This window comes from Pelobates fuscus, chromosome 11 (assembly GCF_036172605.1).
Source record: "Pelobates fuscus isolate aPelFus1 chromosome 11, aPelFus1.pri, whole genome shotgun sequence".
NCBI lineage: Eukaryota > Metazoa > Chordata > Amphibia > Anura > Pelobatidae > Pelobates > Pelobates fuscus.
The window spans coordinates 81,312,087-81,438,545 of NC_086327.1; the positions used below are offsets into that span (position 1 = coordinate 81,312,087).

The window sequence follows — 126,459 nt, forward strand, 5'->3', positions numbered from 1 at the left end:
TCAGTCTTACACATTTACTGTAATGTTCCCCACCAAGCATACGTTCTCCAAAATATTTACTTCCATGTTCCTTCACTTTTGTCAGTTTTATGGGGATCTTTATCACTAAACACATCTTGTGGTCAGTGAACACCATATAACACAAAAATATAGTCAATATTGGACCTTTTGCTCCCATTACTACCACTCCAAACAAATTAGTCTGCATCTAGAAAATAGATGCAGACATATATGTTCGACGTGGCAGTAATGTTTATATCCATCAGTGGCAAGTATTCAATAATGTTCTTAAAATGTTATAACTCATACCAACGTCTCATTTCCTCATGCATCATTGTATATATCTTGAAAGTTGCTAGCACAATTGAATACACCAGCCAAAATGTATGCTCTCGTTGCCAGCAAGATAAATCTTCAGGTTATCCAATGAGGTGCTCTTGCAGGCCCTCCGGGGAGGGCTGGCAACTTAGAACCTTGGGGGAAGGTTCAAATGAAAGGCCTTTAGTATGCACAGAAAACCTACAGATTGCAGTATGGCTGGTCATACGCACATGAGGCATGCAATATATAGTACGACAGATGGTAAATAAATGTAGCTGTGAGGTTTGACATCATATTTCTCCATCCACAAGATTAACACAGCATGACAGAAAGTCCACAGATATCTGAGCATGCCTAAGAGAAGCAGACTATGTTTCCCACCACCCCATTGCCACCAATGACAACTAGTGTGTATTATGAATTTAATCAAGCACTGTCTATCTTATGATGGAAGTGTAAATAACAGAAGGATATCATAAATACTCCTTATAATATGGCAGAGTGGTCAACCCTAGCTTCTGCAGTCAGGTGGACAATAGCTCAGTGGACCGTTCCAGGCCTGGAGAACATAGAGATTTTGGATGCACAAGGCCCTGCACAATTACTGCCTACTACCTCTCTCCTATAGTATACTGCCAAGAGTATTCCAACATATAACCTGCTGATTTAATCTACATAGCAATGGTGTGATGTTGTAGCCCGCAATTCCTGGATGCGAGTGATTGGTAATTGCACACCTACCTCCTTCCAAGCACTCTCATGCATGCACCTAGAGGTAGCATATCTATTTACAAAGTTTGATTTGCACACTATGCATGTGACTTATGCCCTCATCAACCTAGAGAGTTAAAAGCCATTTAGGGAGGTTCTTCTTTGCAATGTTTTGACAATTCATATAATTAACAGAAAAATACAGCCCTTATTCCAGTAGAAAAAAAAAAACTATCCACTTAGTTCTATTAATATGTTTCAGTTAAACCAAACCCTCTGCTTCATTCCCCTAAACAGATTGTAGGGATTTATGCCATATAATTGTTTTAACTATACAAACACGGTTAACCCCTACCCCTTCACACTCGTCTCCTCTCTTGTTCCTCTTCTTCAGTCTGTTTTTTTTTTTTTCCATTTGTGTCACTAAGATTGCTTGAAGCGTAATCTGAACTGTGTTAAGATATATCATAACATTTCTTATATCTATTCAGTGTAAAGTAGATCTTCACATTCTCCACATGTTCTGGAAGACTAAAGTGAGTTCTCTAGAACTTCTGTACTTAAAACTCCCCCTTCATCTTTGCCTTGACATAGACCTATGATCTCAGATGATTCCTATATAGCATCTCACTAGTTTTTAAAATCCAAGATATTGCAAAATATTTCCTTTATTTTCAGTGCTTGTATCTTCAATCACCACTACATCTTCGTATCTCCATTTTCTCACTGTGTTCTATTTATGACATAGGCTGTTGTTTTTTTTTTTATTTGAAGGCTGTGGCATGTCTTTTCCTACATCCTGTTTTTTGTTCTTGAACTTTCAGTAAGGGCAAAGCTGGTATATTTGACTTACTCGTTTATTTAAATCGCTTACAGGAGCACAGAGAACATCACGCATAACTCTACACAATGTGCATATTAATAGGAACCAGTGTGATCCAGGCTCTCAACTTATATTCATACTTCCACTTCCCATAAATCACAACTTAAATTGAGCAGCAGTCATTTTTCTAGAATTCAGAGAATCAGTCCTCACTCAAAGATATGAGCTAATTACACTTACACTACTTCTTGTTGACACACTCACTCTGGATTGGACAAGAAGACTAAGAAGAGTGGCCGTGGGATGACGTTATGGGAGGAGGGGACTAGATGTGTCGCGATCAGGGCCGGTGCTAGGATTTTTAGTTACACAGGCGAAGATGCATTTTGGCGCCCCCAACCCTCATTAAAAAAAAAAAAATGCATCTTCACCTGTGTGTCTTTTCTCCCAAGCCACAGGCACACAGGCATCATTTTTCAGTCACACAGTCAAAGTCATACAGGTACACTGTCATACAAAGACAGCAATAATCATACAGAGACATACATACACATACAGTCAGAGACATACAAGCAGAGACATACATGCATACAGAGAAATGCAGGCATATAAAGACATACATGCATACAGAGGCATACCGTCATACAGACACATACATACAGACAGGCATACAGAAACATACATACAAAGACATTCAGGCACATACATACAGACATACAGGCATAAAGAAACATACATACAGAGACATACAGGCATGCAGACACATACATACATACATACAGGCATACAAAGACATACACACATACAGATACATGCATGCATACAGAGACATAACGTCATACAGACACATACATATAGACAGGCATACAGACACATACATACATACAGAGGCATACCGTCATACAGACACATACATACATACAGAGGCATACCGTCATACAGACATACAGAAACATGCATACAAATACATACAGGCATACAGAGACACACAGACACACACATACGTACATACAGAGACATAAAGGCATACAGTTACATACATGCATACAGATACATATATACAGACATTCAGAGACAAACATACATCCAGTTACATACATACAGAGACATACAGAAACATACGTACAAGACATACAGGCATACGGACACATACATACATACAGAGGCATACCGTCATACAGATACATACATACAGACAGGCATACAGAAAAATACATACTCACACACACACAAACTCACAGACACATACTCGAACACACACACACTGACAGACACACACACTGACAGACACACACACTGACAGACACACACAAACTCACAGACAAACATACACCCTGACATACACACTCACACACACCGACAGACACACTCACTCACACACAAACTCATAGACACACTTACACACACACTGACAGACACACACACACTCACTCACACACATACACACTGACATACACACTCACACACACCGACAGACACACTCACTCACACACAAACTCATAGACACACTTACACACACACTGACAGACACACACACACTCACTCACACACATACACACTGACATACACACTCACATGCACACACACAGTAATTAATAATAAATTACATTTAAATGTCCCACCCAGCCTCCCTACCTGGAGTGCTGGTGTGGGTCTCTCATTGGTGGTCCAGTGAACCTGCTGGGAGGCGTGCGGCTGAAGTTGATTAGGAGGCGGCGAGGGAGCTCTCTGATCTCTCTGACCGGCTCCCTCGCAGGCTGTTTTCTGATGCCGCGGGAGCCGGAATATGACGTCATATTCCGTCTCCCGCGGCATCAGCAAAAGGCGCGCGAGGGAGCCGGTCAGAGAGATCAGAGAGCTCCCTCGCCGCCTCCTAATCAACTTCAGCCGCACACCTCCCAGCAGCTTCGGGGATCCAGGAGGTGACCAGGCAGGAGGGAGCACTTCCCTCCTGCCGGTCACTGGAATTTTGCGCCCCCAAAGTCGGTGCGCCCTAAGGCGGCCGCCTGTCCGCCTTATGGACGCGCCGGCCCTGGTCGCGATGTGACAGTGAGTTGCGATGCCTGCAAAAGGGTATGTCAAATCTTTTTCCCATTTTTTCACTTTGGAGGGCTCTAAATCTAAATATGGAGAAAAACACTATGGCGTCAGGAATACTAACTAATATTAAATTCATAGTTACATAGTTACATAGCTGAAAAGAGACTTGCGTCCATCAAGTTAAGCCTTCCTCACATATGTTGTTGCTGTTGATCCAAAAGAAGGCAAAAAACCTAGTCTGAAGCGCTTCCAATTTTGCCACAAACTAGGAAAAAATTCCTTCTTGACCCCAAAATAGCAGTCAGATGTCTCCTTGGATCAAGCAGCTATTACCCCACTAATTAGAAATTATATCCCTTTATGTTATGTTTTTGCAAGTATTTATCCAATTGCAGTTTAAACATCTGTAGTGACTCTGACAAAACCACCTCTTCAGGCAGAGAATTACATATCCTTATTGCTCTTACTGTATAAAAACCTTTTCTTTGCCTTAGATGAAATCTCCTTTCTTCCTATAGTGTTCCTTTTAGAAAACAATAAAACAAATGTTAAAGTAAGGGGAAGATGTAGATGCTGTGAGCCCTGCCCCTGTAAATAAACTAATTTGTGAAAAGTAGATGCAGTAGTCTTTATTAAGCTCCTGAACTAATAATGTAGGTCCTAAATTATCAATGCCTAATTATGGAGATTTGAATTCCTCTCAAAGGAAAAGCTACTATACTACACATGCTAATGCTTTCCTACAAGTTTTTTCAACTAAAAGAGTCTTTATAGCCCTACTGGGAGAAGACACATCTAAAGATGATAGTGGACAATTTGATAGTGAAGGTAACATTGGCAACATACATTCTACTTATATAGTTGTCTAGGTTGAAAAAAGACTAAAGTCTATCAAGTTCAACCATGAAGTCCATTTTTTTATGCTGATGATAAACAGGTAGGCACATAGCGGTTTGTACTGACCCTGTTTATATTTGTATATCCCCTCTGAATCACCTTTTTTCTGAAGAAAACAAAACCAGTTTTTCTAGCCTTTCTAGCTAATGTTTTCCATCTCCCTTACTAATTTTATAGCTCAACTCTACACTTTTTTTTCTAGTTCTAAAATATCCTTCTTTAAAACTGGGGACCAAAATCGCACTGCATATTCACGGTGGAGTCTTAACATTGATCTGTAAAAAGGCAAAATTATATTTGCATTACGTGAATCAAAACCCCATTTTTATACACGAAAACACCTTACTAGACCGGCATTGAATACTTTTGCCTAATTTGTGATCTATAATTGTTCTCAAGCCATTTATAAACATATTAAAGAAAAGTGGACTCAGGATAGAACCCTGAGGCACTCCACTTGACACTTTTGTCCAATTTGAAAATTGTCCATTTACTACTCGCTGTATTCTATCTTTAAGCCAGTGTTCTATCCAAGAACATGATTTTTCATCTAAGCCTAATGATTTCAGTTTTACTAGTAACCTTTTCTGTGAAACTGTATCAAATGCCTTTAATTGGATTAATTAGAGGGAGGGTAGATTAATTAGAGGGAGGGTGGATTAATTAGAGGGGGTGGATTAATTAGAGGGGGGTGGATTAATTAGAGGGGGTGGATTAATTAGAGGGGGTGTATTAATTAGAAGGGGGTGGATTAATTAGAGGGGGTGGATTAATTAGAGGGGGTAGATTAATTAGAGGGGGTAGATTAATTAGAGGGGGTGGATTAATTAGAGGGGGTGGATTAATTAGAGGGGGTGGATTAATTAGAGTGAGGTGGATTAATTAGAGGGGGTGGATTAATTAGAGGGGGGTGGATTAATTAGAGGGGGTGGATTAATTAAAGAGGGGGTGGATTAATTAAAGAGGGGGTGGATTAATTAGAGGGGGGATTAATTAGTGGGGGTGGATTAATTAGAGGGAGGGTGGATTAATTAGAGGGGGTGGATTAATTAGAGGAGGTGGATTAATTAGAGGGGGTGGATTAATTAGAGGGGGTGGATTAATTAGAGGGGGCGGATTAATTAGAGGAGGGTGGATTAATTAGAGGGGGTGGATTAATTAGAGGGGGTGGATTAATTAGAGGGGGTGGTTAATTAGAGGGGGGTGGATTAATTAGAAGGGGGATTAATTAGAGGGGTGGATTAATTAAAGAGGAGTTGTGGATTAATTAAAGGGAGTGCAGCACGGGGGAAGTTTATTTAGAGGGGGTATGTTTAATTAAAGGGGGGTGCAGGTTTTTTTTTTTAATTAACGGAGTTGCAGTATTTAATTTATTAATAGAGGATGTGCACTGCAGATTTTTGTTTTTTATCAAGGGGGTGTGCAGGGTTTTTATTAAGGGGGTGTGCATGTTTTTTGTTAGGGGGTTGTGCAAGTTTTTGTTTTTTTTTATTAAGGGGGTGTGCAGGGTTTTTATTAAGGGTTTGCAGGATTTTTTTAAATTACATTTTTATTATGGGAGGGTGGGGGGGTGCCACACTCAGGGTCCGCCCCGGGTGCCAAATGCTCTAGGTACGCCCCTGCTAACTGGTACTAGATAGAGAGATACCTAAGTAAATTCCCTCCCTATAAATCGTTGACAAGGCTACTAAGTCTGAAAATGCCTCACGGATAATCTATCCTTCAATAGCATTCTTGCAATCAGACCATGGAGTCAGACAATATAAGTAAGTGAATCAGGTACTGAGTCTGAACGCTCCCTAGTCGGTAAACGGCTGCAACATTAAAGCTCCAATTAAAAAACTGACAAATCCCCCATAATCAGTGACCTGTGCTAAACAAAAAACGTGCAGAGTGAAAAAAGTTACATATCGCCTTTCTCATCCTACCTCAGGCAATATTATGCTGGTTTGCTCAATATGGTATTCTGACTTTCTGAGCTTTTATAGCTCCCCTCTGGGATTTACATATCTGGGTGTTTTTTAAGTGATTAGTTAGGTTTATTGTATATTCATAATAAAGTATTTTTTATTTTTCATTTTTCTGTTTTTTCATGTAGACCATTTATTCAGATATCCTTATTGTGATCTTGGATCTACTAGTGAGAATCCTCGATCATTTTTTTCTTCTTTTTTAAGTTTAACCAGGGTTACCCCCTTTTTTGGATATCTGGTAGACGCTCACACAGCTACCCTAGTAGGGAGTTTGTGTGCTTTTGTTTTTCTCCAACCCCCACACAAAGCCTAACCGACATGGGGAGGAAGAATAAAAAGCAAAGACCCGACAAACCAAACCTGGGGATGATGATCGGCGATATGTGGCGCCAGGCAGAGGGCGCGACAGGGCCTAAAATGGCCGCCCTTTCAGACTGTGAAACCGATTTCTCGGAGGATTACTCTGGCGGAATGGAGGAACAGACCCCGCGGGGGGCAACAAAACTGCAGCACAGCCCAGACAAACCTGACAGTGCACCGGTGACTAAAGCCTATTAGTTCTATCATGTGAGTAAGATACAAGGATTCTCAACCTTAACAGTGAGGCAGAGATGCCTAACTGCTTCCTGTAATGAATCCTAGAACAGACTTAATTTAGCCCTCTATAATAAGTGGACTATTAGCATATATTTACAATCAGCAGAGACTATAGGCAAATTCCTGTCACATATCAATAGTTCAAATTAATAATCTCAAAGCCTCCTTATTCGTTCCAGAGGGAAACTAACAGAATTAGTAAAGAATAATATGGTTTAATTAGTTAATAGTCAAATGCCTGAATTAGAGATGTAAATAGGAAGAGGGGGGGGGGGGGTTTGAAAAACGAGGGCTAGCAGCATAAATTAGGAACAATAAAAAAACAAGAATTGCAGATAAAAACTGAGCTCATATAATCAGAATAAAATGCAAATTAAGGGAATTTTTTACTGCAGAGACCTTCCCTTAGATGGCAATATAGTAAAAAAAAAATATATAATAATAATAATAATAATAATAAAAAATGCTATATATAAAACAATAAACAGAAAATAAATCCAAACTATCCCTTTGGTGTGGAACCTAGTCCTCTGAAGAAGATATATAGATGGATGTTTTAGAGTCTTTTAAAAATGCTTTAAATTTTAATACGTACTATTTAGGATTCACATTAAACCAATCCACAGAACACATCACATTTGTAGATTTGGAAATCTAGGTTAAAGAGGGGAAATTGCATACTCTTTTAGAAAGACAGTTGAGTGTAATAGTTGTATACAACCATCATAAAAAAGCTTGGCTGAACAAAATACCCTTCCGCTAATTTAGAAGGATTATGATGAATTGTGGAGAACCAAAGGGTCTGTAGGCCATAAATGGAGGATATGAAAAACTGTTTCTAACAAAGGACTACCCTGATAAATTATTAGAAACGTAATCGATATTAGTATTGGTAGATTTATCTTTATGTTGTAGAGCAGTAGCAAGAAGGACTTTAGGTCGGGCTGCTTGTGAATGTCTACTTCTAGGTTTCCCACCTAATATTTTGTCCAAAATTTGGTATTTAAGAATGTCCCATAATAAAACGCGTAATAAAAAACAGGTACATTAAAATAAATTCCCTTTTCTTTCATTTTTCTCTTTAGGGAATCCACTCACACCAATGAGACTCTTTTGTCAGTTGGGGCCAGTGTTTATTTCTGCTTCTTGACCCTGTATTGTACATTTCAAACAAAGGTACCCTTTCAAGTTCATACACTGGCCACAACCAGGACCACCGTCAGAGGGCTACAACGTGTATGGCTGTAAGAGGCTTCCACCTCCAGGAGGTCTTCTTTCTCTCTCATGAGCCTGCCTGTCTGATCATTGCTGCAGATTACCTCAGCAATGCTTCGACGCTTGCGAAAGAGGACCTTACCTATACAAGCCAACATGGTAGCTGGAAACCTGCACAGTGCCACCAGACCAATAGGGTATGTAGTGTCCCTCCTCCATGTGCAAAAAAATATCTATGTATATTTTTTTTAAAACTGTTCACCACCCCAAAAAATCCCAGTAACAAACAAACACACATACACTGGATCCACTACACACACTGCATTCAGTACACACACTCTGCATCCACGTTTGTCTACCTGTGCACTATGCACACATACACTGCATTCACTATACACACACACTCAATCCACTATACACACACACTATGTGTATGCTTAGCACACTCATGCACTCCATCTTTTTGAGTGGAATCTGTGGGGGAGTTGGGGGCAGGCCCAAAGAGCCGTGTAAGGGGCCCAACAATTTCTGATAGTAGCCCTGCACATAGCTCTCCATAGCACTAGTCCCACTGCTCATTTACTGAGGTGTGTGAGGGGATTCAGTGTGTTTGAAGAGGTGTAGTGTGCGAATGGGTGCATTGTGTGTTAAGGGTGTATAGTGTGTGAGGGGGTGCAGTGTGTGAGGGGGTGCAGTGTGTGTGCATAGAGTCTATATTGGGGGGGTTCTGATAGGGAGCAAGGTGTATATATTTTTTATTATTTAAAGATAGGAAGAAAAAAGTTAATGTCTCCCTTAGCCCTTCTTCTTACCTGTTTGCAAAACCCTGTTGGTCCAGTGGAGGCGTGGGAACTTCAGCTTGCAGCTCCTCTGGCTGCAGAGAAACGAAGCTGGCTTTGTGTGGGCTGGCAGGGGAGATGAAAAGGATCTTCCCTGTTGGCCTTGGCACATTCAACACAGTGGGGCCCCTATGCTTGTGGGGCAGCCAGGCAACTGGCCAGCGTGCCGATGCATAAAGACAGCCCTGCCCAGGCCTGTCTTCTGCAGTGATTTCAAAACAGTCCTCAAGGTACGCATACCAGTCCAGGATTTAGGGATTACACAGTTGTGGGTTTTTTTCTACTAAAAACACCTTAGATACAACTGGATAATCCCTAAATCCTGGGCTGGGAAGCGTGCCCTGAGGACTGGTTTGTGCATCCTGCGGCCATCTCTTACCCAGGTAAATAACACACACCTGTATATCAATTTTAGCAGTCAAATAGGAGCAAGTAGGCTTTAGGTAAGAACATCACGCCCCTCGACTAGAGGAAGAAAGGAGAGGCGCTAGACATTTTAAAGGATGGGCTGGATATCAGGACATCATCTGAAGAAGCCCGGGGAGGCGGGCGAAACGCATCACGTAGGATGTCATCGCGAGGCAGACCCAGACTGTCACGTGACCAGAGAAGTGCCGAAACCCGAAAGTGACTGCACGCTGCTGCCGTTTTTGTATATTGACTTTGCTTGCCAAGTTGTGAGTTTATTGCCTGCAAACCCACTACCTAAGTAAGAGTGTTTTTTTTTTTATTATAGATTTTTATTAAATGAAGCATAAAAAAAAAAAACATTCATGTACAGAATGAAAAGGTTGCACTGTGACAAATAATACATGTGTTACAGTTTTGGTGCATTATACTTCCATTGGTCAACTATTGCACCAGAAATATTCCAAAAGGGGGAACATATATAGGCATCCAGTGATATGTGTACCATCATCTTCCTTCAATGCCAGAGATAGACCAACTATTTCAGGGAGGTCTGGACAAACAACTGTGATTCAGTTTGAAATTGTAGACCGTTATTGGTGATTTTGGGTATGACTCAATGCATGCAATCTAAACCTCTAAGTAAGAGTCTTTAACCTTTTATGTTGAATAAACTGTTTTAACCCCTTAAGGACACATGACGTGTGACATGTCATGATTCCCTTTTATTTCAGAAGTTTGGTCCTTAAGGGGTTAAAATAATTTTACATTTGGGGTCTTTGCCTCTCTAGCCCTCTTATACTGCACAGAAGCACCAGATACATATCTGATTGAATGGAGACAAGTTTCCTGGTATAAAGCTGTGGGAAATATCCCTCTCAAGTGGAGCTATTCAAACCCAGAGCCAGGGATGATAGGGCTCTGATACATGTGAGTATACTATTGTATCTCTATCCCACTCTATCCCACTGTTATCAGATAGTCTGCACTATATATTTCTTATTATTTATTCCAGATTTTATTTTGGAAGATACTGTATTTATTGCAGTTTGTAGCGCGTTACGTTGTTTGGTATTAAATAACACACACCTTGCTATCCACCTGATTTAAAAGAAATTGTGATTCTCCAGACAAGGTAACCTTCTTCCATTGCTCTATGGTCTAGTTCTAATGCTACATCCCCACTGAAGGTGCTTTCGACGGTTGATGGGGGTCATCATAGGCACTCTGATCAGACTATGATGGACTGTGTGTTCTCACACCTTTCTATGGCTAGAATTATGTTTTTCAGCAATTTGAGCTATTCTGAGTGACCATAAAAGAAGGGATAAAAAAAAAAAAAAAAAACAGGTTGCGCCAAATGTTGGTGTAGAGATGTTAAGCAACATTAATGATAAAAAGTAATAAAATAGTATTTACAAAACAGTTCCAAATTCAATTGATAGCTGAATTCTTGATAGGGGAGGTGAAGTACAGCAGGTATTGTAGTGAGTTCACCAGTTTATGCAAATTCCGTGATATGAAATGACAAGGATGGCAAAATAGTGTAATATTGTATATGACAGAGGTGAAGAATACGGTAATAGAAAATGCACTCACAAACAAGGAGCTATACAATAGCTCTCATGTATCAGCAATGGGGTACATTTCCTGGGAACTGTGTATACATGATTTCAGTAGTGAAGGAATTGAGAACGTAAGCAATTCTGGCATTTTTGCTCTGAGTGTTCAACCACAATTTACATCTTCTCATCTAGTGCACCAAGACATATTATATTTTTGAAAGGCAAAGGGGACCTTATTTGATCAGAAATATGCATATATAAATGATCGCTTGGGGGGGGGGGGGGGAATTCTCAGATTCGTCAATAGAATTTCTGTTTATTTTTGGTAGCTGCAGGTCACAAAATACATGGAGTAAAATACAATTTCATTGTGTAACGATTTTAGAATTTGGTATGTTTGTCGATTTTAGAATTTGGTATGTTTAATAGCTAACATAGAAATATAAAAGTCTACGAAAAAAAAGTATATCTTAATATAAAGTACATATCACTAGGGTATTTAAAATCAAATTGTTTTTTTTCCACTTTTTTTTTGTGTTTGTATTGTTTTTCATTTACACATATAAAGAGTTTTCCCGTGTATTTATTAACTCCTTAAGGACACAGCTTCAGAAATAGAATGGAGTCATGACGGAATGTTTCCGTCATGTGTCCTTAAGGGGTTGAACTTGATATGCAGGGCATTGTAGCAGTGTGACCATTCTAATTACCCCACAAAGGCATACTACAAGGGTATCTCATATGGTGTTTATTGTGCCTTATCATAGCCTGTGTTGTGGTAATTCTTTCTCATTTTTTTTTTGTATTTGTTTACATACACATTGCATTTTTGCAGTGCAACACAGCTCATCACTGAGCATAGAGCCTCTAATTTTTGCATTTCCTTACAGAGGGAAGTCCAGGTATTGAGAGACACCTGATGTTGCACAATGACCAGCACGAAAACCGAATTATTCTGTCATGGGTCCTTAAAGGTAGGACAACATTTACAGAATAATTTCATAATTCCAACAAATAAGTACAGTAGCTAAAATATAATATAATATAATGAAATTAATAATACAACAAAATAAATTGTTCATGTGTGAAAATACCTGAAAAGTCAATGTGAACAACTTAGAAACACATTGCAACGTCTCTATGGAACTATCTGCACACCTGTCATCTATTAGCAATACTTGGTTCTCTGGAAAATTCAATTTGTGATGAAATCAAAAATATCTTAAAGGTATCAATGTAATAGTTGTTAACCTCTCAGTATTGACCTATTAAACTTAGCATGGTAAGATTTGCAGTTTTCATCATGGTTTAGGTCCAGTTTAAATGTGTCAGTAATTTCTGCCTTCGACAGCATCAATTACTTTATCTTTAGTGATGTGTAGTGTCATAAAGTAATCAGTAGATGGCAGCAAATGACCATCACATTACAGGACAGATACATTCTTCAAACTGTACAGAATATGTTCTTAATAGAACAACATGGTTAACCTAGATTCTGTCTTTAACGTGAACCTATCATGATATACAGGGAGTGCAGAATTATTAGGCAAATTAGTATTTTGACCACATCATCCTCTTTATGCATGTTGTCTTACTCCAAGCTGTATAGGCTCGAAAGCCTACTACCAATTAAGCATATTAGGTGATGTGCATCTCTGTAATGAGAAGGGGTGTGGTCTAATGACATCAACACCCTATATCAGGTGTGCATAATTATTAGGCAACTTCCTTTGGGTCAAAAGAAGGACTTGACAGGCTCAGAAAAGTCAAAAATAGTGAGATATCTTGCAGAGGGATGCAGCACTCTAACAATTGCAACGCTTCTGAAGCATGATCATCGAACAATCAAGCGTTTCATTCAAAATAGCAAAATAACTGCCCATGAACTGAGAAAAGTCAAGCGTGCAGCTGCCAAGATGCCACTTGCCACCAGTTTGGCCATATTTCAGAGCTGCAACATCACTGGAGTGCCCAAAAGCACAAGGTGTGCAATACTCAGAGACATGGCCAAGGTAAGAAAGGCTGAAAGACGACCACCACTGAACAAGACACACAAGCTGAAACGTCAAGACTGGGCCAAGAAATATCTCAAGACTGATTTTTATAAGGTTTTATGGACTGATGAAATGAGAGTGAGTCTTGATGGGCCAGATGGATGGGCCCGTGGCTGGATTGGTAAAGGGCAGAGAGCTCCAGTCCGACTCAGACGCCAGCAAGGTGGAGGTGGAGTATTGGTTTGGGCTGGTATCATCAAAGATGAGCTTGTGGGGCCTTTTCGGGTTGAGGATGGAGTCAAGCTCAACTCCCAGTCCTACTGCCACTTTCTGGAAGACACCTTCTTCAAGCAGTGGTACAGGAAGAAGTCTGCATCCTTCAAGAAAAACATGATTTTCATGCAGGACAATGCTCCATCACACGCGTCCAAGTACTCCACAGCGTGGCTGGCAAGAAAGGGTATAAAAGAAGAAAATCTAATGACATGGCCTCCTTGTTCACCTGATCTGAACCCCATTGAGAACCTGTGGTCCATCATCAAATGTGAGATTTACAAGGAGGGAAAACAGTACACCTCTCTGAACAGTGTCTGGGAGGCTGTGGTTGCTTCTGCACGCAATGTTGATGGTGAACAGATCAAAACACTGACAGAATCCATGGATGGTAGGCTTTTGAGTGTCCTTGCAAAGAAAGGTGGCTATATTGGTCACTGATTTGTTTTTGTTTTGTTTTTTGAATGTCAGAAATGTATATTTGTGAATGTTGAGATGTTATATTGGTTTCACTGGTAAAAATAAATAATTGAAATGTGTATATATTTGTTTTTTGTTAAGTTGCCTAATAATTTAAGATTATGCTAGCTTTAGTGTACTAATAATCTTAATTTTAATAAGGACAGGAGGCGAGTATTTTGCATTAACTCTCTTTACTAAACTCCACAGCAGTAAAGAAAAAACGTAAAGTAACAAGTAAATCACTGAGCAGCACAGTATATACGGGTCATACTGTCTGCATAACTTCCTCTTTCTTGAAGCGACATCCAAGTCCAGATAGATGCTCGAACGTCCAGAAACTCAACGAAACAGTAACTGTGGTCTCTGGCGAGCGGAACTTGAGTAGACTCCTGGTAACGAGGTAGGAGATAAGACCAAAACGAAGTCGTCATCCCATCTTACGGAGTCGTGAGGTTAATCAACCAGCGATCAGTGGAGGTCCTGAAGAGGGTTACACTGAAAGGAGAGTATAAAATCGGTTAGGTACTGAACCGTAACTGTTCACGCCTGTGTGTTTTAACAGAATGGAGTAAATTAACTCAATAAAGACTGATTGTAAACTGATTATAGAGTAAAAAAGGGGTGTGAGATGTAAGTATGTTGTACGACTAGAGTGTCTGTCTAGATGGCCGTACGGGCATGGAGGTGGAAAGATACCGAATGTGTCTAGTTGGTAGAGTAATCACTAAATAAATCCCAATATCCGTCACCTTCAGATCCACTCCCCCGAAGAGTCAGGGTAGGGAACAGAAGGGAGGGAAAATACTCGCCTCCTGTCCTTATTAAAATTAAGATTATTAGTACACTAAAGCTAGCATAATCTTAAATTTTATAACATGACAGGAGGCTTCCTATTTTGCAATTTTAACGCTGAAGAAGAGACATCCCAGCAGAAGGGGGAGTGCGAAAATAAAATGTACGGAAAGTGGATTCCCGAGACCAGTCCGCTGTTCGGAGAATATCCGAAAGGGACGCCCCTGCCATGAAGGCTGATGATGCCGCCGCACCGCGGACGGAGTGGGCGCCGAAAACGGGGTCTATACCTGCAAGGGAAAGGATCCAGCGGATCCATCGGGCCAGCCTGGTGACCGAGACTGGTGCATGAGGGTGTACGTAGGAGACTAGGAGTTGACCCGACGTAGAGGGGCGGGTCGTCGGTGGACGAAGGGGTAAAAAACCGAAGTCAATCCCGACTTAGTCCGACGAGAAATGCGGAAAGTGACCCCTTCAGGGGCCACCTCAAAGGCGTCAACATCGAAGGCCCGAACATCGGAAACCCGTCGAAAGGACACTAGGCAAAGGAGAAAAGCGAACTTAGCGGATAGTTGGCGTAGGGAGAGGCGGTCATTCGGAAGCCAATCCCATAGAAAACGAAGGACTAGACCCACATCCCATAGGTGAGGGTATTTGGGGGCCGGGGGGCGGCAGAGCCGCATACCGCGGAGTAGACGGCAGACCAGAGGGTCTTTGCTGACCGGGAGATCCCCGACGGGGGTGTGAGCCGCCGAAATCGCGGAACGAACGACGTTGACCGAGCGGTAGGAGCGGCCAGCTAAGAACAAGGAGGAGAGAAAATTAAGAATCATGGGAATAGGTGCTGTAAATGGATCGGAGTCCCGTTCCATGCACCAAGTAGACCAGGAGGCCCAAGCTGAAAGGTAACAGCGTCTAGTTCCCGGGGCCCATGAGTCCCATAAGAGGTCCCTAGCCGCCTGCGATAGTCCGCTGACTCGCCAGGAACCCCGGAAAGAGACCAAGCCACCAGGGGTAGCCGGTCTTCCAGGTGGAGAGGGTGGAGATACCCTTTGGGATCCGTGAGAAGGTCCGGGAAGGATGGTAGGAGGAGAGGGTCCCTGTAGGAGGAGGCCAGGAGGTCCGGGAACCATGGTTGGCTCTGCCACAAGGGTGTTATGACAACTAGTTTGATCCATTGCGTCCGCATCTGGTGTAGCGTTCTCGCAATCATGGAGAATGGGGGAAAGGCGTAGGCTCCTGTCGTCGGCCATTGTTGGAGAAAGGCGTCCGCCGCCTTGCTCTCCGGGTCCGGGAGCCAGCTGAAGAATTCCGGAGTCTGGTGATTGTTGCGAGAAGCGAACAGATCCAGGTGAAATGGACCCCTCCGGGCTGCCAGGGCCCTGAAAATTCTCGTGTTTAGCTTCCAGTCGCTGACGTCTCTCCAGTGGCGAGAGAACCAGTCGGCTGTGAGATTGATCTCTCCCGGTAAGTATTCCGCTTGTAGAGTGATGTTGCGAGGAAGGCAGTAGTCGAAGATGTCCCTCGTGATATCCGACAGCAGGCGTGAGCGAGCGCCTCCCAGGCGGTTGATGTACTGGACTGCGGACACGTTGTCCATGCGTAGGAAGATGCAACAGTTGGTGCTTTCCCGGGCTAAGCTGCGGATCGCGAATGATCCTGCCAAGAGCTCGAGGCAGTTGATGTGCATGGAGAGCTCTTGCGCCGTCCATGTTCCTCCCGTGGAGACGGTTCCGTTGGTGGCACCCCATCCCCACAGACTGGCGTCTGGTTCCAATACGAAGTCTGGGGTGTCTCCGAATATGGCCTTGCCGTTCCAGGCTTGCATGCTGTCCAGCCACCATGAGAGTTCCTCGCGAACCTCCGTCGTCACCGGGACGGGTTGGTCGTAAGTAGGCCTGTGGCGTAGGTACTTGGTCTTGAGACGTTGCATGGCCCTGTAGTGGAGGGGACCCGGAAATATGGCCTGGATGGAGGCGGATAGGAGTCCCACAATCCTGGCCAGGTTGCGTAGTGGAATGGAGTCGAGTCGGAGAACCCTGCGAATCTCCTTGCGAATGGCTGTGATCTTTGAAGCTGGTAGTCTCAGAGTGCAAGTCGTCGAGTCGATCTCGAAGCCGAGGAATTGTATAGTTTGGGCAGGGATCAGCACCGACTTCTGTTGGTTTACCACGAAACCCAACGATTCCAAGAGGGACACTGACAGGCAAGTGTGTTGGCGTAGCCTGTGTTCGTCGGAGCAGAAGAGGAGAAGGTCGTCTAAGTAGATGATGCATCTCACGCCCCTGGATCTTAGGTGGGCCACCACTGTCTTTAGGAGTTTGGTGAAGCACCATGGGGCTGAGCTGAGCCCGAAAGGGAGGCAAGTGAACTGCCAAGGGCGTCCGTGCCAGAGGAAACGTAGGAGTGCTCGACAGTCCGGGTGCACCGGGACTGACAGGTAGGCGTCTTTTAGATCGAGCCTGGTGAACCAGTCGTGACTTCGGAGGAGGTCTCGTAGGAGGTGGATGCCTTCCATCTTGAAGTGGCGGTAGACCACATAAGCGTTGAGGGCGCGTAGATTGATGACAGGGCGGTATTCTCCTGACTTCTTCCGAACCAGGAAGATGTTGCTGAAGAAACCACCCCTGTCGTGGGCCGGCTGGATAGCCCCTTTGTCTCGGAGCTCGCGTAGCTCCGCGTTGACAAGGTTGTGGTCGGAGGTTGACATGTGGATGGGGCGAGGGGGCTGAACCTGAAAGGGGGTCCCCGCTAGGTCTATGATATAACCCTGTACAGTTTGTAGAATCCATGTGTCTGAGCAAAGAGCGGCCCAATTCTGGAAAGAAAGGGAAATACGGCCCGCAGTGCGGGTACATGGTAACAGTGGAGGAATATGGGTTCTTACCTGCGGCAAAGCGGGAACGTCCGCGTCCGCGGGGTCCGCGTCCGCGGGGTCCGCGACCTCTATCTGAGCCTCTTGAGAAGGGTTGTTGCCGGTAGTCCCTTGTCGGGTAAAATGGTGTTGGCTGGGTGCGGGTGCCTGAAGGCCAAAATCGTCTGGCGGCACGGCCCCGTTGCCGGCCAGCCCTTCCAAAAACCCCTCTGGTAGGGTTGCTTCGGAAAACTTTGCGCATTGATGACTGCGCCTTATTGAGGGAGGTGAACACGTTTACGTGTTTATTGAGTTCCTTGAGGAACGGTTCACCGAAAAGTTTCCCTTGTGCCTGGGGCCCAATCTCCTTTGTGCCACGGTCTGCCAGTTTGCCGTTAATACGGTACAACGCTGCTTTTCGCCTCTCCGAAGAGAGCGTAACATTGGTGTTTCCGATGAAACAAAAACACCGTTGTGCCCATTCACGAACATCATGTGCCCATTCCCTGATGTCCTCGGAGGAGAAGGAGTCGGCTTTTGTGGAGGCGTCATCCGCCAGATACATAATGCGTGCCAGGGGGCCTACGGAATCCAGCAGGTTATCTTGGGCGCCCCATAGGCCTTTCTCTACCCCACGGCGGGGGTCTCTACCACTGCGCATCATGAAGGTCGACATGACCTTATCGAATTCCGGGGTCTGAGCGACTTTATCCGGCAGGGAAGGGCGTGGGCATTCAGACCTGAGTCGGCTGCGGACCTCTTTCTCAAGGGGTTTGCGGAGCCACAGGTGCATGAACCTGGCAAGGTGTTCTGGAGGCGACCAATCACCCGATCTGGGGTGCCGTATGTTACGGGGGTCGAACATTGCTTGACCCGAGGGGTCCAATATAGTGTCTGAGTCGCGAGGTTCTGCGTCCGCAGTGTCCTCGATACCTCCAGACTGGGCAGCACCCAGGAGGGTCTCTCGCATGAAAGCGGAGACAGACTTCTCATCCGAGCCCCATGCGTCGTAGTCCGAGTCAGAAGCATCAGCTTGCCACTCATCCAGGACCGACATGGACTGGGCAGGGTCCTGCTCTTCATCCGAAGAGTATTCCTGACGCGGGGCCAGGGTGTGTAACTTTGAGGGCTTGCGTTTGGCAGGTGCCTTACCCTTAGTCGGTTTAGGTGTGAAATCTTCGCCTTTGTCATGGCGCTTTTTAGGGCGGGAGTCATCCCTTGACTGGTGGTCGGACAATTCAGATTCCGATTCGTGGCGGGGACGTCTGCGTTTTGGTACGTCAGGAGCCGCGGCTCGGGTCTTGGAGAGTGCCTTCTCCAGAGAGGCAGCGACAGCTGCGTTAATCATGGCCTGGAGGTCCACAGGGAGGTTCTGGGATTCTTCCATGTTAAGGGTAGGCAAGTAATAAACGGGCACCCAGGTCTTAATAACAATAGTAGTAGGCGTAGGGTCAGATTTAGTATGATGGTGGGAACAAGCCCAGAATAACCCCAGCAGGGTATGATAGTGACCTTATAAACTGGGGCTCACCCAGTTAGAGAGAACTGCAACAGCAGTCTCCCAGTAAGCAGCGTATTAGTAATGGGGGCTCACCCCGGTTGCACAGGGTTGGAACCCCTTAAGTGCAGGTCACAGTAATAATAAACAGGCAGCAGCACTGACCTGACTGACCCAGCCACAGTATATCTTGATAGAAGGTGATGAGACAGAGGCTGTAGCAAGTGGATGACAGATAATGGTGCTTGTGCAGGTAATCCTTCAGTCCCAAGGGTGTCAAACACAAAAGGGGGGTGAAGAACAGCAGTGCAGGGGCAACAGCAGGTTAGCACAGGCACACTGAGTCTCTGATGAGATGCACGAGGCAAAACTAAGATGGCCGCGAAAATCTCACGAGATTCGCGATCCAAAATTGCGGCCGCGAGGTAGTCCGCAAAGCCGGGGACTAAATTTATTAGGCCGGCCGCGGGCGGAAGCGGGCTGGCGCGGAACCGGTCGCGAATGGAACCGGCCGCAAGGAGGGAGCCCAGGAGGGTACTCCAGGTAGGGGGGGGCAGTGGGGAGACCTGGGGGGACCGGGGTAAAGCCAGGGAAGGGTCCCAGAAGGTGTAAAGGGGCAGAGAAGAGGGCAGAAAGGCCACAGAGAGCCCCTAGTCCCACAGCCCACTACATAAAGTAAAAAGGCTAATGTAAATAGCACAGTAGAGAAATTCAGATGAAATAAAACAGATAAATAGGACAAAAAATGAGAATAAGTACAAAAGCTCCAGAGGAGCAAATATTCTGACCTGTCTGCGATGGAGCAGTAAAGAAAGAGGGAGTTATGCAGACAGTATGACCCTTATATACTGTGCTGCTCAGTGATTTACTTGTTACTTTACGTTTTTTTCTTTACTGCTGTGGAGTTTAGTAAAGAGAGTTAATGCAAAATAGGAAGCCTCCTGTCATGTTATAAAATTATGCACAGTAATAGTCACCTGCACACACAGATATCCCCCTAAAATAGCTAAAACTAAAAACAAACTAAAAACTACTTCCAAAAATATTCAGCTTTGATATTAATAGTTTTTTGTTTTTTGGGTTTTTTGGGTTCATTGAGAACATGGTTGTTGTTCAATAATAAAATTAATCCTCAAAAATACAACTTGCCTAATAATTCTGCACTCCCTGTAGGTGTGCAGTTCTCTAACCATCTGGCTTGCCAAATTTTATACAATTAAACCTACAATTTAATATTGTTGGAAAAGCTCTTTAATAGTTTGACAAATATTTTCATTTTCTAATGTTTAGATTTTTTTTATATATATGAATATGTTTCACATACAATATGTTTATGTAATCATATTAAATCAAGGCCCAGGTGTTTTTTCCTTACTTCCTGTATTATTATAAGCTCATATTTTAACAAGGACATATCAACATAAGAAATATGATACTAGAAAAGCGCCTGACCAGAGGACAAAACTCCAGAAGATGACTGGAAAGGTACCACCAGAAGAGCATGCTAGCTGCAGTTAATGACACACGGTTCACAATCTCAACCTACACAATCACAGAGACCAACAGGCTCATATATGACACAGCATTAGTGATTTTCCATCTCCTTGACAACAAGATCAGGCTCAATGAGAAGCAATGCCCACCAGAGAGACTACGACTGGAAGCAAAGATAAAGACAATATGGAAGGAAGTTAGTAAGCTGGCGGAGGCGCTGGAAACAGCTAAGCAAAGACTGAGCAGATACACAGTTAGTGTGTGTACAAGGTAATCTTACCATGACCCAGACAACTCTAAAAGACAATAACACAAGTGAACATCAAATGTGAAATATACCAATGATATTCTGCAAAAGCCCTAATCAAGAAGAGTGGGTACAGATACAGGTTCAAGAGTGGAGCTACCTTCAGCCACCTTCTCTACGTGGACGACATCAAGCTGTATGCCAAGAATGAGCGGGACATTGACCCACTGATAACTAGGATATCGAGCAAGGACATCGGACATTACGACTAGAGAAGTGCGGGCGGATGATAGCAAAAAAAGGGAAAATGATCTGGACAGAAGGAGTTCAAGTTCCAGAAGGCCAAATAGAAGTTGTATAGAACAGCTACAACTACCTGAAGAACAAGATCCAAGCCATCAACACATATACCCTACCGGTCATCAGGTACCCTGGCCACGAGATGAACTGTTTACCATGGAAACTACTCACTATGAATGGAGGATTCCACCCGAAATCCAGCACACAGAGACTATACACCAGCCAAAAGGAAGTTGGGGCCTGATGAGTGTCAAGGCCACAGTCCTGGATGAAACACAGAGCATCCCTAAGTACATCACAAAGATGGCTCCCAAAGATAAACTGTAAGGAAATGCCTGAGACAAAGAGGATGCAGAAAATGAGGAGGTCCCTTGAAAAGACAAACCTCTCCATGGGGTATACCACCCACTCACATGACAAATCCTACCAGTGGTTGGACTGAAAAACAGCACTGAGGCACTAATACAAGCGGCGCAGGCACTCATCACCAATAGAAGCTGGAATCTACCACACAGGCAAGACCTAAGGGGCAGACTGTGCAAAGAGGCCTCTGAGACAGTCCAGCACCTAGTAGCCAGATGCAAGATGCTAGCAGGAACAGCATACACAGAGTGACACAACCACGTTGCTGGGATTGTGTACTGAAACTCTGCACAGAATATGGATTGGACCTGCTTGGGTCCAATGGGAGATACCAGATGGGAGATACCACAAAGAGCAGCTGAGAATGACTGGGCTAAGATCCTGTAGTCCTGAAGGACTTCAAGATCCAGACAAGCAAGTGCTGGCCAACCGACCCGACATCGTGGTGGTAGACAAGGAATGGAAGACTGCAGTAGTGGTGAATGTGGCAATACTCAGTGACTATAACATCAGGAACAAGGAACATGAGAAGGTGGAGAAATACCAAGGAGTGAAGAAAGTGAAGACAGTAGTAGCACTCGGGGCTGTGACTTCCAAGTTGGGGGAGTGGCTTCAACAGATTCCAGGTGGGACATCTGAGATCGCTGTTCAGAAGAGTGCAGTTCTAGGAACAGCTAAGATACTGTGCAGAACCCTCAAACTCTGGCAGAGGACCCGAGAATGAGGAATAAACATACCACCGAGGACGGGTGAGAAAATCTAAATATATATGTGGTGAGCTCTAGGTGATTGTGGCTGCACAAAGATAATGATTACAGTAAAAACAATGTTGTTAAATTTTCTATGGCTGCACAAAGATAATGATTACATTTTTTGTAAAAAAAATTGTGGCTGCACAAAGATAATGATTACAGTAAAATGTTTTGTAAAATTATTAGTCCACTAATGTGGCTGCATTGTCAAAGATACAGTGCAGGATTTTGAATGAACAGCATCATTGAGTTTCTCCACCAATCTGTTGACAACTCACCAAAGAATTGCAAATTTTAATCCAAAATAGCTACTGGGATCATTGATGTATATGTCCTACACAGATAAACAGTGATTGTCACACACACTATTTAACCAACACACACTTCACTGAAACATATGCATTCACAGACATACACACTTACTCACAGTTACACTCATTTACATTCACCGTCAGACACACACATTCACTGACAGACACGCATACACACTTACTGACAAGACACACTCACACTGACAGAACTGCATACACACTCACTGATAGACATACACTCACTCAATGTCAGACACACACACACACACTGAGACACACATATAATAACTGACATATACACACTGACAGACGTTTATACACTCAGTGTCAGACACACACCCACTCAGTGTCAGACACACATTCACTGACAGACACACCGGCCATAGATGATAGACACACACATTCACTAACAGACCTACACATTCAATGACAGACACAGACAGACAGTCACTCAGCACCACACACACACACTGAAACACACATTGACAGAAATGCATATACACACTGACAGACACACATACACACTTACACATGCATACACACACTGACACACGCATACACACACTCTCATTGACAAACACACATACACACTCATTAGAGTGGTCATATTCTGGTTCCAGCATCACTGCGGGGCGCCACCAGGCTACAACTAGAGCAGCTGCCCACCTTGGGGTGGCCAGCCTGCCAGCTCCTGGGCCCCCCAGGACAGGAGGCTAACAAGGCATCCGCCAGGGTGTTTGGAGAGGCGGTGTTTTTTTGCCGCCCCCCTGAAAGTGCCGCCCAAAGCAAAGGCTTTGTCAGCCTTGCGCTAAATACAGCACTGACTGAGATAAGATATCAGCTTGTGTTAACACAATCATATTTTTCCTTAAAGGCACACTAAGCATCATAACCACTACAGCTCTATGTAACGGTTATGTTACTTGAAGTCTCTGGGCAGTTTCTTCTATTTTATTTAGTCCAGTCAGGATGAGTTTGATAGAATCTCAAACCCCTGTACTATGAGCAACTCTGCTTTTCAACAATCCAGTTGCATTTCTAAATGCTTAGACTTAAAACCCTATCTGAAGAAACATAGAAACATAGAATGTGACGGCAGATAAGAACCATTCGGCCCATCTAGTCTGCCCAGTATTCTAAATAAAAAGGAAGACTCTAGGAAACGTAAACACTACACTAAAGGTTGCTGCTTTACTTTTGGAGTTTCCTTGTCAATTTTCCCAAAATTTCAGGATGTGTAACTATACCGCTAGAGGAATTCAATGCTGAATTATCATATTTTAAAATCTTTCACAACCAGAGGATTCTAGTGCTGAAATCCCTTTGATGCTGAGAGGGTTATACAAATAGTCATGTAAGCCTGCTAAGGACTGCATTGTACAGAATAGCACACATAATAGATTTAGAATAAGGGATGCCACCAATATTGATATCAATAATGATATCACCCAGTACCTTCACAGATACATTACTGTCAGCATTGAGACTTAAAAAAAAATATTAGAATACAATCATGCAGACTGCTAAACTGTGGAGTCAAGTGTACAGAAGATCCTGCTGTCAAAAAATGCACATATGTAGGATACATGACCTTGCTTATATGTATGGAGCTATATAACTAATAAATATGTTAAAAAATAAATTTAAAATAAATTAAAAAAATTAAGGGAAGATTAAAAATGAACAAATGACTGATAAATATTCTTGTTTGTGTTATTATTTCTCTCCTCCCACCCCTGTTATCCACATTCTATCTCATTCTCCTTGGTACTACATATATATCCTTCTTCTCCCATCCTCACATGAGATACTAAAACTATCTTTGATGGTCTGAATCTACAGTGCTGCTATTTTGGAGAGAGGCCAAGTCTCCCTCCCTTCTCTGCAGAGAACTGCTGAACACTGCGGCAGAGAGGAGCTGCAGAGGATAGACGGACATTCTCAGGGAGGAAGGTAACGAGACTGCAGGAAATAAGAGCAAGTCTGCATGGGGATCACTGTATGAGACAAGCACTCTGATTATAGAGACTGCAAAGGGGCAGCATTTCTAATTGGGGCAGGTAGAGAGATAAAGCCATTTTATCTGTTTAGAAATGGGACAGATGATGCAGACACACTGCCCCCTATTCTTTGACAGGGCAAGCCCAGGTAAGACATAGCTGGGATGGGAGCATGTTCTCCTATAATATCTGAGATGATACAATCATACTTTGGTTATAGAACAGATAGAGATATCTAAACAATATAATAGAACTTTAAAAAAAAAAAATAGCCCAGAGATATGTTAACCAAGAAGATAGATGTATTGCATGCCAGGTGAATGGTGTCCTTGAACAGGACAGTGTTACTTGTGTGAAGGGATGTTAGTCTGAGATTAAGACATTTTTCCTTTATTTAAATCATTTCAGAGACATGGGTTTCCTGCTCATTGCAATAGTACTGAATTTTAAGTTTTCTTCTTTATACATATTACTTGTGCAGTGATTAAACACTATTAAACACTGTTATGGGTTGGTATTATGTAGGAATAATTGTGACTCAAGAGAGATGTTTCATATATTCAGATATTAAAATTAGTGTGATCCTTTCATCTAAAAAAATTACGTAACTTTTTTTTTCTTACCCTTGTTTTACTGACAAGACTTATGGCTTATTCACTAAAGGGTGAATTGTAGTAAGTTGTACTTTGAATTTACCTTATTGACTTACAAAATGTTTGTAATTCACTTAATTTAATTACTGAATGAATACAGTTGTTTAATCTATGATTTAGTCAATCATCATCATGAATTCATAACAGTGATTTTGAAAATAGTGTTTTCTAGTGTATCATCACGTGACCTTCGACGTAACAAAAGATTATATTCTGATTTTAAATCTCTTGTTTAGTTTTCCGAAAAAAACTATTCATGAAATACAAAACAATACACACGCTATTGGTGTAGTGATAACTGTTTTCATATTATGCTCTCAGCATAATTATGATATGTCAGGAATAACTCTCTTAGCAAAGTGATCATTGATACTTATCAAAATAAATAAATCAGCTTCTATTGTTTTGAGTGCATGCTCATTAATTTAAGGAGTCATATATTAACTTTTTCAACTATAATATCTAATATAATAACCAGGGAAATTAATAGGCTTGGTTCTTCGGTCCAAGGTTAAATGTTATGGCCCGCCCAAATATAATAACTGTGACTAAATCAACCTCAGCATGTTTTATAATTCACACAGTGACACCAAATTTGTGGATGAATTCAGAGTATTATATAAACATAGATTCATTAACGCCACTCCTGCTGTGTTAACCCTAAGCCTTGATGTGTTAACTAACCCTGCGCCCACAACAGTTCTACACTGTGCTGTATAATTTACTTAAAATATGGAACATTAATGTGGCACTGTGACAAACTATGTAACATATAATCCATACCTCCCAACTTCTGCCCTCAGGAAATCAGGTTGAGTGGGCGGTGTCCTTAGGTGGCATCACCAGTGCTTTGCTAGTGATGCCAACAACACAATGGGTGGAGCTATATGGAAAGGGGCGGTCTTGTCCAAAACGCGGGTGGATTCAACCCAAAGAGTAAAAAGGGGGTTGGGCGGATCATGCAGAGAACGCTGCTGTAGTGCTCCCTGCATGGTCCTAGTGCCCGCTGCACAGCATGAGCCCATCTAATGATGCTCTCGGACTGTTCTGCCCGATGTCAGTTCCCTGGTATCCACAGATGCATGACACCAGGGAACTAAAGCAGGACCATGGGACAGCACCCCAAAATCAGGCTGTTGGGAGGCATGCATTATTTCTCTATGGACTGGAATAACTTAAATGGGGCCACAATTAGCACAATTAGACTCAGTGTCCAACTTTTTACTCCAGCCCCTGTGAGCCCCCTTTCCACCTAGCAACACCCCTGATATTAACCAGCATCAGTATGCAAAAACTACTATAACTACAATGAGTTACCTTTTGTGACAAACCGCCTGCCACCTCGACTGGGTGCCTCCGTCGAATGATGCTCCTACTGCTCGCTAAGGACCATCAGCACCACACTCGAAACCATAACCACCGCAAACCCCACAAACCGACGCAGCTTGGTTGGGGTTTCGCCATCCTCCACCCACCCTGGACCTAAGACCGGGCTCCAGCTTCCAGTGGGTGAACCTCTCCTTAGTCCAGATAGCAGAACAGGAACAGCTCATACAAGAGCTAGAGATTATACTCTGGGGAGTACAGTGATTATAGCAATCCCCAGAGTGTAGTTCTCCAATCCCCCAAACATGAGCCAAGACTACATGAAGGGTAGAACAGGTCTTTTTAATGCAAGTCAGCACTCACAATTTATACAATTCCTCAGGCCCACCCCCTGGACCTGATGGAACACAAGCACACAAAGGACACAAACCAATCAGAACAATACAACAATGTCCGACACTCCCACATACAGCACACAATCCCTCCCCTCTGCCTGTGATACAAATAACTAAGACAATGGACTAACTCAATTAATTCTAAGCAGAAAAAAACATACATTTTTTTCAAACCCCAAAAAGTACCCCAAAATACAACATATCCCCATATCACTTGATAGCCCCAATCTGGGTGAACAACATATCCAAAAATCACCCAGATCGGTTCAGGGGTTCATGAATTTCCTGGAAGTCTTATTTTTGCCCCACCATGCACATGGTCCCATGCCCAAAACAGTTCCATACACTCGATGACAAAACACTGCTGGACAATTTAAGATGGCCGCCACCACATGTTTGAATCTGTTCCAGTTAAAAGTCCAAGGGGCAGAAACAGTGCCTTTAATGGGCAATATGTCACAGGGGCCATAGTCAACAGGGCAAGAGGCTGGCAAGCAGGCCTCTCCAAATCCCAGTGACGATGGTTCTTTCGACATACCTTTTTAAGTCTGAAAAAACCCTATACTATTATTAATAGCACAGCTTTGGTATAATAGTGCGCATAAACGTGGCAGAAGTGGTGAGAAGGCTCATTCTGAGGGAGCATGAAATCACTATGAAATGCTCGATGTGAATTTGTTGCATGTTATTCACTATTTTGCACTTGTGTAAAAAGTGTTGAGAAATTCTATAGAAACAATACTTTTTCACTTTTGTTTCTAAAGATTAGAAGCTCCTAGGCTGCTTGTCTGTAATTTACTCTTCAGATCTCAACCAGTTCCTGTTTTGTAGCCAGACTATTTCTCTATGAGAATCATTATTTCCATGGTATTAGAATCAGTATAGTATAGATCTGGAGCAAGGAAAAACATGAACACATTTATACAATTATTGCATCCTCTTTCTCTTGTCATAATACAGCAGCAGCATATTTTACCACTGTATTTTAAAAAGGGTTAGGGGAAGGAGCACTGTTAATTAAACTTGGCATAGTAAGCACCGTCGCAAAGTAAGCAAAATATAACATTGTCCAGTTTAGATGGAGGGAAGAAAGCAGGTGTTGTGGGAAATGTTCCTGTGCTCTCCATGCAGAACCCTACAGTGTGCCGGTAGCCAGGATATAATGTTATCCAGGCATCTGCATCACTAGAGGGTGCACATGGAACACACTTGTCACCAGGGAGCAGATCCACTCCAGCCTTCCCAGAGAAAGGTAGGGAGGCCGGGTGGACATCTTAACAAGTAAATGTTCGTGTATATGAATGTGATTTTGTGTGTATATTTCCGTCATGTGTGTGTCTGTGATTGTATGTGTGTCTGTGATTATGTGTGTGTATGTCTGTGATTGTGTGTGTGTTTGTGGGTATGTCAATGATTGTGTGTGTGATTGTGTTGTTGTCTGTGATTGTGTGTGTTTGTGTGGCTATAGGTGGATGTCTGTGTAGCGGGGGGCATTGGGCTGTCCTCAAAATTCTGTATCTTCATAAGTTTTCTGTTAACTTTTGCCTTATGTATTTATGTGTATGCAGCATTCGCTGATTGTTCGGTAAAATCACTCCGTTCATTATATTGAGTTAAACTACCGAACAACCAGACCACCCAGGAATAAGTGTGCCTCCAATTACCGTTCGCAACAATGTTGCAAACGGGTAATTGGTGATTCGTGTAATGTGTGTTTTGTCCTTTGGGTGGCCGCCATTCGGGAAACTAACACGTGGCGGCGGCCATTTTAAACTCCCGAACAGCGGTGTTTTGCCGTGGAGTGTCTGGAACCCAAATCGGACACTCAGCTAGGCAAACACCACTAAGACCTCCACACTGCCCATACATTTGTGTAGAAACTACTACGAACGGCTACCCGTTCGGTAGACAGAAACACACAAACAAGGGGATTCATTCGAATCCTCTCCAGTCTCCATAGCCCAAGTCATTTGTGCAGTTTATTCCCTTTTTCTGTTACCGACCGCAGGGCCAAAATGCATGGAACCAATTTCGGCTGTTACCTCCAGTGCGGTCGGTCTTTTTACTACTTCCACAAATCTCCCGAACCCCTGGTCTGATCTGGGTGATTTTTGGATATTTCCCTCACCCAGATCAGGGCTACCTGAGGATATAATATTTAACCCCTTAAGGACACATGACATGTGTGACATGTCATGATTCCCTTTTATTCCAGAAGTTTGGTCCTTAAGGGGTTAAAGGGGTACCCCTATGTTTAGGGGTACATCCAGAAACCCAGGGAATTTGTGTCCTGCATAATAGGATTATGAGTCAGGCTAAGGGGAGGGAATGTGTGGGCGGCAACTCATGTATGATTGGCTACTGTAATAATTATTGTAAATCCCTCCCTTGCATGGGAGAATGCTTTAAAAAAAGGTTGAGTGATTAAAAGTTCAGTTCTGCTTCTGATGCTGTGTGTCGTCCAGTCATTGGGATCCGTATTGGGATATTCGTGGATTACCTCGCTTGCTATGGTATTTTATAACTTGTTCCTGAGCCTTACTGGGATCTTTAGTGGAGTTAACCTGTGAAAGACCAGCTCTCTGCTACAGTCTGTCTGTTATTATGTGTATGTTTATTTGATTATGTATGCAGGTATGTGATTGTGTGTGTGTGGCTTTGATTATTTGTGTTCTTATGTGTATGTCTGCAGTGTGCCCCTTTTTTCATTTTGCAAAAAGTTAAGATTTTAGAAACTGACACTTTTATGAATTGAAATGGTTACAACCTCTTAGCTTTCAAGCATACATCAGATCAAGTTACTCCCTGGTTTGGTTAGCTCAGTAGAGCTAGACTTCAAAATACTTCTCAATGAGCTGCATTGGAAAGTCTGTGATTGGACAACCACAGAACATCTGGGCGGAGTTAAGTGAGGGTTTTTTTTTTGTTTGTTTTTTTTTGTGCTTGGTAGTACATGGTTACAAAATACAGTTCGGAGCATAGTTGTAAAATGGGAGCAAGCAGGTACATGTTTTAGCGTTAGCGTTCATGTTTCAAGTTTGTAAGCACATTTTCTCTTAACAAATAGGTATAGTGACATGCCCAGGGTGAGTAGTGTTGTGGTTGGTCTGGTAGGGTGTATTTATTTTCCCTTGGGGATACTCCAGGTGTGTGGGTGGTATGACTGTAATCCAGGTTAGTGCAGGTATGTGGGTTTGAAGTGAGGGTTTTTAAATGCTGCAAACAAGAGAACTGCAAATTTTGCTAGTTGTTTTTTAGATTTAACCCAATAAACCCGTGAAAAAGACATACCCTCGTCACTTCCGGTGACGCGGCCGCACCGGAAGTGACGTTGGGCGCACGCGCGGATGGCGAAGTGCTCCCTGCCCAGTAGTGCGCACGCGCGCAGTGTACCTCCGACGGGAGTACTATGACGTGCGTGCGCACTGCGGCATTAATTTCCCCTGCTCGCTGTTAAAATTCCCTACCTGGAGGTTGTGCGCCTGCGCGATGCGGCACACCTCCTCCTCCATTGGATGGACGTCACTTCCGGTGCGGCCGCGTCACCGGAAGTGACGAGGGTATGTCTTTTTCACAGGGTATGCTTTTTTGATAGAACAGGTCCGGCACCAATATGACGTCATTTCCGGGTTAGTGCTGATTGTGTCTCTCTACTGTAGGAAGTGCTTTAGCGTCCATATTGTTAGTGGGCAACTTTGCCCATAATTGGGATAATGTAGAATAAAAGGTGTTATGTGGGCTTATAAACACTTGGATTAGGTACTGATAATTTGCAAAATAAATTATTTACATTTTTTTTTTAACTAGACCAATCTTACACAAGATAAGAAAATATAGATACACAGTATAATATTGACAATATATATTTTTTTAAACTTGGCAAGATGGAAATGTGTATATAATAACCAGAATTATTTATTAAAAATATATAAAAGAAATTTAAATAATATATATAAAATTTCCTTGGTTCTATAAAAAATAAAATATATTTATATTAAAAAAATTTAAAAAAATGTATCAAAATGGCCAATCGAATTTTACTTAAGCGGTAGTACTGCTCAGAATGTACCACATATATTCACTGTATTTATATATAGGCTTACTCACATCCACACATGGGTTTACCTTAGGACCTTTCTACCATCAGCCTAGCCAGAATACAGAGAAAGACATCTTTACTTTAAAGCTGGGGCATTCCAGTGACCAGTGGCTTTTACACACTGCCCGTTACTCTAATGCCTACACCTGAGCATATAACTTTACTTAGATACCTTTTCTTACACGGCAATTAGACTTCAATGCCAAGCTTGTCTATTAAGCTCTAATATCCAGCCAAGCTTTGTATTGCTGCCACCTTAACTGCCAGCAAGTCGTGCCCAATATTTTACCGTGACATGTCCTTCTTGACATTCGACTGACAGTTTGTGCTTTACCCATCGCCCCCTGTTACTCGCCTTCTTATTATTTTCACATAAAGAGGCTAGACTATTCTTAACGTGACTTGTAGCCAAATAAGCTCTCTGTATTCACGTGGATATATGTCCGTACCCAGGTGATTACATATTTTGTCTTATATTGCCTTGTCATAATTATATTATATTCTTACATATTATAAACCAAAAAAAGAAGTGCAGTTATCTAGACATTTACGGATATGACCCTGCCATTGTTTGGATGTGTATACTACTAAGAAATGTTCAAGTTCCGCTGTATGTTACGCTATGCACTACAAAAATCCCTGCGACCGGGTACCCGCCTTCATGTTTTGTTGGCGTTCAAGAGGCCCATCGGGTGGCCCATGCTGTTAGGGCTACCCGATGGGTATGGTTTTCCAGGAGACCCGGTCATACTGTTTAAGTGCCCAGCGTGACAGGGCCCCCTGTGATGACATCAGACAGAGCTGGGAGGAAGTGACTGCCCGTTACTCCTCCCAGCTATCAGAGAGCCGCGCAGGAGGAAGGTAAGAAATAGGAAACATTTTGTATATGTGTGTGTGTGTGTATGTGTGTGTCTCTGTATGTGTCTGTGTTTCAGTATATATGTGTCTGTATGTGCGTATGTATGTATGTGTCTGTATGTATGTGTCTGTATGTGTGTATGTGTGTGTGTATGTCTGTCGGGGGTGTGTGTTTGTGTGTGTCTCTGTATGTATGCGTCTGTCTGTGTGTATGTGTCTGTGTGTGTGTATGTATGTATGTGTCTTTGTTTATGTCTGTCGGGGGTGTGTGTGTGTATGTGTGTCCTCAAGGTCTCCCGGACCCCAGGGCAGGACTGAGACCGGTCTGCCAGCCTCCTCCTCCTCCACTGCCTTCCAAAGCTTGCGGACCTTATTTTATGCCCACTCCTTCACACGTTGGAGGTGGGTGTGCCAGGCCACCCTATCCTTGGGTAACATGAGTGTAGTGAGTTTCATTCTCGGCCTGTTCCCGTTCCATACGTATTGACCTATAGTGTAGATAGGAGAGAGTTGTAAAAGGATCTTGGGATCACGATGGGAATGGCTTGGAACAGCTGGAGGAGGTGTGGGAGGAAGTTCATTTTTATAACCTGGACCCTTCCCAGCCATATGTGTGGGTAGGCCCAAGCCCTCATCTCCCATTGGAATGTCTCCAGCATGGGAGTAAAGTTTTCCTTAAATAGTCCCCCACTCCGCTTGGTCAGCCATGTGCCCAGGTACCGAATTCTATGGTCGGTCCATTGGAATGGAAAATTTAGGCGTAGGGGATCTGTGCGGTTACTTGGCATTGAAACATTCAGGATATAGGATTTAGAGAAGTTGATCTTTAAGTTGGAAATGTCTCCAAATCCCTAAAAGCTTTTAGGACATTGGGTAGTGTAATTTCTGGTGTAGACACAAAGAAGAGGATGTCATCTGCAAATGCAGGCACCTAGTGGTGGATGTCCCCAGTCATGATCCCAGTAATGTTCCTGTCCCGTCTAACATGCGTCAGGAATGGTTCAAGGGCAAGGATGAAGAGCAGGGGGAACAGAGGGCAGCAGCGTCGGGATATGCATCTGGAGCCGCGTCGCCAGGATCTTAGCCAGGATTTTAATATCGCAGTTGATGAGTGAGATGAGTCTATAGTTTCCACAATGCTCTCCGTCCTTGCACTCTTTGGGTATGATAGTATTATGTGCCGTCAGTGCTTATTTTGGTATTCATTGGCCTTCTCTTACCGCGTTGAAAGAGGCCAACAATGGTGGGTATAGACTGTCAGGGAAACTTTTGTAGTATTGCAGTGGTAGTCCATCTTTGCTGGGGCTTTTGCACGGTTTAGTGTTTTTTATCACCAGTGCTAGTTCCTCCAGGGAAATCGGTTCATCTAGTAGGTTCAATATGTCTTTGTCGATGGATGGCAGTGGATGTGCTATCAAGTACGACTGAATAGAGTCCCGTAGTCTTGCTTTCACCTCGTCAGTGCGGGTTTGTGGCAGCAAGTGTAGGTCAGAGTAGTAGGTGCGTACCTTCTCCAGGGTTTTAGTCGGGAGGCAGTGTAGGGTGCCCTGTCTGTCTCTAAATTTATCAATGTATGTCAACTGTCTCCTCTTGACTAGTATTATGGCTAGAAGTTTGCCGCTCTTATTCCTGTGGAGGGAGAAGAAAGGCCCTGTGTTCAACCACGTCTATGTGGAATTTGGAGTGCAGCAGAGAGGTTAAGTCCCGTCTCAGTTGTAGGTGTTTTGCCTGGTGGGTTGGTTGTTGGGTCATTTGTTCATGTCTTCTGTGTGTGTATGTCTTCAAGGAGAGCAGTCAGCTGAGCTTCATTTTGTTTCTTAAGTTCTGCACCTTGTTGTATGAAATGCCCCCTCACCACACTTTTATGGGCCTCCCACCTGATCGTCGGGGATGTCTATTTTGGGGTATTAGTCTCAAGGTATCCCCTGAGAACATGCCGTATGCATGCTGTCAGGTCCAGTCGGGATAGCAAGTAGTCGTTGAGCCACCACTTAGGGGTTTCAGACTAATTATTACTGGGGCTTGGTCTGACCACGTCGCCACTCCGTGTTCAGCGTCCACCACTAAGGGGCGGGTGTATTGTGTTGTGTAGAAATAGTCTAGGCGAGTGTAGGAATTGTGTGTGTGGGAGAAGAAGGCGTAGTCCTTCTTGTTGGGGTGATGGGCTCTCCAACAGTCTCAGGAGGGATTTAATAGTTGTGGCAAACTCACCCCTTTCATGAGTTTTTGGAGGGGCCTGCTTGCCCGCCTCCTGCCCTGCGACTATGGCCCCTGGATGTATTGCCCTTTTAAAACGGTATTTGGGCATAACTGATTTTTATTGTGTTGCTGCTGGCCCTTTAACTCCCGGGGAAAGTATCTGTACTTTTAAACTGGCACTTCGGATGCAGCCAAAGTGCCAAAGTAGTCGAAGTGGCCGCCATTCGAAAACTGAACACGTGGCGGCAGTCATTTTATTTAGTCGAACGCAGTCAGCTGTGTTTTGCCGTCGGATCGGATACTCGATGGCACAAACACCGCTGAAGTTTTACCTTCTCTGTCGTTCGTTTGTTTGAACTGACTTTAACATGGGAAATAGACCGGCCGCACAGCTCAAATCTCTGGAACTGTTTTGGGCATGAAAATGTGCGTGCGGTCGGTCAAAATATGACTTCCGGCTAACTCCGGAACGGCTGAACGGATTCTAATGATTTTTGGATATGTTTGTTCCCTATGTATGCTGATTCTGACAATGTAATTTTTATATGAATGCATTGTATAATTGTGGAGTTATAGAAATTGGGTAAAATGTGTGTTTTAACTGTACGGTTAATTATGTTACCTCTCAGGCTAAGGGGAGGGGATGTGTAGGATGTAACCAGTTGGTGATTGGATAATTCCTAATTGTCTGTTGGTGTCTCCCTTGCATGGGAGAATTGAGGTTGGAATATGAGAAGTGCCCGTGGAGCAGTCCTATTTGGGGTCTAACACTATGTTGAAGTCGCCCCCAGCACGAGGATCCCTTTTATGAAGGTTTGTAGCTTACATAGAGTACGTAATAGAGTACGTAAAAGGTATTGTTTTCGGTTAGGGGCGTATATGTTTGCAAATTCATATGTCTGTCCCGCGATTGTGCCCTTTAGAAACAGGTACCAGCTTTCACGGTCTAGCATGCAATCCCCCTTGTGGAATTGTATTCGCTTGCCTATCAATATAGCAGTGCCCCTAGATTTACCCCCATGGTTGGGAATTGGTGGTTGGTCAATTTGGGTTTGTCCCCTTCCCCAAAATGTGTTTCCTGAATCATGACAATCGAGGCCCTAGCAGTGCCTCTGAGCATTTCTCCAGCTTGGCAAGGATGGTAAGATGGGCTGGTGTCAGTGCCATCGTGTCTGGTCAACGGAGGTGGTAATGAATGCACTCAGGCGGCCCTGACTGTCTGTGTGTGTGGGAGGGGGATTAGGAGCGGTGTGACGGGTGGTGGGGGGACAGCTGGGTAAAAAGAGTAAGGGAAAGTGTAAGTATAGAGAGTAGTGTAGGAAAGAGAAAGCGTTTAGTGGTTCTCGTGAGGATACACCACTTAGATGTGACGACTAGGAACAGGAGTTGGGGAGCGGATGCGCACAGTGCCACCAGTGGCCCATATGACTCTCTCACTTTCCTATAGACCAGTGTTTCCCAATTAGTGTTCCGCAGAACCCTGGGGTTCCACGAGAACACAAATGAGGTTCCACAAAACTTTTAAAAAATAAAATGGCAGCGGACGGCGAAGGAGCACTCTCTCCGGAATATGACGTTACAACGGCTCCGGCATTACTAAGAGGTGCGTGAGGGAGCTGAGCAGGAAGTTCACTGCTCCCTCGCCACCCGCACTGTACCGCACGCCAGCCACTCAGCAGCCCCACTGGACCCCATGGATCGCATTACCAGCTCCGCAGCCCCAATGGACCACAGGGTCATAGGGAATCCATGCCAGCACTCCCAAATGTAGGGTGGAGTAAAAAAAATGTAAAATTATAAATTGTATGTGTGTCTGTTAGGGAGTGTATATGTGTTTGTATGTGTGTTTTTCAGTAAGTGTATGTGTGTTTGTCAAAGAGTGTGTGTGTATCTGTGCGTCAAGGTTTGTGTATGTGTCACTGTGTGTATCTGAGTGTGTGTGTATTGGTGTGTGTGTGTGTATGTGCCAGTGCCAGTGTATATCAGTGAGTTTCTATGTGCCTATGTGTGTGTGTTTATGTCAGTGTGTGTGTGTATCTGAATGTGTCAGTGTGTGTATTTGGCACTGTGTGTATGTGTCAATGTGTGTTTTTGAGTGTATGTATGTGCCCGTGTGTGTATTTGTTGGTGCAAGTGTGTGTATATGTCACTGTGCGTATCTGAGTGTGTGTATGTGTATCTGAGTATGTGTATCTGTGTATCTGTGTGTCAAGGTGTGTTGTCTGTGTGTCAGTGTGTATCTGTGTGCCACTATGTGCCAGTGTGTGTATCTCTGTGTCAGATACATACACACACAGATACACACTGACACATAGATACACACACAGGCACGTACAAACACAGATACACACACCTTGACACACACCGGCACATACAAACAAATATACACACACCTTGACAAACAGATACACACACACACAGATACACACTGCATGTCAAGATGTGTGTATCGGTGTGCCACTATGTGTCAGGATCGGGACAGGGATCCAACACGCAGAGTACAGACAGTAGAAAGGTACGTATACCGGACCTTAGAATGGCCGGACTAACGTACGGAGATAGAGAGAATGGTCAAAGGCAAGCCGAGGTCGAGGGAACGAGAAGACAGGTAAGCGAGGAACAAGCCGAGTCAAAGGGTAACAGAGATAAGCAGAGTAATACAAACAAGCCGGGTCGGAACCAAAAGGATAACTGGAATACAAGAGCACTGGGAGACTAGACAGGCTAGAACCACAACAGGGCAATGAGCAAATGGAAGAAGCACTGTTAAATACCCTGGCTCAGGAGAGTAGACGCGCCTCCGACGAGTCCTGATTAGTCTCCAGACAATTGAGTGACAGGTCGGTCCGGGTTGGCGTCATGACGTCGAGTGCTGGGCGTCGTGTTACAAAAGGAAGTGGATCCCTCGCGGCCGGCGTGTAAATGACCGGAAGGACCGCGAGGAACGGAGGAAACAACCCTTCTGGACGGATAAACTTCTAAGTCTCTGCCTCTCTCAGAGGTAGAGACTTCAGGTACCCTGACAGTACCCCTCCTCTCAGATACGCCCACCGGGCGGAAGGAACCGGGACGAGATGGGAAGCGGGAGTGAAACGCCCTGCGGAGGCGAGGAGCATGAACATCCTCTTGAGGTACCCAACTCCTCTCCTCAGGACCATATCCTTTCCAGTCGACCAGATATTGTAATCTCCCCCGGGAGATTCGAGAATCGATGATAGAGTTGACCTCATACTCCTCCTGACCCTCCACCTGAACAGAGCGAGGAGAGGATACCGCGGAGGAAAATCTGTTGCAGACTAGCGGTTTCAGCAATGAAACATGAAAGGAGTTAGGGATGCGTAAGGCAGATGGGAGAGCTAGACGATACGCAACTGGGTTAATTCGAGTCAGAACCCTGTAAGGTCCAATATAACGAGGAGCGAACTTCATGGAAGGCACTTTTAAACGAATGTTTCTAGTACTCAACCATACTCTATCGCCTGGAACAAAAACCGGAGCCGACCTTCTACGTTTATCAGCGTGTTTCTTAACCAGCATAGAATTGTGCAGAAGAATTTGTCGAGTCTGATCCCACAACTTCCTCAGATTGGCAACATGAACATCAACCGACGGTACCCCTTGGGAAGGAGAAACCGAGGGAAGAATGGATGGATGAAAGCCATAATTCATGAAGAAGGGGCTTGAATGAGTAGAATCACAAACGAGATTGTTGTGCGCGAACTCCGCCCAAGGAATCAAACCGACCCAATCGTCCTGGTGTTCGGAAACAAAACAACGTAAATATTGTTCAATCTTTTGGTTGGTGCGTTCAGCAGCTCCGTTAGACTGAGGATGATAGGCGGAAGAGAAATTCAATTTGATACCCAGTTGAGAGCAGAAGGATCTCCAAAAACGAGAAACAAATTGGGAACCTCTGTCAGATACAATTTGGGAGGGTATCCCATGTAAACGAAAAATCTCCCTTGCGAATATCTCTGCCAACTCGGGAGAAGACGGAAGTTTAGGCAGAGGAACGAAGTGAGCCATCTTGTTGAATCTGTCAACCACGGTGAGGATAACAGTCTGTTTTTTAGATATAGGTAAATCGACAATAAAGTCCATAGCCAAACAGGACCACGGCTTTTCTGGAACCTCTAAGGGATGCAGAAATCCACATGGAAGCGTATGAGGTTGCTTGGTCTTAGTACAAACCTCAAACGCACCGATGAAATCTTTGATATCCCTACGTAAAGCAGGCCACCAGAAGTCTTTAGAGATCAAAGCCCACGTCTTGCGAATGCCAGGATGTCCAGCCACCTTGCTGTTGTGGAAACATTGTAACAGTTCCAGTTGAAGAGCAGGAGGAATGAAATGTCGACCCCCGGGAGTCTGTTTAGGGGCTAGATGTTGCAGCTTTAAGATCTCGGCAAGTAACGGAGAGTGAATCCTGAGATTCGTGTTAGCGATAATATTGCATTTCGGAACTATAGAGGAAAGAACAGGTTCGGATATAGTAGAAGGTTCATATTGGCGAGACAAAGCATCGGCTTTAGAGTTCTTAGAACCAGGTCTATAAGTAAGCACATAATTGAAGTGGGTCAGGAATAATGACCAACGAGCTTGTCTGGCGGACAGTCGCTTAGCCTCCCCAATATAGGACAAGTTCTTGTGATCCGTTAAAATGGTAACAGGATGTAAGGTCCCCTCCAATAAATGTCTCCACTCCTTTAAAGCCATAATGACCGCTAATAATTCCCTGTCACCGATGTCATATCTGCTCTCAGGGCCAGACAGTTTCTTGGAAAAAAAACCACAAGGGTGTAGTGGTTTGTCCACCCCTAACCTTTGTGACAGAATAGCACCTACGCCTGTCTCAGAGGCATCGACCTCGAGTAGGAACGGCAGAGTTGTATCAGGGTGGACTAAAATTGGAGCAGAGGCAAAACGTTCCTTGAGAGTCTTGAAAGCAACGAGAGCTTCAGTAGACCAAGTCTTAGTGTCAGCCCCCTGTCTGGTCATATTGGTAATAGGCGCAATAATAGAAGAGTATCCATTAATGAAGCGCCTATAATAATTGGAGAAACCAATAAACCTCTGAATAGCCTTGAGTCCCTTATGCAATGGCCAATCTAAAATAGACTGGAGTTTGTCGGGATCCATCTTAAAGCCTTCCCCAGAAATCACGTAACCAAGAAAGTCTATCTGAGACTGGTCAAAACTACATTTCTCCAATTTGCAGTATAACCCATGTTGAAGAAGTTTGTGTAATACCTTTCTGACTTGTCTGTGGTGGGTCTCAATCTCTCTAGAGTGTATAAGTATGTCGTCCAGGTACACAATAACACAATCATGTTGAAATTCCCTGAATACTTCATTAATCAAATCCTGAAATACTGCCGGTGCGTTACAAAGACCAAAAGGCATGACCGTGTATTCATAATGCCCATAACGGGTATTGAACGCTGTCATCTACTCGTGTCCTTGCTGGATTCTCACCAAGTTATATGCCCCTCTGAGATCCAACTTGGTGAAAATTTTAGAGCCCTTTAGGCGATCAAACAGCTCGGTAATCAAGGGGATCGGATAGGCATTTCTGATGGTTATTTTATTCAAACCTCGGTAATCAATGCAAGGTCTAAGGGAACCATCCTTCTTTTTAACAAAAAAAAAAACCAGCCCCGGCAGGAGAAGAAGATCTCCTAATGAATCCTTTGTCTAGATTCTCCCGAATATATTCCTCTAGAACTGAATTCTCTTTGGTGGATAGAGGATATACATTGCCCCTCGGAGGCATGGTACCAGGTAGTAGATTAATTTTACAATCAAAAGTCCTGTGTGGAGGTAGAGTATCAGCATTCCTTTTGTCGAATACTGCTTTTAAATCCAGGTACAGAGGCGGTATCTGTAAATCTGTAGACTGGGTAGAACTAATTTTAGTTAATTACACCCAATGGAGAAACCCTCCGTAAACACCTCTCCTGGCAACCCTGGCCCCATGAGAGTATCTCCCCTAACTCCCAATCAATAATAGGGTTATGTCTCTTCAACCATGGGTAACCCAGGACTATGGGAACAGAAGGGGACGAAATAAGCATAAGCGATAAGTTTTCCTCGTGTAAGATACCAACAGTTAAGTTAACGGGTATGGTTTCACGAAAGATAACAGGCTCAAGTAAAGGCCTCAACGGCCAAGGGTGTATCCCTTAACTGGGATGGGATAGTGTGTTTAGTAGCAAAGGCCTGGTCGATAAAATTCTCAGCAGCTCCGGAATCTATCAAAGCCATGGTCTTTAGTACTCCCTTCTCCCAAGTTAAAGAAACTGGTAGCAGAAGCCTGTGATCTTTATAGTTATGAGTAGAGGACAAAATAGAAACACCCAAGGCCTGTCCTCTAGAGAAACTTAGGTGCGGGCGTTTCCCGAGCGATTAGGGCAATTCAGGCGTAAGTGACCTCTGACTCCACAATACATACACAATCCCTCCCTTCTCCTGTACTGTCTCTCCTCTTCTGAGAGGCGAGTATTGCCTATCTGCATAGGTTCAGGAAACAGTGAGGTAGTGGAATCAGGACTTTGAAATGCGGGAGCTAATTTAAAGGAAGGTCTAAAGTTCCTCTCTCGAGTGTTCTGTCTCTCTCTTAAACGCTCATCAATACGAGAAATGAACGAAATTAAATCCTCCAAATTTTCAGGAAGCTCTCTAGTAGCAACCTCGTCAAGGATTACATCTGATAGCCCATTCAAAAATACATCTATATAAGCCTGCTCATTCCACTTAACTTCTGCCGCCAAAGACCTGAACTCTAGTGCATAATCCACAAGTGTTCGGTTCTCTTGTCTCAGGCGCAAAAGTAATCTAGCTGCATTGACCTTTCTACCAGGAGGGTCAAAAGTTCTTCTAAAGGCAGCTACAAAGGCATTATAATTATATACTAACGGGTTATCATTCTCCCATAATGGGTTGGCCCATCTCAGAGCTCTCTCAACGAGTAAGGTGATAATAAATCCAACCTTCGCCCTATCTGTAGGATAGGAGCGAGGTTGTAATTCAAAGTGGATACTGATCTGGTTTAAAAAACCACGACACTTCTCAGGTGAACCACCATAACGTACTGGTGGGGTAATACGGGAAGAGGCACCTACAGTGGCTACCTCTAGGCCTGAACTCACAGAGGAAATAGAAGTAGTACGCGTCTCCTCTGGTGGAGGAGAGTACAGACAGTAGAAAGGTACATATACCGGACCTTAGAATGGCCGGACTAACGTACGGAGATAGAGAGAATGGTCAAACGCAAGCCGAGGTCGAGGGAACGAGAAGACAGGTAAGCGAGGAACAAGCCGAGTCAAAGGGTAACAGAGATAAGCAGAGTAATACAAACAAGCCGGGTCGGAACCAAAAGGATAACTGGAATACAAGAGCGCTGGGAGACTAGACAGGCTAGAACCACGACAGGGCAATGAGCAAATGGAAGAAGCACTGTTAAATACCCTGGCTCAGGAGAGTAGACGCGCCTCCGACGAGTCCTGATTAGTCTCCAGACAATTGAGTGACAGGTCGGTCCGGGTTGGCATCATGACGTCGAGTGCTGGGCGTCGTGTTACAAAAGGAAGTGGATCCCTCGCGGCCGGCGTGTAAATGACCGGAAGGACCGCGAGGAACGGAGGAAACAACCCTTCTGGACGGATAAACTTCTAAGTCTCTGCCTCTCTCAGAGGTAGAGACTTCAGGTACCCTGACACTATGTGCCAGTGTGTGTGTATCTATGTGTCAGATTCATACACACTGACACACAGATATACAAACACAGATACACACACCTTGATACACAGACACACATTGGCACATACAAACACAGATACACACATACATACACACACAAATATACACTGTCGGTGTTTGTCTGTGTGTCAATGTGTGTGTGTCTGTGTTTGTATATGCCAGTGTGTGTGTATCTGCGTGTCACACCAACTGGTCGGGCCCCTGACTCTCCACCCCCCTCCCCCCCTTGTTTCCTTGGCTCCCAAAGTACCGATTCCAACCTTTGACCCTTCCTAAGTGTCGTGTCTCGGGCTCCGTCCATATCTGCTGCCCCCGGCCTGCTCTCTGAGCATTGATTACAGGTCGGGTGAGCCATGGCAGCGAAGCCCAGCCTGGGCAACCGATCTCCCCCCCCAGGAGTATATGTGCAGGATAGGGGGTCTAAAACCATCAGTGTGTGGGTTAGCAGGTAAGGCAGTACTGTGGATTCCCCCAAGGTTTTCTCTCTGCGCTTTACGGTCTAGGAGGTGCAGCGGGCCAAAATCCCCTCCCCCTTACCCCTCCATTGCTTAATCCTTAGTTAGTGGGAGATGGGTGCTTTGATAAAAGTGGAGGCATACTTGTGCATCTTGTCCCATACCCAACCCTCGAGAAGTTCCCCTCGCCCACCTCCTTGCATGTCATAGTCTTTCAGCATCAGTGTGGGCCATGGGTTGTGGCTCTATCCCGTGTGCGGGAGGCCACTTTGGCAGTTCACTTGCAGTTGGGTAGGGCCTTTGCAGTCCGCTGTTTTTTTGGGCGGCATTGTCCTCCTTGACCCCACAGTGTCATGTCTCTGGTATTTCGGAGAAGGTATGTAGCAGTGCACATCTGTAGGGCGCCAGAATCATCAGAGCACCTGTCTCTGGGAGTGTCTCTTGTGGTCTCTTTATATGGGTGTTCCCGAGGGCTGAATGGCCTGTATTCGGGATCTCCTTGTCCTAGGGGGTAGAGGGGCCGGGTGAAGTGTCCCTTGGTGGAAGGTGTAGAAGGCCAGTGGGTCAGGCCAGTTCATGAGTATCGGAGGCAATTGTAATTCCTGTATGAGGTTTTCCATGTCTCCCTCTCACTTCACTGTAAATGGGCCATTAGGGGTAGAGGCCTGCAACCCCGTAGGGAAGTTCCATCGGTATCTCACTTTATTGGCTTTTGAGACCCTAGTGAGCGGGCGCATAGCTCGCCGATATGCCAAGGTTGGGGGGGACAGATCAGGATACAATTGTAGTACCACTCCATTAAGTAGGACTTGCTTTGTGCCCCTTGCTTTGCACAAAATATCCTCCTTGAGCTGAAAGTGGGCTAGACAGCATACTACTTCCCTCAGGGAGCATCTGGTGGTCCTTTAGGCCTCAGTGTTCTGTTAGCCTGAACAAATTCAATAGGCGTTGTTGCCGGCCTGCCCAATAACTTGTTGAATAGTTCCGTGAGGGTGTCCCTAATCGGCCTGGTTAAGGTTGCGCACTCTGTATTGATACTGGAGCCAGAATGTGATGTCACCCTAGGCCCGGCACCAGTACAGAGCCGCTAGGTGCTGGTCAGTCATTGACAAGAGATCCTATCAGCTCCCCACTAGACCCCAGAGATGAGGTTGACTCCAGTTCTTTCTTACAAGGTAAGTAAATAAGGCTAGGTGGACCTCATTGCCTAATTCTCAATTCTAATCCCAACTCTAATCCTAGCCTAATCCTTAACCTAATCCCAACTCTAATCCTAGTCCCTAATCTATCTCTAATCTTAACCCTAATTCTATCAGTACTGTTAGGATAAGGATTAGCATGGAATTCGATGTCAGCAGAAAGAATATCTTGCTGATTTCAACAAAAGGTAATCTCTTACTGATTTCAGGGAAACTCTTGCTGACATCGCTTGTCAATATCAGCATAGGGTATCCCTTAGAGTGCAGAGCTTGGGTTTGCCTTTACATTTGCAGCAGGAGCAGTATTATTTCCCTCTCTGTTGCTAAATTACATTATGACAAATTGTTGTAATCTGATTTAAATTCCCCCTGTAGCTATGTTCCTACACTGTGATCAGCGTTGAGCATAGAACCCTTGATCACCCTCTACAGCTGGTGATTACACTGCATGGGGCTTACAAAAAGAACACATTAGGTTCTCCTCAGACCCCTCATGTCTCCCTCTGCAGGATAAAATCTCTGCTGACTTCAGAAATGATGTCACCTGGACATGGCTAAATTAGCTGTGACGGCCACTTCAATGGGAAAAGGGGTTCCGCTGCCAGAGATGTTCTTTTCCCCCTAGTGGGAGGGATGCTTTAAAGGAACAGCTCTTACAAGCATACACTCGAAGCAGAAGGGAGGCAGGGGTTAATGAGTGGCACACTCCTCATACAGGTGGTTTGGTTGTTCGGTAGTTCATTCGGTAGGGGAATGGAATAAAATAAAAACGAAGGTGAATGAAATGTCCCGAACACATAGGCGAATGAAATAAAGGGATTGTAATTCCAGGGACAGGGTGAACCATCACAGTGCTCCCCCTTTGTGGAACATCCGGCAGACCCAGTTTGACTCTTTTCAGGTCAACTTGGGGATGCCCGGACTTAGGTTAGGTGCTGAGTTCCGTCTGTCAGTACAACCCATCAGCATTGCCATTCTGCTCCCAGGCTGATAGTGGATTGTGAAGTTCTAGGGCTGTAGTGCCAAGCTCCACCATTAATTGGCCATAGTCTCTTGCGACCCGGTTCAGCCACACCAATGGGCTGTGATCGGTGACCAATGTAAATTCCTGTCCGTACAAATACGTATTTTACAATGCCCACACCAAGGCTAAACCTTCATTTTACACTGCCGCGTAGCTCACCTCCCGGGGTAACAACTTCCTACTGAGATACGCGACAGGATGCCCTCCTCCATTTGGCTTAGGACTGCCCCCAGTCCAAACATGGAAGCATCTGTGTGAACAATAAAGCGTTTGTTAGGGACTGGGGCAGCCAAAACAGGAGCATTACTGTTGCTTGTTTTACCATGCTTGTTTTAGTGACTGAAAGTGGCTTCACATGCAGGAGTTTTTCTTTGTCAGGTCAGTCAGGGGTTTGGCAATGGTGCTATAGTCGGGTACGAAATGTCTATAATACCCAACGGTTCCTAGAAAGGCCAGTACTTGGGTCTTAGTACAACGTGTGGGCCAATTAGCGACTGCTTTAATCTTAGCAGGTTCTGGTCGCTGCTTTTCACACCCACCCTGTGTCCCAAATACTGGACCTCCGCCATGCCAAGATGGCACTTGTCTGGCTTCAGAGTCAGGCCAGCGGCCCGAATCTGATCCAGTACTGTCCCTACGTGAAATAAGTGTTCTTCCCAGGACTCACTGTAGATTGCAATGTCATCCAGGTATGCACAGGCAAAATCCTGGAAGCCATCAAGGAGTCTATCCACCATGTGCTGGATGGTGGCTGGGACATTCTTCATCTCAAATAGCATGACCCTAAACTGCTACAAGCCAAACTGGGTGATGAAGGCTGACTTGGGGATAGCTAATAGGTCAGATAACGTCCCCTGGCTATGCGATCTAGCAGTTCATCTATCGGGGGCATCGGGTACACGTCTATAACAGTCCGGTCGTTTAGTCGCCAGTAGTCCACACAGAACCGGGTGGTCCCATCCTTCTTAGGTACAAGGACTACCGGTGAGGCCCACAGACTGTCAGAGGGTTTGATGACACCTAGTTGTAACATTTCCTGTATCTCCTTCCGCATTTGCTCTCGGCCTGCTTCAGGGATACGGTAGGAAGGTTGCCTGAGTGGGGCTTGCCCAGGGGTCTCTACTTTGTGGCTAGCTAGATAAAGTCTGTCGCTTACTTTCTAATAACTGACGAGCCTGGCCCTTCTCTGTCTCCATTAACCCATCCCCTAGCTTCACCTGGCTATTGAGGTAATGTGGTTTTGATACCGGATAAAATGACGGAAGCCAAGCACAGAGAGATGGACACAGGTTTCTTCAGGAAGGAAGAGATTCTTTATTCGGTTCACCGATCGGGACTCAGAGGGACTAATGTCACCAAAATACAACAAGTTCTGAGCCCCGGACAATAGTGTAGGCTCCTTATATAAGCATGTAACTCCTCCCATAATAAGCTCCACCCACACATTCTCTTACCCAATCAAACGAACAAGAACTAACTTGACCGCATGGCTTGCCCAGCACAATGGAGGAGGGGAATACTACATCCGGTATTCTCGCACATGCTCCGTACACTACTGATCGTATCTTTGCCACGTGCAACCAACCGACCGATACACCAGTATATGCACGTACACATGTCACGTGGTAATCTCGGCCTACTAAATTTATTTTTACCGAGATTCCACCACATTCCCCCCTTTGATGCCTCTGATATTTTCACAATTACGGAGGCATCACTTAACCTTAGTTTGCATATACCTCAGGTTGCCATGAACCAGACCAGACTTTGCGACTAATGACGTGAATCCCTCAACATTCTTCTTCCTGCACTAGTTCTCCCTGATCTAGAGCCTCATATCTATATATGGCCATTATCTGTGCAGCAGCCTTTCTCTCTGCTATATTTTCTATAATGCCCTGCACAGACCTAACTACCAAAGGAACAAGACATGGTAGAAGAAGACACAGCATTAAGATTAGCATGACTCCACCTACCAATGCCTTAAGTCCTCCAAACTGCTCATACCAACTACCAAACCAACTACTTGGATTATACCCTTTCCATACCTGAGTAGGCACATGCGCTAGTTTAACCATATGGCTAGTAAGCTCAGCTATTGCTTGCCCTTCATCATCTATTTGAAGACAGCAATTGCTTAGGTTAGACTTCCCACATACACCTCCCTCTACTGCCAATAGATAATCCAAAGCTAATCTATTCTGGTAAACGGCTGTCCTCATCCTAGTATTATGCTTCGCTAGGAGATTGAGCGCTTGTGATGTCTCATTGGTAATTATCTCAAACACTGCCTGTAACCTTATAATGCGGTTGAGCATATATATTTGGGTTCTATATCCGAGGGTATATAGGGTGTAGGGTCCCCTCCAACAAATGTCTCCACTCCTTTAAGGCTTTAATGACTGCTAACAGTTCCCTTTCCCCGATGTCATATCTGCTCTCAGGCCCAGAAAATTTCTTAGAGAAGAAACCACAAGGGTGTAACGGTTTATCCACCCCTAACCTTTGAGACAGAACAGCCCCAACTGCTGTCTCAGAGGCATCGACCTCAAGCAAGAAAGGCAGAGTCGTATCAGGATGGACTAGAATGGGAGCCGAGGCAAAAAGTTCCTTGAGAGTCTTGAAAGCACCAAGAGCTTCCTTAGACCAGAACTTAGTATCAGCCCCTTGTTTGGTCATATTGGTAATAGGCGCAATGATAGAGGAGTATCCTTTAATGAAGCGCCTATAGTAGTTGGAAAAACCAATAAACCTTTGGATAGCTTTGAGTCCTTTGGGCAAGGGCCAGTCTAAAATAGATTGGAGTTTTACAGGATCCATTTTAAAACCTTCCCCAGAAATCACGTATCCAAGAAAGTCTACCTGAGACTGATCAAAACTGCACTTCTCCAATTTGCAATATAGACCATGTTGCAGCAGCTTGTGTAATACCTTTCTGACCTGTCTATGGTGAGTCTCAATCTCCTTAGAGTGTATTAGTATGTCGTCCAGGTAAACAATAACACAATCATGCTGAAACTCCCTAAGTACCTCATTAATCAAATCTTGAAATACTGCAGGCGCATTGCATAGTCCAAATGGCATAACAGTGTATTCGTAATGGCCATACCGGGTATTGAATGCCGTCATCCACTCGTGACCTTGCTGGATTCTCACCAAATTGTAAGCCCCTCTGAGATCTAACTTGGTGAAGATTTTGGAGCCCTTAAGACGATCAAATAACTCGGTAATCAGTGGGATAGGATAGGCATTTCTGACAGTTATTTTATTCAAGCCTCGGTAATCAATACATGGTCTCAGCGTGCCATCCTTCTTCTTAATGAAAAAGAACCCAGCCCCGGCCGGAGAAGAAGACCTCCTGATGAATCCCTTTTCTAAATTCTCCCGAATATACTCCTCTAGAACCGAGTTTTCCTGAACAGACAAAGGATATACATGGCCCCTCGGAGGCATAGTGCCGGGTAGAAGCTTAATCTTACAGTCAAATGACCTGTGTGGAGGCAAAGAATCGGCATTCTTCTTGTCAAACACTGCCCTTAAGTCTAGGTAAAGGTCTGGTATTTGTCTTTCTGTGGACTGAGTAGGATTCTCTGGTATGTTAATATTAGCTAATGGAGAAACCTTGCACAAACACCGATCCTGGCAGCCCTGGCCCCATGAGAGTATCTCTCCTAACTCCCAATCGATAATAGGGTTATGTTTTTTCAACCATGGGTACCCCAGAACTATGGGAACGGAAGGAGACGAAATGAGCATAAGAGATAAATTCTCCACGTGTAGGATACCAACATTTAAATCAATGGGTATGGTCTCACGAAAGATAACAGGGTCTAGTAGTGGTCTACCATCTATGGCCTCAACGGCCAAAGGTGTCTCCGTTAGCTGGGATGGGAAATTGTTCTTACTAGCAAAGGCTTGGTCAATAAAATTCTCAGCAGCACCGGAATCTATCAATGCCATAGCCCTTACTACTTCCTTCCCCCAAGTTAAGGAAACTGGTAGCAGAAGCCTGTGATCTTTATAATTAGGAGTAGAGGACAAAATAGAAACACCCAAGGCCTGTCCTCTAGAGAGACTTAGGTGCGAGCGTTTCCCGGGCGGTTAGAACAGTTCGAGAGTAAATGACCCTTGGCCCCACAATACATACACAAACCCTCTCTTCTCCTGTGCTGTCTTTCCTCCTCAGAGAGGCGGGTATACCCTATCTGCATAGGTTCAGTAAGCAAAGATATCGTGGAGTCAGGACTTGGAAAAGCGGGAGCTAACCTAAAAGAAGGTCTCTGGTTCCTCTCTCGAGTGTTCTGTCTCTCTCTTAGACGTTCATCTATACGAGAGATGAACGAAATTAAATCCTCTAAATTCTCAGGGAGTTCTCTGGTAGCAACCTCATCAAGGATTACATCAGATAGGCCATTCAAAAATACATCTGTAGCGGCACCCCGGTGTAGTAGGGGTTTACGCCGCTGAGAAGGTGTCCTTTCCCCCAAGCACGAAGTTAGCTACAGCATAACAGGTTCCCCATAATTACGATATCCAAGTAATAGTCATCCCCTCCAAGCACGAGACGAGACTCTGTGTTGAGGGTCAAAGTAGGAATAATGTTTATTCGGTAACTCGGGCTTTTATGCCGTACAACAACTCCTCCCCGTATCCGGAGGAGATAATACATTTACAGTGGGAGTCACTCCCACTGTACCGAGCAGAATATTATACCATTATTACAAGTTTATATAACACACACAATATGCAACGAAAATACATTGTGCTACGTGTATTAGGGAACGGAGATCTAGGGGAACAATATACGTGAAAATCCCCTAGATCGGTTGGGCCGTTCGCCAGATACACGTTTGCACCAATTACTCAAAAACTATACAAGATAAACGAAAACTCTCTGTTGGACCGGGTGTCTTTAGTTCGGTACTTTGGATCCGTCGACTAGCATGGGCGTACGTCGTTGGTAAGGTCGGAATTCGTCGTGTGGAAAGTTCGGTCATTAGTCCACGCGGTCAAAATGGCCGCGACCCATTGTTCTCTCCACGTGGCGATGTATACCGTACGGATCCACAAGTACCCGAAATCCACAATAATCCATATGCAACGGCAATTCTCCGAGATGGTATCTGTTACACCAGAAAGGGGTCTGTCACACGGCTCCCTCCTAGTGGTACACTCCGGCAGACCTGGATTGATCCTTTCGGATTAACTTAGGGATGACCGGAATTCATTTGTCCGGAGAATTGTCCAGTTGTCGAGACAACCCATCGGCGTTGCCATTTAGCTTACCGGGTCGATAGCTGATGGTGAAATTGTACGTTTGCAGGGCCAAGCTCCATCTTAGCAATCTGCCGTTGTCTCCTGCGACCCGGTTAAGCCATACCAATGGATTGTGATCTGTTACCAAAGAGAATTCCTGTCCATACAAATAAGGTGTTAGTTTTTTCAATGCCCATACCAGGGCCAGGCACTCTTTCTCTACGGCCGCATAACTCACTTCCCTCGGTAACAGCTTTCGGCTGAGGTATGCGACCGGATGCTCTTTTCCATCTTCCCCGATTTGGCTCAGCACAGCCCCCAGTCCATACATGGAAGCGTCTGTATGTACAAGGAAACGTTTGTTAGGTACTGGGGCAGCCAAGACAGGAGCATTAACAAGAGCATGTTTGAGAGATTGAAATGCGGCTTCGCAAGCGGGAGACCACAGGACCTGTCTGGGTAAATTCTTTTTGGTCAAGTCAGTCAAAGGTTTGGCTACCGTGCTATAATCAGGGACAAAGCGTCTATAGTACCCGGCGGTCCCTAAGAAGGCCAATACCTGGGTCTTGGTATTCGGTGTGGGCCAGTTTGCTACTGCCTCAACCTTGGCAGGCTCCGGTCTCTGGTTTCCACACCCCACCCGATGTCCCAGGTATTGGACCTCGGCCATTCCTAGATGGCATTTCTCGGGTTTTAGTGTCAGGCCCGCGGCCCGAATCTTATCTAGGACTACCCCTACGTGGACTAAATGCTCTTCCCAAGACTCACTGTAGATCGCAATGTCATCCAGGTATGCACACGCAAACTCCTGGAAGCCATCGAGGAGCCGATCCACCATTCGCTGGAACGTAGCCGGGGCATTTTTCATCCCGAATGGCATGACCTTAAATTGGTATAAGCCAAACGGGGTGACAAAGGCCGACTTGGGGACGGCATCCTCGGCCAGGGGGATCTGCCAATAACCCTTGCAGAGGTCTATGGTAGAGAGGTAGTTACCCCTGGCTATGCGATCTAATAATTCGTCTACCCGAGGCATGGGGTAAGCGTCAGTGGTAGTCTTTTCATTTAGCCGCCTGTAGTCGACGCAGAACCGAGTGGTTCCGTCTTTCTTGGGGACTAAGACTACGGGAGAGGCCCAGGGACTGTCGGATGGCTCAATGACCCCCAGCTGTGTCATTTCCCGTATTTCCTTCAGCATTCCGTCCCGGACGGCTTCCGGAATACGGTACGGGGGTTGTCGGAGGGGGGCCTGCCCTGGGGTCTCTACTTTGTGTATGGCCAGGGTTGTGTATCCTGGCTCCTGGGAGAAGGTACTCTGCTTCTCCCATAGGAGCTGTCTAGCCTGCTCTAGCTCCGTAGGGTTCAGTCGTTCTCCCAGCTTCACTAGGCTAACTGGGTCGGGGTGAGTCTCCTTTTCCAGCAGGTCAGGTAGGGGTAAATTTTCGGGGTCATCAGTAGCTGGGGCACAAACAGCGTTAACATCTTCCTGTCGCTCTTGGTACTCTTTCAACATGTTCACATGAAAGGAGCGTTGGATCCTTTCATCTGCACAGCTGGCAATAAGGTAGGTGGTATCACAGAGTTGGGCTAAAACCTTGTAAGGACCCTGCCACGCAGCCTGCAGTTTGTTGTCCTTCACCGGTTTTAGCACCAATACCTTCTGCCCTATATGGAACAGTCGTTGCCGGGCACCCCTATCGTACCATCGTTTCTGTCGCCCCTGGGCCGCCTGGAGATTCTCCCTTACCAATAGGGAGAGTTGCTCCATGCGGTCCCGGAGCTCCAGGACATATGGCACAATAGGTGTCCCTGCCTGTTCGGTTTCCCCTTCCCAGTGGTCCCGAATGAGATCGAGGGGTCCTCGCACCCTCCTCCCATACAATAACTCAAAGGGAGAAAAACCCGTAGATTCTTGGGGGACCTCCCTATAGGCAAATAACAGGTGGGGTAAGAATCTCTCCCAGTCTCTGCAACCGTCCGTAAAGGTCCTCAACATTTGTTTGAGAGTCCCATTAAAGCGCTCACAGAGACCGTTAGTTTGGGGATGGTACGGGGAACTGAGCAGGGGTTTAATGTGGCACACTTTCCATAACTGCTGTGTGAGTACGGCAGTGAACTGGGTTCCCTGGTCGGATAGGATTTCTTTAGGGAACCCCACCCGAGTGAATATCTTAACCAAGGCATCGGCTACCGTCTCCGCTTCAATATTCGGCAGGGGTACCGCCTCGGGGTACCGGGTCCCATAGTCCACCACGGTAAGAATGTACTTCTTACCGGACGGGCTATGTCGCGCTAGGGGGCCTACAATGTCGACGGCGACCCTATAGAAGGGTTCCCCAATGATCGGCATCGACATTAATTTGGCCTTCGGGCGATCTCCCCTCTTACCCACCCGTTGGCAAGTGTCACAGGTTCTGCAATATTGTCGCACGTCCCGGTTAAACCCTGGCCAGAAGAAATTCTGGGTAATCCTATGGGCCGTGCGACGTACTCCTGAATGGCCAGCTAAGGGTATATCGTGAGCGATCCTCATGATCTCTCGCCTGTATTTTTTCGGTAGCACTAGTTGCTTCTGTGGGACGGGGTTTTTACCTGCTGCGGGCTCCTGGGGGATCCTATACAGTCTATCCCCCACCCACTCGTAGCTTTCCCCATCTGTCCCCGGTTCCCCTTTCTCTGCCTTATCCCTATATTTCCGGAGAGTGACGTCTTCCCGCGTCTCCCTCCCAAAAGTCTCAGGGGTATCCCAGTCTAAGGGGGTCGGTCCTAAGGTCACAGTCGGAGGGTCAGATCTTACCTGGGTCTCCGCGACTGGCGGGCCGATTCCAATAGCACGAGCCTGAGCCCGGGTGGTGACAGGGCAGGCTCCAGCAGGGCCTTGAGGAGCAAAAGCGGACAACAGCGGGGCTAAGTCATTTCCCAAAAGTGCTTCCGCGGGTAGCCCTTTCATCAGGCCCACATTCACTTGGCCAGCTCCCACCCCCCAATCCAAATGCACTCGGGCCGTGGGGAGGCGATGTACTGCACCCCCGGCCACCCTAACGGCCACCGTTTGGCCAGTATGTTCTTTTTCTGGGACCAGGTCGTGTTGAATCAAGGTTAAGGTGGCCCCAGTGTCTCGTAACCCACTGACAACTTGTCCATTCACTCGGACTGTTTGTCGGTGATGCTGCCGGTTGTCTACAGCAGCCGCATATAGGGGATTGGCCTCGTGTAAAATCTCCCATTGCTCTTCCCCCAGGGGTTGGGCTTCAATGCAATGGGCCCCTGAGGTAAAAGGTCGGGGGTTCCCTTCAGCAGGCTTCCTCCAGGACGTTTGTCGAGCGGGATCAAGTGGGCATTTGTCCCTCAGGTGACCCACTTGCTGACACCTATGGCACCGCCGGCGGTCCGGGACACTTGACTGGGTGAAGCGGGAGGGAGTGTTGTAGCTAGGTTGGATAGTGGGGGTGGTTGGAGTAGGGCCGACAGGGCGGCTTTCTACTCGGGCAGCTGTCTTTTGGACCGAGAGATCGGGTTTGCGGGCGTCTGCATACTCGTCGGCCAACCGAGCGGCTTCGGGTAGGGTAAGTGGTCTCCTATCCCGAATCCACTCTCTGAGCTCCTTGTCCACCTTTTCAAAAAAATGTTCCAACAAAAACAACTGTAAAACCTCCTCCGCGGTGGTAGCTTGGCACCCATCCATCCAGTGGCCAGCCGTGCGTTGTAATCGGCAGGCCCATTCGGTGTAGGAGTCACCGGTTTGCTTTCGGGATTCCCGGAAGCGTCTCCGATATGCTTCGGGGGTTACCGCATATCGGGACAATAGAGCTTCTTTTACCAATCGGTAGCTTCCCACCTCATGGTCCGGGATCGCCCGGAAAGCATCGCTGGCTCGTCCGGATAATTTGCCAGACAAAATTTTGACCCACTCCTCGGAGGGTACTTTATGCAGGGCACATTGACGTTCAAAGTCCGCCAGGTATTGGTCAATCTCCCCCTCTGCTTCCACAAAATTTTTAAAAGCGGCAAAGTGTACTTTCCTCTTTTCCTCGGGAGTTTGGAAAGTCCCCGCAATTGGACTGGTGCCTGTGGAAGTCTGGCGCCGGTTGGCATCGACTGCCGCAATGACTTGGGTTACAATCCTAGGTGAGGGGTTTGGTCCGTAGTGAGCCAGCCTTACCCTCACCTCGTGGTCGAATTGTTCATCTGCTGGCGTTCGGACCAAAGCGATCTCCGGTTCTGGGTTTGGTTCGACATCCAGTCCGTCATTCTGTTCAGCTAAGTCCAATGCGACCAACTCTGCCAAAATGTCTCTTTTCTTTTTGTTGCTAGCCGAACGACCACGGCTCTCCAACAAGTCTTTTAGGGTAGATCGTTTCAACCTTCCGTAGTAGGCCTCCATCCTGATTGCTCTCGGTAGCTGTCCTTCTGGGGTGAAAGAACGATCCCACCGCTGCCACCAATTGTAGCGGCACCCCGGTGTAGTAGGGGTTTACGCCGCTGAGAAGGTGTCCTTTCCCCCAAGCACGAAGTTAGCTACAGCATAACAGGTTCCCCATAATTACGATATCCAAGTAATAGTCATCCCCTCCAAGCACGAGACGAGACTCTGTGTTGAGGGTCAAAGTAGGAATAATGTTTATTCGGTAACTCGGGCTTTTATGCCGTACAACAACTCCTCCCCGTATCCGGAGGAGATAATACATTTACAGTGGGAGTCACTCCCACTGTACCGAGCAGAATATTATACCATTATTACAAGTTTATATAACACACACAATATGCAACGAAAATACATTGTGCTACGTGTATTAGGGAACGGAGATCTAGGGGAACAATATACGTGAAAATCCCCTAGATCGGTTGGGCCGTTCGCCAGATACACGTTTGCACCAATTACTCAAAAACTATACAAGATAAACGAAAACTCTCTGTTGGACCGGGTGTCTTTAGTTCGGTACTTTGGATCCGTCGACTAGCATGGGCGTACGTCGTTGGTAAGGTCGGAATTCGTCGTGTGGAAAGTTCGGTCATTAGTCCACGCGGTCAAAATGGCCGCGACCCATTGTTCTCTCCACGTGGCGATGTATACCGTACGGATCCACAAGTACCCGAAATCCACAATAATCCATATGCAACGGCAATTCTCCGAGATGGTATCTGTTACACCAGAAAGGGGTCTGTCACAACATCCATATACGCCTGCTCATTCCACTTGATTTCTGCCGCCAGAGACCTGAACTCTAGTGCATAATCCACCAGTGTTCGGTTCTCCTGTCTCAGGCGCAACAGTAATCTGGCTGCATTAACCTTTCTACCTGGAGGGTCAAATGTTCTTCTAAAAGCAGCTACAAATGCGTTATAGTTATAAACTAATGGGTTATCGTTCTCCCATAATGGGTTGGCCCATCTCAGAGCTTTCTCAATGAGTAGGGTGATAATAAATCCTACTTTTGCCCTATCTGTAGGATAAGAGCGAGGTTGCAATTCAAAGTGGATACTAATTTGGTTTAAAAAACCACAACACTTCTCAGGAGCCCCACCATAGCGTACTGGGGGGGTAATGTGAGAAGAAGCACCCACTGTGGCTACCTCTAGACCTGAACCGACAGGAGAAACAGGGGTATTACGTATCTCCTCTGGTGGGTTATTGGCACAAGCTAATAGAGCCTGTAGCGCAAGCGCCATCTGATCCATTCTGTGATCCATGGCTTCAAACCTAGGATCAGGAGCAGCCAGCTTACTGTTTGTACTTGCAGGATCCATTGGCCCTGTCGTAATGTCAGGATCGGGACAGGGATCCAACACGCAGAGTACAAACAGTAGCCAGATACGTATACCGGACCTTAGAATGGCCGGACTAACGTAAGTAGTACAGTATAGAATGGTCAAAGACAAGCCGAGGTCGAGGGTAACAGAAGACAGGTAAGCGAGAGACAAGCCGAATCAAGGGTAACAGAGATAAGCAGAGTAAGGTAAACAAGCCGGGTCAAAACCAAAAGGGATAATAGAATACACAAGCACTGAGTGACTAGAACAAGCTAGAACCACGACAGGGCAATGAGCTAATGAAAGAAGCTCTGTTAAATACCCTGTTCAGAGCAGTAACCACGCCTCCGAGGCGTCTTGATTGGTCCTGCAGCAATTGACTGACAGGTCGTTCCGGGGGAGTGTCCTGATGACTACTTCCTGCCTAGATGCTGTAAAAGGCAGTCACTCCCTCGCGGCCGGCCTAGCATGACCGGATAGACCGCGGGGAAGGGAGCCATCAGACCGTCTGGATGGAGGAACAGCTAAGTCTCTACCTCTTTCGGAGGTAGAGACCACAGGTACCCTGACAATTCTATACCTAAGTATCTACACCTAGACACATATCCTTTACACTCATATTGTGAATGCCAAATTAGGGTCTGGGAAATATGATTACCTGTTATAGTAGTCTTAATGCAAACCTCACAGCTAGGTGTGTCGGTACCTCTACCTTCCTGAATATTTAAAAACATAAAAATACACATTATCAAAAACACTTTTTTCGACGTCTTCATCCTCAGTCTTCGTCCGTGCAATGGCACCTCAGCTTCCAGGATGTAAGGGCTGCAAGGAATGGAGTTCTGCTCTTCCCTTCACAGAGGTCCCTTCGAGACACCCTGGCTATGACACGTGGGTAAGTGGTCAGGCTTTATTATGGCCGTCAAAACACTCACTTACTGATCTCTTTAAATACAATTGTAATCCCAATATCTCCTCGTCACTCCGACTGAGTCATGTGCTTTAAGCGGATCTTGCAGGGATTCTCTGGATCTGGTGTAGCTTGCCAAGAATCTACTGCTGCTGGTTTAACCCTGGAGTGATGAATCCACGGAGTCACTTCAGCCACCTTTATTGCTGTAGGGGTAGACAAAAGAACAACATAAGGACCCCTCCACTTAGGCCCTAACGGTATACTGTTCCACTCTTTAATCCACACTTGATCTCCTGGATGATAGCTATGAACAGGGGGATAAATATTCACAGGTAATCTATCTTGTACCCATTTCTGTACCTCCTCCATAGTTTTACCCAACTCTACAACCTGCTGCCGGGTAATTCCTTCTCCCAACTGACTCAAATCCCCCCTTAAGTTACCAAGTACGGGAGGTGGACGCCCATACATGATTTCAAAAGGTGAGAGGCCCATCCTTCTGGTAGGTGTACTACGAATACGTAACAGGCAAAATAACATTCCACTTAAGCTGAGTCTCTTGACACATCTTTGCCAACTGGTTCTTAATAGTTCTATTCATTCTTTCTACTTTACCAGAGCTCTGAGGTCTATATGCCGTATGAAGCTTCCACTTAATACCAAGCATATGAGTCAGTTGTTGTAGGCACTGATGAACAAAGGCTGGACCATTATCCGATCCTATAGAGCATGGTAGTCCATATCGGGGTATTATTTATCGTAACAGGAATCGTACAACTTCTCCTGCTTTCTCTGTACGAGTAGGACATGCTTCTACCCAGCCTGAATAGGTACACACAACTACCAGTAGGTACCGATTTCCACCGGATTTAGGCATTACTGTATAGTCTATTTGAAGATCGGACATAGGGAGTCCCCCCATATACTGGACTCCCGGTGGTTTCACTGGTCCTTGCCTTGCGTTGTTCTTAGCACATATTACACATCTTCGTACAATGGCTTGAGTCAAGTTGGACAATCTTGGTATGTAGAAATGTTTTCTGAGAGATTCTTCCATACTATCTCTTCCAGAATGTGTCCCGTTGTGATAGTTCTGGACGATTTCTACAGCTAGTGATGCTGGAATAACTATTCTTCCATCTTCTAACTGATACCATTTGTTCTCCAGGTACTTCCCAGCTTCAGTCTTTAACCATTCTTCTTCTTGAGCTGTATAAACTGGAGTCCATTGAGACAGTGGAGTCGGTATAAGTGCAGCTATATGTTCCACATATTCCTGTCTCCCTGATTCAGCGGCACGCTTAGCTGCATTATCTGCCATCCGATTTCCTTTGGTTACATTACCATCTCCTTTTAGATGCGCCCGACAATGTATAATACCAACTTCTTTTGGTTCCCACACGGCTTCCAGTAGTTGTATTATTTCAGCTGCGTACTTAATTTCTTTACCCTCTGAATTCAATAGTCCTCTTTCTTTATACAAAGCTCCGTGGGCATGAGTGGTTAAAAACGCATACTTGGAGTCCGTGTAGATGTTCACTCTTAAACCTTCAGCCAATTGTAACGCTCGTGTTAGTGCAATTAGTTCTGCTTTCTGTGCCGATGTTCCTTTTGACAATGGCCGTGCTTCTATCACCTTGTCTATGGTTGTTACTGCATATCCTGCATAGCGAATCCCTTCTTTCACATAACTACTGCCGTCTGTATAATACTGGACATCAGGGTTCTGGATGGGAAAGTCACGAAGATCTGGTCTACTTGAAAATACTTCATCCATCACCTCCAGGCAATCATGTTGACTTTCAGTAGGTTGTGGCAAAAGGGTAGCTGGATTTAAGGTGTTAACAGTCTCTAAGTGCACTCTTGGGTTTTCACACAACATAGCTTGATACTTAGTCATGCGGTTGTTACTAAACCAATGATTGCCTTTATAGTCTAGCAACGTCTGTACTGCGTGCGGGACTCGCACATAAAGTTCTTGACCCAGAGTGAGTTTATCGGCTTCAGCTACCAGCAGGGCGGCGGCAGCTACGGCTCTTAGACAAGGTGGAAGACCACTGGCCACTGCATCCAGTTGTTTTGACATATATGCAACAGGTCTTTGCCATGATCCCAAGTACTGTGTCAATACTCCCACAGCCATTCTTCTTTGCTCGTGTACATATAAGTAGAATGGACGTGTATGATCAGGTAGACCTAATGCTGGGGCACCCATCAAAGCCTTCTTCACATCTTCAAATGCCTTTTGCTGTTCAGGTGTCCACAGGAAGGGATCGTGTTCTGTACCTTTTATAGCTGCATAAAGAGGTTTCGCCAATATCGCATAACTGGGAATCCATATCCTACAGAAACCTGCTGCCCCCAAGAATTCCCGCACTTGTCTTCTATTCTTGGGTATTGGTATTTGGCATACAGCTTCTTTTCTCTCTGGCCCCATAATTCTTTGACCTTCAGAGATATGGAATCCCAGATATTTGACAGTTGGCAAACACAACTGAGCCTTCTTTCTAGACACCTTGTATCCTGCCTTCCATAGAATGTGTAGTAGATCGTGCGTTGCTTGCTGACATATTTCTCTAGTAACTGCCGCTATCAACAAATCATCTACATATTGCAATAGTACACACTCTCCTGGGATGGACTTGAAATCCAGTAAGTCTTGACTTAAAGCTGATCCAAATAGGGTAGGTGAATTTTTAAACCCTTGGGGCAGTCTTGTCCAAGTCATCTGGCGTTTCGAGCCCGTTACAGCATTTTCCCATTGGAATGCGAAGATACACTGGCTTTCCGCAGCAATTCAAAGGCAAAAGAAGGCATCTTTGAGATCTAAGACAGTGAAATAGGTAGCCCCGCCCGGAATTAAAGCAAGCAGGTTATATGGATTGGGCACAACTGGGTGTATACTTACGACCGCATCATTGACTGCTCTCAAGTCCTGCACAGGGCGATACTCATCTGTACCGGGCTTTTGAACAGGCAGCAATGGGGTGTTCCAGGGGGAAGTACAGAATTTTAGGATACCATACCTTATGAACTTATCCAAATATGATTGTATATTCTTCTTGGCCTTTTGTGGGATATGATATTGCCTTAAGTTCACTGGATAAACCCCAAGTTTCAGTTCGATTCGAATTGGTGGGATATTGCGAGCAAGTCCTGGTGGGTTGTTCTCTGCCCACACTCCTGGTATATTAAACAAGGATTCATCACTCTTAGGGTTTTGGCTAGTCAACGCTGTATAAAGTCACCACTCTTCTTCCTTTGGTACAGATATTGTCATTATACCTGAAGGTCCATTGAACTTTAAAGATGTTGTTCCATTTGGTAGAAACATTATCTGCGCTTGTAGTTTTGACAACAAATCACGTCCTAGCAGTTGGACTGGACATTCAGGCATATAAAGGAATTGATGTTTTACTACGTGGCCTCCCAATGTACAGAGTTGACTTTTAAGAACCGGTTTAGCAGCACTCCTTCCAGTTGCTCCTATTACGGTGATGGTTCTTCCAGATGGAGGAGCAACTAGGTCAGTCACCACCGAATGTTCCGCACCAGTATCGATCATGAACGCACTCCTTTTTCCCCCTATTGATACATCGACCATAGGCTCCGCTCGGCCAAGGGGGATAGAGCCCGGTCGGTATCAATAGTCCTCCATGACCGTGTCAGCCAATCCTACAAAGTCCCTATCTTCTCTATCGCGGGATCTCTGCACTGCTGGATAATACCTGTCTTCTCTAACACTTCCTCTATTGCTACCATTATTCCCTCCAGGACCTCCTCTACCTCTCGCTCTGCCTCTATAATTACCATATCCTGCCCTAGGTCTGTCTCTCTCGTACTGTTCCCTTTGTGGACACTCACTTCTCCAATGCCCTTCTTCCCTACAGTACGCGCACTGATTCCTACTCAGGGGTTCCCTATTCCACTTACTATCGCCTTTATCTGCTCCCCTATACACCTCTTTCTCCCTTCTATCTACGCCTGCGATCGCTACCGCTAGCATATCTGCCTTTCTACGCATCTTGCGCTCTTCCTATTTCTTCGTCTCTGTTTCCCTGTTCATATACACCTTATTCGCTACCTCCATTAGTTGGGTTATGGACATCCCTACGAACCCTTCTAACTTTTGTAGCTTGCGCTTTATATCTCCGTAGGCTTGGCTGACAAAGGCAGAGTTAACCATCCGGGAATTCTCAGGGGCCTCCGGATTAAAGGGGGTATACAAGCGGTATGCCTCCAATAATCGGTCATAAAAGACACTGGGCGATTCATCACATTTCTGCAATACCTCAGCCGTCTTAGACATGTTAATCGCCTTCTTTCCTCCAGCTTTCATGTCAGCAATAATAGCGTCCCTATAAGCTTTTAGATGAACCAAGTCTGTGCCATTGACATTCCAATTTGGATCGGCATTTGGATAATGTGCTGTGGCCCCTGCTGCTGGGTTGGCCTGATTTTGTGTACGGGCCTCTTCTTCCAGCGATTTAATTGCCGCTTGATTTATCCTAGTCCTTTCCTCGTTATTAAACAATGTCATTAATAATTGCTGGCAATCAGCCCAAGTGGGATTGTGTGTCTGGACTATTGAAGTAAACAGATCCGTCATGGCTTGAGGCTTTTCGATGTAAGAGGAGTTATGGGTCTTCCAATTAAAGAGATCGGTGGTCGTGAAAGGGACATAGACGTAGACTGGATCAGCATATTGTATCTGGCCGTCATCGTTAATGTGTGTCGGGCCAGGAGTCAATCGAAGTGGCATTTGATAATGTCGGGGTTGGAGAGTACCGGTCAGTTGTCGGGTTAATATGGGGCTTCGTAGAGATGCGTCAGTTAGGGGTTCCGGTCGAGGGGTAGTAAGGCAAGGGGATGGGGAAGCTTTACTATGGGGAAGGTTGGTGAGTAAAATATTCCGGGCCGGGCTAGGGGGAGCCTGACCGGAAGCTAGATATGGCGCCAAGTTTGAAACAAAGGGGCTGGGCTCTGAGCTAGAGGAGGAAGTAGGTGGGGACAACGGGGCAAGGGGAGGAGCGTTTCCAGCAGCACCTCCTCTTCCTCTTCCTGTGGAGGAGGAGTAAGGGGGCGGCATAGGGATCTCAGACTCAGGGGGCGTGTCCAAAATGGGCGTAATTACGGCCTTAGTGGACAAGCGAGTCCTGGCCACCATGAGGCGACATTGTTCCTCGTGGCATACTCGGATCCATTTTGGCGAGTCATTTACGGCCTGCCTCCAACAATCAATATAGGGAAACTGGCCGTAAAGTTCAGGCCTACCTGATACAGCCACGTGTACACGCTGTACCAGATTAGGATCCAAACTGCCACGTGGTGGCCATGCGGCAACCAAAGTAGGCCATTCCCTACTACACAATGTAATCAGGCGTGCTGGAGACATCTTTACCCCAAAATCACATGCTTTATATCCCTTTTTAAAATTCTTTATCATACATCCTAAGGGATCCAAAATCGTCGAATCTGACGCGCCCATACTTAACAATGGAGCGTCGTTTCCAACAGAAACTATACAAACACTCTACCAACGGTCACACCCGTTCCCTCGGCAACAGCACCACGTGGTACAGTTACTAAGTGAAACGCACACAACAAAACACTCAGGGAATTCCCGTACACACAGCTGTTACACCAGTCACTAAGTAACTAATAATGTGCCCTTTGGCGAAACTATACGGTCACCCCCGCTATAATTTCCTATATTTGAATTACCCGTCTATAACATACCCCAGTAACATCGTCTTTACAAACAGTAGTTACAGTACGGTTAGCATAGGTTAAAGTACAATTTAAAGTCACAGTACAATTAGTAGTGGTTATGGTGTTAAAACATGCAACATAGACGACAATTATTAGTACTTATTTACAGTGTCAGTAATTATACATGGTTATGGTACCGTGCGCTATAATACAGTTACACACTATTCATACTCTCGCTAGACAGCAGAGCTCACGCTATCTAGCAAGATATACACGCTACTAAAACAATCTTTAACACATATAGAATTCCCAACTAATCTATTGGCCAGTACCTTGATGGACTACCTAAAACTATCTACATACGTTTTGGTTAGCCACACTGCCCAAGCACCACATATAGCGAACTAGAGGGCGGAATTTACAACAGTACCCTCTTAGTCTATCTACTCTATCAATAGTCTAGTGGGTTCCAAATTTACACGCCTTCCCACTTAGCCAAGATAGGTTGAGATCTAGCGAACCGAATTTACACAGGCGCCGCTTAGTCTCCCGGTCCCTCCGACCTAGCGAACGAAATATACACCCTAGAACGCTAGTCTAGACAAGACACCGGTGTCCGGCTTGGACTATTTACACCAGAACCCCGCCTGACTCCAAACCAAAATTAAACGGGCTTACTAAAGGGCGTTTAATTGAGCGGTGCGCCTTCGCTCCTTCCCTCCACTGGAGGGGGCAGATTCCAAATAACCCCTTATGGGCCTACCACACAATCGGTATCCAATACCCCTAGTGGGTCCGCCGTCTAAAACAGCGGTCGTCTTACCTCCTCGTTCCTGAACCTTAGTTCACACTCATCGACGGGGACACCCCAGCACTTACTACGTAGAGGCCGATGATCTCCTGGACAACAAACCAGTGGCGAGACGAAGGGAGGTCCACGCAGAAGTTCAGGGGTGCAGCCGTAGAGAACGTGGGCAAAGATAGACCGTCTCACGCCTCTGCTTCTCAGCTACCGTTGAACGATGAGCTTCCCGGCCAATGCACCAAATGATACCGGAGAAACTGACGGAAGCCAAGCACATAGAGATGGACACAGGTTTCTTCAGGAAGGAAGAGATTCTTTATTCGGTTCACCGATCGGGACTCAGAGGGACTAATGTCACCAAAATACAACAAGTTCTGAGCCCCGGACAATAGTGTAGGCTCCTTATATAAGCATGTAACTCCTCCCATAATAAGCTCCACCCACACATTCTCTTACCCAATCAAACGAACAAGAACTAACTTCATGTTTGACCGCATGGCTTGCCCAGCACAATGGAGGAGGGGAATACTACATCCGGTATTCTCGCACATGCTCCGTACACTACTGATCGTATCTTTGCCACGTGCAACCAACCGACCGATACACCAGTATATGCACGTACACATGCCACGTGGTAATCTCGGCCTACTAAATTTATTTTTACCGAGATTCCACCACAGTTTGAACATCCATCTAGCAGATCGGGTAAGGGGTAGACTGGCTGGGTCATCTGTAACTGGGGCTCATACAGCAGCTATGTCTTCCTGCCTCTCTTGGTACTCTTTCAGCATGTTGATATGAAAGGATCGCCGCATCCGCTCATCGGCGCAGCTGGCAACTACATAGGTGGTGTCACAGAGTTGTTCCACCACCTTCTTTGCTAACATTATGGCTATTAGAGCATTATGGGAGATGTAGTCCATAACATCTGTAGTGCAAAAGGTTGCCTACCCCTGATTGAGCACATATAGGGGGTACAGTGTGTGTAAACAGGATAAAGAGTGCGTAGGGGATTTAGAGTGAGTACAAAAATATAATAAATGTGTATAGTGTGTGTAGGAGGGTGTATTTTATAGTGGAGCATAGTGTGTATTACTTTATTAAATTCATAATTTATCAAAAAAAATAAAAAAATATTAGTTTATTAAATTAATTAAAACATTATTTTTTTTAAATAAACAACATTTGCCCTGCTGGACCACCAGGGACCGGAATGTCCCCGCTCACTGCAAGGTAATAACAGGAAGGAGGGCTTCCAGTTATTACCTTGCTGTGAGCGGGGACATTCCGGGTCTCTGGTGGTCCAGCAGGCCTGGGTGCAGACCATGAATAACTCTCTGTCTTGTGAACTCCAGCAGTTACAATGTCAGATTGGTCAGGGCTTGACCGGAGACAGTTAGTCATGGTCTGCACTCAGTGGAGGTACAGACAAGAAGATGCTGGACTGTCTCCCTCCTGGTATTAGAGTGGAGTCTGGCGCTGAAATGCAATTATGTCAACATGCAACTCTTCCCAACCTGCACATTATTCCTTTAATTTCTTTAATGTCGTTGTTGCAGTCCTGGCAAATATCCTTTTCATTTATTTGTTTTTAAATGTAATTCTGTCAAATATGTCATATCCTGAAGCTTTTCCTTGATCTTTTCTTATTGTATTTAATTAAAAATCCAAACAAGGCTGTCAGAAACTGTACCCTAAACAAAATCTGACTACCAAGCACACCAAAAACTGCACCTCCCAAGAATGGGAGGTAAAGATGTGGGACGGGCAGGTGTGAAGGCCAGAAGTGGGTGTTGACAATGGACGAATTTGTCTGTGAAGTGTGCTGGCTTGGCAGACAAAGTGGTGTGTCATCAGGGCCGCCATCAGGGGGTGACAACCATAACACTTGTCACGGGCCCGGCGGCCCTGGGGGGCCCGGCCGCCCGGGCCCCACGTGTGGGGCCCATCGGTGGCCCACACACTTAGGGCCACCCGATTAGCCCCCTCCTTCAGGGGCCCGGTCAGCGCTGTGGCCGTTGTATAGCGCGACCGGGCCCCTTTAAAAAAAAAAAAAAAGCAGCCGCAAGTGCTGCTGGGAGGAAGTGGTCCTTCCCTCCTTCAGGGGGCCCAGACCCTGAGCTGAGTTAGGGGTCCCAAAATTTCTGGTGGCGGCCCTGTGTGTCATCATGCCATGTGTGCACAAGTGGCTGGTCTCACCCCCACATGCACCATGTGCAGAATGATCTGGAAGTGCTCTGTACCATGGTCTTATTTCCCTGAGGATACTCAGGCACTCTTGCCATCATAATTCAGGACCAGTTGGAAAATGCTCCAGAAGTGCTCTGTTCATAAGTGTACTCTGTGCAGCGCAAGCACGTCTAATGATGCTCTCGTGCTGCTCTGATTTACGATATTCCTTGGTGTGCCAACATGCGGGTGCCCTTGAAGGTACAGCATAGGCGTGCGCAGCCTATTGCATTAGGGTGTGCACCCTAAAGCACAAACACACACCGCATGTATGTATATATATATATTTTTTTCTTATTGTTTGTTTTATATATATATATATATATATACATATACATACATACACACACACACACTGCTGTTTGTGTGGGTGTGGGTGTGTGTGTGTGCTGTTAGTGCGCTGTGTGAGGGTGCTGGTAGTGTGCTATGTGGGTGAGGGTGTTGTTAGTGTGTTGTGTGTGAGGGTGCGGTTTGTGTGTGAGGGTGCTGGTAGTGTGCGGTGTGTGAGGGTGTGTTAGGGTCCTGTTAGTGTGCTGTGTGAGGGTGCTGTTTGTCTGATGTGTGATATGTGTGTGTGTGTGGGTGCTGTGTGTGTGAGGCTGCTGTTTGTGTCGTGTATTTGTGAGTGTGCTGTTTGTGTGAGGGTGCTGTTAGTGTACTGTGTGTGAGAGTGTTGTGTGTGTGACGGTGCTGTATGTGTGCTGTGTGTGTGAGGGTGCTGTATGTGCGCTGTGTGTGTGCTGTAGTAAATATCCCCCCTCCCTTCTTACCTTATGATAGGGAGGGGAGATCCTTGCTGCCATGCGCCATCCCTGGTGGTCCAGTGTAGAGTATAATCTAGCCTGCGGGGCTAGAGTTCACTCTCGCGAGATCTGAGCGTTGCCACGGCAATGCTCAGATCTCGCGAGAGGAACCTGGCGAAGCTTCTGTCTAGAGCTCCCCGGGTCCTCTCCTGCCTCCCTCTATGCTGCTGTGGGCCGGTGAGGTAGATCTTTGATCTCCCCGCCGGCCCATGGAGGCTTAGAGCAGAGCCGGCACTCAAATAGTGCCGGCTCTGCATGAGCCTACAGGGGAGATCCGGAGATCTCTCCTGCCGGCAGGGGTCAAGTCCTGGGGAATAAAGTGTAAGAACTCTCCCAAGATTCCCACCCCCCCAAAAAAATAATATACACTCGTGTATATATACGTGCACACACACACTGACACACACACATATATATACGCGTACACACACACATACACTCACAGACACACACACATACACTCACAGACACACACATACACTTACAGACACACACATACTCTGACACCCACCCACACATACATTCACAGACACACACACTCACACAGACACACACTCACATACTCAGACACACACATACTTAGACACACACACACTCACAGACATACTTAGATACACACACAGACATACTTAGATACACACACAGACACAGACATACGTAGATACACACACAGACATACTTAGACACACACACACAGACATACTTAGACACACACACACACACAGACATACTTAGATACACACACAGACATACTTAGACACACACACACACACAGACTTACTTAGACACACACACACACACACATACTTAGACACACACACACACAGACATACTTAGATACACACACAGACATACTTAGATACACACACAGACATACTTAGACACACACACACACACACAGACTTACTTAGACACACACACACACACATACTTAGACACACACACATACTTAGACACACACACACACACACACACAGAGACACTCACAAATTATTATTTTTTTTTATTAAAAATTGTCCACCCAGCCTCCCTACCTGGAGTGCTGGCGTGGACTTGTCCCTGGGGTCCAGTGGGTCGGGTGCCGGTCTCCATCTCAGCCGCGGCGAGGGAGCTGTGTGCTGTCTGCTTCCTCTCACCGCGCGGGCTGTCTGCTGTAGCTGGGAGCATCAGTTCCGGCATCAGCAAACGGCGCGCGGCGAGAGGAAGCAGACAGCACACAGCTCCCTCGCCGCGGCTGAGATGGAGACCGGCGGGGGGGGGGGGGTCCATTACCTCTTGCCCTCCCCCCCATGACAGGGGGAACTCGGAGGGCATTTGGGGGTGGCAGAGTGCCTGCAGGAACGCGTGGGAACATTGTTCCCACGCGTTCCTGCAGGACTCACAGGCGTGCCGCGGGGATTAGGGTGTGCCTAGGCACACCCGGCACACCCCGTGCGCACGCCTATGAGGTACAGGCAGGGACAGTTTTGAAGAGAAGTTCATCTCGATCTGTTTTTGTTTTCAACCCTTTTTTGTTTTTTATAGAACAATGCCCTATTGGCATTACATTATCAGTCCACTGAAAAATAAAAACGCTCAAAGAGTGCTTTTACATAAAGTTGTACTTACCTTATTCCAGCGCCAGACGAATCTCTGACATCTGACGTCATAAAGAAGTCTTTAAATGGAGTGTTTAATGGGCTCATACTGCTTGCCTGCGCTCTGAGCCCGCAAGGGGAGATGAAAACGTAAGGAGAGAAAAGAGGAGGAGGGAGGAAAGAGTGGGAAAAGAAACAGAGCGGAGGGGATAGGGAGGCGGGAAGCGTTACATCTAGGCAAACAAGGCAGAAGCAGTTACATCTGTCGTCAGCGTGTATTATGCACAGAGTTGACATAAGGCAGCCCAGAGCAAAGTTCCAGAGAGTAAAATACAGAGAAATAACACACAAGCTAGGCACAATAAGGAGATAAAATAACTATTCCACACAGCCAGGATTACACAGAATTGCAATACAGAGATACCCACACAGTACATGTCTCTAAAAACTGCTTTAGCTCTCTCTCTATCTTCTTAGCTGTATCTTAGCTCTCCCTTAAATGGTAGTGCTCCTGCTATGATGACTTTAGCTTTCTATAAAATATTGCTTCAGCTCCAGTACACAGTATGCACATGGTTAAAGCATCAAGATACTGAAAGAATCCAAGCATGTCAGCTGCTCCTGACTCACTATAGGTTCTCAGTACACAATGTACAAGGGGTTAAAGCAGCAGGATACTGACAGACTCCTTTGCAACTGGTAATATAAGTAATCTGCAGTGGTAATATAGAGCCAAGCGGTAGATACCATGGTTAACAGAGTTATTAATCGTTACACATTAACAGATTGAAATCAGAATCAGCTCAGTGACCCGAGTCAGTCATAGTCCTGCAGTTTGAAGCTTCCCAACCTTTCAACTATCCACAGCATGAATGTCTCAGGTTAGAGTGACTCTAGAGCTGTAAAGTGACTGAGCCCTTTAAAGAAGATGGTGGGTATGTGTAGTAGGAGCTATTAATACTATTAGTGACATGCAGCACAGTACTCTGTCAGAAATGCCCCCCTTCCCTTGTCACCCCTGGGCTTTTCTGGCTTTATATATATTTCAGTGGAGACTCGTCCATGGGGCACTTGGGGCTGTGCCCCATCAGTTTTTATGTGGGGAAAAATATATTTGCACTAATTTAGATTCTTGTTTTGGATGGGGAGTGGTACGCCAAAAACATTGTGTCTCTTTCATTCTGTAATATGTTTCAGTTCTGCAGGGCCTCTTCCCCCTTATTGGTAGCTGTTTCGAGAAGGTTACTTGAGCAACTAGGCATGTATTGAGTTGTGATTCAGGCAGCAAAACATGCTTCCAATGAGTGGAGGCATGCTACTGGGCCTAGAGATACCATATTGGTTTTATCTCTTTCTTTAGAACTAAGACCAAAGTTGATACCAGAAACCCATATTATGTATCTTAGCAGAGGCAGTGTATGTCTGATGTAGTGCCTAGCTAGAGGGAATTTAAGTATTTGTGTTCTATTGTAGCTTTTGTGCAAACTTATGTTTGGTGTCTTTTCTGCATAACACCATGACAGCACAGTCAGTATTGTTCACTTCCAGCTATGCGTATCTGGTTATTTCATTTTTTTTGTTTTTGTCCATACTTGGCTTATTTGAAGTTTTTTTATGTGGTGAAATGTTTTAAGCAACACGAGCATGAGCTTGGCTCAGAAAGTCTGGGCTGGGCTAGAAGAGCTGGACTTACAATGGATTCAGATTAGAGAACTGCAGATTTTGCAAGCTGCTTTTAATTATCACCCCAATAAAAAAAATGCAGAAATGAATGCACGTATTCATTGGGGTATATATCTACTAAATTGTGATTGTTGTTTTTTTGGAGGATGGTGGTCAGTGGAGTAAATCAGAAAAGTTCAGAAATCTAATTTCAGTATGTGTTTCATTATAGATCACTAGAACGTGTATATCTTAAAGATATAGATTCTTAAGACAACATTTGCATAAATTTGTATTGTTTATTCACAGGTGCCAATAACAAGACAAGAAAATGAATTATTTACTGCCATTTTCTCTTACTCTGTTGGGTACGTATCAAAACAGTCATCCCACTCAGTATTATATACATGCAAGTGTATTAATACATTTTTATATAAATATGTTTATAAATATTTCATATGTGCATCATATATACAGCAAGACAGTGAAAAAAGGATTAAAATTTGTAATTTATTAAGTAGTCTGGAAAAAGTATAAATTCCTTTGGTAACCCTTCCAAAGCCAATGTCCTCCCGCTATATCACGCTGCGGTACGCCCGCGCGGTAGGCCTTGCCACCTCAGCGTCAATTTTTGGAGCCAGGTGTCAGAAAAAACTGCATCAGTGGGATACACTGGGGTTGATAGCAGTGTGTGTGGCTGGGGACACTGCAGGATGCCTCCAATTTGTGCGAATTAGAATTGTTGGCTCTGGAGCTCTAGTAAAGCAGGTCTCTTTTATCTCAATTTTCTTAAACAAATAAAGTGCGGCCACGATTCCCTATATAAGATCGATTCTGGATAAGGAGTTAAATGTTTTAAAATAACATGTGAAATCTAGAAGGATGGAATGTTCTCCGTATAGTTCTGAGATTATATATTAACACATTTTTAAATCTATCAGAAGTTCCCTTTCTAATTTTTGTCTTTTTGTAATTCCTCCTGTCTTTAGCCAGTTCTAAAATGTAATTGAAGTCACCAATTATTAATACTCCCCCTATTTAATCTGGTCAATTTTCTTAAACACGTTTACAATAATTTTTATTGATGACTTATGTATGAATTCGGAATTATTCTAGTTTTAGTGATTGAATAATCTAAATTTTATTAAAGACAGGAGGTGAATATTTGCTTTAACCTTCTTTACTGAACCTCCAAGCAGCAAATAAATAGTTAAACATATAGAGAAAAAATCAACCAATCAGGACACATATTAGAACATAACAGTCTGTCAGGCTCCTCCCAAATCCTCTTTCTGATGTAAGTGTAGTCAACAGTGTAAACTTGAGTAATCCATCAACCATGTAAACCAGAACGCAGCCGATACTAGAGACCACTGGAACGTAGTCTTCGTGGCTCATGTAGAGAAACTTCACACTAAAAGACAGAGAAAGATCGTGAAAGTATGGTCACTTGGACTGGGTGTCCGCAAGATATCTACATACACAGATCTACCCCCTGGATATTACGAGTATAACTATTGCAAAATGTAAAATAGTCAGAACCAGGCAGAATAATAAGCACCTAAACAGAGCAAACAGGAAAACAGTCAGATAAATATAAAGTCTCACAAGAAACCTAGAAAAATGTAAGAGTATATGTGACCTGAAAAATCTGGGGTGGGATATCAATAGGGTGGGAAAATATTCGCCTTCTGTCTTTAATAAAATTTAGATTATTCAGTCACTAAAGCTAGAATAATCCCGAATTTTATGGCAAGACAGGAGGCTTCAAATTTGCTGTTTTAAAGCGTGGAAACCAAAGAGAAAGAAGCATGGGACAATTGTCGAAAATAAAAGGTACGGAAGGTAGATTCTCTAGACCAATCAGCGCATTTTAGGATGTCTGCCAGGGATCCCCCAGCCATAAAGGCGGAAGAGGCAGCAGCACCTCTGACAGAATGAGCTCCAAGCGATGAATCTATGCCCGCGAAATCTAGAAGCCATTTAATCCAGCGGGCAATCGTGGGACAAGACCCTGGCTTGTGTGGTCGCACATATGAGATAAGCAGGAGGCCCGTAGGGGTACGTAGAGGTGATGTAGAGGCGACATAGTTTTGGACACAACGAGCAACGCAGAGCGACGGTCTGTCAGAAAAATAAGGGTAAGTAATCGTTAAGGAATTAGTTTTAGTGCGGCGAGAAATGTTGAAACGTACGCCTTGGGGCGTGAAATCAATAGCGTGAAAGTCAAATGCCTGAATATCAGACACTCTCCTAAAAGAAACCAAGCAGAGAAGAAGAGCTAATTTGGCCGACAGTTGTCGTAAAGAGAGTGCTTCATTGGGTGGCCAAGTCTCTAGGAAGGACAAAACAAGAGCAACATCCCAAAAATGAGAATATTTTGGGACAGTAGGTCGAGCAAGACGAATGCCATGCAATAGTCTACAGATGGAGGGGTGTTTACCTATTGCTGTATTATCAATGGGGTCATGAGCTGCCGAAATTGCTGAACGAAACACATTAATGGATCTGTAGGATTTACCTTGATCAAAAAGAGAGGACAGAAAGTTCATAACGTTAATCAAAGAAGCTGAAACGGGATCAATACCCCTTTCCAAGCACCTGCGATGCCAAACTCGCCAGGCTGACAGGTAAGAGCGTCTAGTCCCGGGGGCCCATGAGTCCCATAAGAGTTCTCTAGCAGTCTCCGAAGGTCCTGCGGCATTCCAGGATCCCCTGAAACAGTCCAGGCCACTAGCTGGAGATGGCTCTGCAACGCAAGAGGGTGAAAATTGCCTGCGGGATCTTTGAGAAGATCGTGCGTGGCAGGTAGCAGTAGTGGATAATTCACCGACATCTCCAACAGATTGGGGAACCATGGTTGGGTACGCCACAAAGGGGTCAGCAGTGTTATTGTGGTCCCCTGAGTCCTGAGATGATGGAGAGTGTGAAGGATCATGGAGAACGGAGGGAAGGCATAAGCTCCGGTCATTGGCCAAAATCGAAGGAAGGCATCTACTGCCAGAGAGGTCGGATCCGGCAACCAACTGAAAAAAGCGTCCGTCTGTCGATTCAGATGAGACGCAAATAGGTCGAGATTGAATTTGAAATGTTGGTAAACAATAAAATTGTTTAGGTCTTTCAGGTTGATAACTGGTCGAAAATCCCCTGACTGTTTTCGGACCAGAAATATGTTGCTTATGAATCTGTGAGGGGACCGAGAATGTTCTATAGCACCCTTGGTGACAAGGTCGTTTAGCGCGGCCTCCAAGGTCGCATTGTCCTCTTGAGACATGTGCAGAGGTGGAGGGGGAGACTCCTGTAGAGGGTCGTTTGCAAAATCTATATGGGAACCAGATACAGTTTGAAGGATCCATGGATCCTGAGTTAATAGAGACCACTGTTGGAAAAAAAAGGGTTAAGCGACCTGCAATAAGAACTTGAGAATAAGGAAAGTCAATCGAAGCAGTGCGGCCCCGGAGGGAAGCATATCCACGTTCTCTGATGGAACATCTAGAGGGAAAGAACTGCTTGTGGTAGAAACGGGTATTGCCCGAATTCCATGAGTCTGCTGGTTGAGGCCTGTAGCCTGTGAAGGCAGCTCTGCCAGTCGTTCGGCCCCTATAGCGACCAGCTCTCCTGGAAAAACGCTGGGGTCTGAACACCCTGCGAAGGTTTCATTGTGCCTTGTTAAGGGAGGTAAACACGGATACGTGTTTATTCAGGTCTCGTATGAATCTGTCCCCAAATAACAGTCCGTTAGCCTCTGGACCAAGTTCGTTCGTGCCTAGTTCTGCCAATTTGGCATCAATTTTATATAACACGGCTTTACGCCGTTCAACGGAAATAGCTACATTGGCGTTGCCCAACAGGCATAACGCTCTTTGTGCCCATTCACGCACCATGTGTGCGTCAAAATTGCCTCCTGCTAGCGTCTCATCAGCAATTATAAAAATCTGGATAAGCGGGCCTGCTATATCCATCAGCTTGTCTTGGGTGGCTTTTAAGCCAACTTCGATTCCCTTGCGGGGATCTTTACCCGTCTTAGTTAGAAAAAGTTCAGGGGTGACAGCCACCTTATCAGGGCTTATAGGCCATGGACATTCTGCTCTTAATTTGGCCCTAATCTCCTTTTCTAATGGTTTACGAAGCAATAATCAGCAATATTTGGCAATGTGATCAGGGGGTGTCCATTCCGCTGAACGAGGGTGTCTGATGCAGCATGGGTCAAATAGAGGACAACCATTGGTATCCAGTAGGATATCGTCCTTAGTATTGTCTAAATTAGTAGTGGACATAGGATCAGTGTCCTGAAAGGACTGGTTTTGGGGTAGGAGAAAAGTCTCCGTAACAAATTCAGAAGAGGAAGGGTCACCTGGGAGATCCTCATCTGGATACGCATTGTATTCGTCTATCACTCGTAGGTGATAGCCAGAGGTTGAACCCTTTAAGGGGTCAGATTCTGAAGTCAAAGTGGGTTTGGCATGAGACAATTTAGCTGTCTTTGCTGGGGCTTTGCCTTTGCCAGCAGAAGCACTGTTACCCTTCCAAGGGCGCTTACGTGGGGCTTCATCATGGTCAGAGACCCTGGAATCATCAGAGTCTGACAATTGCGTGATGGTGGCAGTAGTGGCTGTCTGGTCACGAAACGTTGCCAAGGCTTTGGGGATACAGTCTGAAATTGCAGCTTGAAGCCAGGCTTTTAATTCTGCTGACATTGCAGGTGTAGCGTTACTCACCTTTCCCAGGGGCCGGCCGCGGTCCTCTCTTCAAGCCGCGCGCGGTCCTGCGGCTGCACGAGCCGCGCGCGGCTCATCCGACGCTTCAGACAGGAAGGCGGGCAGTGACCGCGAGATGCGGTCACATGTCCCGCCTGAATCTAAGAGCGCGCCGCGAGTCTCGGGCGCGCTCTTAAAGAGACAGTGGGAGCCTAAATTGCCAAAAGGCTCCCATTGGCCCCTGTCATCCCACACACCCCATACACTTACCTTTTGGGGGTGTGGAAGTGACAGGAGCCAATCACATTAGTTTTGAACCTATTTATACTTACCCTTTTCCCTTAGTTCCTTGCCCTATCGTGGTTTCTGCTACAGTTCCCTTTAGCGCTTGTTGTGTTCAGTTGTGTTCCTCCGTACTTGACCTTGGCTTTGTATTCTGACTTCGTTTTCGCTTTATCCTTGTCTGTTCTGTTTGCCGGCTTGCTGTTTCCTATGTACCAGACCCCGGCTTGTCCTCGTTTACGCTGTCTCTTTGTGCCCTTGACCTCGGATTGTTCCTGACTCTGTACTTCTCCTAGATACGTCGAGTCCGGCCATTCTAAGGTCCGGTAGACGTATCCCTCCTCTGTTCAGCCTTCTGTTTAGCGGGATCCTGCGTGTAGGGGTATATTCTCGTTACATTACGATAGGGCCATGGACCCCGCAGATTTAGCTCAACAGATGGTGTCTCATGAGGCTAGATTTGTAGAGCAGGATCACCGAATGGATCAGATAGCCCAGGCTCTTCAGACGCTCTTAGCTAGAACCATTCCAGCAACCACACCTAACCCTCCTACACCCCTTCTTCCTGAAGTATCGACTGTGCCTAATGCTACGGCCCATTTAACACCTCCTATGGAGGGGATTCTAAGACATGCAGAGGGTTCATTAACCAAATAGAGTTTCACTTTGAGATGTATCCACGTTCATTTCCCACAGAGAGGTCTAAGGTTGGGTTCTTTATGCACCAACTTACCGACAAAGCACTTGAATGGGCAAATCCTATTTGGGAAGCTAATGGACCTTTGGTGCATGACTTTCACAGTTTTCTTACAGCATTTCGCAGAACTTTTGACACTATGAAAAGGTCTAAAAATGCTGCAAGAGCATTAATGAGGGTTAAACAGGGTTCTAGGTCTGTGGCTGATTACGCTATACAGTTTCGTACTCTTGCCTCACAGGTAGATTGGACCAACAATGGGTTAACTACTGCCTTCATGGAAGGCTTATCAGACTCTATATTGGATGAGGTAGCAGCTAAGGAGCTTCCTGTTGCTTTAGAGGACCTTATTGACTACCTCATTGATATAGATAATAGGATTCGTGACAGGCTCTATACCAAGAACAGAAATAGACGTTTTGTTACACCTATTCACCCCAGAGTTAATACACCGGAGAGTGTTAAAGTATCTGAAGAGGAACCTATGCAATTAGGGGTTGCCAAACTCTCTGATAATGAAAAATTACATAGGAGAAGGGAGGGACTCTGCCTATATTGTGGTAGGAGAGACAATATGGTAAAGGAATGTCCTTTGCTCCCGGAAAACTCTCGCACCTAAGACCTTATAGGGGACTGGCCTTGGGTGTGATTTCTAAGTCTCCTACATTGCCTCCTAACCGACTGCTTCTCCCTGTTTCTTTACATATGGGAGAGAGTTGTATAGTTGAAAATATATACGCCTTGGTTGACTCTGGGGCAGCCGAGAATTTTATAGACTCTGGTTTTGTAAAGAAAAACAACATTCCCATCAGGGAGAAGGAGATACCCTTGGCCGTTGAGGCTATAGATGGTAGACCATTGATATCTCCAGTTGTTACTCATGAGACTGCACCGTTACACATGTACACAGGGGTTTTACACTATGAAACCATTCGGTTCCAGGTCATCACCTCTCCCTCTTCACAGTTAGTGTTAGGGTATCCATGGTTACGTGCCCACAATCCCATTTTTGACTGGGAGACAGGGCAGATAAAATCATGGAGTGAGGCCTGCCATGAGTCATGTACTATTGAAGTCACGCCTGTGAATTCTATTAATGTTCCTACCACTCCTCCTTTGTCTACGGCTATACCCTCTCAGTATTTAAAGACTGTCTTTGATAAAAGAGAGGCTGACAAATTACCGCCTCACAGACCCTACGATTGTGCTATTGACTTGTTGCCTGGCACTATACCTCCAAAGGGCAGGGTGTACCCCTTATCTGTTCAAGAAAACCGTGTCATGGAGGAATATATTAAAGAATCATTAGACAAGGGATTTATTAGGAGATCCTCTTCTCCGGCTGGAGCGGGGTTCTTCTTTGTATCGAAGAAAGAAGGTGATTTAAGACCTTGCATTGATTATAGAGGTCTTAATAAAATCACCATCAAAAATGCTTACCCTATACCATTAATAACAGAATTGTTTGACAGGCTCAAACATGCTACGGTATTCACCAAATTAGATCTTAGAGGAGCATACAATTTGATACGTATAAAAAAGGACCACGAATGGAAGACAGCCTTTAACACTAGGTCAGGTCATTATGAGTATACCGTCATGCCATTTGGGCTTTGCAATGCCCCAGCAGTATTCCAAGAATTTATTAATTATGTCTTAAGAGACTTTATTCACTCATTTGTTATTGTGTACTTGGACGACATTTTAATATATTCTACAGACTTACACACTCATCACAGACATGTTACGACCGTTCTGAAGACCCTTCTTGCTAATGGTCTTTATTGTAAATTAGAAAAATGTCTATTCGACCAATCCGAAGTCCAGTTTTTGGGGTATTTGATTTCCGCTAAGGGTTTTCGTATGGATCCCCGGAAGCTCGCTGCTGTCATAGAATGGCCTCTGCCGCAAGGTCTAAAAGCCATCCAGCGTTTTCTGGGTTTCTCTAATTATTATAGACGTTTTATCAACGGTTTTTCGTCTATTGTAGCACCTATTACTCGTATGACATAAAAGGATGGCAATACTCGTGTCTGGTCTATCGAGGCACTTCAAGCTTTTGACTTCCTTAAGACTACGTTCGCCTCTGCACCTATTTTACAGCATCCTGTCCCCTCATTGCCCTTTATACTTGAAGTTGATGCTTCAGATATCGGGGTAGGTGCTGTTTTATCTCAAAGAGAGTCTCCTGAAAAGCCATTGCATCCTTGTGGCTTCTTTTCTAAACAAATGTCCAAAGCAGAGAAGAATTATGATGTGGGTAATCGCGAACTCCTTGCTATCATTTTAGCACTCAAAGAATGGAGACATTTGTTAGAAGGCACCCCATCCTCATATTTACGGATCATAAGAACCTGTCCTACCTTAGCGAAGCTAAAAGATTGTCTTCCAGGCAGGCTAGGTGGTCACTGTTCTTGTCCCATTTAAATTATATAATCACCTATAGGCCAGGTGATCGGAACACTAAAGCGGACGCTCTGTCCAGACAGTTTGAAACTATTGACAAACAGGAGATTGATGTTACTCCTGTCATTCCCCCAGACAGGATAATAGCAACTACTGTATTATCTATTTCCTCGTCCCTCTTGCAGGCCATACAAGCGAAACAAAGCATGGCACCTAGCGAGAGGCCTAATGATAAATTGTTCGTTGACGTTCTCGAGAGACGGGATATTCTGTCACTATATCACGATACTAAGACTGCTGGACATCCTGGTATTTCCAAAACAGTGTCAGCTGTTTCTCGGTATTTTTGGTGGGATTCCTTACGAAAGGATGTCACTGACTATATAAGTGCTTGTACTACTTGTGCCTGTATGAAATCCTCTCGTAGAGTTCCTTGTGGGCTGTTGCATCCGTTACCCGTTCCTGAGAGACCTTGGTCCAACCTATCTATGGATTTTATTGTTGAATTACCCCCTTCGAATGGTAATACAGTCATCCTGATGATAGTTGACCGGTTTTCCAAAATGGCTCACTTTGTGTCTCTTCGCAAGTTGCCCACATCCAAGGAACTGGCCCTTATCTTCGCTAGAGAAGTATTTTGGTTACATGGCATTCCCTTATCTATTGTGTCCGATAGGGGTAGCCAATTTATTTCCAGGTTCTGGAAAGCCTTTTGTACAGAAATGGGTATTTCTCTCTCGTTTTCTTCCGCTTACCATCCCCAGTCTAATGGAGCTGCTGAACGTGCCAACCAGTCTCTGGAGCAGTACCTCCGTTGTTTTGTGTCTCACCATCAGGACAATTGGTCTGACCTGCTTCCTTGGGCTGAATTTGCTCGGAATAACGCCACTCATGATTCTTCCGGCAAAAGCCCTTTTTATGTCGTCTATGGCCAGCATCCCGATGTTCTCCCGGCTGCATTCTCCTCACAGGGCATGCCAGTTCTGGATGAGCATTTGGCTGTTTTGTGTAATACTTGGGAGCAGGTTCAGCGTTCTTTGGTTGACTCTGCTGCTCGCCAGAAGGCTCAGGCTGACAAGCATCGCAGAGCGGCTCCTTCCTATGTTGTGGGGGACAGAGTTTTGCTTTCCACGCGGAATATTCGCCTCCGGGTGCCTTCTATGAAATTGGCTCCCCGCTTCATTGGTCCTTATCGTATTATACATAAGGTTAATCCCGTTTCTTATGCCTTGGGTCTGCCTAAGAATCTGCGCATACCTAATGTTTTTCCTCTCTTCAAGCCGCGCGCGGTCCTGCGGCTCCACGAGCCGCGCGCGGCTCATCCGACGCTTCAGACAGGAAGGCGGGCAGTGACCGCGAGATGCGGTCACATGTCCCGCCTGAATCTAAGAGCACGCCGCGAGTCTCGGGCGCGCTCTTAAAGAGACAGTGGGAGCCTAAATTGCCAAAAGGCTCCCATTGGCCCCTGTCATCCCACACACCCCATACACTTACCTTTTGGGGGTGTGGAAGTGACAGGAGCCAATCACATTAGTTTTGAACCTATTTATACTTACCCTTTTCCCTTAGTTCCTTGCCCTATCGTGGTTTCTGCTACAGTTCCCTTTAGCGCTTGTTGTGTTCAGTTGTGTTCCTCCGTACTTGACCTTGGCTTTGTATTCTGATTTCGTTTTCGCTTTATCCTTGTCTGTTCTGTTTGCTGGCTTGCTGTTTCCTGTGTCCAGACCCCGGCTTGTCCTCGTTTACGCTGTCTCTCTGTGCCCTTGACCTCGGATTGTTCCTGACTCTGTACTTCTCCTAGATACGTCGAGTCCGGCCATTCTAAGGTCCGGTAGATGCATCTCTCCTCTGTTCATCCTTCTGTTTAGCTGGATCCTGCGTGTAGGGGTATATTCTCGTTACAGCAGGTTCTAGTTGGTCCGACATGATGACCAGTAAAATAGTAGTGGATTCACCACAGAATCAGTATACCAAAGGTATATTAAACTACTTTTATATAATTTTTTTTTTTGTATTATATATATTAACAAAACATTTCACACAAAAAAGTAAAAAGCAGGGGCTGTCTTATTGGGGTTCACCCAGATAATATGTAGTCACCTTTAAGGGACTCAGTGGGTTTCATCCACAATTATAGCAGTTAAACTGTCAATATAATAATGACAGGGGTAACCTGTGCAAATCAATAAAATATATAAGGGGTTCACCCTGAGAGATAAGGCACGAGGGGGTCACCCTCAATAAAGAGTCACAAGGGGATCACCCTCAAATAAAAGAGGCAAGAGGGGGTCACCCTCTAATAGGCATAGAGCTGTTTGGTATAGTTTGAGGGCGATCTGAAAATAAAACACAAATAGGCTATGATAAGCAAGTGTTCTGTGTAATATTAAGAGTAATAACAAAATGTACCAGCAGGGGGCAATAAATACTTACAGTTTAACAGAGCTGCAATCCAGTAGCAGAGAGCTGTTCACCGAAAAGCGCGCGAACGGGAAATCTAACCGCCAAACAGAAGATGGCCGTCTGCAAGAAGGAGGAAGGCGGGAAAACTGCGTGTCAATCAATGACGCGAAAACGGGCGGTACAGAAACAGATCGCGGGCGTGATCAAACGGACCGCAGCCACAGCAGTGGCGCGGTCTGAAGATAATTTCGCCAAGGAAAAGGTTATTAAGGTTTTACTTTACTAAAAAAACAGTCAGAGAAAAATAAAAGCACAGGGAAGGGACTGAACAGTGGGCTGACCTGGGAAAGGTCTATGTGATAAAGGGCACAGATAAAATAAACTCACACATTACCTCATGGGAGCAAAACAGACAGGGAAGGTTAATTAAAGGAGTCAAAAAATATATGGAAAAACAAAATAAGGCAGGTCAATAATATATATTAGAGAGCTATAATTGGAATAGACTCACCTGGGAGGCAAGCAGCAAAGAAAGAGGATTTGGGAGGAGCCTGACAGACTGTTATGTTCTAATATGTGTCCTGATTGGTTGATTTTTTTCTCTATATGTTTAACTATTTCTTTGCAGCTGGGAGGTTCAGTAAAGACGGTTAAAGCAAATATGAAGCCTCCTCTCTTGCCATAAAATTATTATTTATTTTATACACTAGAATAATGTATTGTTCCTCTTGATCTAATCCTTGGTATTTCATGTTAAGGGATATATTTTTTTAAAGAATAAAAGCACTTTTTTTTTGTCTTCCGAAGCAGCACTTAGGATAATTGGTCTCTTATTTGTGCTAATTATATCTGACCTTTTCCAGTAAGTTTGTTGGAGTGCACAGATCTGTACTTGATTTTTCCACCAAAACTCTTAACAAGATCCTTTGAATGGTGAATTAATCCCATGGGAATTCACTGAGATTAGCTTAATTTGTTTACTTCTGGGAACATACAAACTTCTCTTTCTCCAACTCTCATAATAGTTTAGTGAGGGATAAAATACTATAACTTTCCTGTAAAATTAAAAAAAAAAAGACATACTGTTCCAAATTATTGGAACAATCCTAAAACAGAAACTTTGCATGGCAAGTGGATAAACTGAGTGTAAAAAACAATGATTATGCTAATGGTTGCCACTAGATATTTGGGTAGGCGAATTGAGTTTGGTTATTCAGAGAAATAGAGGAGGAAAAAAACAGCATACCTTAAAAGCATGTAGATACTTACCTTTTGCTCTTTATTTCTCCTTCATCTGTCCCACCCATTATCTGTCTTCTTCTTCCCTGCCTTTAATTCCCTTACTATAAGTCATTATTAAAATTATTCAAACCCTTAATGAACTAAAGTGTTCTGTGTCTCTGGTGCAGCTATGTGTTTGAATACACACAGGGTTAGTCATTAAAGTGAAAATTGTTGGGAATTAAAGTGAAATTAAATTCAACACCATCCAATAAAAAAAAGAATAAGTCTACCTCCCCCCTCACCCTAATAACAGAGGGCCCAATAAACTGTAATAAAAGTCATACTTACATTTAGAAATCTTTTTTCGTTGTTCTTCTTTTTTGTTTTTCCAAAAAAGCTAAATCAAAAATCCTTCCAATATGCTAATAATAAAATTAAAAAAGGACAGATGTGCAAAGAACCCCCCTCTCAAGAAACGCTTGTAAGCTAAACAATCAGAGTGCTCTTACAATGGCAAGTTACAAGACTTGCTTGGGAATATTCCCACGCAAGCCTTGAGAGAGGTGTGACTTGCCTGTCAGAGTGCTCTGATTGTATATTTTGGTGAGGCATAGGGGGCACTGGAATGTTACCCCAATTATTAAATAATAGTCCCTACTTGCTACATATAGATGAGAGTAAAGAGGACTGTTTAGTCTGTCTCTCTGTGAGTTGTTATGGTGAATTGGTTTATGCCCTCAACAGATGCCCTCACGGGACACGTGTGGACCAGTGCCAGGTCAATCCCATTAATTTAACAGGCACCGCCTCTATTGGATGTGGTCTTAATTGGTGATGCCCAGTCACAAGTTTTTAAATGTAGCATTTAGCAGATATGCTGCCATCCATTTTACCTCACTTATACTAAAATGGTGGTTATATTGACCCCCACATGCTTTTGAAAAGCATTTTTGTTCCAGTTTGGTTCATATCGATGTTTCATAATCAAAATACCACATGGACGAACTGAATTTTTTGCCATGCAATCTGACTAGAGACATAGCATTATATCTTAATTGAGACTGTCATGTAATGTATCATTAATTGAATCATATACTAAAGAACACCTATGAAGACGGTGTAAACCTATTTCTATTTTTAACACATAAATGTAAACTTTGGAAAGTCAGCAACATAATTTATTCTAAACATACATCCATTTCTTCTCAGAATGACCTTTAACACAATCCAATTGATAATCTGTTAAAAAAAAAAAAAAGTCCTCATTCAATCTGACAGATCTTTTTTGCAAAGATGAATTGTCAACCAACTATTGTAGAATCCAAATGTTTCTAACAAGTATTGATACAGGGGGGTAAATAATTAATGCAAAGTATTTTTTGAAATCACAATTCAAAAAGTTTTGCATTTTGAAAGTGATATATATTGTTTAACCCCTTAAGGACACATGACGTGTGTGACATGTCATGATTCCTTTTTATTCCAGAAGTTTGGTCCTTAAGGGGTTAAAACAAGTGTTGTAAAAGTACAACATATTAAAATTATGAAAGGTTGAATAATTAGACATTTTAGTCTCACGCAGGATACTTTTTCCAGTGAGAAATAGAACATTTCCCAATGTTTTTAAATTATATCATTTCAATTGGTAGTTATTTGCATAAGTCTACAAATTGAACAATCAGTGCCCATGGTTATATACACCCACATAACAGCAGTGAAATACTTATATCTGTATGTAAGCTCACGGGCCATCTAGCCAAGCACTTTGTATAAAAGAGCTCCAATGGCTAGATATCAGCTTACGGGCTCTCTCTACCTCTTGTATTTGTCTGTGTATATTGTATATTTTTTTCCACTAATTGTACAGCGCTGCGGAATCTGCTGGCGCTTTATAAATAGCAGTAATAATAATAATAATAATGTAGATGTTCACAATTTAAGGCGGAAAAAAAACACAAGATGATTGTGCAGTATGTAGATACACCGGTAAATACATGTCAATCAAAGGTGGAATATCACTCAGTAAGGGAGCTGAATGAATGCTGCTTTTACTATAAAGGCCCCAACATTCTCCATTATATATGCTGAATATCAGATTTCACATTACAGAACTCTCAGCCAGATAAAATGGAGGAAAATAAAGCCTGTAAAAGAATAATATGTATAAAAACAAAATAAACATTTAGGAATAAAATTATGAACTTGGCTCTCACAGATTTCTAGATTTCTGTCCAGTATAGCACGTAGGTAACCTCTACTCAGGGACGTATTAGCCGCAAGGCAAACAAGGCATTTGCCTTGGACGGCATTTTCCAGGGGGCGGCAAAAAAAGCCGCCCCCAAATGCCCAGGGCAAATGTCTTGTTAGCCTTGCGGCTAACTGACAAGCCAGGCGGGCGAACGGGCGGTGCTGGCGAGGGAGCACTTTCCCCTGAGCTGTCTGCTCAGCTCCCTCGCGCGCCGCAGAGTGATGCTGGGAGCAGGAATATGAAGTCATATTACGGCTCCCGGCATCACTCTGGGGCACGCGAGGGAGCTGAGCAGACAGCTCAGAGGAAAGTGATACCTCGCCAGCGCCGCCCGACCGCACAGCAGCCCCACTAGACCCCAGGGAGAGGGAGAACCCCCCTCCCCCTCCTCCCCCCGCAGCATTCCCAAAGGTAAGGAGGCTGGGGGGATTAAATTAAAAGGGCAGCACAAAAACAGGATACACCACTGCCTCTATTATCACCTAGTGAATGCCACAGACTGCTGTAGAGTGTTTCGTTGGAAAAAACAGCTTCTTCATATTGTAAAAGACTTCCTCCAATACATCAACATTTAACAGACACACAACAAAAATAGATGTCATTACAGAATCAGTTTTCCTTGATATGTGATGGATGGAATATCCACCCAGATATGTCAAGTCTCTAGAATTGCATTCAATTTAACGATTTCATAGCAGTAATGTTGGGTATGTGATCCTAAGGTGCCCTCAATGTGTTTCTTTGTCTGTGGTACAATAAAATTGCAGCCCCACCTCTTACTCAGTTGAGTGTGGAGCAGTAAAGCACTTCTTATGTGTGTGGTGTGTTCCTCCCTTATTGTGTGCACTTGATCCTATCCTCAAAATGCAGATTACAACAAGTATCCTTATAGGAATTGTGAAGTGCAGTATAGAATTTAACCCCAAATATTATTTGCGACCAACAATGCCACAAAAGCTCATATATATCCCAGAATAGCCTCCAAGGCATATAGCTACTAGCAGATGAAGCAAAAAAAAAAAAAAAACACATAATTCATGCATTTAAAGAAACTATGCACCATTTTAATGTATATCATATTTGGACACAATCACTTTCAAGGGTATTCACTAAAGTTTGGTTTGCCAGGAATTAAATGTTTGTTTAAAGTGAATTGCAAAATATGGGGCAAAGTAGCCGACTAAGAGCAATTCTCCAAGTCAAAAAGTTGTTTTCTATTGGGCCATTATAGATCATAGTGAATAAACCTGTTAATATTAAATAAACGGTCCATTACTATCACTAGTTGCAAACAAACAAAGAAAAGATACCAGAAGTAACAGTCTTTCATTACATTTGATATGTACAAAGAATTATTAGACATATTTATCTAAGCATTACACATACAGAATATAGTACACATTGAATTACCAGTATACATTTAAATAAAATAAAAGTTACAATAATTGCCCATACACAATAAAATATTGTGATGAAGAAGAATGCCTAGTAGAAAAAAGCGAGGGTCGCACTCAGTCACAATTTTTCAACACAGGGTGCTACTGAGCATGGGTCAGCAAACCCCAAAGAATCCGATTAATGAAAAAAATCTCAGGCACTCACTTTGATTGCTTAAACAGTGGCGTCACTAGGGGGGGGGGGGGGGGGCAGAGGGGGCCATTTTGTAACCAGGGGCGGACTGAGAACCCTCAGGGCCCCCGGGTAAAATAAATCAAGGGCCCCCTTACAGGCCCCACCCATACTCCGCAGCAAGCGCCACCCTTGTCCCGCCTCCAGCCACACCCTACACAATCTTTAGACACAAGGAACAAAAGTGCAATAATCGCTTCGAGGCCCCAGTAGAGACTACAATTGAAGGCTACTGGGCCATGGAGGGGGGTCTTTCTAGCAGAGGCTATCTCAGTGTCCTTTAGAGAGTGTGTTAGAAAGAATCCCCTCCAGGCCCCATTAGAGACTACAATGGAGTCTAATAGGCTTGGAAGGGGGTCTTTCTAACAGAGGCCATCTCAGCGTCCCTGCTGGAAACAGTCGCCTCCAGGCCCCAGTAGAGACTACAATTGAGGGCTAATGGGCCATGGAGGGGGGGGTCATTCTAGCAGAGGCTATCTCAGTGTCCTTTAGAGAGTGTGTTAGAAAGAATTTCCTCCAGGTCCCATTAGGTCCCATCAGCATAAAATCAAATTAAAACTGCCCCCAGTGTGTCCAACGCGTTTCTTCCCACTTCAGGGACTTCCTCAGGGACCTTGTAGCAGTATGACAGATAAATCGTGTATAAAAAACATTCCCTCTCCCTCCCCCTTAAATACACCCCACAATCCATCATTCTTGGCTCCACCGGTGAGATTCAGCTGATCGCGATCAAGACGCGATCACTTCCTGGTTCCGGGTGGATGACGTCATCACGTTCCGTTCCGGACGTCCGCCGTGCGTTCCATTCGTATTTTGTTTGCGTTCCACCCGTTTTTTCTCTTTTCTTTCCGTAGATCTTATTCCTTTTCTTTTGCAAACGGTCCATTAGGGTGTAACCAATCAAGACTCATTGTGTGGTGCATAATGGGAGCATGTAGAGGGGAATAAAAATATATTTAAAACGAGCTAAATGAATTTGCACATTCTCCTTTCTATCGATTATATGACACTATACATTCCAATATGTACAAGATCCAAATATGTATCCAGAATTGGAAAATTGGATAGAAGGGAACTATTAACCCAAAAAAGGAGGGACAAAACACAAAAAGAGGTTTATAAATATTCATTTATCACCCAATTTAATGCACAACATCATGAGATCAAAAGAATTCTGAACAAACATTGGGGTATCTTGCTAAAAGATCCAATTCTAGGGAAGGTTCTCCCAAGAAAAGCACCGGTAATTTTTAGGAAGGCAAAAAATCTAAAAAACATATTAGCACCTAGCTACGCTCTAAGAAATATACATAGGGAGAATAAAATAGAAAACAGAAAAGGTTTTCATTCATGTAACAAATGTAAAGCCTGCAAGACCCAACGATTAATGAATGTAAAGAAATTTAAAAGCACCACAACAGGGAAAGAGTTTAATATAAAATCCAATATAAACCTCTTTTTGTGTTTTGTCCCTCCTTTTTTGGGTTAATAGTTCCCTTCTATCCAATTTTCCAATTCTGGATACATATTTGGATCTTGTACATATTGGAATGTATAGTGTCATATAGAAAAGAGGAGAAGAAAGAATACTAATTCACCGACACATATACCCAAACAGGGATATAGTGCCAGGGAAAAAGTAGTACAACCCTTTAGAGCGTGCTAAATCGTTAAAAGAAAAAATATTTATTAATAAAGCTTAAAAACACTTAATCTCCTATCAAATAGATACTAGAGTTAGGTAGACTTCAAGGCCATAGCACAGCCGCAGGTAATTCTCAGGAGTAACCCAGAAATGCGGATTAGAGAGAGGATATAAACCCTGTGTGTGTATATCTTTAAACGCCGAGGCGCTCAGTCTATGTCTGAAACACACAATCTACGGTAATCAAATCTCACTGTCTGTACCTCATACTGACTACTAGATTCCTACCAAGGATCCCTGATTACCTCAGCACTGCAAAATGCCAATGCCTACCATATTACTCCATCTAACGAGGGACTAAAGAGAATACAAAATTCCAAAAGTGCTACCACCCACAACCCCAGTGCATGGTGAAGAGAAATCAATTAAATTAAATTAAATTAAATAAGAAAGCCCGACGCGCGTTTCAGCGTATCTAGACGCCTGTCAGGATCGGGACAGGGATCCAACACGCAGAGTACAAAGAGTGGAAAGGTACGTATACCGGGCCTTAGAATGGCCGGACTAACGTACCGAGAGTAATAGAGAATAGTCAGAGACAAGCCGAGGTCGAGGGAACGAGAAGACAGATAAGCGAGAGACAAGCCGGGTCAAGGGAGAACAGAGAATCAGGGAAGTACAACAAGCCGAGTCAAAACCAAATAGAGCAAACAAGAATACCAGAGCACTGAGTGACTAGACAAGCTAGAACCACGACAGGGCAATGAGCTGAAGAGAGAAGTAAGCTTAAATACCCTGGCTCCGGATGGTAAGCACGCCTCTGACAAGTGCCGATTGGATATCGGACACTTGAGTGACAGGTCGCTCGTGATAGCGTCATGACGTCACGTATTGAGCGTCCTGCTAGAAAAGGACGTGGATTCCTCGCGGCCGGTGTTTAAGTAGCTGGATGAACCGCGAGGAACGGAGGAAACAGCTCGCCTGGACGGATAAACCACCAAGTCTCTACCTCCCTTAGAGGTAGAGACCTCAGGTACCCTGACAGTACCCCCCCTCTCAGATACGCCCACCGGGCGGAAGGAACCGGGGCGAGATGGGAAGCGGAGGTGAAATGCTCTGCGAAGGCGAGAGGCATGAACGTCCTCCTGAGGTACCCAACTCCTCTCCTCAGGACCATATCCCCTCCAGTTGACCAGATATTGCAATTTTCCCCTTGAAATTCTGGAATCAACGATGGAGCTGACCTCGTACTCTTCCCGACCCTCCACCTGAACAGGACGAGGCGAGGAGACCTTAGAGGAGAATTTGTTGCAAATAAGAGGTTTCAACAAGGAGACATGAAAAGAGTTAGGAATGCGTAAGGCAGGTGGCAGAGCAAGGCGATACGCAACCGGATTGATACGAGTGAGAACCCTGTAAGGACCTATGTAGCGAGGAGCAAATTTCATAGATGGAACTTTTAGTCGAATGTTCTTAGTACTTAACCATACCCTATCCCCAGGAACAAAAACAGGAGCCGCTCTTCTATGCTTGTCGGCGTGTTTCTTGAACAACGAGGAACTATGTAACAGAATTTGCCGAGTCTGATCCCATAATTTCTTCAGGTTGGCGACATGATCATCAACCGACGGTATCCCCTGAGAAGAGGAAACCGAAGGAAAAATCGAAGGATGAAAGCCATAGTTCATGAAGAAAGGGCTGGAGCGAGTTGAATCGCAAACAAGGTTATTGTGTGCGAACTCCGCCCAAGGAATCAGACCGACCCAATCGTCCTGGTGTTCGGAAACAAAGCAACGCAGATACTGTTCGATCTTTTGATTGGTACGTTCAGCAGCTCCGTTAGACTGAGGGTGATAGGCCGAGGAGAAGTTCAATTTGATGCCCATTTGAGAACAAAAGGATCTCCAGAAACGTGAGACAAATTGAGAGCCTCTATCAGAGACAATCTCCGAAGGAATCCCATGTAGGCGAAAAACCTCTCTTGCAAAAATCTCCGCCAATTCAGGAGAAGTCGGAAGTTTAGGTAATGGCACGAAATGGGCCATCTTAGTAAATCTATCCACCACCGTGAGAATAACAGTCTGTCTCTTGGAAGCAGGCAAATCAACGATAAAGTCTATGGACAAACAGGACCAAGGTTTCTCAGGAATGTCCAAGGGGTGTAACAGGCCACATGGAGATGCATGAGGTAGTTTAGTCTTGGCACAAGTTTCACAAGCAGCGACGAACTCCTCAATATCCTTACGAAGTGAAGGCCACCAGAAATCCTTGGATATCAGAGAGTACGTCTTGCGAATACCAGGATGACCAGCTATTTTACTTTCATGAAAACATTGTAAGAGCTCCAGTTGAAGTTCAGGAGGAACAAAGTTTCTTCCCTCAGGAGTGTTTCCGGGAGCTAGATGTTGTGACTTCAAGATCTGGTCAAGTAGCGGGGAATGAATTTTGAGACTGGTATTAGCAATAATATTGCATTTGGGTACAATGGAAGACAAAAGTGGTTCAACTGAAGCAGAGGGTTCATATTGGCGAGATAGCGCATCAGCTTTAGAATTCTTTGACCCAGGTCTGTAAGTCAGAACGTAATTGAAATGGGTAAGAAACAACGACCAACGAGCCTGCCTGGAGGACAGACGCTTAGCCTCTCCGATATAAGACAAGTTTTTGTGGTCTGTCAGGATGGTAACAGGATGTAATGTACCTTCCAATAAATGTCTCCATTCTTTCAAAGCCTTGATAACCGCTAGTAATTCTCTGTCACCAATGTCATACCTGCTTTCAGTACCGGTCAATTTTTTAGAGAAAAATCCACATGGATGTAATGGTTTATCAACACCCAACCTTTGAGATAGAACAGCACCTAAACCAGTCTCTGATGCGTCTACCTCGAGCAAAAATGGCAGAGAAGTGTCAGGGTGAACTAAAATTGGAGCGGAAGCGAAAAGCTCCTTGAGAGTCTTGAACGCAAGGAGAGCTTCAGTAGTCCAATTCTTAGTGTCAGCCCCCTGTTTGGTCATGTTAGTGATAGGTGCAATAATGGAAGAATAGCCCTTAATAAAGCGCCTATAATAATTGGAAAAACCAATAAATCTCTGTATGGCTTTAAGACCTGTGGGTAAAGGCCACTCTAGAATGGATTGGAGCTTATCCGGATCCATCTTAAATCCCTCCCCAGAGATCACATAGCCGAGAAAGGTTACCTGGGTTTGATCAAAGCTACATTTCTCCAACTTGCAGTACAAGCCATGCTGGAGAAGCTTGTGCAAAACCCTCCTGACTTGTTTGTGATGAATCTCAATGTCACTAGAATGAATGAGTATATCATCTAGGTATACAATGACGCACTCTTGCTGAAATTCCCTAAGAACCTCATTAATCAGATCTTGGAATACTGCTGGTGCATTGCATAACCCAAAAGGCATGACGGTATATTCATAGTGGCCATATCGAGTATTGAATGCCGTCATCCACTCATGTCCCTGCTGGATTCTCACCAAGTTATATGCCCCTCTGAGGTCTAACTTGGTGAAAATTGTAGAGCCCTTCAAACGATCGAAGAGTTCGGTGATCAAGGGAATCGGGTAGGCATTTTTAATGGTTATCTTATTCAAGCCTCGATAATCAATACAAGGCCTCAAAGAACCATCTTTCTTAGTAACAAAAAAAAATCCAGCCCCAGCAGGGGAGGAGGACCTCCTGATGAATCCCTTGTCTAAATTCTCGTGAATATACTCCTCTAGAACTGAGTTCTCTTTAGTAGATAATGGGTATACATGACCTCTGGGAGGCATGGTACCAGGGAGTAGGTTAATTTTGCAATCAAAGGACCTGTGTGGGGGTAAGGTATCGGCTTTCTTTTTGTCAAATACTGCCTTTAAATCTAGATACTGAGGCGGAATTTGTGTCTCTGTAGGATTGTCAGAGGTAGTCGATGTGTTAGTTAATCCGAGAGGTAAGACCTTCCGCAAGCATTTTTCTTGACAATTCTTTCCCCACGAAACTATCTCCCCAGACTCCCAATTAATAATAGGGTTGTGTCTCCTCAACCAGGAGTACCCCAGGACTATGGGAATAGACGGAGAAGAAATGAGCATTAAGGATATATCCTCTTTATGTAGGATGCCAACAGTTAAGTTAATCGGTATGGTCTCATGGAAAATAACAGGCTCAAGTAACGGTCTACCATCGATGGCCTCAACAGCCAGTGGTGTCTCTTTTAACTGGGATGGGATAGCATGCTTGGCAACAAAACCCTGATCTATAAAGCTCTCAGCAGCTCCAGAATCGATTAGTGCCATAGTCTTTACTACTCCCTTCTCCCACCTCAAAGAAACGGGTAACAGAAGCCTGAACTCTTTGTAGTTGTGAATAGAGGACAAAGTAGAAACACCCAAGGCCTGTCCTCTAGAGAAACTTAGGTGCGAGCGTTTCCCGAACGATTAGGACAATTTAGGCGTAAATGTCCTCTGACTCCACAATACATACATAAACCCTCCCTTCTTCTGTACTGTCTCTCTCTCTCTGTGAGATGAGTACTGCCTATCTGCATAGGTTCAGAAATACGTAAGTCCTCGAACTCAGAATTTTGAAAGGTAGGCGCTAGTTTAAAGGAGGGTCTACGGGTCCTATCTCGAGTGTTCTGCCTCTCTCTTATGCGTTCATCAATGCGAGATATAAAAGAAATTAAATCCTCCAAATTCTCAGGGAGTTCTCTAGTAGCGACCTCGTCAAGAATTACATCTGATAACCCATTCAGAAACACATCTATATAAGCCTGTTCGTTCCACTTAACTTCTGCCGCCAAGGACCTGAACTCTAGTGCATAATCCACAAGTGTTCGATTGTCCTGTCTAAGGCGCAACAGTAATCTAGCTGCATTGACCTTTCTACCAGGAGGGTCAAAAGTTCTTCTAAACGCAGCTACAAAGGCATTATAATTATAGACTAGTGGATTATCATTCTCCCATAAAGGATTGGCCCATCTCAGAGCTTTCTCAATGAGTAAAGTAATAACAAATCCAACCTTCGCTCTATCTGTAGGATAAGAGCGGGGTTGTAATTCGAAATGGATGCTAATCTGGTTCAGAAAACCACGGCACTTCTCCGGTGACCCGCCATAACGTACTGGTGGGGTAATACGGGAAGAAGCACCTACAGTGGCTACCTCTAGACCTGAGACTGCAGGAGAAATAGAAGGAGTACGTGTCTCCTCAGGTGGGTTACTAGCACGAGACAAAAGTGCCTGTAGTGCTAAAGCCATCTGATCCATCCTATGTTCCATGGCGTCAAACCTGGGATCAGAAGAACCAAGCTGACTGTTTGTACCTGCAGGATCCATTGGCCCTGTCGTAATGTCAGGATCGGGACAGGGATCCAACACGCAGAGTACAAAGAGTGGAAAGGTACGTATACCGGGCCTTAGAATGGCCGGACTAACGTACCGAGAGTAATAGAGAATAGTCAGAGACAAGCCGAGGTCGAGGGAACGAGAAGACAGATAAGCGAGAGACAAGCCGGGTCAAGGGAGAACAGAGAATCAGGGAAGTACAACAAGCCGAGTCAAAACCAAATAGAGCAAACAAGAATACCAGAGCACTGAGTGACTAGACAAGCTAGAACCACGACAGGGCAATGAGCTGAAGAGAGAAGTAAGCTTAAATACCCTGGCTCCGGATGGTAAGCACGCCTCTGACAAGTGCCGATTGGATATCGGACACTTGAGTGACAGGTCGCTCGTGATAGCGTCATGACGTCACGTATTGAGCGTCCTGCTAGAAAAGGACGTGGATTCCTCGCGGCCGGTGTTTAAGTAGCTGGATGAACCGCGAGGAACGGAGGAAACAGCTCGCCTGGACGGATAAACCACCAAGTCTCTACCTCCCTTAGAGGTAGAGACCTCAGGTACCCTGACAACGCCGTCGTCAGGGGCAAAATGCAAACAATCATAGGGCTGCCTCCAACTCCTTAAGTAGCCGGTACAAAATTAAGCAGACCCATATCAGCTGGTTCGTATCCCCAGTGCTTACTTGCCATTGGTCCGGACGGGAAAGCCCGCCCAGCTGTCAGCAACTCTGCCGACCAATCCACTTCCCTGCAACCCACGTGGTAATTACGTCATCCTTGAATCACGTGAGCGGGGAGGGAGATGGGCGGGGAGTAACCGCCGCAACACCCCCTACGTTACTCGCCATTTACAATGCATCAAATAAGACGTCACCAGATGGGCGGGACTTACTCCTACACCACTGACAGTATCAATCAAAATTGCGAGGATGTCACTAAGTGGGTGGAGTGTCAAATCCCGTTATAATGTTTATAGATAGTGAGAAGACAAGGACGAATAAGTCTCTCATAAATATATATATACACTTGTCCCATCGAGATGTTCATCGCCAATATATATCCAAAATGATGTAAAATCCTACTGAAAGGTAGGATTATAATGAAAAAGTGACAAGTAAGTGGGTTCAATTACGGGTAACCCAATAGGTGATGCATGTTTTGTACGGACCATCCGGAGTTATCAATAGAGATATGCCATATGATTAGTTAAATGATCCCTAAATAATATGCACAAATGAAACAAGAAAGGAAAAAATTCAAATAAAACTTTAAAAATAAAAAATCAATAAATCATAATTTAGCATTTGGTAGCCCACGTAATTACTAAATATGGATCATTAGTTAAATAAACGGGGTATATGAAAACCCCTCATTGAGACCGTTTGGTGATAAAGTTTGGAGTTTAAAGATCCAGTATGCCTCCCTCTGACGGAGTTTAGTATCCCAACCGCCTTTCCGTGGGGGTTGAGGGATGTGTTCTATCCCCATAAAGCGTATTCCCTCTGAGGAGTGGTTGTGGAAAAGATGTAGATGTCTTGATATGGGGGTTTCCAACCGTCTCCTTACCGAATTTACATGTTCCCTAATTCTGAGTTTAAAAGGTCGGAATGTCTTGCCCACATACATTAAGCCGCATGAACATGTGAGTAAATAAATCACCCCAGTGGTACGGCAATTAATGAATGAGCGAAGATTAAATGTCTCCGACTTAGTACTGTTGGTACAGACCCTGGAATTCTTATTGATATATGGACAGGCACTACAGTGGCCACATCGATATGTGCCCATAGGTAAGTAGTTACCAAAGGGTCCTGACTTAGTTGGTAGGGAAAGGTGACTTGGAACAAGTAAGTCTCGCAGATTCCGTCCCCTACGTGCCGTTATGGAGGGGTATGTGGGCACTACCTCCTTAAGGTGTTTATCCGAAGATATGATGGGCCAATATTTCTTAAAGATTCCCATCATCTTAGCCCAGCCTGCATCAAATGTTCCTATGCACCTTATTGTTTGACCCTCCTGTTTCGCGGTGTTATCGTCAATAAGAACTTGGCGTTCTGTTGAGAGGGCTCTAGCATAAGCTCTTTTGAGGACCCTATTAGGATAACCTTTTTCCCTAAATGACAGCCTTAACGTTCTTGCTTTGGATTTAAAGTCATCCAGAGTTGAACAATTGCGACGTAACCTCAAATACTGGCCGATCGGAATTCCAGCTTTCAGTGGGGTAGGGTGATGACTAGACCAGTCTAAAAGACTGTTAGTAGCTGTCTTTTTACGAAAAAGGGTAGTGTGTACTTCATTCGTGACTCCTATTTCTAAAGTCACATCCAAGAAGCTTAAGCTGGAGCCCCCTATCTCACTCGTGAAGCGTAGATTTTGAGTATTGTCGTTAAGGGCTGTAACGAAATCCCCAAAGTGCTCCGAGGTACCCATCCAAACAATAAGGATGTCATCAATGTACCTCTTCCAGTGTAGGACACAGTCCATATATTGTTTAAGGGTAGGGTCCTCCCTGATTGCTCTCTCCCACCAGCCCAAATGTAGATTTGCATATGATGGTGCACATGGTGTCCCCATGGCCGTGCCCCTCACTTGATGAAACAGTTTACCATTAAAGAGAAATACATTGTGGGTCAAAACAAATCTTAATAGATCTGATATAAAGTCAATATATCTCTCAGGTAGTTCAAGGTTCAGTGAGAGAAAAAATCTACAGTGTTCAATTCATAATTCGTGGGGGATTGAGCTATACAGTGCCTCCACGTCCAGGCTACACAGTTTAGCTTGGTTAGGAAGCTTAGTCTGGTTAAGAAACCCGAGTAACTGCTTAGTGTCCCTAAGATGTGAGGGTAGTTCTTGTACCATCGGGGATAGGACCCTATCCAGAAACACACTAGCATTTTGAGTGAGATTGCCGCACCCAGATACGATCGGTCTGCCCGTTACGTCAGACATGGATTTATGTACCTTGGGTAGGCAATAAAAGGTTGACAGAACTGGGTCTTTGGGATTCATAAATTCAAATTCATCTTTCGAGATGAAATCCATATCAATAGCGCCTATCAAAAGTGTGCGCAATTCAGTCAGAAAAAGTGAGGTAGGATCACTCTTTATCACACGGTATGTCTTTTCGTCCAATACAAGGAGTTCAGCCAACCTCACATAGTAATCCCTGTCCATAACCACCACATTCCCTCCCTTGTCGGATGGCTTAATAATCAGGTCCTTATTGGCTTGGAGCTGACTAATGGCCATCCTCTCCTGTTTAGAGAGATTACCCCCCGACTGTGATTGGAAGTCGTCCATTGGTAAGGACGCAATTTCCCTGCAAACCATGTCCAAGAATACTTCCAGATTCAAATATATTCAGATATAGTGTCATATAATCGATAGAAAGGAGAATGTGCAAATTCATTTAGCTCGTTTTAAATATATTTTTATTCCCCTCTACATGCTCCCATTATGCACCACACAATGAGTCTTGATTGGTTACACCCTAATGGACCGTTTGCAAAAGAAAAGGAATAAGATCTACGGAAAGAAAAGAGAAAAAACGGGTGGAACGCAAACAAAATACGAATGGAACGCACGGCGGACGTCCGGAACGGAACGTGATGACGTCATCCACCCGGAACCAGGAAGTGATCGCGTCTTGATCGCGATCAGCTGAATCTCACCGGTGGAGCCAAGAATGATGGATTGTGGGGTGTATTTAAGGGGGAGGGAGAGGGAATGTTTTTTATACACGATTTATCAGTCATACTGCTACAAGGTCCCTGAGGAAGTCCCTGAAGTGGGAAGAAACGCGTTGGACACACTGGGGGCAGTTTTCATTTGATTTTATGCTGACTGATCCTTACCTATGTGTAAGTAATAAATGCTTTTTGTACTTTGCACAAGCCTTTCTATTTTTCAATTTTGGATGCTTCTTTTTCTCTCTACATATATGAGATTGAACCAATTGGGAACCAAAGAAACATCAGAGAGCCACAAGGAATCTTGATATGCCCTGTTTTAACAGTTAAAGTGTGAGTGATCCATTTGGCACATACCATTGTCATATATCATAAACAGAGTTGCACTATGTTATTTTTTTATTTCCCTATAGTTGGATTGACCCAGATTTTGGTTACATGTTTATAAAGCAGGGAACTATAGCTGAGTTTTCTTTGATAAACAGCACAGAACAACTGAGCAATGATAGCCCAGGTGTTCAACTGTTTAAATAGGGTGCCTATTAGAAGCCACACCTCATCAAACACACCTTTGTCAGTGGAGGATACTTTGTAGCCACACCCACAGGGCTCTCTTGCAGCATGGTCAGAGTGTGCACGTCTCCCTGGCATCTTGTGTTGCCCAGGAGACATGTCGCGAATTGGCCTGCCTCCTGTATTCACGCATGATGGCTTCCCAGGATGAATTTGATGGAATGAACGGACATGATCAAAAGCATGGACACTGGAGGCAGGTTCCCAGGACTACTCTTCTGGTCCATAGCCTTGCTATTGGATAAGATAGTCCAATCGGTTACATTATATATGGCAGTATAGAATTTTTGTGACTTTGTACTCCTCTTCACCATTGACTTGGATAGGACTGGTAGTAGGAGGATGTCTGTCGGCAAATCAGCCGGTTATCTAGGGTTCAAACAAGGATACATGAAACACAGGATGTACCTACAGAGAGTATGGAAGTTGTAACCGTACCGTCACAGGAGAGAGGATTGAGACGAATTGATATGGACTCATGTATTTCAGTACTAGTTTCTTGTTTAGACAAGACAACTTCAAGTGCTTGGCAGATAACCATACTTTTTGTCCTACATGCTATTTGGAAGTAGGACTGCATCTCTTGTCGGCACAGAGTTCATACTTCTTCTGTGACTCTTGTAGGATGATTTCAGTGCGTGGAAATTCCCTATGGAGATCACGGGTGAATTGTTCCACTTCAGACAGGACTTATGATGGGTTAATCAGGGAACATGACTGGATGATTATTATTATTATTTTTGGAATTTATATAGCGCCAACTTATTCCGCAGTGCTTTACGATATTATAAAAGGGGAAACTGTAACAATATATTAGATGGAGACCAAATGTTACAGGAACAATAGGTTAATGAAGACTCTGCTCAGACGAGCTTGCAGTCTAGAAGGGGTTGGTTATCAAAATACAATAGGAAGGGCACTGACCATAATTGACGTAGAAAGGAGAATTATGATGAGAACTGTGCATGTGCAAATTATAAGCAAATTCTGCTGCCAGTCATTTAGTAAATGAGTTGTATAACATTGTGGATATTGTTGAAGCGTCTTGCTCTTTAGGTCTGACCGTTCGTGTGGGGGTGGAAGGCAGTGGACAGACATAACTGGATTTGTACATGTTTACACAACAATCTCAAGAATTAGAACTGAGGGTCTCTATCAGACATAATGAAGCTAGGTGCACAGGCACAAGGCCTGGAAAGGGTTGTAATAAACCATCTGGACAAGTAGGAGGGTATTTGGACCTGGAACAGACAGAGCAAGCCTTTACATTGTTCCACATTAAGGGTCACCAAATTATTGTTGTACCGAGTCATAGGTCTGTCTCATGCTTCTGTAACTAGAGATCAAGGTATTGTGGCACGAGATCAAGGTATTGTGGCACTTCATTGGGGGAGGATTTGGTATGGTGATCTCTTGTGAAAGTCTTTGGATTTTTTCCAATAGAAGAGAATGGGTTGCCAGTAAATGTCCTTTGTGTAATATAGTTTTGGTTGGTTCAACTGTTGAATTGATTGGCCAGAGTATATGAGACAAAGCGTCAGCTTTCCCAATTTTTGAACTTGGACAGTATGTGATGTGAAACTGGAAGCAGGGGGAGAAAGGGCTCAACTTGCTTGTCTTGGACTGAGTCTACATTATAATCTGAAGTATTCAAGGTTGCAGTGATCAGTGTATATGGTGATTGGATTGGAGGCACTTTACAATAAGGATTGGAGACATTCTTCCAAAGCACTCTTGATAGCTAGGAGTTCTTTATCGCCTATATCTTAATTAGCTTCAGCAGAACTTAATCTCGTAGAGTAAAAGACAACATGGTGTAGGTGGTCGTCGATCTCACCTCTCCGTGACAATATGGCTCCGGTGGCTACTTCAGAAGCATCAACCTCCATGAAATATGGTTTTAAAGGAACGCATAGAGTGGGGGAATTAGATGCTTAAGTTCATCGACCATTGGAACGTGATGTGGCTTTTATTGAGAGTTGTCAATGGGTGGACCACTCGTGTAACATATGCACATCCTGTAGAAGCTAGCGAAATGAAGAAATTATTGTATTACCTTTTTTTTCAGAGCTGTAGGCCATTTCATATTTGCTTAAACTTTACGAGAATCTATACCAGGGTGTCCAGGAGTCAGGACCTAGCACAAGAATTCTATCTGTGTGGTCTCAAAGATGCATTTTTCGAGTTTTTCGTGTAGGTGGTACTGACGTAGTGTCATGATTCACACCGTGACCTCCAGACTGCCAGACGGGGTCACCCCCTTATTGCCCGAAGAGGGATTTGAACCTGTGTACTTGGCAGTTCTGGACCTGCTCTGTTGCCTCTGAACCATTTCAGGACTTTGGATATCTCCCGTTTATACCTGAATTGCCTGCAGCACTAGGGGGCTGGACTTCACCTGGCTCAGACCTGTCAGTAACTCTCCAGCTGAATCAGATACCTAATCAACAAGGTATAAGACACTGCCCCTCCCTAAGGGCAGTGTCAGTTCAATGACTCTGGTTAGAGAATTGCTACTCCACGTTCCAGTATTGTCCTGACCTTGGATTGCTACTCGTTTTGTACCCTGACCTCTGGCATCCCTTGACCTCGGCTTGTTACTCGTATCTCCTGATTTCTGGCACCCTCTGACCATTGGCTTACCTACGACTATTCTCCTGGATTCCCTTTTCTGTACTGCGACTTCAAGCATTCACCTGCACAGCCCCCGTGCACAGATTCACAGGCCATTTGAGTTCTACCTTGACCACCTCGGCCTGTGTCTAATTGCAAGGGTGAGCATTTATCTCTGCATGTTGGACTCCCAGCAAGGTAAGCCTGACAGATTGAACTGACCATTATGGAGTCCACAGAGATAATGCTCACCTCCCTTGCTCAGCAAGTGTCCAGCCTGACCCAGACTGTTTTGGAGCTACAGCAGGAAGTTTTATTTCTTAAAGGCACAGTACGCCCAGTCCCAGAACCGGTTACAGTTATGCACTCAGCTAGCGACCCTGCTGTCTGTAATCCGGAGAAGTTTTCTGGAGATAGATCAAAATACAGGGAGTTCCTAAATTCCTGCAAACTATTGATTGCTCTAAAACCTCGATCTTATCCCACTGAAAGATCTAAGGTTTGTTCAGTTATCTCCTTCCTAAGAGGTGAACCTATGGCCTGGGCCCACTCCTTCTTGGAAAATGATGATCCCATCTTAGACTCATTGGACGAGTTCTTTGAAGCTATGTCTCTCCTTTACGAAGATCCTAATAAACAGTCTACAGCTGATCTAACCATCCGAACCCTCCAGCAAAAACATAGACCTGTCGAGGATTACATAGCTGAGTTTAAAAGATGGGCAATAGAAACTCAATGGAACGATATAACCCTGCGCAACCAATTTCGAATTGGGTTATCCGAAGGAGTAAAGGATGAACTTTCTAGAACTGAACTTCCTACTACATTAAACGTGCTGATTCAACTATCAATCAGCATTGACCGAAGGCTTAGAGAAAGAAAGGCCGAAAAACTTTCTCGGGTTCATCATGGGAAAAACCATCGTTACCAATTGAACTTATGGATAGCAAGACCGCTGTGCCTAAACCAGCACCACGTCCCAGAGGATCACAGATTCCCAGAAACAAAAGGAATCTGTACCAATACCACAAAACCGTGTTGCCTCGGTTTGCTCCTGTTCCTAGGAAGGCCCCAGAGGAATCTTACCTTCCTCTTGACTCAGATGAGCCTATGGAAATAGAATTGGTCCAGCCCAAAGTGACTAGCGAAGAAAAAGACCGGCGGAGAAATCATGGCCTTTGTTTTTACTGTGGTGAAAGGGGGCACTTTATCTCATTCTGCCCAATTCGCCCTCATCGACCAAAAACTGTTCAAGTTGGGGTTATGCATACCCATCCGGCCAACTCTGCACCTCTGCCTGAGAAACACCAAAGTCGCTGTCAGTCTGGTCCACGCTCCGTGACACATAAGGGTACTCAGACCACGGTAGTTAATACAACCTGTGTTTCCTTAGAATCAGCTACCGGTACCCCTGAAAAATCTCTACCTCCTGCTCCAGACACATCTGTACCTCTTCTTGATGAATCTACTATTCAAGAAAGAGCAAGCACCTCCACCACTCCCTACCTACCCAAAGGAGAACCACCTCCAGAGGACTCACCTAAGGAAAAAGTTTCAGATAAAATGGCTCCTGGGACAAAGGTTATTTCCGCCTGCACCAAGCCTCTGAATGGCCCAGACCTCTGTCCATCAGTACCCGACACTGCCACCCCAAAGTCCCCGACTGAGGGTCTCCGCTCTGGAAACTTCGACTACAAGGACTTCTTAAGTGATACAGAGTCCGAAGACGAGGATTACAGTTCCCAAAAAGAATCTGTTCATGCCCGGAGTGCGTCCTTAAGGGGAGGGTACTGTCAGGATTCACACCGTGACCTCCAGACTGCCAGACGGGGTCACCCCCTTATTGCCTGAAGAGGGATTTGAACCTGTGTACTTGGCAGTTCTGGACCTGCTCTGTTGCCTCTGAACCATTTCAGGACTTTGGATATCTCCCGTTTATACCTGAATTGCCTGCAGCACTAGGGGGCTGGACTTCACCTGGCTCAGACCTGTCAGTAACTCTCCAGCTGAATCAGATACCTAATCAACAAGGTATAAGACACTGCACCTCCCTAAGGGCAGTGTCAGTTCAATGACTCTGGTTAGAGAATTGCTACTCCACGTTCCAGTATTGTCCTGACCTTGGATTGCTACTCGTTTTGTACCCTGACCTCTGGCATCCCTTGACCTCGGCTTGTTACTCATATCTCCTGATTTCTGGCACCCTCTGACCATTGGCTTACCTACGACTATTCTCCTGGATTCCCTTTTCTGTACTGCGACTTCAAGCATTCACCTGCACAGCCCCCGTGCACAGATTCACAGGCCAGGTGCGTTCTACCTTGACCACCTCGGCCTGTGTCTAATTGCAAGGGTGAGCATTTATCTCTGCATGTTGGACTCCCAGCAAGGTAAGCCTGACACGTAGTCTGCCAAGAACTGTACATATGTGATGACGATGGGTCTCTATATCAGGAGAGGATATCAGAATATCATCCAGGTACATCACTACGTATTGCTCAAGCAAGTTCCTGAAGATATCGTTGACAAAATGTTGAAAGGTGGCGGGGACATTACATAGTCCATAGGACATGACCAGATACTGAAAGTAACCATATTTGGTTTTGAGTGTGTTTCTCTATTCATTCACACTCTTAACAGGAGTAAGTTATAGGCCGCTCATAGGTTGCATTTGGTATATGCAGATGCAGTTTTGAGTCTGAATGGAACAGGTGCTCTAGGAAGCACATCTATGGGACATATGAATGGTGTGGTGGTAGTGCGCCTACTCATTTTTTGTCAAACACATCACTGTATTTCATGTAAAGATAAGGAAGAGAGATTTCTTGACTGTGCTTATTACCATCTAAAATAGTGTTGATGTGTACTACAGGGAAGGACCTGGATAGACACTTTTGTCCACAATAAGGGGAATGCAAAAGACACCGTTCCTTTAATCCCACAAATAAGAGGGTTGTTTATTTTCAACCATGGCAACCCCAAAATATTGGGAATTAATGGAGAGGCTACCAGGTGAAACTGTAAAATTCCTTCATGACCAATAGTTAGTGGACTTTGCCCGCACACCATGTCTGGATTGTGTGTCTTGTTTTCTCATAAAATATCCAGGGTCTGCATACACGGAGAATACCTGCAAGATATGCATCGCAAACTCAGATGGTCACAGAGTCTCTCCTGCAGGCTGCCTCTAGAGACTGCTAACTTCAACACACCACAACATGCACTTGTAATCTCAGGGGAATAGAAGAGCATTGTGATGTTATGGGATATAATTTCAAAGCTAGAACAAAAACCGTGGAACCACATTTTTCCCATTACGGCTAAATTTTAACCTGGATTCTAGAAATGACTTCCAGGACATGAGTCCTGTATTTGTAAATAAATTCTAAGAGAATGAGATTATTGATTAAGAAGCCCCATGTCCAAGCCAAAATTCCATCATTGACAATCATGTTCCATATTCTTGTGCAGGCATATGGATCATTTCCTCCATGTAGGCTCATGATGGCTTCAAGACAAATTTACATATCTCTGATACTTGTTATAGAGTAGGAGAACCACCAAGAAAATAATTTAGTTCTATTTTTACATTGTTGGTTTCATTATTGAACTATGGATCGAAAGACCATCTCTATAGTAACACCCACACCTAAGTTTATGTGTTTCAGCTGTATTTGGCAACATATATAGTAAATATCTTTTGTTCATATGGACCATGGGTAGGGATTGCAAGCACAAAGGCAGGCAAACTGAATCCTCAGCCTCAACCCAACAAATCTTCAACAAGTTCTACTTTAATTCCTATGCAAACAGAGCTGATCTCTAGTAAAAAGATGCACTAGGAACCCACAAACCACCTTCATGGTGTACAGCAAGATAAAAGGATATGAGTTGAGTGGTTATAGTTATAGTAGAGGAGTAAGAGAAGAAACCTCTGAATCTCTGTGTGTGTGTGTGTGTGTGTGTTTGTAGTGGCCTTTTAAGCATATAATCAGAGATATTTTAAAACTCTGAAATTATCTGGTATATACAAGGAAGTGAAACATTTGCATATATTACACAAAGTAGAATATTATTCTTGAATAGCCTGATTTTATATTCTGAAGTGCCACATATTATTCCTCCTACGTCACCATTATTTCTTATAGTGCACACTAAAGGTTCAATACAAATTGCAAATAGTGATGAAGATCAGGAGCAGCCTTGTCTCGTGTCATTTCATACTGGTATAGGTGGAGATAAGACTCCCAAGGTGAAAAACTTACCAAGGATCTTGTCAGCCGATCTAAATCTGTCTGGGAGTCTGATTTCTTTCAAAACCTTCCAATCCAAGGTTAATAAGAGTACTATACTAAGAGCAAGTAGTACTATCTTTGCCTTATTTTGGCAAAGCTTCAATGCTCTCTTCCAATATCTCTTTTGGAATCAATGCATAGTTGAACAATGTTAAAAGTCTAGGCACAATCAGGTGATGGAAACTTTTATAAAAAGACATTCAGACCTCGGCTTTATTGTTTTTTTTTAGAGTTTCAACATGTTAAATAACTCCTTGATGGTTTCGTCAAAGGTGGCTCAAAAACTATGGGCATTACAATTTGCCATCCATGGTCCACTGTAAAGATATTTATAATAATCTACAATTTGCTTAGCTGTGCCCCTTAGGTCCACTACTCTGTCTTGTATTAAAACTCTTAAAGTTCTTTACTTATGTTGGTAAACTCTGTGTAGAAGAATGTCTGTTACCACTGGTAATCTTCTTATGATTGATTGGACCATTACACCATATATATTTGTAATGTCTGCATTTGCCGTATATACTTTTGGATTGATACTTGATTTCGAGGATTTAAAAATTATGTTTTAAGAGAGTGTTGTTCATTTTGACCACTTTGATTGTATAAAGTTTACCTTTAATTGCAAACTACTTTTTGGCTCACCCATAGGAGTTAAAAAAGATCCAAAACACTAACAAATTAGTAACATATAATAGTTGAACTTTGCAATAATAATTGTAGATTATGCTAACGTAGTGTACCTATAATCTTAATTTTAATAATGACAGGAGGCGAGTATTTTGCATAACTTTCTTTACTTTATGCCTCCAGCAGCACAAGTCAATCAGAAAACTTTAAACCAATCAGTAACATACATCACATCCATATATAAAGCCCTGACAGTCACATGATTTCCTCTTTCTTTGATGCGAAAACAGTCCATTATAACGTCAGGGAATTCAAATAACAGTCTTGAGTAACGTGTAGAACATAATTTGGAACATGACTTGAAAAAACCTTCCAGCTTTATCTTGATCTTTATCTTTATGATGGTTACTCTGAAAAGAACAGAAATACGTGAAAGGTGGTGGAACCCAACTGATGTCCACATTAAAAAAACAGTACTATATGTATCTATATCTATATTACGTAAAAAAATTGCAACATTAAACAACCATGGTTTACTTTAATAATCGCCACGGCTGTAACACCCGTCAACCAAATAAGCATCCCATAAATATACTGAAATATCCAAAATCTTACAATTAGACTGAAAATGATAACCAGAAAATTAGAATTTCCCAGAGTATAGGGAGGGAAACAGGGAGGGAAAATACTCGCCTCCTGTCATTATTAAAATTAAGATTATAGGTACACTACGTTAGCATAATCTACAATTTTATCACATGACAGGAGGCTTCGTATTTTGCATTTTTAAAGCTGTGGTATGATCGAAAGGGTGCGTGTGTGGTTGACGAAATAAATATACGGAAGTTGTCTCGCCGTGTCCAATTCGCCGCCTGAAAAAAAAATGTTGAGGCCCCTCGTGAAGGCCTGAGAAGCAGACGTGTCTCGTACCGAATGAGTACCTAAAGCACGTCTCCTCCCCCGTTAACGATGACAACCAGTGAACCCATCTAGATGGAGTGTTCATGGTAACTGGCTTGTATGGTTGTTATAATCCCCACCGATGTCTGAATGTGTCAATCTAAGTGTTGTCGGGATCTCCATATAACCAAAAACCGCTATAACTGCACAAAGACTGGGAAAAAACGCCGGGGACAGGGTAAAACACGGACGCGAAAAAGATTTAGTTCTACGAGACACCGTAGAGGTCCTTCCTTCAGGTGATACCGAAAAACCATATACGTCGAACTCCAGAATATCTGATATCCGACGAAAATCCAACATACTGTGATTATGACTGACGGTTGACGGAGGGATAGGTTCGTGTTATCTGACTAGTTCCGAAAAAAAAACCCAATCAAAGTCTCACAACAGTGATACTTTAACTCATGGTTTTGGACTGTATGCTACCCCGCGGAAAAAACGGTCTATCAAAGGTTCTTGATCGACCCGAGTGACGTGAATCGTGCTATGCGCTGTTGAAGTAACGGAACGTATCCCGTTAATGGAGCGGTCGGATCGTTCCGATCGGCCCGTCGTGAAAATTATGAGCAAGATTCAATATCGAGGTAGATAGGGGTAATAAAAGGATCGTAGTCCCTTTCCATACCCCAGTGACTTCCAAGTGTTCCATGTGGATAAATAATTTCGGGGAATACCTGTTGTCCATGAGTCCCATGACTCTAGTTGGTTGCGATAGTCCCTTGACATACCAGTCTCCCTTGGAAGACACCAATCCACCAACTCTAGCCGCTCCTGCGTTAACAATCGATGATGTTCTCCCTTTGATCTGCCCGAAGGCACGTTAAAACTGAAGAAGCAGAGGATGATCCCAATTAAAGACAATCATTCTAGAAGTCCCGCTTAGCTCCTTTACCTCTGTAACGAGTACTATCGAAGTCCTTGCCGTTCTGATCCCAATTTCGTAGGTGTGCCCGGATCTCATGCAGCGAGCTTTCAGCCGATGTCTGGCCCGTCAGTGAAGTGGTCCTGGGAAGTGGTCAAGGTACTATGGAGCCTTTCCGTCATATCCGTCGAATTTCCTTACTAAAGTCGTTATCGCTGATGTGGGGAAAGTGCAATCCGTCCAATGTGAAATCTATTCCGAAGTAGAGGTACGTAGTTACTCGGAACTGGAATCGAATCGACTCCGCTCCGTTCACTATGAACCCCAACCATTCCAGGAGTTGTGACAATAAATCTAGTTTGTCTACGCAGTTAGGACTTGGGTTTGCAAAGGGTCAGCCAGTGTTACAGCGGATACCCTTTGCTCTTCATTGCGTCCTGACCAGCTTCCAAAACTTCTTGAGGTACTATGTGAACCAGTAGGTAAGTGTCCTTTCAAATCTAACCTTGCAAAAAACCTTTTCGAGGAGTAGGTCTCCTAATAGATGTATACCTTCCTTCTTGAGATGTCGGTACGTCCCCAAAACCATTGGGTTGGCCTATGTTGATGACGATGAGAGTCTCCTGTCTTCTTCTTTACTACTTTACATGGACCTCGATCTGATCGGGGCATAGATATCCCTGTAGTGACACCGAGCTCCCTGTTGAGGACTATCTTGTTCGTTCCTAGATGACATGGGCATTCCATCCTGAGCTTGTTTCGTACTTCTTTCCCTGAAGCCGGAGGTTTGCAAGGTGTGCCCAGTGCTTCGGCAGAAAACCTTTTCGGATGATCCTGGGTGTCTGGTGGTACGCGAGTTAACTGAGGTTTCCCAGTGTGCCAAAAGAAAAACTTTTCTTGCCAGGCGGGTTCCGTCACTTTTCTTCTTCCGATGGAGACTCTCCGTTCTCTTATGATCTCCAGAGAAAGGGAAGAATGGAGTCCTCGTACCCTGATGAAGGGGTCTGAGATGTTCAATGTGTAGGACGTTCTGAGAGACGGTTCCGCTAAGTCGGGGTGTTCTCTTTCCCCTTAGGGGAAGTCGCGTTGGGCCCTTCCCATGGTGCTTAGGTGGTAAGGTGCCCGACTTGTTAGCCAGCCTCTTGGAGAGGGCTTCTTCCCCCGGAGCTGCCCTGGCGGCTTAATCCTCACCTGGAAATTTGTTTGGTGAATTGAGGGAAATCCGACCTGTTGGTTCACACCCTTTCGGTCTGTGGAGTCAGGATTGTACAACAGTACGCTTATTGCCCCTCAGTGTGTCTCTGTGTATAACCGGGGTCACCCAGCATTTCGATTAATCGGTACCACTTTCGCAGGATCTGGGTAGTGGTCTGAGAATGAGGACACCCTCTGTAGGACCGGGATGTACCCTGGTATGGGAGACGTGAAAGTCTCCCTATGTATAATCTAATGGTTCATCCTTATATGTCCTAGAGTTGTGGAGTTTGGTGGTATAGTGAGTTCTCCTTCTCGGTTAAGGGAAAGGCGTATGGGTCCTCCAATTGGAACATAGAGGTGTCGGAACACAAGCATGTTGTGTGCCCTGGTCTGTGCATGTAATGCCAGAGCATACTTTGAAGGTAGAAGCCCTAGACAAGGGCGCGGTGATCACCCCTTCGTACCTATGCCACTAGCGCCAAGGTTAAGACTATCCTGGGGTCACCCGGCGTAGGGGGTCAGCCCTGTATGTATGTCTCTTATGGCCTGTTGGGACCCTCTTCCGGTCTGTGGGGTACCGAGACAGGTGTCGGGTACGGTAATACACTTATTGCCACTAGTGGGTCTCCACATACCGCTGGGGTTCGCCCAGAACTGTTTCCATCAGTACCACTTTAGAGATTTCCTGGAGTGGTCTGGGGAGGGGGTTGCCCTCAATAAGACCGGGCTGAACGGTCAGGAATGTCGGGGCGTAAGCCTGTATGGGGAGGTACGGTAGACTCCAAATTATCCAAGGGGTCACCCTTATTGGGTACAGTACTGTGGAGTTTGGCAGCACCGTGAGCTCTCTTTTCTTGGTGCTGTCGACATACATGTGTCCATTGTGTTCCGATCTGGCATACAGTAACAGATCGTACTCCGTGGTTATCAGCCCGTCCTAGGGCGTGGGGGTTAGACCCCAATATCTATATGTCCTTAGCCCTTCCGGGCCTTGGTTGGGTTCTCTGACTTCCTGAGGTATGTCTTGCCAGACCTCCTCCTCTGAGGGAGAGTCCTCTGCCCTCCATTCGTCTATGATTTCTAAGGACGATGGAGATAATGGTTCCTCATCCCCTGACGAGGGTCTTGTGGATTGTCTGACACAATGGTAGTATGATTTTTCTCCGTCTGTGGGGAGACAGAGTATACGTCAGTGCGTATGTGTCTACACAGTGGCTTCCACGTACAACTGGGGGGCACCCAGGTACCATGTAATCAGTCCCACTAGGAGTTTGACTAGTGGTCTGAAGAGGGGTTACCCTCTTATCGACCGGGGTGAACGGTCTTTAATGTTGGGACGGAGCCCGGTAATGGTCGGGACGGAGCCCGGTAATGGTCGGGACGGAGCCCGGTAATGGTCGGGACGGAGCCCGGTAATAGTCGGGACGGAGCCCGGTAATGGTCGGGACGGAGCCCGGTAATGGTCGGGACGTAAGCCCAGTAATGGGAGGTATCGAAGACCTCAGTACGCTTTTGTAAGGAGTCACCCTTGTGTATGGAATTTTGTGGAAATTTCGCCATTGCGGATTGTGCGTACTTTGCTATAAGCCCCTGATTGGGCGTGGTGGTCACCCTTTGTAAAACAAAATTGTCACTTCGGATAACGCCAGATCTTTAGTTGTTGTTGTTTGAAATGACTTCTGGCTAGTTCTTCAGTGCTTTGTACCAACCATCATAGCCTTCTGAGTGTTCATCTAATTGGGCAGTGCAGCCTGAGCCTGATGGGAGTAGTTCCTGGATTGGTGTAATACAATCCCCATGGTAAGTTACCTGCAGTGGCCTTTTAGCACAGAGTTGTAGGGGTTAACTGCAGTGAGAAGTGTGCTTAGCCTGATGGGAGTTGTTCCTGGTTTGGTGCAATCCAGTCCTAATGGTAAGTTACCTGCAGTGGCCCTTTAACACAGAGTTGCAGGGATTAACTGCAGTGAGAAGTGTGTTTGGTTTTACACCTTTATATTATGTGGTAAAACTTCTATTTCCGACAATATCAGGAGTTTTTACACTTTACCTATAAAACTAGGTTAGGTGTCCTGTGGGTAGGACCAATTTTATTCATGTAATTCTTTAATGGCACATATCCAATTTGTTGTAATGTAGCCTGAGCCTGATGGGAGGTATCCTGCTGACTTGGTGTTTGGTAGTATACAGACCCACAGTGCAGTGTCTCCAGCCCAGGACTGTGATTAGATATATGACATGTAGCATATGAATCCCACATAATGAAATCTTCCATTTATTGGTGTAAAAACATTTAGATATTGATAATTATGTGCCAGTTCGTGGGAATCACGAACTGGCGAAATTAAGATGGCCGCCGAGGATCTCGCGGTATCGCGAGATCCAAGATGGCCGCCGTTCGCGCGCAAATTAGCCGCGCAGTCCGTGGTCGCGATCGCTGACTGACGGTATCGGACAGCACCCCCTCTAACCCCCCCACCTACCCTTCAGTACCCTGGGACTATTGTTGAAACCTGGCGGTCCAGCGCGATCGCGGCAAAAAGCCGCGGACCGCGAGAGACCAACAGGCAAGCAGTCAAACAGTAACAGACCCCAGCAGGGGAGAAAACAGGCAGTATGACAAAATACACCTAACAGTCCAGGGAGGAGGATGGATAAGGTAAAGGGAGAAAAGGGGAGGCAGATGAAAGGGGTGACAGTGGAAAAGTAATGTACAATGCCCCAAAATGATTTAAAGGAGCCAGAAGACAAATTGTATTACATATAGGTAAAGACAGTAGAGAGCTAATACTCTGACCTGTGCCTTGGCTGGAAGCAGCAAAGAAAGAGGAAATCATGTGACTGTCAGGGCTTTATATATGGATGTGATGTATGTTACTGATTGGTTTAAAGTTTTCTGATTGACTTGTGCTGCTGGAGGCATAAAGTAAAGAAAGTTATGCAAAATATGAAGCCTCCTGTCATGTGATAAAATTCATCATCAGTCATTATATTTGTCTGCCCCTCATCCATTGTTATCACTTTTATTGTATTTGAAGTTTTAGCATTACAATATTAACACGTGTACCTCTTTATTATATTCCAGCATTTCAGACAGCATGTGGACAGAAAATTACCCTTTTCACTGCCTGTATATCTGGGGCTGGTCCCAAATTGCGGTTGGACTGCCGATACCAGAACATCACAAACAATCAACTGCGTTATGAATTTCGGGTGAATCGTGAACGAGAACTGATCATTGACACTACAATGAACCTTAACTTCTTTAGTGAGAAATACCATAACCGGGCTAGCACTTTCCTATCACGTGGTTTGGTTCAGCTTCATCTTGAGCGCTTCAATGCCTCCGATGTGGGCCTTTACATATGTGCCCTGAATATTCCTAATGACTTGACCATTAATCAGACAGCCAGGGTTAGTGTTCAGAAAGGTAAGAGGACGAGAAGTCTGCTGAACATTAATGGAAATGCATCTATAATGTATGTAGGGGACAGATGCCAAAATAACTTGTGAAAAAAGTATTAGCCATTAGTTTTGACTGTTCAATTTTAAGTAGCTTTTTAAAAAAGACTTTTGCAGTGTTGCACATTTTAATCCTGCCTCTTCTATCCCATTTCACTGTTCTAAAATACTTTCTTTTTAAAAATTATTACATTTTAAAAACAAATTTAGTTTGAAAAAACAGCGCCTCAGGGGGAGTATGATAACTTTATACAAATAAATTTGGAGGCCAGTACAAACCGTTGTGTGGAAATCTATTCATAAACAGAACTATACATAGGACATTGGGCCATGCATTTAGACTGGAAGAACGGAGATTTAGTCTAAGGCAAAGAAACATTTTTTTTTACAGTAAGAATAAGAAGAATGTGGAATTCTCTGGCTGAAGAGGTGGTTTTAGTTACCATGCAGATGTTTGAACAGCAATTGGATAAGTACTTCCAAAAACATAATATACCGGGATATAATTTCTAATAAGTGGGTTAATAACTAATTGATCCAAGAACATATATGACTGCTATTTTGGGGTCAAGAAGGAATTTTGTTGCAAAATTGTAAGCACTGCAGATGTGTTTTTATTTTGTCTTCTTCTGGATCAACAGCAAAAACATATGTGAGAAAGGCTGAACCTGATGGATACATGTCTCTTTTCAGCTATGTAACTATGTAACTATGTAACTTATTATTGTGTGTGATTATATCACAGCTCTGTTTCTGCCCTCCATCCTAACATGCAGTATTTAGTACAAATACAGAAAGAAAAGTCCTGCGCTCACTCCAATCACTGGGCGGCAGCAAATGACTACAGTACACATCAGCCCCAATGTATAGTAAAAACCAAAGAAAAACAAGTTACCTGCGCTCTCTCCTTAATCCCTATGTATTTTTAAACAAATGGAGGTTTTTTAGTTACCTCCAATGGCCATGAGAGGATGAGCCCACGTGCCAACGTCAAGGCAGACCCCCCTAGGTGGGTCCTAACTCTAACCATTCACCTTGCTTCCTTGAGCCTCTGGCAAAAATCTCTAATGAGACAGAAAGGGGTATTTTTTTATATACACCCCTATACATTATTAACCCTTAATAGGGAACACATGGGATGGGCGGCTGCATTGTAACAAGGCTGAGTAATACAAGAAATGGATACAAATGCAGAAAGAAAAGTCCTGCGCTCACTCCTATCACTGGGCGGCAGCAAGTGACTACAGTACACATCAGCCCCAATATATAGTATATTTGGTTTATGCAGTATTTAGTAACAAAGCTGTACACTACATCTTGAGACACATGAAAGGTTTCTGGGAGTTTCAGATCAGTTAACATTTTTTATAAGTAGAACACTAATGACTAAGCTATAGGATTTAGAAATCCCAGGTCTGTACAGAATTAAGGGTCTACTATCTACTAGTCAGTCCATCGTCCTACAAACTATTCAGGGATATAGGCAGTTTACAGATTTATTATATGTGATGGGAACACAGATGCAAGATATATGTGTGCAGGCTAGTGGCTGTAAAATGTCTAATATCTGCAAAGAGAATTAAAAAGCTTTTCCCCAATCTGCACTTTAATCCTTGCAGTGCCAAGTTAACCATGTCCAACATTTTAGACCCCATAGACCAGAATGAGAGGCACCTGACTGGCAAAGCCATTCCAAGAGTTAGTAAAGCTCAGGGCTTGTGCAGTAATGTGTAAGGATTGCTACATGCTGTAAAATTAAAAGAAATTGATCATTTTAAATATGGTATGTGTTGTAATATGTCTTTGTACATATTTCAAATCAGTTATCTATAGTGTTGTCGCGAACCCGAAATTTTCGGTTCGCGAACGGCGAACGCGAACTTCCGCAAATGTTCGTGAACCGGCGAACCGCGCGAACCGCCATTGACTTCAACGGGCAGGCGAATTTTAAAAACAACAGGGACTCTTTCTGGCCACAATAGTGATGGAAAAGTTGTTTCAAGGGGACTAACACCTGGACTGTGGCATGCCAGAGGGGGATCCATGGCAAAACTCCCATGGAAAATTGCACAGTTGATGCAGAGTCTGCTTTTAATCCATAAAGGGCAGAAATCACCTAACATTGACACCTGTCCTCAAAGCCCAGCCCTGATACACACTGACACAGAGCAAAATAGAGACTGTTCCCCCTACATAGGGTCACTTGGCAGATATGGATTGACACCTGTCCTCAAAACCCCTGATACACACTGACACAGAGCAGAATAGGGACTGTTCCCCCTACATAGGGTCACTTGGCAGATATGGATTGACACCTGTCCTCAAAACCCCTGATACACACTGACACAGAGCAGAATAGAGACTGTTCCCTGTCCACAGAGACCATGATACACACTGACACAGAGCAGAATAGAGACTGTTCACCGTCCACAGAGCAGAATAGGGACTGTTCCTCCTACATAGGGTCACTTGGCAGATATGGATTGACACCTGTCCTCAAAACCCCTGATACACACTGACACAGAGCAGAATAGGGACTGTTCCCTGTCCACAGAGTCCATGATACACACTGACACAGAGCAGAATAGAGACTGTTCCCCGTCCACAGAGACCATGATACACACTGACACAGAGCAGAATAGGGACTGTTACCCCTACATAGGGTCACTTGGCAGGTATGGATTGACACCTGTCCTCAAAGCCCATGATACACACTGGGGGGAGCTACTGTCCTCCCCAACCCCTGCGCGGTGGGTGGGGGCCATAAATCACAATGGGGGGACCTACTGTCCTCCCCCCCTCGGCCCCCACCCCTGCGCGGTGGGTGGGGGCCATAAATCACCCCACAGTGTTTGGTTCTAATGAGTGCAACGTAAATGGCTGCACAGGAGCTGGCCAACTGGAGAATTCAAAAGAGAAAACATGCACTGGAACTAATCGAGAAAGAGGAAAGACAGCCATACCAGATTCAGATGACAAAGCTGACACACAAGGGGTTAATTGAAATTGATACCGTGCCCGATCAGAACTTGACCCTAGAGGATCTGTCTGATTCTGTGTGGCAGCCTCAGGATTCTCAGCAGGATTGCATCTCAGAGAAAAGGGACACAACATCCCAACACAAGAGCCACCTTTTAGATCAGGACTGCCTTATATGCAAAGGGCCGATAAACCCCCCAGGTGATGCTGACTTAAGCCAATGGGTAATTACCAAGAAACCAGAGAAAATATGGAAACAACATATAACTAATGGCAATCAACATTCTTCATGCATTGAAAAGAAGAACAAGAAATTGTATTATCCAGATACTAGACTCACAGATCCAGCAGACTCAAGTGTGTGGAAGGGATTCCTTCACATGTTCTCTATAAAGCAGTTTAAAGTTACAGCCACGCCAGAGTTTGGTTATAGCAGTCATCTTTGCCAGGATTTACCAAAAGTGTTAACATCCGAAGGATGCATTTTGCAAGAGTCTGTTTGGGAATATGTGGATCGTATCTGGCCAGAGTGCACCAAGGACATGTGTGTGATCCGACTGAATCAAAGAACGTCAAGTGATGCAGTTTCATATGCTCGGCTGTATTCTTATCTTAATCGGAACTGAGATATGCAATCATCAGAAGTCATGGCATGGAGGCGTTCCTAGTGCCTCTACCTGCCGGCCAACCCATCCCTCAAAGATTGCGTCCTTTGGGAGGTCCAGGTTTGGAAGACAACCATCCTATTCTGCTTCTGATCTTGCTTCTTCCAAGCCATCCTTCCTGGACAGCTTATCCCAAAAAATCTTCCAAGAAACATAAAGAAGGTTTGGATATCCCAGATGATATTTTCTCTGACATATTAGCAGATGTTGAACGAGAGGAGAGACAAATGGCCGAGCAAGGGCTCCCTCCTCCAGGTTTCCCAAATTTTGAGCAGTGGAATCAGAATTCTGAGGATACAGGAGAGGAAGTTGGCATGCCTGAGATCATGAATATGCTCCAAAATTTGAGCAATGGCCTTCAGTTCCCAGGATAATTCTCTGTAATTATAGGAGAGAGTCAGGGTGCTAATATTATGCCACCTCTCCATGTGCCAAATACTGTTCCAGCAGGTCTCCCATATCCATCTTTTCCATTGTATCCAGAAGCAGCCTACCCTGGCTGGCATGGTATGTTGCCCCCTACTCATGCAGTAAATCCATTGTCCATTGACCCAGCCAATCTCTTCTCTTACCCGCTTTCACAAATAATACCACCTAACTTCTTATCTGATCAACAATTTACTGCAGGACCTCAACCTTTTGCATAAATGTTGTAGTTTTGTTATATTTACGTTTTTTGTTTTTTTTTAACTGTTATGTTTTAGCGAAATATTGAAAAAAATACATGTAATGTGCTGAACATCAAAGCTGAAATTTTAAGTTGAAAGCCATACTTTCTATGGGAGTTTCAAATGTTCAATAATTGTTTTCTGAAGAAAGCATAACTGTCTGTTTTTAGCAAGCAACAACCCCATATTAAGCTGTTTATTCACTGAACATCTATTTGTACTGAATTGAAAACTGAATGACAAAATGTAGGCAGAAAACGAATGATTTGAATATATTCTTCAAATACCAGAATTTTTTAATTTGTTTTTTAGTTCACTACTATTCTGTGTTTAGTAATGTATAAGTGTGCCAGATGTGACAAGTTTACATAGGTTAATTATAGCCACTGTTATATCTGGGCTACAAATACATGCATTTTGGCAAACACCTCAAAGCCCATGTAAGCTTTGTGTTGTTGAATTGTTGAATTTCAGTGATTTCTTTTATGTTGCATGTGTACAGTTGTACTGTAAAATGGGTAAAGCATGGGATATGTTTTTACATTTGTATACTAAAAATTTTAATATACGTTGAAAAAAAAAAAAAAAAAAAAAAGGACGCATGAGCCTACAGGCATTGCGCATGAGCGTCCAGTAACGTGGCAAAAAAATTCCCAGCTCCCCAGAGGCTGTCCTAGCACCCCGGTCATACAAATATTCATTAACAGCTTTTTCTTGTTGGAGCAGGCGGTCGAACATTAGGAGTGTTGAATTCCAACGTGTAGGGCTGTCGCAAATCAAGCGCCTCACTGGCATGTTGTTTCGCCGCTGGATATCGGCAAAGTGAGCCATGGCCGTGTAGGAACGCCTGAAATGGCCACACACCTTCCTGGTCTGCTTCAGGACGTCCTGTAAGCCTGTGTACTTATGCACAAAGCGTTGTACGATCAGATTACACACATGTGCCATGCACGGCACATGTGTCAACTTGCCCAACTTCAATGCCGCTATCAAATTTTTTCCGTTGTCACACACCACTTTGCCGATATCCAGTTGCTGCGGAGTCAGCCACTTTTCCACCTGTGCGTTCAGGGCGGACAGGAGTGCTTGTACGGTGTGACTCTCTGCTTTCAAGCAAGTCAAACCCAAGACGGCGTGACACTGCCGTATCCGGGATGTGGAATAGTACCTGGGGAGCTGGGGGGGTGCCGTTGATGTGGAGCAAGAAGCAGCGGCACAAGAGAACTCAGCCGAGGAGGTTATGGAAGAGGATGGAGTAGGAGGAGTAGAGGAGGTGGCAGCAGGACTGCCTGCAATTCGTGGCGGTGTCACCAACTCCTCTGCAATGCCACGCATTCTTTGCTTGTCAGCCATCAGCAGGTTTACCCAATGCGCAGTGTAGGTGATATACCTGCCCTGACCATGCTTTGCAGACCAGGTATCAGTGGTCAGATGGACCCTTGCCCCAACACTGTGTGCCAGACATGCCATGACTTCCTTTTGCACAATCGAGTACAAGTTGGGGATTGCCTTTTGTGAAAAGAAATTCCGGCCGGGTACCTTCCACTGCGGTGTCCCAATAGCTACAAATTTTTTGAACGCCTCAGACTCAACCAGATTGTATGGTAAAAGCTGGCGGGCTAATAGTTCGGACAAGCCAGCTGTCAGACGCTGGGCAAGGGGGTGACTTGGTGACATTGGCTTCTTACGATGAGCGGGAACTGCTCAAGGCGGGAGACGGAGTGGCGGATGGTTGAGAGGGGGCAAGAAGGACAGCAGTGGTTGACGTGGCTGAAGATGCTGGACCAGGAGGAGGATGGCGGCTTAGAGTAGGCGTGCTGCTTGTACTCATGTGTTGATCCCATAGGCGTTTGTGATGTGAGATCATGTGCCTACGCAAAGCAGTTGTACCTAGGTGGGTGTTGGACCTCCCACGACTCAGTTTCCTTTGGCACAGGTTGCAAATGGCATCGCTGTTGTCAGAGGCAGACACACAAAAAAAATGCCACACTGCTGAGCTCTGCAATGACGGCATTCTGGTGGTGGACACAGCATGCGTTGATTGGCGTGCTGTCGGGCTGACCCCGGGTGCCGATGCATGCTGTCTGACTGTGCCACTAGCTCCTTGCGACGACCCCCTCCTGCTTCCAACTCGTCTCCTCCTCCTCTCTGTCTCCCCATCTGAACTTTCGCCCTGTTCTTCTTCTTGCCGAGCGGGCACCCACGTGACATCCATGGACGCATCGTCATCATCAACCGCTTCGCTTGTATCTGACAACTCAGAAAAGGAAGCAGCAGCGGGTACAACATCATCATCATCACACCGTACCTCCATGTGTTTAATGCTGCCTGCCTGAGACATATCCCTGTTATCTACATCCTCTAGCAATAATGGTTGCGCATCACTCATTTCTTCAAACGGGTGTGTGAATAACTCCTCTGACATACCAAGTAAAGCGGCTGTGGTGCTAGTTTTGGTGGTGGCGGCAGGCGGGTGAGTGCTATCTTGAGAGGTGCCTGAAGCTAAGCTGGAGGAGGATGGTGCATCAAGGTTCCGAGCGGAGGCTGTACAAGATTGGGTGTCCTGTGTTAGCCAGTCAACTATGTCCTCAGAACTTTTCAAGTTCAGGGTACGTGGCTTCTGAAAACTGGGCATTATTCTAGGGCAAAAGGGAATCACAGCACCACGACCACGACGGCCCCTGCGGGGTGGCCTGCCTCTGCCTGTCATTTTTTTGGGGATTAGTGGTACTATACGTGCAAGCTACTGTGAGACCAGATATGATTGGCAATGTGCACTGGAACAGTTCTGCAGAGCACACACTGTAGGCCTGAGACACCCGCTTGAAGACAAGTAACTGCTATTCAATCTATAACAGTGAAAAACAAATGTTGGTTTTAAAAGCACGCTATAGAGACACCAGATATGATTGGCAATGTGCACTGTAACAGTTCTGCAGAGCACACGCTGAAGGAAGGACTGACAGAGCCGCTTGAAGACAAGTAACTGCTATTCAATCTATAACAGTGAAAAACAAATTTTGGTTTTAAAAGCATGCTATAGAGACACCAAATTATTTATTTTAAATCTAAAGCTTAACCAATTGTTAAAACAGATATGAGTGGTGGCACTGGGCAAGTGGGCACAGTATCCAATGTGAACCTCACACAGAAGCTGGCAGGCAGGCAACTGCTCTTCTATTACAGTGGAAACAAAATTTTGGTTGTAAAAGCACGCTATAGAGACACCAGATATGAGTGGCAACTGTCAAAGTACGCTGGCAGGGTTGTGCAGGGCACACGCTGAAGGAAGGCCTGACAGAGCCGCTTGAAGGACACTGACTGTCTGCTATTAGCTTACACTGGAAACCTTTTTTCTTTGTAAAAGCACGCTAAAGAGACACCAGATATGATTGGCAACTGTCAAAGCACGCTGGCACAGGTCTGCAGAGCACACGCTGAAGTAGGCCTGACACCCAGACGCTTGCAGACAACTAACTGATCTTCTATTACAGTGAAAAAAAATGATTTCTTTAAAATCTAAAGCTTAAGCTATTGTTAAAACAGATATGAGTGGTGGCACTGACTGTGCAAATGGGCAAGGCATCCAACCTGACACAGAAGCTGGCAGGCAGGCAACTGCTCTTCTATTACAGTGAAAACAAATTATTTATTTTAAATCTAAAGCTTAACCAATTGTTAAAACAGATATGAGTGGTGGCACTGGGCAAGTGGGCACAGTATCCAATGTGAACCTCACACAGAAGCTGGCAGGCAGGCAACTGCTCTTCTATTACAGTGAAAAAAATTATTTATTTAAAATCTAAAGCTTAACCAATTGTTAAAACAGATATGAGTGGTGGCACAGACTGTGCAAATGGGCAAGGCATCCAACCTGACACAGAAGCTGCAGGCAGGCAACTGCTCTTCTATTACAGTGAAAAAAAATTATTTATTTTAAATCTAAAGCTTAACCAATTGTTAAAACAGATATGAGTGGTGGCACTGGGCAAGTGGGCACAGTATCCAATGTGAACCTCACACAGAAGCTGGCAGGCAGGCAACTGCTCTTCTATTACAGTGAAAAAAAATATTTATTTTAAATGTAAAGCTTAACCAATTGTTAAAACAGATATGAGTGGTGGCACTGGGCAAGTAGGCACAGTATCCAATGTGAACCTCACAAAGAAGCTGGCAGGCAGGCACCTGCAATTACATTACACAGGAAAAAAAAAAAAAAAGCAGCCTGATGTTATAGCCCTAAAAAGGGCTTTTTGGGGTGCTGTCCTTACAGCAGAGATCAGATGAGTCCTTCAGGATTGTAGTGGACACTGAATACCCTAGCCTAGCTATCAATTTCCCTATCTAATCAGCAGCAGCTAAACTTTCCCTCCTCTCACTAAGAATGCATCTTCCGAATGAATCGAAAATGGATGCTGGGAGGGAGGTTGGAGAGTGTGGAAGGGAGGAAGTGCTGCTGATTGGCTGGAATGTGGCTGCTGACCGAGAGGCACAGGGTCAAAGTTTGCCCAATGATGACGAATAGGGGGCGGATCGAACTGCGCATGTGTCCGCCCGCCGTGGCGAACGCGAACACGCTAATTTCGCCGGGAACTGTTCGCCGGCGGACAGTTCGGTACATCACTAGTTATCTATATTAAGCATGGAAAAAGTGAGTCCACCCGGTAAAGTGTGCTAAAGTGTCCCAAAATAATAATGCCAGTGACGTATAGTGCAATTGTGAGCAGGCAGATGGAGAGATAGACACAGACTGCCTTGCTGTTCTGGTGTAATACTAAATGTATATTTATATTTCATGGTGCTCACATTTAATGTGTGCTCTAACTTTTTATTTTCACAGACAAACTAGAACGATGTGGAGGAGTAAGCACCTTTAATCTCAGCTCATCATGGCCCCTTGTCCTGCTCCTCACTTTGCCTTTGCTCCAAGCTGGTGGGTTTCTTTATCTCTGAAGATCACATTATATTGGTCTGGTCAGTGTCCTAGAGATGTGATGGGAACAACCCCGTATCACTGCATGGCTTCCACACTCTTCTTAGCATCAATCACCAAATGCCTTTTATCTGGACCCCTTTTTGGTAGAAGAAATTGGGCAAAAAATAAATCAAACCTGCTCATTCATAATTCCTTAAAATGAACTGTAATCACAGCAATAGTTGTTGATTTTGCCATCACCGCTAAATAATTATTTATGGTCAATACACTATTTGTGTTGTTTATGAAGTCTAATTGTTGTGTAGTCATCTTTGTAAGAAAAATTTCACTGGGTCAACCAACATCTTCTACATTGCCAATTTTCACTTTCAAATATGGTTGGGTTTTATTTTTTTGATAGTGAGTGAAAATGGCAGAAATTAAACATTTATGCTCCCTGTTTTACTTAAATATTTTGTCTTGTAAAATGTATTTGGGAATGAGTAGCACTAGATCTTGACCTTTAATATACTTCAGATAATTTTGAATACACACTGAAGGAAACCAGATGCTTAAAACTTAGCTTTCACATGGAATGATTTCATATAATAAGTATGTATAGCAAGTGTTTTACATTTTTACAGAAACTAACATTGAACTCTAACTAAAAACTTAAAGGACCACTATAGGCATCTATAGGTCGCCCTGGTTTTAACCCTGCAGCTGATAACATATCAGTTTCAGAGAAACTGCTATGTTTACATTGCAGGGTTAACCCCTTAAGGACGGAGCCAAATGTACACGTTGTGAACAAAACAAAATGTAAACAAAACCTGGCATTTGCGCTATATGTCTGTCCAACCGTAATTCACCTCTTTCATATTAAATGCATCCCCCCTTATTATATATCATTTTATTCAGGGGAAACAGGGCTTTCGTTTAGCATCAAATATTTAGGTATGGAACATAATTGAATATTAAAAAAATATATATAATGGGAGAAAATAAGAATTCTTTTAATTTTTTTAGTTCTACATGACATTTTAACTGTCAACGTCATAATACTGTTTGCCTTTACTGCAATAAAATACACATATTTGCATTCAGCAAAGTGTAAAACAGTACCCCCTATACAGGTTTTATGGTGTTTTGGGAAGTTACAGGGTCAAATATAGCACGTTACATTTGAAATTGAAATTCGCCAGATTGGTTACGTTGCCTTTAGGACTTTATAGTAGCCCAGGAATGAAATTTACACCCATAATTGCATACCATTTACAATAGTAGACAACCCAAGGTATTGCAAATGGGGTATGTCCAGTCTTTTTTAGTAGCCATTTGGTCACAAACACTGGCCAAAGTTAGCGTTAGTATTTGTTTGTGTGTGAAAAATGCAGAAAACGCCAATTTTGGCTAGTGTTTGTGACTAAGTAGCCACTATAAAGATTGGACATACCCCGTTTGCAATACCTTGGATTGTCTACTATTGCAAATGGTATGCCATCATAGGGGTAATTTTCATTCTTATATATTTGACGCTTTAACTTTTGAAAACACCATAAAACCTGTACATGAGAGGTACTGTTGTACTCGGGAGACTTCGCTGAACACAAATATTTGTTTTTCAAAACAGTAATTGAGTAAAGCATTGCGCATTCGGCTCCACTCGGGAGCTGACGTCAGCAGAGGGAGGAGAGGTCACCAGCGCCGAGGGAGCCCGGCGCTGGATTAAGATAAGTGGCTGAAGGGGTTTTAACACCTTTAACCCAGCAGGAGGAGGGCCCGAGGGAGGGGGGACCTATTAACCCAATAGTGCCAGGAAAACGGGTTTGTTTTCCTGGCACTATAGGATCCATTTAAAGGCAGGCAATGTTTTTGCCCTAAAAATGCATGATCTCTCTCTCATTATTCGTTTAATGTGCCCACATGTTATCTGCTTAAAGGAACACGCCAAGCAGCATAAACCCTAAAGCGCCTCCTCACAGCGAGAAGCTCTCTGTGCGCTGTGCGGTGCTGAGCTCATTGGCTGAGAGCAATCAGCTTAAATTCTCAGCCAATGAGCTATCCCTGCACGGTCGGGCTTAGTTCAGGAAGGCTAACGAAAGTTACTAGCAAGCGTTTCTGGCTCTCACTTTTGGCTGTGAGGAGCTAGGCAGACTACAGGTCAAACTGATCTTAAATTGTTTGATTACTTGCCCTGACAGTAGTGCCACTATTTGGTACTGAAGTGGTTATGGTGCTTGGAGTGGTCCTTTATTTAATTTAACAATTAACAATATACTTTTACTCAGTAGCTCACTTTTTTTCTCTATCAGGCCGCAATAAAAAAATCTGTCAAGTTTAGTAGTAGACAGAAATGGATAAAATATGATAATCGAAAAAAGAGGCATCTTTAAAGTGCTTTGTTAGCCATGATAATTAAGAGAATGAGATTACAGCCAATATATTTTAGACTAAAAACAATTCTGTAGCCTTAAATATATTTTAATAAGACCATTATATTACACAAGCTGCACTAGTGTACCTATTAGATCTTCTTCCTCATTTCTGTGACCTGATTCTATGAGGTCTAGTAACACCTGCCTTGCAGATTTCTAAAATCTTGTAAAGAATTCCTAAAACTGATACTTCACATACAGATGGAGCAAAGTCCCTCGACAATCCAATGGAAATGTCATATAAAACTGTAAAATAAATAGGTGTGCAGTCAGTAACCATAACCAGTACTCAAATAGAAATGATAAAATCAACATACAGTGAGGGTAAAAAGTATTTGATCCCCTGCTGATTTTGAATGTTTGCCCACTGACAAAGAAATGATCAGTCTATCATTCTAATGGTACGTGTATTTTAACAGTGAGAGACATAATAACAAAACAAAAAAAATACAGAAAAATAATAAGTTATAAGTTGATTTGCATGTCAATGAGTGAAATAAGTATTTGATCCCCTATCAGTCAGCAAGATTTCCAAGGTGTTTTTTATACAGGTACGAGCTGAGATTAGAAGCACTCACTTAAAGGGAGTGCGCCAAATCTCAGCTCGTTGCCTGTATAAAAGGCACTTGTCCACAGAAGGAATCAATCAATCAGATTCCAAACTCTCCACCATGGCCAAGACCAAAGAGCTGTCCAAGGATGTCAGGGACAAGATTGTAGACTTACACAAGGCTGGAATGGGCTACAAGACCATCGCCGAGAAGGTGACAACAGTTGGTGCGTTTATTCGCAAATGGAAGAAACACAAAATAACTGTCGGTCTTCCTCGGTCTGGTGCTCCATGCAAGATCTCACCTTGTGGAGTTTCAATGATCATGAGAACGGTGAAGAATCAGCCCAAAACTACACAGGAGGATCTTGTTAATGATCTCAAGGCAGCTGGGACCATAGTCACGAATGAAACAATTGGTAACACACTACGCCATGAAAGACTGAAATCCTGCAGCGCCTGCAAGATCCCCCTGCTCAAGAGAGCACATGTACAGGCCCGTCTGAAGTTTGCCAATGAACATCTGAATGATTTAGAGGACAACTGGGTTAAAGTGTTGTAGTCAGATGAGACCAAAATCGAGCTCTTTGGCATCAACTGAACTCGCTGTGTTTGGAGGAGGAAGAGTGCTGCCTATGACCCCAAGAACACCATCCTGTCAGGGTTTCCTTGCTGTTTTAAACAGCAACCCTTTCTGTTGCAGTGAATGAGTTTTCAGCTGCAATTACTATGAGCTCCTGCTGCTTGTTACCACGGTTACTCACCTGAGAGTAGTAATCAACCCTGCTGATAATCAGTTCTGCCTATTTAAGCAGCAAATCCCAGAACCTCCTTGCCCTTGCGTGGTTTCCTGTTTCCCAGAAGTCTCCTTGTTCCTGTGTTTCCTGTTTGTTCCTGGTTCCTGACTCCGGCCTTGTTCCTGACTCTGCTGCTCTCCGTGCTCCTGATCCTGGCTTGTTTGACTACCTGCTCTGGTGACTGACCCCTGCTTGATTCCTGGACTTTGCTTTTGTTATTTATTTGTTATTTATTAATAAAGGTGTGTTTGCATCTAGTTCCGTCTGTGTCTGGTTCCTGGTCCCTGACACATCCTCACCATCAAACATGGAGGTGGAAACATTATGCTTTGGGGGTGTTTTTCTGCTAAGGGGACAACACAACTGCACTGCATCAAAGGGATGATGGAACGGGCCATGTACCGTCAAATCTTGTGTGAGAACCTCCTTCCCTCAGCTAGGGCATTGAAAATGGGTGGTGGATGGGTATTCCAGCATGACAATGACCCAAAACATACAGCCAAGGCAACAAAGGAATGGCTCAAGAAAAAGCACACTAAGGTCATGGAGTGACCTAGCCAGTCTCCAGACTTTAATCCCATAGAAAATCTGTGGAGGGAGCTGAAGGTTCGAGTTGCCAAACGTCAGCCTCGAAACCTTAATGACTTGGAGAGGATCTGCTAAGAGGAGTGGGACAAAATCCCTCCTGAGATGTGTGCAACCCTGATGGCCAAATACAAGAAACGTCTGACCTCTGTGATTGACAACAAGGGTTTTGTCACCAAGTACTAAGTCGAAGGGATCAAATACTTATTTCACTCATTGACATGCAAATCAATGTATAACTTTTTTGACATGTGTTTTTCTGGATTTTCTTTTTGTTATTCTGTCTCTCACTGTTAAAATACACCTAACAGTAAAATGATAGACTGATCATTTCTTTGTCAGTGGGCAAATGTTCAAAATCAGCAGGGCATCAAATACTTTTTACCCTCACTGTATGCTTCCATCTTTAGCCCACCGGTTTTGTGAAAATACCAGATATGATGGAATGGAGGGTATGTTGTTGCCTGCTAAGATTAAAATGTAAAATAAAGAGATATTGGTACATCCAGCTCTCTGGTAGCACAACACAACATATTTAAGGACAAAGGAATGCCCAATGCTATATCACCCTATACAGTATCAAATTCAAATTAATTAATGTTTTTAATCACCACGACCACTACAGCCTGATGTAGTAGCTACGGTGTCAGAACCACCCTAGTGCCCTACCAGACTAAGTAGTCAAACTATTTAGGAATCGGTCTTGCTAAGTGCCAGCTGCCACCTCCATTGTTGCAGGAATGCCTGCAAGGATCTTCTAGTTAGCTCAACGCAACTAATGCCTGTAAGACTGTGTCATAACATTAAAAATATTCTGCCCACTAATCAATTACTTGGCCCCACTTCAGAATTATTACTCTATTAAGGTGTGTGCCCAGTTATTTTTTACAACTTTTTTTTAGAACATATATTAAATCATTTGTAACGAAAAACATTTCTTATTTACAAGCTTAACTATACTCATATCTTTTGATGATATCTATATATCATTTTAATGAATAATGAACATTACTTGGAAAATGTGTACAAAAAATTGCTTTAGTGATAACCATTGCCATTGCCAATCAATTGCACACAGGAACCTAAATAGAGACAAAGTGGTAATATGAACCTGCCTTAGAGGGTACCTGGAAACACCAGACAACACTGGTGCACAACTATGCCCCCCATATATGTATTAATGGTATGAGGATCAGGGAACTGCAGCTGCCTACTGTGCCTTTTTCTAAGATATGGAACTGAAACTTTTTTTTATTAATTCTTGACTAGATCATCTTATTTTATAACATCGGAGATTGCAGAATAAAGCCTTTTTTAAGCGTTCATTTTCTACCATTTTGGGGTACATTCACCAAAGATAAACAGGTTGAAATTTAGCTAGATGAAGTCAGATGTAGATAAGTGCTTATTCTTGAAGCCAGCCTTATTTACTAGCATTAAAAAAAGGCCTATAATAAAGTCAGATGAAGCAATATAGCAAACTTCAGAAAGTCCTTGATAATATTTGGCTGTTAAGCAGTGCTCCTTGACATCATCTAATGGGAGTGATGTAGTGAATTACAGATGTATTGGTGGCTTTGAGATAAAAATGGCCCAATAGGTGCAAAATAAAACAAAAAAACAGATCACCAATAAACTAGAACAAAGACTAAAAGCAGCCTTCACATTTCCCACCCAAATTACAGTGGTCTGTGGGCAGAAGTGTACTAATAGGAGGGTGGTCCGACCCAGGTGATATCTGGTGGGGGTGCATAGAGTACCCCCCTCCAAAGCAGGCACATCCGTGTGTTTATATGTGTCCATGTGTGTGTTTGCATATAAGTGCATGTATATCAGTGTGTTTATGTATGTGTCTGCGTGTGTATATGAATGTAAGTATGTGTGAATATGAATGTATATGAAAGTGTATGTTAAAATTCCATGTATGCCCCCTAGATTTCTGATCTCTTCCTTCTGCAGTACCTCACAGTGCCACCTTGCTGTGGTGCTGTTGCAGGCTGCTGCACTCAGATTGGTCAGATCTGACTCTGACCCCAGCTGGCCCTATCTGATAATTATCTTCTCCCTATTAAGCCTTTTTTGGTTGCATATTTGGGCTCTGATTGGGTATCAGCACCCCTTCACACCAAAACCCTAACAGTGTATATGATTGTGAATGTGTGTAGTGAGACACACACAGTTCTGGGGAGGGTAAAGCTAAAATATGTGTCTGCCTCTGTCTGTGAGCACTATTTAAAGGAACACTCCAAGCACCATAACCACTCAAGAAGTGCTCTATCAAGCCCCAATGTAAGTAGTAACACTCCAAGCACCATAACCACTCCAGAAGTGCTCTATCAAGCCCCAATGTAAGTAGTAACACTCCAAGCACCATAACCACTCTAGAAATGCTCTATCGAGCCCCAATGTTTTCAAGGTCTTACCTGTGGTTAGTTGGGCAACACTCCCTGTCTCTTCCCTTTCAGTATTGATAGTGTATTGAGGTTTCGGCTAGGAATTTCCTTTATCTATCCTGACCTAAGCCCAGCAGGGCCATTGCTGAGCCGACTTACTGGTTGAGACCGTCAGCTGATTGCTCTCAGCTAATGAGCTAAGCCCTGCACT

At 44.4% G+C, this 126,459-nt stretch overlaps 1 protein-coding gene across 1 annotated transcript; it reads left to right on the forward strand.

Moving 5' to 3' along the window:
• The first annotated feature begins 24,616 nt into the window (after nucleotides 1–24,616).
• Nucleotides 24,617–120,175, forward strand: THY1 (Thy-1 cell surface antigen). Its single transcript, XM_063435843.1, has 4 exons — nucleotides 24,617–24,682; nucleotides 69,713–69,771; nucleotides 109,882–110,226; nucleotides 119,411–120,175. Exons 2-4 carry the CDS (start codon nucleotides 69,735–69,737, stop codon nucleotides 119,521–119,523), a joined length of 495 nt encoding a protein of 164 aa, XP_063291913.1. The 5' UTR covers nucleotides 24,617–24,682; nucleotides 69,713–69,734; the 3' UTR covers nucleotides 119,524–120,175.
• Nucleotides 120,176–126,459: the final 6,284 nt, after the last annotated feature.

Coding starts and splice junctions, on each gene's coding strand:
- THY1 (XM_063435843.1), top strand. CDS start 69,735: ATGAATTATTTACTGCCATTTTCTCTTACTCTGTTGG. Junction 69,772..109,881: donor ATTTTCTCTTACTCTGTTGG/GTACGTATCAAA, acceptor ATTATATTCCAG/CATTTCAGACAGCATGTGGA. Junction 110,227..119,410: donor CAGGGTTAGTGTTCAGAAAG/GTAAGAGGACGA, acceptor TTATTTTCACAG/ACAAACTAGAACGATGTGGA.